Below are 137559 nucleotides of genomic sequence, written 5' to 3'. Positions count from 1 at the left end.
TTGATGTATGTAAACAACTTTTCCACAGCGTGGAAACGGCATAAACAGACAGTTTTCAATGGCTTGTTTTTTTGGATGTCACCAAAACAAACACATTTACATTCACCTGCCTTTTCAGCCACAGTTCAGCCCTGCTTTCTTCACAATCAACTTAGAGAGCTTCAGCTCAGACCGCTTTAAGAATGAGGTACAAGACAGGACGGCCAAACGTAAAAAAACAACCTATAAAACCAAGGAATGAATGGACTGGAAAAAATTATAAGTTTTTAGTACAAATCATTTCCAAAAAAGTTGGGATGTTGTGCAAAATGTAAATAAAAAACAAAATGCAATGATGTGCAAATCATTTAAACCCTATATATCATTGATACTAGTACAAAGACAACATATCAAATGTTGAAACTGAGAATTTTTACTGTTTTTTGGAAAATATGCCCATTTTGAATTTGATGCCAACAACACGCTCCAAAAAAGTTGGGACGGGGGCCTGTTTACCACTGTGTTTCATCACCTCTTCTCTTAACAACACTCTGTAAGCGTTTGGGAACTGAGGAGACACTGCTGTAGTTTTGAAAGTGGAATGTTTCCCCATCCATAGGATTTTAGCTGCTCATCAGTTCGGGGTCTCTTTTGTTGTATTTTTCATTTTATAACCCTACAAATGTTTTCAGTGGTGACAGGTCTGGACTGCAGACAGGTCAGTTTAGCACCCGGACTCTTACTATGGAGCAATGCTGCTGTAATACATGCAGAATGTGGTTTTACATTGTCTTGCTGAAATAATCAAGGCCTTCCCTGAAAAAGACGTCGTCTGGATGGCAGCATATGTTGCCAAAAACTGTATATAACATTCAGCATTAATGGTGTCTTCACAGATGTGCATGTCACCCATGTCATGTGCAATAATGCCCCCCATACCAGCATGAATACTTCTCCACTTTCCCTCAGTCCATTTTAAATGAGCTTGGGCCCAGAGAAGGTGGCAGCATTGCTGGATCCTGTTTATATATGGTTTCATCATTGCGTTTAAGAGTTTTAATCAGCATTTTGTGGATGCAGCACCAAACTGTTTTCACAGACAGTTTTTAGAAGTGTTTCTGAGCCCATGCAGTGATTTCCACTACAGAATCATGTCTGTTTTTAACGCAGTGCCATCTGAGGGCCCAAAGATCACGGCCAGCGAATGCTATTTGTCCCTTGCATACAGAGATTTCTCCAGTTTTAACATTTGATATGTTGTCTTTGTACTACTTTCAATGACATATAGGTTTTAAATGATTCAAACATTTGATTTTATTTACATTTTGCACAGCATCCCAACTTTTTTGGAATTGGGGCTGTAATTAAAACGCTTTAAGTGGACACCAGGGGAAAAGACAACACAGCAAAAACACAAAAAACGGCCCCTCTCATGTTATGCTTTAGGTATTTTTTAGATGAACTATCAAACAGTCTTGGCCTGAGACGAATTCACTCGTTTCCAGGCAATCCACACATCGTAGACAATACAGATAGTCTATTTCTAGCAACAAGGGAGCCTATTACTCTCTTTTTGTTGGAAAACGTCATTTGTTAACGCTTTTATTTTACTGTGAAGCAACATTATTTTGTTTGCAAAAGGGAAAATTATGGTCTGGCCTCTTCTTTCAAAAGATGATCCAAGGTATTGACCTAATAGTACAAAAATAAACTATTTGAACTAATAATGCAGACAAGCCATGTCCCATTATAGATTCACCGATGCACTTTTCTATACTGCAAGAAAGCACACAGCGACCGCAACACAAAGCAAAATAATCGCATTTTTCAAAATGTGGATGCATTTTGGCAATACAATCGCAATTTAATCTCTAGCTTTGGAGAAATCAAGATATTGATTGAACAAAAGTAAAATAATCCTGGTCAAAATAATGTTTTTCCTAACAGATTCACCCACCAATGCATTAATATACTGCAACTCTATAAAGCAATATTACTGCATATTAGTGTTGTCAGAAGAAAACCTGGTAACACTTTCTACGAATGTGACGTTTTTAAGCATCTATAAACACATTCATAACATGTTATAATGCATTCATGAGGCATTATAAACAGTGATAAATACTTATAAAATTGAATTAGACTGAATTACACTTTATAGCTATTTTTATTATATATTAAGAATTGTTAGCATAATGCATTATAAGTAGTGTTAATGTGTTATATTATTAGTGCCAAAGAAGTCAGTCCCAGCTTGGAGAGCGTAAAGTAAAGACAAATACCAAGCTAACGGTGGTGAACATTACCTTTCCCACATTGGGTAAAACACTGATGGCAGCTCTAGTTTAAACTCTGTCATTTGAAGCCTGTAATGTGCTTTACTGTGAATGTTTTACTGTTTCAGTAACTCCTTCAGTAAATACTTCAACTTGAAGCCTCACTCTTAACACTGAAGGAGGCTTTAGTACAGTACGCTTCACTTTACTTAGAGCGGACAAATACGACTTATGAGCTCGTATAATTTATGATCAGTACTTATAATGCATTGTGTTAACAACTCAATGCACAATAAGCATGTCTATAACGTGCAAAGCATTTTTATAAATATTTATAGCCATGCTTATGATGCCTTATGAACACATTATAATGTATTATGAATGTGTTCACGGGTTCTAGACATAACCTTCATAGAAAGTGTTACTGAAAGCCTCTTATCTCCAACATGGTAACTTTACAGGAGAAGGAAAAAACCTACTCTACTTTTAATGTAAGTCAATGGAACCAGAACCCCCCCCCCACCCCCACCCCCACTTCGGGCCGTTTGTTTTGGTCCGTTCTTTATGAAATTTACACACAATGTAAAGAGCAACAGGCATTTTCAAACTATGTCAAAAACAAACAAAAATGCAGACACAAGGTTTTCTTCCGACAGCAGCGATAATCACAATACAAGCAGTATCATACGGCCCTATTCAAACGGCCTAGTTAGGCGTGACCAGTGAAAGTGCTCGCTCACAGTTTCTGCGACATGACTTATGTCCGATTTGTCCTTTTCCAGGGTAATTAAAGCGAAGTCCTTTGAGCGTAACACACAGCAGAGCTTGTTTAAAACACATTTTCATAATCGACACCGTTGCATAATCACACTGGACTGTGACAGCGTTAAACAGCCTTGTGAAAACCTGTTGCGCTTCAAAAGAAGAACAGCATGAAGTGCTGCCTGTGTGTTAGAGCTTATGTAACGACTTCATGTACCGCACCAAACATTGGCACTTGACGGCGCAATACACAAAGATAGCACCTGACTGGAGCTTCCAACTACAAACTGACAAATAAATGAGGCCTTGGGGCACTCCTTATGTAAACCAGCAGACACGCTGTGTTCAGAGATGTTGTTTTCCATATGCGCTGTAAAATCGGGGCATGATCCTGGACTCGGGCCCAGTTCTATTTTCTCCCGGCGGCGTTGATAAAAGCTAAATGTGCGAACGGCCCTGACCAGCCAGCTCCACCGAGCAGACCTCCAGGAACCAACAGGCTCGCGAGGAAACGGCAGCAGCAGCAACAGAGCACTGTGGACAAAAACCCACAGGGGTCGAGAGAGAGAGAGAGAATAAGAAAGAAAGAAAGAAAGAAAGAAAGAAAGACAAAGAAAGCGAGAGAAAGAAAAAGAGAAAGAAAAAGAAAGAAGCAAAGAAAAAAGGAGGGAAAGAAAAAAAAGAAAAAGAAAGGAAGAGAGAGAAAAAGAAAAAGAAAGAGAAAGAGTAAGAGAAAGAAAGAATGAATAAGAAAGAGAAGAGACAGATAGAGATAAAATGAGAGAAAAATAGGGAGAAAGACAGAAAGAAAAGAGAAAAGAAAAGAAAAAGAGAGAAATAAAAAGAGAAATAAAAAGAGAGAAAAAGAGGAAGAGAGAAAGAAGAGAAAGAAGAGAGAGAAAAAGAAAGGAATAGAGAGAGAAAAAGAGAAAGAAAAAGAGAGAAAGAGTAAGAGAAAGAAAGAATGAATAAGAAAAAGAAAAGAGATAAAATGAGACAGAAAAAGAGAGAGAAAGAGAAAGAAAGGGAAAGAAAAAAAAGAAAGAGAGAAATAAAAAGACAGAGAAAAAGAGAAAGAGAGAGAGAGAGAAAGAAAAGGAAGAAAGAAAGAAACAGAAAAAGAGAAAGAAAAGGGAAAAAAGAGAAAGGGAGGGAGAGAAAGAGAGGGACACAACTGGTGCTCTTGAAAGTGGCTTTAGATATTGATCAGCTATTGATATTGAAAGTTTGCAAATTGGACTGTAGACTAACTTCCAGCCTCGTAAGGCAGGCCTGATCAGCGATGGGTATTGGTTAAAGTATTGATTATTGAGCGATATTTTTCCTGATATCTTCTTTTAAATTAGGCCAGAATCAGCCGGCGGGTCACATTAATACACAATAACAAAGGAGGATTCAACGTTTCTGCAGCTGTTCAGATTCAGAGGGTCATTCAAACGTTCAGCACGCTTTGCTGTGAAACACTTCACTGTAGAGAAACTTTAAAATTGTGTCTTTACAGTGGTGGCGATAGGAACCAGGCGTTGCCATGACTACAATGTTATTTACACCAGCGAACCCACTTGTGTCCTCCGAGCTATTATATGTAATGCTGATAATGGCGCGAAAGTGGTGTATCTGGGGGGCATCCACATTAAGGTCGCATGGCCACGAATCAGATACGTATCCAATCTAGGACCACATATGAAAGGCTATGTTCACTTTACCAGGCTGAAGTGGCACAAATCAGATTTTTCACCCTAATGTGACTCAGATCTGATGTTTTCAGATCTTTTCAAATCCAACCTGAGCCACTTTCATATGGTCCTAGATCGGATACGTATCTGATTCGTGGCAATGTGACCTTAATGTGATGCTCAGATCGGAATTCATGTGCTTTTTTTCACTGCGTGTCATCATTCAGCGTTACCATGGCAGCAGCGCCGGACAGAAGTTAAAGCCTGTAAACGGTGGAAAAGCAGCTCATCTCACCTTTTTCTCCTTCGTCTCGCTCTAATAATGAAGCTGAGAGCTGATCAGAGTTAATGATCTTCTCAGCGAAGCTCGTTCTGCTCGTTAGTTTGTGCTGATGATGCAGTGATTCATTCATGTGACGTTACTGAGTAGGATGAGCTCATGAGGGTCATTTCAGGACGCCGGTTCGTCACATTAATGACAGATTTGAATCGCTTACCTAAACGAGTGTGAACCATCGTGTCAGAGATTGGATTTGAGCAAAAATCGGATTTGAGCAACAAGGCTTGTAATGTGAATGTAGCCAAAGTGGCTCAGGTCAGATCTGAAAAGATCAGATTTGTGTCCACACAGCCCTGAAAACATCAGATCTGAGTCAAGTTAGGGCAAAAAATCTGATTTGTGCCACTTCAGCCTGGTAATGTGAACGTAGGCTTAGTCTGAAGAACAAAGATTTCTCCTCAGTCCAACACATGGATGTGTTCAAATTTAGCACCGCGGATTTGATTTAATAATGTACTGATTAGCCAAACCAGGTACTGTAAGTTACGTACAAATAATACTGGACTTCCTTAAGGAAAGCTTTGAAAATGGAAACAGTTTAATAAACACTGACATACATAAATATTATTCTTTAGGTATTAATTTAATTTGTTTTATTCCTTTATTAATGCTTTCCTGAGCAAAAACACGTTTTGCCCACAAACAGCTTTTAAATATTTTTATCAGGCGGCTAAAACTTTCACACAGTACCGTACGCAAAACATCATGACTCTAAGGATTATTGCCTAATTTTCATGATATTGCATTTTCTTCACATCCTCCTAACTTTTTTACCTCTCATTCTCCAGGGTCTATTTTGGCTTGTCCATCTGAATATACATGATCAAATCGTGAGGCAAATTATTCAGTAACTGCATGAAATAAATGTACATTTTTATTTTATTTATTTATTTTTTGTAAAAGCTCCCCTTAAATTAACAGAACGTGTGTTTTATGATCACACATATTGCTATATGCTTACAATTTACTGCTGAAAGTCAAAAATCTTAGACGATCTTTGTATTATTTTATTAAAATAATTTTTACAGAGCAGATCACTGAAGAGACGCCATCTGTTTATAGTTTACAGCCCAGATTTGTGGAAAAATGGGTCGACTTTCAGTAGAAAAAGGTTCAGCTTCTTTTATTATAAGCGTTTAAAATTACATCACCCATCTATTTGACTGGAAAGAAGACAGTTACAGCTCTCATACGACCCCCACCTTTAGAATGTAGCTTATGAAATATGAAAGTTATGAAGAATATGACGAAGTGCGTTTTTGGAACCACCGGTGGTCTCAAGGAGTTGAAAAGGTTAAGGTCTTCATTTATCTTTTTCCAGTACATTTTCTAATCGTTCAGTTCTCTGCAGGATTTGTTACTTGTTCACTTTTTTTATTCTGATTATTCAAATAATCCTCAGAAAAGATCCGTTGATCACTCGATTACTAATATATTCAACAGTGGGAGCCCTACAGTAGCAGAAGCACACCTGGTAGCACCATGCTTTTTAGAGAGTGGTAACAAGATCCAAAAGAGGTCAAGTCTTTTCTGACAAGGGAAAAAAACCTCTGGGGCTCTTCACAAAGCCGCTCCAGAGACTAAAAACGAACAAAAAAACTTTACAGTGTAGAAAAACTGCAGGAACAGGAATGCCGTCCACGCAAAACAGAGTAAGCCAAAAATAACCAAAGCTTTTCAAATAATTCGTAAAAGTATTTTACCATACCAAAGCCATTTGGGACATCGAACAGGTTTATTTTCAAGCTCTTGTTGTTCACTGAGCAACTTGAATCCATTTTTACCAACCACTATAGCGTATCTTCTTACACTGACGTAGCTTCAAAGGGCCCGACGTGATCCTGCACCAAGGATACACGTCTGGGGACAAGCTGTTAAACTGGATTGTGGCAATTCTGCCACAAGCAAAGGTAAAACGGTGCCCAAATTCCACTACTCGACGTCCGGCATGCAATCAACAATACGCCAAAAAACGCAAGTCTAGGCTAACAAATCGATAACATTAGCTGTTTTTCTCTCGCAAGACGTACACATTACTGCATGTACTGTATTCTCTGTGCTAGTGACAGCCTCGTCGTTCACACGCGGCCTAATAATCCGTTAATAATCCGACTAGTAGCTCAATCAGAATTGAATACGTCCATGTAAACACCTCAATCAGAACAGACTAGTCCAATTGAGGCAGTTCAGAACACAGTTTCTATCTGACTGATCGAGGCGTTAAATAGAAGAATAATATCCGTGTAAACGTCTGTATCTGATTACATTCCCTATCGGAAAGTTTAAGTCCGTTCTGATCATGTTCGTCGCGTCATAGTGAAAGTTTAGTGTCTCAGAACACGACGTCTTCCTCTCGGCCTTCTTTAACAAGGACGTGTGAAGGACGTTTTCCTGAGTCTGACATCATTTTAAAGTGATTAAGAACACAAGCGCTGCTCACTGCTGCTCGTCTCACTCTGACTGGACCCCATGTGATGCTGGTTGTCATGGTAACGTCTACACTAAGTGGTTCTCTACACGAGATTTTTTGCTCAAATCCGATCTCTCTGACACGATGGTTCACACTCGTTTAGTTAAGTGATTCAAATCTGAAACATCCTGAAATGACCCTCATGAGCTCATCCTACTCAGTAACGTCACGTGAACGAATCACGTTCATCATCAGCACAAACTAACGAGCAGAACGAGCTTCGCTGAGGAGATAATTAACTCTGATCAGCTCTCAGCTTCATTATTAGAGCGAGACGAAGGAGAAAAAGGTGAGATGAGCTGCTTTTCCACCGTTTACAGGCTTTAACTTGTGTTTGGCGCTGCTGCCATGGTAACGCTGAATGATGGTCACACGCAGTGGAAAAAAAAGCACATGAATTCCGATCTGAGCGTCACATTAAGGACGCATGACCACAAATCGGATACGTATCTGATCTAGGACCACATATGAAAGTGGCTCAGGTCAGATTTGAAAAGATCAGATTTGTGTCCACACAGCTCTGAAAACATCACATGAGAGCAAAAAATCGGATCTGCGCCACTTCAGCCTGGTAATGTGAACGCAGCCTTTGAGCTCCGCCTTGTCGAGGCATTGGATTGGCCAATCACTTTCACATTCAGTTTGTTCTCATCTTAAAAAGTCTAGATTCCCACTTTTAGACCAAAATTTCTCATGACTGTTCCAGACACTGTCATAACAAAATCATGTTTGACCCCATGGGGCTAACATGGAGGCTGCCAAACTGTTTTGAACCAAGGCTTCTTTTAGCCTTCCCAAAAGACTAGCAACACGCAACGGCCCGGATAAAAATAATAATAAGCCTCATGTGGGACTTTAATAAACTATTCTAATGGAGGAATAATAAGAGCACAGCCAGGGGTCGGCAATCTGATGATGATTACACCACGATACACTCCATACACCATCGACAGCTCTAAAACACTGAACAACTGCATGGATCGTAAACAGATATAGACCATAGAGAGATTATAGAGAGCCTGTAAACAACTACCACCAGTGTATATACACTATATAATATATGGGCCTATATACACTATATGGGGGGGCAGTCGTGGGCTGGAGGTTAGGGAACCAGCCTTGTGACCGGAAGGTCGCCGGTTCCATCCCTTGAGCCGACAGCATGTGAGTGAGGTGCCCTTGAGCAAGGCACCTAACCCCCAACTGCTCACCGGGTGCCGCGGATAGGGCTGCCCACCGCTCCGGGCAAGTGTGCTCACTGCCCCCTAGTGTGTGTGTTCACTAGTGGTGTTTCACTGCATGGATGGGTTGAATACGGACGTGAAAATTCCCCATTGTGGGACTCATAAGGGTCAGTAAAAAATAAATAGAAAATAAAAATAAAAACTCCATAGCAACAAGTAGCTGATTGGAAGACAGCTCATTATTTTATTCATAGATTTTAACAGTTTGATTTTCCTTCTAGTTCCTTCCTAAATGATTTCTGCGAACACTGGGGAGGAGAAACACACACACACACACACACACACACACACACACACACCCCTACATAGTTTCCTGTAGCCTGTATTAAATATAGCAGTGCTGTTTTACTGGCTTATTTTGTACGTTCCAACGTCCAAACCTCTATATAGACAAACCCCATATAGACAAACTATATGTATGTGACATATCAGGTATGATGAAAATGCCTTCAGGTATGATGTCGCCCACCCTTATACACAGCGGTGAAAGAGGCCTTCGCTGGCCTGGTACACTTCTGGTTTTTCATGTTATGCAAGCACTTGTACAAAGGTAGGTTTGACAGGATGCCTCTGCAGTGCTCAGCCTTTCTTTGAGCCAAAAAGCAAACCTGCATGGCCTTTTGTGCTTCGCAACAAAGGCCAGTTACATTAAAAGCAAAAACCATCTAGCATGCCTAAAAGTTTGCAATGAAACCAAGTCTTACATTTCTTTAAACGGGAATTCTACCAGTTATTCAAAACGTCGACATATTTGGGGAGGTGTGATGTGGAATGCACCATTTCTAGAGAAACTAATCAAGTCTGATCTGGTCACAGTAGCAGTGACTGGAACCAGACGTCTGAAAATTTAACGCTGCTTAAAACGACCTCAGGATATATGTGAAATGGTTACGACGCCCGAGACACTGAGTGTGTTCACATGCACTTAAAAATCCGATAACTGCAGAAAATCTGATTTTGTCAGTAATCCAATCAACACGTTTACACGCTCTTGGGTAATCAGATAATGGGGAAACCACAGGTCTACATGAGTCAGACAGCAATCAGATTTCTCCTTTGCAACCAGCCAATAAACTCACAGAAGACGACGTGACGTAAATATAACGTAAAACTCAAACTACTTTTAACAACACTTTACCTGGAAATATGAACATACATCATCTAGAAGACGAAGAATATTTAAAACCTGAATTCGTGTTTGGTTTTAGCGCCTCTCGAAGTGTTTTGCTGCCCTTACAGCGACGCTGCCTGCTTATATTTGGTACAGCCACTTGTCCTCACACATGCGCAAACTAAGAAATCCGAAAGAAATCAGAGTAAGAGTCTCACACACTGAGAACTCTGATTATTGACCTAAAACCCAGCTCTCTTTTTCAGATTTATTTATCGGATTTCAATATCGGAGTATGGTGTTTACATGACCATTTGAATAATCGGATAACTACAGAAATCCGATTATGATCGGATTATTGAGCGCATGTAAACGCACAATGTTTTCACACATTTTTAAAATACATTCACGGTGGAGAGGTACATGCAGAGCACTTAAATGCAAAACAGACCATAAAAAGAGCTGATTTCTTCAGATTTACCACTGTTACCATCATCAAAATTAAAAATAAATACTTCGAAAACCAGTAGGTTCACTGGTCGTTTTGAACAGTAAATAAAATGGCTGTGTGTGTATGTGTGTAGTAATACCCTGGCTCCTATCATCACCCTGTAAAGAAATCAAGGGTTGTTAAGTCTCTCTCTATCCGTCTTCACACAAAACCCTTCGCCTGTTTACACCTCAGTGTCTGAATTGGCTATCGGCCCTGCATTTTCACAAGTGAAAAACTCTGAAACTAGTGCACTCAAACAGTAACAGCACCAAATCACCTCCTTTTCAAGGTACAAATGTCTGTAAAGAGCTGCCTTAACTTTGTGTCTTCAATGTTTTTCGCCCTAAAGGCGAAAACGCAACAAAGGAAAGGCATTCTTAAAGGGGAACGCCGCAACTTTTCAAATAAAAGGTCTACACAATTAAATGGTTGAGATGTAAACGAAGTCATTCAGAGTGGTTTGGGGTGAAATGCTCCATTCTAGAGAAACTGGCCAGGTCAGATTTCTTTACAGTGGTGGTGATAGGAACCAGACGTCCGAACGGTTCTGCAATCTTTTTCCACAGAAAGTTACTACATGAAACGGTTAAATATATCCTGCCTGATACCTGAAACAGTCTTTTATAAAAGTTTAGTGATAAAATCTTGGTTTAAACTGTATTTTAATCCATTTATTTTAACTCATTCATGGCGGAGGGGTTCACGCAGGGCATCGTAAGGTAAAACAGCCCACAAATAAAACTTATTTCCTCCGATGTATCACTATTTAGCCATCACCAAGGCTACACATAAAACCTCAAGACACTTGTGGGTTCACAGCTGGTCTGGGATAGTAATCAAAAAGGCTATAGTTGTGTCGTAGACACGGCGACCCCTGGTTCCACTGTTAAGATATCCAAGTCATTACATTTCTCCAATCAACCTTTTCACCTCAAACCACTCCGAATGACTCTTTACACCTCAGGGACTGAATTATTGAGAAATCCTGAAAAAGTGGTGAAAGTCAGCTTTAAACCAGGTCTAAAAGGCTTGAAGATAAGAAGCCTGGTTGCTTCTTGCTGCATACAGTGAGGGCAAATTTCAGCAACAAGCCTGCCTGTCCACATGGGCAAATATGGCTGAGCGGTGGCTTCAACTGCACAGGGCGATTTTGAACTATTATTATTATTATATATTATTTTTAAACAGCTACTAATAGCAACTCTGCTATCAGAGGCAGATATTTATATGCAGAGCTTGCTTAACTTCTCTGTAAGGCCTTCAGCTTCAGCCTAAAGCACCGTGCAAACGAGCACATGCTTTTTTTTCCCCCCCAGTTAACCCAACTTAACTTTAATGGCAACTCCGTTTGCCCACAGCACGGCGAAATGGCTGTCAAGCAACTTAAGTCTCTTCGCCCTCACTCGACACGCTGGCGTCCTACTTTTTAAACCCTGCTTTAAACTTATCAGCCCTTACTTAAGTCAACTTCGGTGGCCTGCTAACGTTACGCTGGGCTAATCGGCGCTGGCTCACATTTCAGAAGGCCCTCACACTCCTTCATAACCGTCGATATTCGGAGCTTTTAACGCGTTATAACCCCTTCAAACATTAACACGACGCTCAAAACGACTCGTTTGGACCCAGAACGACGATGTAAACATGTTAGCTAACCTGGCTAACGTTCGCAAACGTTGGACGAAAGTAACTGTTAACGTTAACTCCGGCACGACAGCGAAGGCTGCCAAGATTAAACGAGCTAAAGTGAACTTTTAAAGCTGGGAAGTGTGTTTTTTGGCCAAAGTTTGGCGCTGGAAAGGCGACAAACCGACGAAGCTCGGCTGTGCGGAAACTAACCTAACACTAACTAGGCCACGCAGCCAAGCAGAGTTAGCGCTGGTTAGCTTATCCGCTAAGCAGCGTTAGCCCGAAAACTTCGCCGCTCTTCACAAACAACAGGTTGCCTGCTGTGGGGCGAGTTCGGGTTTAGTTTGCTTCCAGGCGCCGAACTTCGACGGAAAGTTGACGGGACGGCCACGCCGACTCGTTCGGAAGCGAAGTTCGGACTTGTGGCGACTTCTCGCACACGTTGGCTTAATCTGGCCCACATTGCCATGCACCGTTAAACACATTCGGAGCTGCCCGTGTGGGGAGTTAGCATGTTAGCTTCGCACAGGACCGTCCACATTTGGGAGCTGCCAGCAGTTACAAGTGTCAGCGGGCGAGTTTAGCTTCTGTATGCACGATAAAAAGCACGTATGGAGCGGCTGCGTGAGCATAAACGCAGCTTCCCCCGTTCCACCTTAAACGTTGCAGCAGTTACATGTTGGTGGAACGTTTAAGGTGGAACGGGGGGATTCGAAGAGGAAGCTAACTTCAGCATCGTGTTAACCAGCTCTATACGAGCACACTGGAGAGCTGCTGCGTGTTCGTGAACGTGCCTTTTCGTAGCATGTTGGCTAACTCGGTATGTGTCACATTGCTCGCTGTACGCGTAGCGTGTTCGTTCGCCCCGTATGCGCGCAGCACGGGAGTGTGTTTGCTGCCGGGGAGAGAGAGAGAGAGAGAGAGGGAGGGCTGGGAGTTGTGCTGGGGCATTTTTTTTAAAAAGTAACTTGCGTTTCTTCCGAAATAAAAGCCCCGGACTCCCCGTGTGCGCGCCCGCCTCCGGCTGCCCGAGCCGCGGCTCCGCTTTACCGGCGCTGAGCGAGTTTTTACCTGTCTGGCTCGGTGGAGCGCGTCTGCGAAGCCCTCTCCCTTCATCCCAGGCTGAGCCACCGAGGCCTGTCCCTGCACCAGCTCCGCCATCATCATCCTCCTCCTCCTCCTCCCCTACCGAGGCAGAAAAAAATAAAAAAAACTACACACACTCTCACACACACACACACAGTGGCGAACGGAGGGAGACGAGTACGAAAACACACACACACACCGACCCCGGAATCAGAAACCTCTCGCACTTGCTCGCTCGGAAATATCGCGAGAGGAACACCTACCCGCCGTGGTGTAGTTTAATAGGGGACTTTCAGGTCTCGTACGGTAGCCGGAAACGGAGCCATCTTGCTAAGGTCGTTCGAGAGTTTCGTGCGTTAGTTGGAGGAACGCAGAAGCAGAAATATCAGCGTCTACGAAAAAAAGGAAATATTGTTTTTCGATGTTTCTAAACACACGATCCTACGGAAACCAGTTTCTGCCACTGGAAAAAAAATAAAAAGTTTTCTATAATTTTGACTTAGTATGTCATAATTATGACTTACTATGTCGTAATTATGACTTAGTATCTCTTTATAATGACTTACTGTGTCACAGTTATGACTTAGTATCTCATGATTATGACTTATTTTATTGTAGTTATGATTTATCCACTCATAATTATGACCTAGTGTCTTATAATTATGCCTTAACACCTCATAATAATGAATTTATCATAATTATGGCTTAGTATCTCATAATACTGACTTACCCTCTCACAATTATGACTTATTGTCTTATAATTATGACTTAATATCTCAAAATTATGCCTTAAAATCTCATAAGAATGAATGTGTCATAATTATGTCTTAGTATCCCATAATAATGACTTACCCTCTCATAATTATGACTTAGTATCTCATAATTATGACTTACTATGTCGTAATTATGACTTAGTATCTCTTTATAATGACTTACTATGTCATAGTTATGACTTAGTGTCTCATAATTATGACTTACTTTCTTGTAGTTATGATTTACCCGCTCATAATTATATAATTTACCCTCTCATAATTATGATCTAGTATCTCATAATGACTTAATATGTCATAATTATGACTTACTATGTCGTAATTATGACTTAGTATCTCTTTATAATGAATTACTGTCATAATTTTGATTTAGTATCTCATAATTATGACTTACTTTCTTGTAGTTATGATTTACTCTCATAATTATGACCTAGTATCTCATAATGACTCATTGTGTCATAATTATGACTTAGTATCTCATAATTATGACTTACTATGTCATAATTCTGACTTAGTATCACCTAATTATGACACTTTCTCATGATGACTTAGCATCTCATACTTACGGCTTAGTATCTCATAATTATGACTTTCACATAATTGTGAAATAGAATCTCAATATTATGCAAGTTATAGCAAATCATAATTATGAGATGCTTTCTCATTATTCTGAGATACTAAGTCATAATTATGGAAGACGTTCTCATTATTATGACATACTAAATGCCTATATCTTTTTCTCCACCCTTAATTTATTTCATTTCCCGTGGCAGCAGCCATTAAGTACAAGAACTAGAAAACATATTTAGCAGAAAATAACAGAAGTCTCAATAAGTAAATATGATATCAGTTTTTTCAGTATTTAGTGTCTCCACCCCTTTTTTTATCTTATACTTAATCTTGTAAGAAATATTTCCCAAAAATGAATATCTTGTACATAATGGCTGTTTTGACTTGTAATTGAAAGGTAAATGTGTTTGGCATTTATCACCATATATCAAATGAAGAAAATTCAAACTAACAATATACACAGATCAGGCATGACATTCTGACCACCTCCTTGTTTCTACACTCATTGTCCATTTTATCAGCTCCACTTACTATATAGGTGCACTTTGTAGTTCTACAGTTACAGACTGTAGTCCATCTGTTTCTCTGCATACTTTGTTAGCCCCCTTTTACCCTGTTCTTCAGTGGTCAGGACCCCCATGGACCCTCACAGAGCAGGTACTATTTGGGTGGTGGATCATTCTCAGCACTGCAGTATCACTGACGTGGTGGTGGTGTGTTAGTGTGTGTTGCGCTGGTCTGAGTGGATCAGACACAGCAGTGCTGCTGGAGGTTTTAAACACCTCAGTGTCACTGCTGGACTGAGAATAGTCCACCAACCAAAAATATCCAGCCAACAGCGTCCTGTGGGCAGCGTCCTGTGACCACTGATGAAGGTCTAGAGGATGACCAACACAAACTGTGCAGCAGCAGATGAGCTATCGCCTCTGACTTTACATCTACAAGGTGGACTGACAAGGTAGGAGTGCCTAATAGAGTGGACAGTGAGTGGACAAAAAACTCCAGCAGCACTGCTGTGTCTGATCCACTCGTACCAACGCAACACACACTAACACACCACCACCACATCGGTGTTACTGCAGTGCTGAGAATGATCCACCACCCAAATAATACCTGCTCTGTGAGGGTCCATGGGGGTCCTGACCACTGAAGAACAGGGTAAAAGGGGGCTAACAAAGTATGCAGAGAAACAGATGGACTACAGTCTGTAACTGTAGAACTACAAAGTGCACCTATATAGTAAGTGGAGCTGATAAAATGGACAATGAGCGTAGAAACTAGGAGGTGGTCATAATGTTATGGCTGATCTGTGTATCTAAAGTAGGAAAAATGTATTATTTTCAAACAAGTAGTCATCTTTTGAGCTAGTTAAAAGAGGTTTGGTTCCAGGTTTCTTCTTGACGTCCCCAGTCAACACACGGCAAATGTAAAGCAGATACCTTTTGTTGTAACCCCTTAAATGGCCAGGGCCTGCTGGCAGTCCCAAAGTCTTATTACACACTTCTATAACCTAGGAATAGCCAGTTTGCTCTGATGTCCATGTAGTCACTGAATAATAAGCCTTAGTACGTAATAAGCCTGGGATTTTAAGGGATTTTTGTTGGTTTTATTTATCCCAATATAAGCATTTCTGAGCCAAAAACACCTACCGCTCAGATAAATAGCATTCTAAATTGTCTCAAGTACCAAGACTTTTGCACAGTACTCAGTGTATGTAAATGCTGCAACAAAGCAATAGAGTTTGAATAGAGTTATGAACATCTATATTAATATTCTCCTTATTTTCCGTTCACTTAGTAGATGTAGTAGAAGTACAAAGATGATGCCAGTCCACTGCTGTCATACGTGTCCAGTCTACACAGTTATTGAATATTCCCTCGTACCGCACATGTGGAAACATCTAACCGTGAACATCTGGAAGGGTCTCAGGTTTTGGGAGAGCTGCAAGTTAAATGCGTTAAAATGGCTACAAATTTGAAGCCTGTTTATGCAAAATGGTCTTTGCCTGTTGAATTTCATTCAGTCCTAATGTTTATTGCATGAAATATGAGTCTTCGGTATGTGACGTGAGAAAAGCTGGGAGAGCGGTGGTGCAATTATACGGAACACTGTAAGAAACCTAGAAAATGTGTGGAGCAAAGAATGAAGCATTGGGCAGGAATATGAGAAACAAATGGTCAGCTGCAAAAACTACTACAGTAAGTTATTTAAACAATTAAAAAATGATTGATAAATAACTTACAACTCAGAATAATCAACTGTTCAACCAAGTGATGCAGGTTGTGTTCAGTAGATTGTGGTTGCTAGGCAACATAATATTCAGAAACAATTCCATGAATAGCACAATAGTGTATGATGGTTCTTATATACACTATATGGACAAAAGTATGTGGACACCCCTCCTAATTATTGAGTTCTGGTGTTTCAGCCACACCCATTACAGGTGGATACAATTAAGCATATAGCCTTGCAGTCTTGATACATAAACACTGGCAGCAGAATAGATTGTACTGATGAGCTCAGTGACTTTAAATGCGGCACATTCGTAGGATGCCGCCTCTGCCACAAGTCAGTTTGTGAAATTTCTGCTCTGCTAGATCTGCCCCTGTCAACTGTAAGTAATATTATGATGAAATAGGGGCATCTAGGAGCAACAACAGCTCAGCCACGAAGCCCCAAGTGCTTATCCTCTGATGAATCACTCACTAAAGAGATCCAAATTGCCTCTGGAAGCAACATCAGCTAAAGAACTGCACATCAGGAGCTTCATGAAATGGGCTTTCATGGCTGAGCAGCTGCACACAAGCCTAAGATCAAAATGCTCAATGCCAAGCCCTGGATGGAGTGGAGTAAAGCGCCGCCACTGGACTCAGCAGTGGAAATGTATTCTGTGTAGTGATGAATCAGCTTCTCTATCTGTCAGTCTGATGGACGAGTCTGGGTTTGGTGAATGCCAGGAGAACATTACCTGCCTGACTGCACTGTGCCAGCTGTAAAGTTTGGTGGAGGAGGGATGATGATATGGGGCTGTTTTTCAGGGGTTGGTCTAGAACCCTTAGTTCCAGTGAAGGGGAATCTTAATGTTTCAGCAGAACAAGACATTTTGGACAGTTCTATGCTTTCAACTTTGTGGGAACAGTTTGGGGAAGAACCTTTCCTGTTCCAGCATAACTGAGCCCCAGTGCACAAAGCAGCTCCATAAAGGCCTGACTGGGTGAGTTTGGTGTGGAAGAACTTGACTGGCCCTCAAAGAGCCCTGACCTCAACCCCATCAAACACCTTTGGAATGAACTAGAACAGAGATTGTGAGCCAGGACCTCTCATCCAACATCAGTGTCTGACCTCACAAATGCTCTTCTGGATGAATGAGCAAAAATTCCCACAGACTCTCCAAAATCTTGTAGAAAGTAAAAGAGTGGAAGCTGTTAGAGCTGCAAAGGGGGACCAACGACATATTAATGCCTATTTTATGTCATAAAAGACTGGAAGCTACAGTAACGGTAAAGATTGGACACACTAAACAAAGCAACTGTGCAATATTCTTTTAAATATAAGTCTTCTGCTTTTTTCCTGATGCTAAAAAGGGAAAACTTGTGTTTAATGGCCATTTTGAGTGGAAATGAAATACATGAAAGAGTGGTCTCTGACCTTCGCACAGTGGTGTATGTAAGATTTTAAGTTTTTTTAAATAGTGGTGGACAAAGTACACAAACCATGTACTCGAGTTACAGTAGAGATACACAAGGTAAAATATTACTCCAGTAAAAGTAGAAGTTCCTCCCTTTAGACCTCCACTTGAGTAAAAGTACAAAAGTATTTCCTTCAAATGTACTTAAGTATCGAAAGTAAAAGTACTAAAAGATTAAATAACTTAATACAACTTAGTTACAAGTTTAAGTTTAATAGACTTTAAACAAATGAGTTTCCTTTACTAAACTGCATCTGTAGGTCTCTGTTCATAAACATAAACTAGCCAAAACTAATTTACTATAAAATGAAATGTGTTTGTATAAATTCAGAATAAAGACACGTCAGTCACAACTGCATATGTGTACATATTTCTATATTGTGGTCTATTTACACAAAGTTAGGTTAGTTCATCATTTATGTTGAATAGACTCTCCCAGAATTTTACGCTGCTGCACTGATGTTGAACCGTGTGCTGCACTGGGTCGGTATGACCAACAGGTCAAAACAAGCTCTGACCCCTGTGCCCTGATTGGTGTTCTTACTTTGTGCTTCTTTCTTTTTGACATGTTAGATTTTTATACAAACATAAACCAAAAGGAACGACAGATTTCTCATAATGTAGCGGAGTAAAAAGTGAGATATTAGACTTTGAAATGTAGTGGAGTGAAAGTAAAAAGTCGGCCAAAATGGAAAAACTTCAGTAAAGTACAGATACACGAAAAAACTACTTATGTACAGTAACGAATTACATTTACTTATTTACTGTCCACCACTGCTTTTAAATATCTTACATATAGAGGCTACATAGTCCACTTGTGCCCCAGGATTAATTGAGTGCGGTGTGCCTCCAGTGCTACGTCTGGACTGTCTACAAAGGATGCACACGGCTATCGCTTTACCTTACCCATCAGCCCCGGGCAGTTTGACACCTTTAAAAAAAGACAGGAAGTGAAATGAATTGAGGGGTCGGCGTTACCTTCACCCGAATCCCACTCCAAATAAAGCGCTCCCATTTACTGTAAGTGAAGTCTGAGCCGACAGCAAAGTCTATTGCTAACATGTGGCTCCAGAATGCGCTCCGTCTCAGGAGCAGGTGGGGCAGAAAAGTCAAATCGTGGCATCAAAGAGTCAGAAGCTTTACAGACGGGGTCGACTGGAATGATTATCTGAAGCAGGTGTGAGGACGTGTCAGAAGGCAGGAGTGGTAATAGAATAGGGAATCTTATAGGGAGAAGCGTGTATCAGTAATTGTGCACTTTCTGAAAGCAGTTAAACATCTGTGCCGGTCAAGTGTCATACAGTGGAGGACCCCCTCGTTTAGATTCATGAATAATCTCTGTGGGTTTTTGTGTGTTTTCAGGGTCAGATGCCCCAACTTTGTAGGAAGAATGTTTGTAAGGTGCTTTGAACCAAAGCTCAATATTTTTTTTTCTTAAAGCAAATTTGAAATTTCTCAAATTTCTATTGGGTTTTTACTGAGGTTAAAATTAGGGTTAGGTTTGTTGTTGTTAGACGTGTGCGTGTAATGACCAAAATAATAATAAATAAATAACAAATAAAGGTACTTACTTGTATATAATTGTATGTGTGTGTATGTGCATATATATATATATATATATATATATATATATATATACATATACATGTAATGTATAAACATATGAACACATACATAGATATATATATATATATACGTGTTTATATATATGAATATATATGAGCATTATGTGTTTATATGTATTAACATTAAATAGGCATTAATATGGGCACACACACACACAAATGTATTTTTCAGTTTTTGACATAATTTAAAAAATATTTGTTGGAAATTTACATTGCATGTAAATTTCATGATGAATGGATCAAAGGAAATGACCTAAAATGACTTGGAAAAAATTGTAGCTCCATTGACTTTAAAAGTGAAGAAGTTTTTTTCCTTCTCCTATAAAGCTACCATTTTGGAGATATGGGCTTATATATATATATATATATATATATATATATATATATATATATATATGTATATATATATACAGATTGTATCACATATTATATGTAGGTGTTTACTCATATAAAATACATATAGGACATGTGTACATACATACATACACACACACACACATATCGCTGCTGTCGGAAGAAAACCTTGTATCTCCATTTTTATCTTTTTTCAGTTTTTCAAATGATGTGAAAATGTTGTCATTTACATTGTGTGTAAATTTCATGACAAAAGAACAAAAAGAAATTGCCCAAAATGACTATATATATATGTATGTGTATATATATATATATATACATATGAGACATAAATATGATACCAGGTCCTGACAAGACATAAAAACAATGCTGTGTGTGTATTAACAGATAGGTAATACTTTACGCCTGCAGCATGACTTCAGCGTAGAGTCTCAGGCTGTCTGGGACGACTGCCAAACCACAAGAAACGAACTTTCACTGCCCCCTCAGTACACGGTGTGGGCCTGTCTGCTCCTGCAAGACATGAGACATAATGAGAATGTACAGAAAGTGACCTGCTGCAGGCCCGTTTTCTGTCAGAGCCGGGGGAAATATACAGTCCCAGCAGCTCTCAGTAGCACTAAAGCAGTGCAGCAGACAGTGCATACAGGCAGGGAAGGCAAGGGCAAATCCCACGTAAAGCTCTTTATTATTAGTTCAGAACAACTGCACAAGGTATTCACATACAGGGAAGACCATGACATGTGATATGAAGTCAGATTAGTGTGGCTCATAGCATACTAGCAAGGAGCCTTCAGACACAGTGCATGAGACATGCACACTGTATATGTACACCGATCAGGCATTACATTATGACCACCTCCTTGTTTCTACGCTCATTGTCCATTTTATCAGCTCCACTTACTATATAGGTGCACTTTGTAGTTCTACAGTTACAGACTGTAGTCCATCTGTTTCTCTGATACTTTGTTAGCCCCCTTTTACCCTGTTCTTCAGTGGTCAGGACCCTCATGGACCCTCACAGAGCAGGTACTATTTGGGTGGTGGATCATTCTCAGCACTGCAGTAACACTGACGTGGTGGTGGTGTGTTAGTGTGTGTTGTGCTGGTCTGAGTGGATCAGACACAGCAGTGCTGCTGGAGTTTTTAAACACTGTGTCCACTCACTGTCCACTCTATTAGACACTCCTACCTTGTCTGTCCACCTTGTAGATGTAAAGTCAGAGACAATAGCTCATCTGCTGCTGCACAGTTTGTGTTGGTCATCCTCTAGTCCTTCATCAGTGGTCACAGGACGCTGTTGGCTGGATATTTTTGGTTGGTGGACTATTCTCAGTCCAGCAGTGACACTGAGGTGTTTAAAAAAAGATTTCTGCTTTGCAACCAGCCAATAAACTCACAGTAGAAGACGAGACAGAAACGTAATGTAAAACTCAAACTTCATGCTGCAGCTTTTTTTAAACATTGTACCTGAAAATATGAACATACATCATCTAGAAGATGAAGAATATTCAAATCCTTTATTTCGCGTTTGGTTTCAGCGCCGCTCCAACGGTGTTTTGCTGCGTCTCGTGACTTCCACCGTCTGATCTCGCACATGCGCAGACTGAGAAATACGAAAGAAATCAGAGTAAGAGTTTATATGCACTGAGAAATCTGATTACTGAGCTAAAATCCAGCCTCTTTATCAGATTTCTTAATCTGATTTCTAGATCAGAGTATGGTGTTTACATGATCATTTAAATAATCTGAAAACAGAAATTCGATTATGATTGGATTATTGCGTGCATGTATACGCACTCAGTGTGACGTCATGTGAAACGCGAGAATAGTCACATAGTTGTATGCAAAATATAAACACCTCCAGTAAAGTGATCTGTTCTGTTGATTTTCAAGGTGAAGATAAGTTAACACATCCTCAACATCCTCACTCAGAAAGTCAACAGAACATGTCATCGGACTAGGGGTGCTCAAACTTTTGCATACAACTATATTTCCTAAATGGTGTCTGAATAGCAGAAGGACCAAAGATATTTAATGTAATGCATAAAGTATCTTTACAGTACTGAGATTTTATTCCAAGTAATTTCCACTGAATGTGAAATGTTCATGGATAAAATGGATTATGAGGTTTTCATATGACAGCGAGGAAAATATTAAGCACCTTTGAAGACATATTTACTGACCATTTGACTGGAAATTTAATAAACTCATATAATCCAAAGCTCCACTCTTGCTTCAGATCTGAAAACATCCACAGGTGTTTCTGTCCATCCTTCCACTGTGAGAAGACGACTCAGCGCTGTGGGTCTGAAAGGATGTGTAGCTGTCAAGAAGAACCTCACTGAGAAAAGGAGACGGACAACATAGAAGTTTGCACTCCTGAAACTGAACATCTGAGATGTGGAGTGAGGTTTTATGGACTACATTTGTTGTTTGGATAAATCGAATCATGAGAAGCAGAAAATGCTAGACCAACTTCTAAGACTGAACTTAGACTGGAGGTGTGTCTGCAGATTCTTTGAGAAACTGAAAGTGAGGCTCCTGAAAGGAATGGAAGCTGTAATAAAGGCAGAGTGGACACAATAAATACTGAAAAATAGTGATTTTATGATTAGTTGATGTGGCGACTGTGCAAATTTCTTTTAAATATATGTTTTCTGTTTTTTTCCTGATGCTGAAAAATGAATAACTTGTATTTAATTGCCATTTTGTGTGGAAAGTAAATAAATGACGGAGTGGTCTCATAAACCTTTGTCTGATCTATTTAAACTCAAGGCATTCATAGAGATAGCAATAAGCAAAATATACACAAAATCATATTTTATATGTTTTTTTGGGAGGTGCCTGTCCAAAATCCTAACCTCTAAATTTTTACACTTGTGAAAAATAATACTTACATTTTTTTGCATTTTTATTAGTGCTGTTTTTTTATTTTTAAGAGAGATTTTATATTTTTCATGAGTTTAATTTTTAAATGAAAAAACGTTATTTAAAAAAATGCTGTCCCATGTTTTCATGTCACGACTGAAACACAATGGCTGTGTCCAAAACCACATACTACTATGCTACCAATTAATATGTGAAAGCTATTTTGCCATATATAGTAACATGTATAGTAACAAGCAGTTTTGGACGCAGCCAAAGAGTTTTAGTCTGTAGGTGGAGCTTCATTTCAGCCACACCCCCTGCATTTTAGAGCAGGAAGTAAGACGCATCCCTTTCCCTCAGCCACGTGCTGAACAGTTAGATCATAGATCTACACACCTAGATGCTGCATTGGGTTCAGCCAGGCATGTCAACGGCGCTGCCATTTTGGGGCGGTCAACATCGCTGCTGGACTGCATTCAGTACCATTACAGAGCGGCAGTTTAAGAAAGATACTGTCCACAATTACACTATTTCAGGAATATTACTCTCAGAAAGTGGGATAGGATTATATAACGGAGGGAACGCAGTGATCCACACTCATGTCTGTGTGATGTGTATTGTTTGTGTGGTGTTTATGTAGATATGGTCGTGTGGTTGGTGAGGAACAGAGAACCTGTTGATGTGATTGTTTTTCCTCTGGTTTTATATGAAGCTTATTTCATTTAATAGTCTATTCAGGGGGTCTTAACTTGATGTAGTAGTTATTTATTTACAGTGATGGTTAAAGCTTTGTAGCTCGGTAAGTTACAGCATTCCTTAATCCGTGTAGATATTGATAATAGATTAGCGTTAGCACCTTCTTACACCAAGCTGAAGTCAGATTCTTATTTGCCAGATTCTTGTTTGAATTTTCCCGTTCCACCTTAAATGGTGCAGCTTCAGGCACCAGAATGTAACTGCTAAACCATTTAAGGTGGAACAGGAAAACTCGAACAAGAAGCTGGCGAATAGGAAGCCGACTTCAGCTCCGTCCTTCTCACTGTGTTTTGGGTGTTTATTTTATGTTTATGTGTATTAAGATTAGAAGTGATTCCCTCATTGATGGATCTGCTGATGTGTGTGAGTTTGTGTTTTTACTCGCGCTAAACTCGGTTTTTAACGTCAGGTGCAGACTGAATACTTTCCTGCTGGTCCGGACGGCTAATTATCACGATCAGTTATTAAAGTAATAAAAGCTACCGAGAGCAGATCCGTGCAGCCCAGATTAATCTGTGTCTGAGGATTATAACTAAACAGATTTGGTGAAAATCGGTTGAGTAATAAGGAAGTTGTGGCTGATTTAATCCTGAGACTCATCGTCTCTCAGTACAAGAGAATCTGTTCACAAGTGGATCTTGACCTCTCCAACATGGTGGACGGTCAGACGTATCGCCTCAGATAGAGAACAACAGACAAGTTTTGAAGTAAATGAGTCCCCAAGTCTAAAAATCAGTATAGCGTTAGGAAATGTCACTACCGAAACACGATTTTCTTCAGTTAAGTAAATTTTTTTGTGGGTTTTAATGAAAAATATGATGATTTTATGTGTGTACAACTGTTTAAAGCTGTGTTTGCTAGTCATGGACTAGTTAGCGTTTTTGAGTTCTGCTCTAAATGAGCTAAAATTGTCATGACTGAAACATCTGGTAAGGTTTTGTCAGTGTTATGGTTGTTTGTTAGTGACAATATAAATGTTCAATCATCTCTTTTATTGAAAATAAACCGGTATATGATCATTTAAAGGAAAAGGATTTTAGTCCAAAGTCCAAGTCAGTTAAAAGACCGAAGTCAATCACATCATTTCAGGTCTAGTTTAAAAACCACTGCGAAAAATGTCATTTTGTCTGATCTCTGAAGTAGAAGTATGATCTATGCACCACTACAGCACTCGTAAAATATGGATTTTCTTAATAACCGTAATGCAGGGCTTAGAGGGTCCTTGATTAAATTCAAGTGCTCAGTTTCTACAGCTCTGTTCTGAAGATGCCGGCTGATCTCGCCTCATCTGAAAGTGTGATGAAGCACTGGAGGACTCGAAGACCAAACTCTGTAGACACGCTCCTCCGTCTCTCCGTCTCTCCTTGTCTTTCTCTTCTTTCTTTCTCGTCCGTTCTGCCTCCAACCCCCCAACCACTTTGCTTTGAATCGTCCCCCTACGTCTGTGTTTTCAACGACTCAATTACGCAGGGACCCTGCGGTGAAAATTACGGATGTTTTTCCACCATTTCTCTCTTTCCGCTGGGGCGACTTGACCCCTCCCCGCTGTCCACCCCCCATTCTATCGTTCTCTCGCTCTCCTCTTTCTTGTCCTTCCTCTCGCGCACTTACTCCCCACCTGTCTGCGATCTTTTTCCTTTCAGTAGAAGTTATTGTGTTGCTACAGGAGACTGAAAGGAAATAATGGGTAAATGGACTTGTTTGTGCAATGCTCTCACCATGCACCGAGACGGGGAGAGAGAGAGAGAGAGAAAGAGAGAGAGAGAGAGAGAGACTTTCTCAAACCATTTTCATTTACAACTGTCTTTTTCTTGTCATTACTCCAAACATCAATGCATGAGGCTCTACAGGTGATGAGAGCTTTCCGTTCAAACGGAGCTCAAATAACACTCATCGCAAACATGTAAACACCACCGGAGACGAGAGAGGTGTTGAATATTTGCTCTTTTGGTGCTGGTAAGAAAAACAACTCTTGAAAACGGCAACTTTTTATAATGATTTCTAATCATCTCAATGCTATTACACACACACACACACATTATCTAAGCCGCTTATCCCTCTGGGTTGCGGGGATGCTGGAGCCCATCCCAGGGGTCATTGAGCAGAAGGCAGAAAACACCCTGGACAGGTCGTCAGTCCATCACAGGGCAGACACATTGACATATCGCTGCTGTCGGAAGAAAATCTCATCTCCATTTTTGTCATTTTTCAGTTTTTTACATAATTTAAAAAAATACCTGTTGTCCTTTATGTTGTGTGCAAGTTTCATCATGAATGGACTCAAAGAAATGACCCAGAATGACTTGGAAGAAAGTCTGGTTCCATTGACTAACATTAAATGTAAAGTATGTTTTTTCCTTCTTCTGTAAAATTATCATTTTGGAGATACGAGGTTTTCTTCCGACAACAGTGAAATATAATCACACACATTCACACCTAGGAGCAATTTAGCCTGTCCAATTGGCCTGACATGACTATGGGAGGAAACCCACGCAGACACGGGGAGAACATGCAAACTCCAAACAGGACCCTGGTCGCCTGATCGGGGAATCGAACCCAGGCCCGTCTTGCTGTGAGGCGACAGTGCTACACTCTTATAATCCACTTACTTTAAGAAGGAGAAAGTGAAAGGAAACACTCTGGAGTGAAGGAGGACTATTTTTTAGATCCTCAAGGGAATTTCACAAGTTGAAAGATAACAATTCAGTAGAAATTAAGGGGTTTTTGGCGTTGGCCCTGTCCTCGGTCCAGGTCTTGGAGCGCCGAGACCCTCGCAGATCTTACAGGATAGAGACGGCAAAATAGAGAGGAGAAAATCAAGCTTGTGTTTGGATTAGTTGAATCAGAAAATGCAACCAACTTCTAGGACTGGTCTCGTCAGGCAAAGCCACGTCCACCAGGCTTTAATCAACAGGTTTGAGAAGGGAGCCATGAGAAGATTGGGAAAAGGGGCAAGTCTAGCTGATATGTAACATCACTGATCTTTTTTAAAATCTTAAACAGCCTAATGTATTTGGGAGTGAGGTTTTTGCACCAAACAGGACACAGTCTCCAGGTTGGTGGGAAAAGTTCAGCCAACTCCATGGCATTGATAGGTCTCCTCCCAGACCTCCTCACTGCGTCTCATCCACTGCAGGGACATCACACATTTTTGCTGTCCAGGGAGCCAATTACAGCTGACAGACTAAAACACACTGGAAAGGTGTGAGTTCTGGGCAGAGTTGTGCCATTTCTGCCCATATGAGATAACGGGACCAGTCAGACGGACTGTTATTAAAAAAAACAGCTTTAAGAATTGTCCTAGATCCTGGTTGGTCCTTTTGCATTGTCCATTTGATTGAGGATGGTATCCTGAAGTGAGACTGATGGACACCCCTATATGTTCAAAAAAGGCAGACCAAACATGAGAAGTGAACTGAGGTCTGTGATCAGGTAGAATGTCCTCCAGTACACCGAAAGAAAAGCAGTAGGGAGTGAAGAAAATGGTCTGAATTTAACATTGTGTGAAAACCTGTCTACAACGGTAAGTATGGCGGTGTAGCCTTGAGAGGAAGGGAGATCAATAACTAAGGCCCAATCCCAGTTCACCCCTCTCCCCTACCACTGAGCCCTTAGCACTCTGTTTTGCATGTTCACGTCTAGGGGTAGGGTGTCCCAATTTCTGTTGAGAGGGGTAGGGTGAAGTGTTAGGGCTACAAAACCCTCCAAACAGAGGTTTTTCAGAGACTCCAAACAGAGTGATATGAGAAAAAAAGAAAAACCGGCAAGATGGAGAACAAGAGATCAAAGGAACCCACAAATGTGAGAATTTTCTCTGCTAAAAAATTACAGCAACCACTGTATGATCTTAGTTTAATGTTGTTTCAGTGTATTATGGTCGTTTTCTTCATAACGCATAAAAAATCACTATTGGCATGCTAATGTCTCGGTAGCTAGCTAGCTAACTTTCCCGTTCCACCTTAAATAGTCCAGCAGTTCTGACGCCTGAAGTGCTAGAATGTAACTGCTACACCGTTTAAGGTGGAACGGGAAAAGTCAAACTAGAAGCTGGTGAATATCTGACTTCAGCTTCATATCACTGAAGAATTAGAGGTGGGTGATAATAAATAATTGCCCCCCTCTTTGAAGGCATATGATGCCCTAAATGTAACTAAAGCCCAGCAGTGAGGAGCTGAACTTTACCATCCTCTGCTGTCACTGCAGACTGGCAGGGTCGCCTACAGAGCAGCGCTGGTAGCTGTTAATGAAGTGATGCTCTTTTTATTTGAGGGTCCCATTTAATAGGGGAAGATTTCAACCACTACATCTTAATAACTCAGTTCCAAGGGCTTAGGGTGACACTCGAAAACAAGGGGTAGGGGTAAAAATATGAAATGGGACTGGGCCAAAGTCTTTAGCTATATGGGACCGCGGTCGACTGGGCACAGGCAGCGGCGTAAGTTTATCGGCTTGTATCTACTTATCATCTATGGCACCAGACAATCTCCCTCAGTAAAGCAAGTATTCGTCATTTTCAAAGATCTGATTCACATCTGTTAGAGTGTAAAGTTCATTTTGTGATAATCAGTATCATATAAATGATTTTAATGTTATGAGAAATTGCATAACATTAAGCAACATTGTGTGTCAGAGGAATAGATTTAGCCAGTAGCTCTGCATCATTTGGGGTATATTGTTGTTGCACAATATACCCCAAATGAACCCACACACACACACATATATTATATCTAAAATATTGTTTTTGATTTTAGTTATCTTTCCCATTTTATACAAGAAAAGTGAGTCAAACTTTTTAAAAATGTTCTTCTAATGCAAGATATAGAGGTTTAAAAACCTTGAATGCAGCGTTTAAACAGTGATTGCAAACCTTTTGAAGTGTAGAGAGTGAAATATGTGAACATAATGGTCCATGTTTCTTAAGAAAGATGGTTATAATACAGTTGTATGTGATGTCTGAGGTACACAAACACTGTAAACTGCTTCATTTACTGCTTTGGTGGTGAAATGAATTAAAATTACAAACTTCTCTCAGCAAATGGCCGGATTTGAAAGCTGTGTTTAGATAAACTCTCCTGCACTCTGTTGTGTGGTCAGTCTCAGGGCCGTCAAGGCCAAGTGATTTTTCACAGTTTTGCCCTCTAGTGGCAAACATGCTCATATTCTCATGGTTTATTTTCCCCAACAAAGCACACAGTGCAAAAATAAGTGTACATTGTTGCAGTTTTGGTTCAGCCCAAAACTGAACAGTTGAAATATATATATAGATATTTGTAAGGACTGTGTTATGATCTATTTTCAACCCAATGCATTAAGAGATAGTAATAAGCTGAACTAAATAAAAAATAAAAACAAAACATTTTATATAGGCTACTTTCTATTGAGAGGTGTCTGTGCTAAACCCTAACACCTATATTTCACCTTTTAATTTTTTTCTATGTTGTTTTTTAAAAAAATCTTTGTAATTTCTTTTGAAGTGAAGTTGAAAATTTTAGATTTATCATTTAATTTTTAAGCTAAAAACTCTCCCATGCTTTCACGTCACTACTGAAACTCAGAGTTTTTGTATGTGGGCAGGGCCTTATTTTAGCCACACCCCAGCATTTTACCATGTGTTACCATGTATCATGTCTAAGGCCCCTTACATCAGCACAATATCATTTACAACCCCATTTCCAAAAAAGTTGGGACGCTGTGCAGAATGTAAATAAACACAAAATGCAATGATGTGCAAATCAAGTAAACCCTATATTACACTGACAATAGTATGAGGACAACAGATCAAATGTTGAAACTGAGAAATTTTATTGTTTTTTGAAAAATATATACCCATTTTGAATTTGATGTCAACAACACGTTCCAAAAAAGTTGGGATGGGGAAACAAAAGGCTGGTAAAGTTGTGTTGAGGAGGTGTTCATCGCTCTGTGAAAGACCGTACAGGCAAATATTGCAACAATTCAAAAATAACATTTCTCAATGTAAAATAGCAAAGAACCTCTGCTTTTTATCATCTACGGTACATAATAACATCAAAAGATTCAGAGAATCTGGGCAAAACTCTATATGCAAGGGACAAGGCCAAAAAAACATTTTGCTGACCATGATCTTTGATCTTAAAACAGACATTGTTCTGTAGAGGAAATCACTGCATGGACTCAGAAACACTTCTGAAAACCACTGTCTGTGAAAACAGTTCGGCGCTGTATCCACAAATACAAGTTAAAACTCTAAAACGCAAAGAAGAAACTGTATGTAAACAGGAAACGCTGCCACCTTCTCTGGGCCTGAGCTCATTTAGTCATTAGTGCACATGGCATGGGTGACCTGCACATCTGCAAAGGCACCATTAATGCTCAATGATATATATATATATATATATATATATATATATATATATATATATATGTTTTAGCAACATATGCTGCCATTCAGACGACGTCTTTTTCAAGGAAGGCCTTGATTATTTCAGCAAGACGATGCATGTATTACAACAGCATTGTTCCATATTAAAAGAGTCCGGGTGCTAAACTGACCTGCCTGCAGTCCAGACCTGTCTGTCACCACTGATAACATTTGATGCATTATTAATTGAAAAATATGACAAAGGAGACCCTGAACTGTTGACCAGCTGAAATCCTGTATCAAACAGGAATAGGAAAACATTTCACTTTCTAAACTACAGCAGTGTCTCCTCAGTTCCCAAAAGCTTACAGAGTGTTGTTAAGAGAAGAGGTGATGAAACACAGTGGTAAACAGGCCCCCGTCCCAACTTTTTTGGAGCCTGTTGTTGGCATTAAATTCAAAATGGGCATATATTTTTCAAAAAACAATACAATTTCTCAGTTTCAACATTTGATATGTTGTCTTTGTATTATTTTCCTTTAAAAATATGGTTTATATGATAACATGATAACATTTCATATCATCGCATTATATTTTCATTTGCATTCTGCACAGCGTCCCAACTTTTTTGGAAATGGGGCTGTACTTCATAAAAACAGCTACAAGTATTGCTTTATAAATACGTTCTCCAGCACTTGTGTTATAAAGCCCCCATGAAAGTAGCCTTCAAATAAAGTGTTACCAAAATTCCTCATGCATCTGTACTTGGAAAATAAGTATAAAGATTCAGATTCTCATTCTATTAAACAAAGCTGTGACAGCAGACGAATGGAACTCCTAATGGCTGGAGAAAGTTTTCCGAGAGCGGATGAGAGCGCACGCCGGGGTGCAACCTTTAACCCACTCATTTCAAGGCTTGGACCTTGTCACCCTCTCAGCCCCTTACACCCTAACACAGAAAACAAATCGAAAGACATAATGAGGGGGCCCAGCAAACAAGCCCGCAGACCCCAGGGAGCAGCTCCAATACACAGGCTGCAGAGAGGAAAATAAATCTATCGACTCAGATCAATATGCTGCATTACTGGCACGCCTGGGGAGAGCCATGCTGGATGTGTGTGGAGATTGTGTCCAAACATGACACAGCTGGTTACAAGCACAGATTTTCTTTTTCATCTTAAAGGAATACTCTCAACCTAATCTGCAGCGTATGGTCGATTACCACAGACACTAATTTCAATGCATTTTCCCCATATTGGGCCTTATGCATCAAAGCTGCATAAATAAGAGTGCAGAAATGACCTCCTTTAATGACGTACGGGCTACTCTGCTTCTGATTCACGAAACCTTCATACGACATGGGGATGAGCGCAAATGATAAATCAGCTTCGGTGCGTGAAATCAAGCGCCAGCCTCCCAGCACCTCATTTACATATCATTTACATAAAGCACACCCTAATTCATGTAGATATTTCGATAGGGAGCCAACAACTTTAAGCATTTTGTGAACTCATAGGTGGAGTTTGAGGTTGAGCAGTGAGTGCAGATCTCCCCCTACTGGCCAAACTTTATAGCGTTAGAATTGCGATAACTGGAAGGAATAAAATAACAGATTTAAATGCTGTATTGTTGCAGCGTATGAGACGCTTCTGCACCAGCTGTGTTTTGTATGGTTGAATTTTTTGCCGTTGTCAGTGATATAAAACAAAAGCACAGCATAATATCTTTGTCTTTATGTCAGTTGCAGCATTTGTTTCTACCAATTTGCATGTAAAACCAATCAATCAATCAACCAATCTTTATATAACCTCGGAGAACATTGAGGGTGACCCTCATTTACAGTGTTGCCGAGTTGATACAGGAAAAGGGATGGATAATGTGTAAGAACATATCAAATAATAAAAGTCAATTTAATAAAAAATGACTCAAATCACGCAAGTATAAAAAAAAGAAACATTAATAATAAAAATGCAAAAAATACAGTAGAAAATATAAGACAATAATTAAAACGTAGCTAAAATGTAAAAGTTAACAAAATCAAAGGACGATAAATAAAAAAAAAGGAAACTAAAAAATTAAATAAAATTCTAAGTACATCCACTTTTGTACTGGATTGCCATGAACATAAATGATTAGTGGTATTATTATTTTATATTTTTATTCTTGTTATTGGTATTATAGATGATATTGCTGAAAGTTTTACTACTTTAATAACTGATCGTGATAATTAGCCGTCCGGACCAGCAGGAAAGTATTCAGTCTGCACCTGACGTTAAAAACAGAGTTTAGCGCGAGTAAAAAACACAAACTCACACACATCAGCAGATCCATCACTGAGGGAATCACTTCTAATCTTAATACATATAAACATAAAATAAACCCCCAAAACACAGTGAGAAGGACGGAGCTGAAGTCGGCTTCCTATTCGCCAGCTTCTTGTTCGAGTTTTCCCGTTCCACCTTAAATGATGCAGCAGTCACTTTCTGGTGCCTGAAGCTGCACCATTTAAGGTGGAACGGGAAAATTCGAACAAGAATCTGGCAAATAAGAATCTGACTTCAGCTTGGTGTAAGAAGGTGCTAACGCTAATCTATTATGAATATCTACACGGATTAAGGAATGCTGTAACTTACCCAGCTACAAAGCTTTAACCATCACTGTAAATAAATAACTACTACATCAAGTTAAGACCCCCTGAATAGACTATTAAATGAAATAAGCTTCATATAAAACCAGAGGAAAAACAATCACATCAACAGGTTCTCTGTTCCTCACCAACCACACGACCATATCTACACAAACACCACACAAACAATACACATCACACAGACATGAGTGTGGATCACTGCGTTCCCTCCGTTATATAATCCTATCCCACTTTCTGAGAGTAATATTCCTGAAATAGTGTAATTTTGGACAGTATCTTTCTTAAACTGCTGCTCTGTAATGGTACTGAATGTGATGTTAACCACCCAAAATGGCGGCGCCGTTGACGTGCCTGGCTGGACCCAACGTGGCATCTAGGTACGTATATCTATTGTAGCTCCAGTCCAAAACGAACTTCAGACACCATGGATGGAAGGGGCAGTTGTGTATATCTGATGTTGCCAAACTATTTCTTCAATAGTGCAGACAGCTAAGCTAGTAGCGTGTAAGGTTGAAGCACTTTGGTAAGTTAATCCACTTGCTCTGATAAAAAGCTATCGATCGAGCGCGCAGTGTGTGCGAAAGCCCACTGACAGCTGAAGCTCAGGATGGTGCAGAGCCCTGTAACCCGAGAGGAGAAGCGGTCCAATCAGGGTTTAAGCAGGAGAGGCAAAATATTTCTATTTTTCCATCAATATTTTATCACGCGCTCGCCGGAAGCATGCACACTGAGGATTTGACCGTAATGGCCACCCCATCTGTTTATAGATTTGAAGAGAGGGGTGCTGGCTTTGGCCTTTGACAGCGACAGACGCCCGGAGACGGGTACACAGAAGCTTTGTGTAATACATAGTGTGAAAGAAGTGCTTTTATTAGTGGCTGAGTGTCTACAGGCTTAAGTAAATGGCCTGCGAATGATAAATGGCCTATAAAATGGGGAAGGCCTGATGTGACAGATGCAATTCATGCTTATCTATTTACATCCTCTCTATCTATGTGCTGTCAATTCATCATGGTCTGAAAACATAGATATGAATGTAAGTGAAACCGAAGAATTGTTTAATTGAATTGGGCTCAATTGGCTAGCAGCATATTACATGGAACCTGACTGCATTTTGATAAAGCTTGTTAACCAAAGCCGCGAGTGCATTACTGGAATTTTTTAACAATGCTCTAGTGTCTTGGCCAACACTCTACATCAATCTAAGGTGGATTCACGTGCTATAAATCCACTGGACAGGACAAAGAACGCACTAAGATCATGAGCTCATCACGTTCAGATCCATTAGGCCGCCTCCCAAGGGTTTGTTAACACTCTTCATATTCAGATCCATCATACATAATCCTAATCAACGTAGATTTACTTAAGTGATCACCTTGGAGATGAGTATGTATTGACTAAATGTACAGTACTTAGCAATGATGAAATATTTATCAGCCTCAAAACAAAACAGCTTATGATTTTAAACTTCAAAGCTGACTGAAATGGGTTATTCAATAGCAGCTGCCCTATGGATCACACCATGGTTTTCTATGAAAACATCTGAAAAAGTTGGGGCAGTGAGTGAAATGCCAATAAAAACAGAAAGCAACGATTTTTAAGTATATTTTGACCTGCATTTAAAAGAAAACAGTACAAAGACAAAATATTTAACGCTTTACTTTATCAGTTCGGAAATTGTTGTCTGCAACACGTTCCAAAAAGGTTGAAACAGGAGCAATTTAAAAGTAGGAATGTGGTGAAATCTTAAACATGTGATGCTGTCATACTTGGGTATAAAGGAGCATCCAGAAAAGACCTAGTCCTTTCATATCTGTGGATAATCCAGCGGTTTGAGAACAACAAGTAAACTGCAAGGATTTTTGGTGCTTCAGACTGTACTGAATTTTTCACTGCTTTCACAAATGCAAGTTAAAACTGTACTATGCAAAATAGAAGCCATATATCAACAACATTCAGAAACGCCGCTGACTTCTCTGGGCTCAGACTGATCTGAAATAGACTGAAAAGAGAAACCATGTATTGCTGTCTGACGTGTCCATCTTTTAGATTGTTCATTAAAATCATGGTCATCAAGATTGTTACCCATATAAAGTTCAAAAGCCAGGGTCTGTCATGGTACAGGCATAATTTAGTGCCAATGGCATGGGTAACTTGCACATCTGTAAAAGGCAAAGACTCCCATTGAAAATGTGTTTCAAATATGTGTTAAAACATTTTTTGGGCTTAATTTAATTTAAATAATAAGATATCTCCTTTTCTACGTCTTCTACATACACAAATGTGGTACTGACTGGAATTGTAGAATCAGCATTTTCCACAGAATGTCTCCCCTCTGACAGAAAAAGTGATATAAAATTACACCATGCATTTTTTAAACCAGCAATAACTATAAATTCTAATGGTTTTACATTAAGGTTGTAGAATAACCAAACTGAACTAAGCTGAACTGGACATAATTAAAATACTAGGAATAATATATTAGTTAATATAATAATTAAAATAAAATCAGCTAGATTCTTGCTGCTGCCAAATAATTCAAATAGAATTTCCCAAAGCACCCTGACACTTATTTTCTTCTATAAGAGAAACCCCATTGGCTCCACAGCTGTAGGGTTGGCTCCCATGCTGGGCCGCAGTGTTGGGTTACTCTAATTGCTGGTAATCAACCTGCTGCCTCCATTGTTCCACTACCTGGTTGATGTCTGCCGTTTACAATGAAGGCCGATGAACCCCAGAGACAGAGGGCCACAGGTCAGTCACTTTCACAACAAACTGCATTTATGTAGATTTGCAAAACCAGGTTTTTCATAGCATTCCAAAATATTTTTGATTTAAATTTGCTTTTTGTTAAAGTTTCTTTATTGTTGTTGATTTGCAAAAAAGTGTATAAATATCAGTATGCTAACTCAACTTTCATAATAATTTTCATCACCTTTATCAGAGATTTTTATAAAAAATATAATTTTGTACAAACTAAATGAGACAGTTTGGCTAATCAGACATAAACAGGCGTGTCAACGTTTTTCCTCATCACACAGATTTAGAGATTAAACCAACTGCAGAGTGTTTGGTCTGATTGTGAGATGTGGGCTTGTATCTAGTTTTTGGATTGGATGTATCGTTTCTGTGTGGCAACCATTCAGTGTTATTTTTTCCCACAGGAATGAAACACGGAATGTTCAACATCCTGAAACTGAATTATTCTTCTTATTAAAACCTATTCCACCAATATTCCACCAAAGTCTATAACAACCTCCTAAAATGTCATAACAATTGCCTAGCAACACCCTACTTGCAACCACCTTAAATAGCATTATACCCATATGACAGTACCCTAGCAGCAACCTAGCAACCACCTAGCAACCACTTAATATGTCATAGCAATTGCCTAGCAACACCCTACTAGCAACCACCTTAAATAGCATTATACCCATATGACAGTACCCTAGCAGCAACCTAGCAACCACCTAGCAACCACTTAATATGTCATAGCAATTGCCTAGCAACACCCGACTGGCAAACACCTTAAATAGCATTATCACCACATAGCAGTACCCTGTCGGCAACCCAGCAACTACCTAGCAACCACCTGGAAAAACAGAGTAAAGGTATAGAAAACCATGGCTAATACCTGACTACCTGAAATACCATAACAACTACCTAGCAACACCCTAGCAACCACCTGGAAACACCTAGCAACACCCTTACAACCACCTAGCAACACACTTCAGTAAATTCTTCAGTAAATCCACTTTTCTAGTTTAATTTTCCATTTATTCAGAGAGAATAGAGCATATGGACTTCATCTCTTCAAATTAAAATGCACTTGTAGTTAATGTGGATGTTCCCATTTTTGTGTTTACAAGCAAAACGCAAAAAAAAGGATGCATTGTTTCTGTGTAGCAACCATTCAACGTCATTTTTTCCCATAGGAATGAAACACGGAATATTCAACATCCTGAAACTGAATTCTTCTTCTTATTGAAACCTTATATTCCACCACAGTCTATGTGGACAAAAGTTTGTACACCCCCTATACCCTAGCTGCAACCAAGCAACCACCTAGCAACCACCTGGAAAACCACAGCAACCGCAAAGCAACTACTACGAGCAACCACCTAACAGCATTCTAGCAAGCACCTGGAATACTGGAAAACACTTGGAAAACCACAGTAAAGGCATAGCAAAACCATGGTTAATACCTGAATACCTGAAATATCAGAGTAGCCACCTAGCAACCATCTAATATGTCATAGCAATCACCTAGCAACCACAAAAAACTACAAGTTAAAAGGAAGATCCTGGTATAGGTATGCGAGTAAGATGTCTTTCATTTTTGACAGATGACCAAACTCAACCGGCATTGTCGCGACCCTTTGCCCTCACAATGCATTGTGAAGGGATCTGCTGAACAACAGTGGCCTTTGTGTGCTGAAGGATCATGGCAGGCATAGAAAGAGACAGAAGATCGCTCCATTAGAGTCCACTCTGTGGGACAACTTGGACTTTTATATCTTCTCATTGTGTCCAGGCTCCCTGAGGACAGTGGGTAATGAGAGAAAATTGGGCTGAGGTCAAGGATGATTAATTCCATTGGCCACGTCTCATGGTTTTCATACCTGGCCTGACAGGTCGGCCTGTCTGAAGCTTCGCTTTGAGCAATGTGAGACACAGAGCGGGACACAGAGCTGTTTTCAGCTACCTTCAACAGACAGACAGCATGTGTCTTCCTTCTAGTGTCAATCAATCAGTTCAACCCAGACTCACTTCCTTTCCATGATGGACATCAAATAGGATGAGAGAAGGGTCGAGTCACGGCCTTCTTTCATAAACCAGAGTAATACTGATCTAAAACCTGTCTATGACTATTATAATAGGGTCAAACTCAGAGACAGAGGGCCACAGGTCAGTCACTTTCACAACATACCCTATCGGGTTTTTCATAGCATTCCAAAATATTTTTGATTTAAATTTGCTTTTTGTTAAAGTTTCTTTATTGTTGTTGATTTGCAAAAAATAAATATCAGTATAAATATCAGTATGCTAACTCAACTTTCATAATAATTTTCATTACCTTTATCAGAGATTTTTTAAAAATATAATTTTGTACAAACTAAATGAGACAGTTTGGCCAATCAGACATAAACAGGTGTGTCCACATGTTTTTCCTCATCACACAGTTTTAGAGATCAAACCAACTCCAGAGTGTTTGGTCTGATTGTAAGATGTGGGCTTGTATCCAGTTTTTGGATTGGATGTATCGTTTCTGTGTAGCAACCATTCAGTGTCATTTTTTCCCATAGGAATGAAACACGGAATGTTCAACATCCTGAAACTAATTATTATTCTTCTTATTAAAACCTTATATTCCACCAAAACAAAAGTTGTAGACCAAAGTTTGCACACCCCCTATACCCTAGCTGCAACCATGCAACCACCTAGCAACCACCTGGAAAACCACAGCAACCGCAAAGCAACACCATGGCTGCTACTAGCAACCACGTAGCAGCATTCTAGCAAGCACCTGGAATATATATGAACTGCTTAGTAACACCCTAGCAACCATATCGTATGTCATAGCAACTGCATAGCAATGCAGAGTAATACTGACCTAAAACCTGTCTATGACTATTATAGTAGGGTCAAACGTCTCTGACCTCAAAACAACTCTTTACACTCTTAAAAATGATGGTTCTTCAAGGGTTCTTTAGCAAAGAAAATGGTTCTATATAGTACTGTGAACATTCAAAGAACCCTTTGCATGACTGAAGGGTTCTTTGCATCATTAAATGGTTCCCCTTCAAATTGGTGGAGACTGTACTGAAGATGGTTCTATATAGAACTTTTTTGAAAAGGGTTCCGTATAGCACCATAAAGGGTTCTACTATCATTACGATATATGTCAAGCTTGTAACTATAGAAGAACCCTTTTTGGTGCTATATAGAACCCATTTCACAAAGGTTCTATACAGCAACATCTACAGCACAGAGAACCCTTTGCATGATGACCCCTCTAGTTGACGCTTGGCATTGGACATGGTGACCTTAGGCTCATGTGCGGCTGCTCCGTTCTACTGGTCAGTGCATGACTGAACGGTTCTTTGCATCATTAAATGGTTCTTCTTCAAAAGGATGGCAAATGTGCTGTAGATGGTTCTATACAGAACCTTATTGAAAAGGGTTCAATATAGCACCAGAAAGGGTTCTACTAACATTACGATATATGTCAAACTTGTAACTATAGAAGAACCCTTTTTGGTGTTATATAGAACCCTTTTCACAAAGGTTCCATACAGAAACATCTACAGCACATTCCCCAGCAATCTAAAGAACCCTTTCACGATGCAAAGAACCCTTTGATCCTGCAAAAAAATGCACTTAGCATATAGGGCCCTTTTGTAGTTCTACAACTACAGATTGCAGTCCATCTGTTTATCTGCATTGGACATGGTGACCTTAGGCTCATGTCCAGCTGCTCCGTTCTACTGGTCAATGCTTTTTTGCATAGATACAAGCGGTATGACAGCAATAGGTGCATCTTAAAGTAGCTGAATACACTAATTTGAAGGTCAGGATACTTTTGGACATACACTCTTAAAAAATGTGGTTCTTCAAGGGTTCTTTAGCAGAGAAAATGGTTCCTTATAGTACTATGAACACTCAGAGAACCCTTTGCATGATTGAAGGGTTCTTTGCATCATTAAATGGTTCCTCGTCAAATTGATGGAGAATGTGCTGTATTTGATTTCCTCAGGTTAACCAGAAGTGGAGGATCCCACTCGATGCTTGTTTGGTTCTCATGGTTGAAAAAGCCCAAACAAGAACTAACAAACTCAGCTATGGTGTGAAACGTTACTACAACAGTTTCCCAGCTCAGACTCTGGACACAGTCTGGTGGTTTTCTTGCTCATCATAAACCAACAATCAAAGACCTTCCAGGCTCTAATTGAATGTTAGAGCATGAAAAACATGCAGATGGACCCTGGAGTTGGAGACGCTGGTCCATAATGTTCTTCCATATTCATACAGGCTCACTCAGTTTGTTGGTTCTTGGTCATTTTAAAGCTAAATCTGGAACGCTGGGTTTTTCAGGTTTTTGTTCTTATCGGTGTGGAAGCAGCTTATTACTGTCAGCAGGGGGGCTTCCTGGACCCATCTCCTCACTCTGAAGAACGCCCAGAGAGCACCGAGGGTTCAGCTAATGGAACAGGCAATGCCGAAGCTGGGGAAGGTAAAAGTATTCATTGAGAAGTGTTTGGTGGACAGAAAGTGGTTTTGAACAGCCTGGAAAATAATATTTGATATCAAATATGTCATTTCTCACGCTTGCCTGTCCACTCACCACTCATAGTAAGTGTCGTCCGGTGCTGTTGCCAGTGTGTAATGAGGACTAGGCCTGTATTTCTTCCTACTTATCTATTCAGGAGGCACTTGCTTCTCCAAGCAGCTTCTCTAGCTGTGAAAGCATACTTAGCTGATGATGAATCAATATTAGTCCTAATGAACGTAATGAGTAATGTACATTTCCATGAATGTACTGGGTCTAAATCATTAGGAGACAACGGCCCAATTTCTTTTTTCACCCCTCCTCTTGTTTTCGAGTGTCATCTTGCCTCTTGAACTGAGTTACAAGAGGTAGTGGTTGAAATGTTCCTCTATTAAATGGGACCCTCAAATAAAAAGAGCATTACTTCATTAACAGCTACCAGCGCTGCTCTGTAGGCGACCCTGCCAGTCTGCAGTGACAGCAGAGGAGGGTAAAGTTCAGCTCCTCACTGCTGGGCTTTAGTTACATTTAGGGAATCATATGATTTCAAAGAGGGGGGCAATTATTTATTATCACCACCCCTAATTCTTCAGTGATATAAGGCTGAAGTCATTTATTTGCTTACTTCTTGTTTGAAAAAAATCAGATAAAAATTGCTGGTAGTATGCTGATGACAGTAGCTAGCTAGCTATATTTCCCATTCCACCTTAAATGGAGCAGCAGTTCTGAGTCCTGAGGTGCCAGAATGTAACTGCTGCACCATTTAAGGTGGGACGGGAAATTTGTTATGAGGAAAATAATGATAATACACTGAAACGACATTAAACCAAGATGATACAGTGGTTACCGTAATTTTTTAACAGAGAAAATACTCAGCTGCGTGTGTGGGTTTCTATCTATCTGTCTGTCTGTTTATCTATCTATCTATCTATCTATCTGTCTGTCTGTCTGTCTGTCTGTCTGTCTATCTATCTATCTATCTATCTATCTATCTATCTGCCTGTTTATCTATCTATCTATCTATCTATCTATCTATCTATCTATCTATCTATCTATCTATCTGTGTCTGTCTGTCTATCTATCTGTCTGTCTATCTGTTTATCTATCTGTCTGTCTGTCTGTCTACCTACCTGTTTATCTAATTGTCTATCTATCCATCTATCTGTCCATCTGTCTATCTATCTATCTATCTATCTATCTGCCTGCCTATCTGTCTTTCTGCCTGCCTATCTACCTGTTTATCTAACTGTTTATCTAACCGTCTATCTATCCATCTGTCTGTCTGTCTGCCTACCTGCCTGCCTATCTGTTTATCTATCTGTCTGTCTGTCTGTCTACCTGTTTATCTAATTGTCTATCTATCCATCTATCTGTCCATCTATCTATCTATATGTCTGCCTGCCTATCGGTCTTTCTGCCTGCCTGTCTATCTACCTATCTATCTGTTTATCTGTCTATCTATCTGTCTGTCTGTCTGCCTGCCTGTTTATCTATCTGTCTATCTATCCATCTGTCTGTCTATCTATCCAACTGTCTATCTATCTATCTATCTATCGATCTATCTATCAATCTATCTATCGATCTATCTATCTATTTATCTATCTATCTGTTTGTCTGTCTGTCTGTCTGTTTATCTATCTGTCTGTCAGTCTACCTATCTATCCATCTGTCTGTCTGTCTATCCATCTTTCTGTCTATCCAACTGTCTATCTATCTATCTATCTATCTATCTGTCTGTTTGTCTGTCTGTCTGTCTGTTTATCTATCTGTCTCTCTGTCAGTCTACCTATCCATCCATCTGTTTATCTGTTCATCTAACTGTTTATCTGTCTATCTATCCAACTGTCTATCTATTCAACTGCCTATCTATCTATCTGTCTGTCTATCTATCTATCTGTCTATATAATACATGCTGTAAGACACTGGAGACACATCTGAAGTGGTTCAGGTGTTTTTAATCATTGCTACAGTAACAGTCTACTCCAGTGGGAGGATGAATACAGCAGTGTTAGTAGAGCAGGACATAAAAACAGTTACAGTCAAAAAGACCAATTCTGGTGAAGACCAACGCTGTGAACTCGGAGCTTCACTGCTTCAACTGAGCTTCTCCCTGCAATCTGTGATGCTCTCTGAGCCTGAAAAGGAATCAGACAGGGGCTGTGAGAAACTCACATCTGCAATCTGCAGTTATGCTCTGCTCTTAATATCCACATTAAAGGGCCCGTGTGCTACAATTTTTGTGTATTTTTATCATTTTCCCTCGATGAATGACATTTGTGTAGTTTTATGCACCACAGCCATAATTCATTTTTTTCAACTTCTGAATTGAACAGCCTGTTTTTGTTACTCTGACTAAAATATTCAAATGACCTCTGTTCTGATTGGCTGACCCGTTTTGTGCCTCATTCAAAAAGCAGAACGAAGCTTAAACACTCCTTATAACTCCTGTGTGAATGGGCGGGGCTAAACTGCTGGGGTCGGAACTGGATGCCATAGGTTTCCATATATGGAGTGTAAGGACTAGAGTGATGTTATCAGTGATATGGGCCCTTTAAGGTGCACTAGGTGGAAACAAAATGCTCATATCACATTAAAAATAAAACCCACCTGACTGCATTGATCTTGATGAAGCCAGAGGCATCGCAGGGGTCGTAATCTCCTTGCACGTCCATGCTGGGAGGAGAGAAGAGAGAGATCATTTACATCACTGTTTAGCATCAGACTTTTCTCTCAAAAACTGTTTGGAATGGCGATGGAAAAAAAACAAAAAACGAAACTAGAAAAAAAAGCTCCGCCAAGACACTTTTGGTGTCTGATATTGGCTCCTTTAATTTTGCATTGGAGCTACGAGACTAAGGCCACATTCACATTACCAGGCTGAAGTGGCACAAATCAGATTTTTTGCTCTAATGTGACTCAGATCTGATGTTTTCAGGGCTGTTTGGACACAAATCTGATCTTTTCAAATCCGCCCTGAGCCACTTTCATATGTGGTCCTAGATTGGATACGTATCCGATTCGTGGCCATGCGACCTTAATGAGACGCTCAGATTGAAATTCAAGTGCTTTAATAATATAATTTAATAATAAGCATGGCTATAACATGTAATGCATATTTATAAATATTTATAGCCATGTTTATAATGCCTTATGAATGCATTATAACATGTTATGAATGTGTTTATAGATGCTTATAAAGGTGACATTCATAGAAAGCGTTACCAAACACTTTCTATGAATGTCACCTTTGTAAGTAAAGTGAAGCGTACTGTACTAAAGCCTCCTCCAGTGTTAAGAGTGAGGCTTCAAGTTGAAGTATTTACTGAAGGATTTACTGAAACACTAAAACATTCACAGTAAAACACATTACAGGCTTCAAATGTCAGAGTTTAAACTAGAGCTGCCATCAGTGTTTTACCCAATGTGGGAAAGGTAATGTTCACCACCGTTAGCTTGGTATTTGTCTTTACTTTATGCTCTCCAAGCTGGGACTGACTTCTTTGGCACTGACAGTATAACATGTTATTAACACTACTTATAATGCATTATATTAACAATTCATAATGTATAATAAACATGGCTATAAAGTGTAATTCAGTGTAATTGTTTTTATAAATATTTATAACCATGTTTATAATGCCTTATGAATATATTATAACATGTTATAAATGTGTTTATAGATGCTTACAAATGCAACATTCATAGAAAGTGTTACCGAAATTTCTTCTTAAAACCCACTTACACAGCTTTTACGAAGGTTTGGTAAGAACAGAATCTACACACTGAACAGTTCTGAGGTTTCAGAACACGTCATGAATCTGATGTAGACTTTTGCTTAAGACCTTTTTAAAAACAAATCTAAGAAAAAACTTTTAAGTTTTATTCATTTTGAATGAGACCCATTGATCGTCTGAGGGTATTTTCCCCCATTCTTCACCCCATTTCATCTATTTTTTGTGTATGTCTGTGTTTGTGTAGGTCATATAGTAAACGCGCCCACATAAAACACAGTTTTCGATCTTATTTAAGTTTCCTGAATCTGAGTTATGCAGCTCTGCCTCTCCTCTCTGTTTCTCTATTTCAGCCTGACTAATGTGAGACATTATCAGAGTCTCTGAGCTCCGCTGGACGGACCTCGTGATTTTCTCTCTCTTTTCAGGTGTCGTTTCTCTTCTGTGCTTTGTAATTACTGTAGTTTCTACCGACTGAGGGGAGCACGACTGCTTTCAGCTGCACACAGACTGCTGGCGTGGAGTCTAATACAACAATTAGGCCTTTTGGGAAGAAGTAGTGGAGGATAAAGACGCACACAAAAGTTGGAGAAAAGAATCTCCAGCTGACTGAAACGACTGAATGCAGCGAGAGACGAACACGTCAGACTCACTTCCCCACCTTCCTCATGCTTGTGTGTGTGTGTGTGTGTGTGTGTGTGTGAGTGTGTAATGGGTGGTGAGACGCATTGTGACATTTTCTTCAGGATCAATACAGCGTGTGGAGCGCACCACTGTGCTAATGACACTATTTACTGACTCCTGTAGAGTCACTGCAGGGAGAGAGAGAGAGAGAGAGAGAGAGAGAGAGAGAGAGAGAGAGAGAGAGAGAGAGAGAGAGAGAGAGAAGGTAAAAAATAGACAGTGTGAAGAAAAGGAAAGGAATGAATGAATGCAGAAAAAAGAAGAGAAGAAAGAAAGAAAGAAAGAAAGAAAGAAAGAAAGAAAGAAAGAAAGAAAGGAATGAATGAATATAGAAAGAAGAAAGCAAGAAAAAAGGGGCAGAAAGAAAGAGACAGAAAGAAGAAGAAAAAAGAAAGAAAGAAAGAAAGAAAGAAAGAAAGAAAGAAAGGGATGAATAAATATAGAAAGAAGAAAGCAAGAAAAAAGGGGCAGAAAGAAAGAGACAGAAAGAAGAAGGAAGAAAGAAAGAAAGAAAGAGACAGGAAGGAATGAAAGGAATGAATGAAAAAGAAAGAAAGCAAGAAAAAGAAAGAAATGAATGAATAAAGAAACAGAACAAATAAACAAACAAACAATAATATAAATAAAAAGAAAAAGAAACAGTAGAAGAAGAAAAAGCGAGGGATGATTCATTAGACGTGTGAGAAACAGAGAGATTCTCTTCTTTCGTTGGACTCTCTGCACGTTCACATCTTCTTGAACGTCTCATTCGAACTCAAAGAAATGTCCGATAAGGCGCTGCTGCAACTCAACACCGGGCGGTCAGTCCGCTGAGCCCCAGGGCGCCGACACCTGCTGGAGCTGACTGACCCTTCAATCACTGTCCTCTCTCCTCCACACTTAACCAGCACCACACACACACACACACACACACACACACACACACAGCCAGCAGGGCCATTAGGAAGAGGAGAAGAGTGGACATATGGATGCTTCACCGTGGTCACTGAGCTCGGCCCGAGGGCACACAGGGGTCAGCACAATGAATACACTCACTGTTCTCTCAGCACAGAGAGAGAGACAGAGAGAGAGACAGAGAGACAGACAAAGAGACAGACAGAGAGACAGACAGACAGAGAGAGAGAGAGACAGAGAGACAGACAGAGAGAGAGAGAGAGAGAGAGAGAGAGAGAGAGAGAGAGAGTTTTCACATATCTGTGTGTTGGCTAAAGTTTTGTCCTTCCTCAGAGATGACTGAGTGACGTCTGTCTGTGCAGCGGTCAGATCATCAATAAACTCAATAGCTAAACGCCCCAAACGTACATACATATGTGCATATGTACACATATGCGTGTGTGTAGGCACGTATGATGTATATATACATGTACGTTATATTTATTGCATTTATTAATTATGGGATTTTTTTACTGAGCAAATAAATACTTACTGTGCGAATTGAATTAAATTGAATTTGAGGTAAATTTACAGGAGGATTTACTATGGAAATGAATGAGTGTGTGTGTGTGTGAGTGTGGGTGAGTGTGTGTGTGTGTTTATGTATATACATAAACACACACACACACACACACACACACACTCACACTCACACACACTCACACACACACACACACACACACACACACACACAAACGCTGTTCTATTCTTGTAAAAATGATTTTTCTAAAATGTTTGTTTTCTTATTGCCTACTACCTAAGTTTTCACTTCATTTTAATGTGTTTTTATTACATATTTTATTGACATTTTATGCCTGTTTTCTATTTGAGCTGTTATTTTTTATTTTAATTTTTTATTATTTAATATAAATCTTGTCTTAATGATTTTCATTTGTTTTAAATTTCATTTCAACTTTTTCAGTCTCTTGCAATTTTCTCAGCTGAGTCACCCTCAATGTACTTCTGAGTCAAAATAAAGGTTGATTGATTGATTGATTGATTGCTATAGTTACATAACAGTTTTACTCTTTCAGTTTAAAAACGCTTCGTAAAAAGCACTTTACAAAGCCAGGGCATTCTGTAGGTTCTGTAGGGTTCTGTACAGTTCTGTACATTGGCCTGTTTTTCTCTGGTTCTCCTACATTGGCCTGTAAGTGTACAAAAACAAGCAAACACAGTGATGGTGGTCACCTGACGAGCTCCTCGTTGTAGAGGGACCTGGGTGACTCTCGGCCCAGGACGTAGACGTGGCCTTTAAACACAGACAGCTGCACCTTCCCCTCCACTTTCTCCTGAGATTTAGCAATGCAGTGGCGAACAAACTCGCACTCCGGACTGTACCAGAAACCTGCCGGGGAGGGAGGAGGCAGCCGTTAGTCAAAAGAGCAGAAAAACCGTAGAAAAAGAAGATTCCATACAGCAGCATCAGGCCTGTCATTTCATTCTCACCTCCTAAACCCACCTGCACACAATAACAGGTGGATTAACACAGTTTTGTAACTAGTCGTTGAGTTGACAGTCAGAAAATGAATAAAAAAAGCCAAACTTATCTGACACTGGTATTTGTTTCTGGCTTAAGCACAGCTGCATCTACAGTAACCCATAGATATACATACCTATATGCTGCGTTGTCTGTTGTTCTCTATCTGAGGCGATACGTCTGCACGTCCACCATGTTGGAGAGGTCAAGATCCGCTTGTGAACAGATTCTCTTGTATTGAGAGACGAAGAGTCTCAGGATTAAATCAGCCACAACTTCCTTATTACTCAACCGATTTTCACCAAATCTGTTTAGTTATAATCCTCAGACTCAGATTAATCTGGGCTGCACGGATCTGCTCTCGGTAGCTTTTATTACTTTAATAACTGATCGTGATAATTAGCCGTCCGGACCAGCAGGAAAGTATTCAGTCTGCAACTGACATTAAAAACCGAGTTTAGCGCGAGAAACAGAATCAGACACATCAGCAGATCCATCAATGTGTGAATCACTTCTAATCTTAATACACATAAACATAAAATAAACCCCCAAACACAGTGAGAATTGTGTTACAAAGTGTTATTAAAGGAAGAGGTGATGAAACACAGTGGTAAACAGGCCCCCGTCCCGACTTTTTTGGAACGTGTTGCTGGCATCAAATTCAAAATGAGCAAATATTTTTCAAAAAACAATAAAATTTCTCAGTTTCAACATTTGATATGTCGTCTTTGTAGTATTTTTATTTAAATATATGGTTTACATGATTTGCACATCATTCCATCCTATTTTTATTTACATTCTGCACAGCAACTTTTTGGAAATGGGGTTGGATATCGTGCGTTTTTATAAATCAGATTTCTATTGAGTGACTGATGTGACCATTTATCCGTCTGGAAACAGGAATATCTGACTTTCTCGCTGCTCCGCTCTGCAGCACAAACGCTGTGTGTATGAAAGGCCAGCGCGTTTGAGCTGTAATGCTCAAGCTGCTGTGATGCGCATGCAGAGGCAGTAAGTGTAAATCAGGCCTGAGGCTCCTAAAAAGAATGGAAGCTGTATTAAAAGTAAAGTGTGGACACACTGAATACTGAAACGTTTGATATTATATTTAGTTATTGTGTCATTTTCTGTTATATGTTTTATGTTTTTTATCCCGACACTGAAAAATGAACAACTTGTAATTAATAGTCATTTTGAAGCCCCCTGACTTGCACACAGATCTGCACATTACAGAATATTATAATTATTATTATCCATAATTATTATTATCATAACCAGACAAGGGTCATTCTACAAAAACGTCTATTTTTGTGTCCCTAGCGTTTACAGATATATTACACTTCAAAAAACATGTTAGGTTTACAATTTATTTATATTTTAAAATAAAACAATAAGTTATTTTAACAATTACACCTTCTTGAGCCTCAATTTAGCAATACTGGTTTATAAATCAATCATATAGAATTCCAAGCACCACAGAAGAGCTCGTCCTCACAGTCATGTGTGAAGGCTGAGGCCATATTTTGAGGTAAAAATATGTTTTTCTGCTATTTAACTGCAATAATCTACACATGACCATGAAATATATGATTTAAATGACAATATATAATATATATAATGAAAGTTGTTGTCTCCAGGAGTCGTGTCACTGGTGTTACTGCGTAACAAAAAATCTCTTATTTTGAAATAAAAGTCACACTGATGACATCACTTGACTTCCTTTTACCTGTTTTCTGAGGATCTATGAAGAAAAGCACATGGTGAGTCCACTGTGTCTTTCAGTTATCAGAGATTTTCTCATTCAGCTCATGATTTCATATGAAGCTTTTAGCTGAAGTCACTGGTGTGACCGACTTTATTCTGAGGTAATTGTGAAAAAATAGAACACAAATGGATTAAATTTCATATTTTAGTGGATATTCCATGACTGACAACATGTGGTTTGATGCTCTGTAGCAGCCGTTCTGTAAAATGCATTGTTCATTAAAAATGTCTCTGGTGTTCCCTTTCTTATGTGTAACACCAATGAGGATCAGTAACACCAGTGACTCCTATGGAGAGATAAGAAAGTGGACGTTTCTGTAGAATGACCCACAAACATTCCAAAGTGGGGGGAGAATCACCGCCTTCGCAATGCATCGATGCATTTTTACACCCCTAAAAATTACGTATCGAGTCGAAATCTTCCGATCTGTTGTGTAAAGATGTGAAAATGCACTCGCACACACAGAAGGGCAGACACACAGCCCCTCTCCTCTGAACGACACCCCCCTGGACAATCGTCTGCTATTAGTGTGTCCACTGAGGCCAGCGTATGCAGGTGCGTATGAAGCTGCGTGTCTGATCTCGACGTGGGGCAGCAGGCCGCCTCCGTTTCCCCAGTGGAAGACTCTAATGAGTTTAATCTGTGCGCCCCGTCCCGCTGTTCGCACCTTTGTAAGGTGCTCCGTCCCCCCCTCCCCCTTTCTCTACCATGCGGCTTTAATTGCAGAGGGACTGATCTGTAATCAGTCGCTAATGGAGCCAAATCCTATTATGACAGGGGTGGGCTGGGCCAGAGAGCAGCCTGCTGTCCGCTACAGAGGGATTAGGACACCTGAGCCAGAGAGAAAAGACAAACGGTGTGTGTGTGTGTGGGTGTGTGTGTGTGGGGGTGTGTGTGTGTGTGTGTGTGGGTGTGTGTGTGTGGGGGTGTGTGTGTGTAAAACAAGGAGGGAGGCTTATCTGGTCAGTGGATTAAAGGAAAAGTTGGACCAAAAATTCACATGTACCAATTTTTCCCCCCCTTATCCCAAATATAGATCCACCAAGACATGTTTGTTGTCTGAAGTTTGCTTCTTTAGTTTTGCGCTGGACCTACGATGCCAACATGAAGCGGACGGCAATTAGCATCATGCTGACCACGTAGCTAAAATCACATTCGCCTCGAGTTGTACACTGCAAAAAATGGTGTCTTGTCAAGTGAAATGATGTTAAATCCAGTCGATATATCCTATATTTCCCCATTTTGGGATGTTTGTGCTCTGATTATAAGATTATTTAGCTTATTTCTTGACTTTTTTTTACCTGTATTAAATAATTTTATCAAGTAAAATAATTTCACTATACTGGCAGATAATTTCAGCTCATTTCTTAAAACAAGCACAATTATCCTGCCAATAGAGTGAGATCATTTTACTTAACTTTACTTAAAACAAGTAAAAATGTCTAGAAATAATCTTAAATTAATATAATAAATCTTCTAGAAAGAAGCTAAATAATCTTAAACTAAGCTTACGACAATCTCAACAGGAGAAATATTAGATTTATTGACTATATTTAAGATAATTTTACTTGAAAACATACCACTTTTTGCAGTGTGTGACATTCTACTATCTAGGGCTGAAACAGTCATCCAACATTATCATTAATGTCAACAATAACAAATCATAAAAAAAAATTGTCGGTTTTTCATTTACATTTTCAAAGTGACCTCCAATCTTGAGCGAGTTAACACCTAAAGCTGAAGAGGGCAGCACTGGACTTTTAGTGTTGTAACTACAGGAACAGATACCCAAAGAAAAAGAACAGCCATGACTGAAAGTTAAAATAGAAGTAAAGCCAGAGCCGGTTTGTGAGGAGCGTGGCTGCTTCCTATTTCCCCCATTATATCAACAACATGGCTGCACAACAGCAGAGGGCGCCCGTGAGCGAGCCCTCAATGAATGGGAGTGAATGGAGCTCAACGGCTAAAAACAAAATAGTTTAGTTAAATAGTTAAAATAGTTTCTAATCACTGAACCAGAACTTTCCTTTAATTTTAGAGAGTAGAAGGATGGATTTCACTAAAACAGCGAAGAAAACTCACCTGTATGTTTCCTTTATTCTACAGCAAACGGGTTTTGGGCAGCAGGACACTAACATTACTGCTACTGAGTGCTGATTGGTTGGTGAGCAGAGCAGCTCATTGGCTGTTCGCGCTCACAGACGTCATAAACTGAAATAATATACACTACCGAGAGCAGATCCGTGCAGCCCAGATTAATCTGTGTCTGAGGATTATAACTAAACAGATTTGGTGAAAATCGGTTGAGTAGTAAGGAAGTTGTGGCTGATTTAATCCTGAGACTCATCGTCTCTCAATACAAGAGAATCTGTTCACAAGCGGATCTTGACCTCTCCAACATGGCGGACGTGCAGACGTATCGCCTCAGATAGAGAACAACAGACAACGCAGCATCTAGGAATGTATATCTATGAGTAAATGGTAACTTTCTCTACATGCTGCTGTTCTAAATCCAAACTACTGACAGAGTAGCGATTTGTCAGAATGAGCTAATGTCACCCTTACAAACACTAAAGCTCATCATGTTACATGACTAACATCAGTCACTGGAAAAACCTGACCCGCATCAATTTCTGTTAAAAGAAGTTTTTAGCAGCTACTTCAAAAAACATAACTGGATTTTCGGCAGCTCGTTCTGTCACAGCGTTACATATCACAGCTGTCAGAACAAAACCTCGTATCTCCAAAATGGTAACTTTACAGGAGACGGAAAAAACATCGGTAACACTTTCTATGAATGTCGCATTTGTAAGCATCTATAAACACATTTATAACATGTTATAATGTATTCATAAGGCATTATAAACATGGTTATAAATATTTATAAAAAAAGAATTACACTGAATAAAATTTTATAGCCATGTTTATTATACATTATGAATTGTTAATATAATGCATTATAAGTAGTGTTGATAACATGTTATAATGTCAGTGCCAAAGAAGTCAGTCCCAGCTTGGAGAGCATAAAGTAAAGACATATACCAAGCTAACGGTGGTGAACATTACCTTTCCCACATTGGGTAAAACACTGATGGCAGCTCTAGTTTAAACTCTGACATTTGAAGCCTGTAATGTGCTTCACTGTGAATGTTTTAGTGTTTCAGTAAATCCTTCAGTAAATACTTCAACTTGAAGCCTCACTCTTAACACTGGAGGAGGCTTTAGTACAGTACGCTTCACTTTACTTAGAGCGGACAAATACGACTTATGAGCTCTTATAATTTGTTATGAACAGTACTTATAATGTATTATGTTAACAATTCATAATGCATAATAAGCATGGCTATAATGTGTAATGCATTTTTATAAATATTTATAGCTATGTTTATAATGTCTTATGAATGCATTATAACATGTTATGAATGTGTTTATAGATGCTTACAAAAGGTGACATTCATAGAAAGTGTTACCAAAACATCTCTACTTTTAATGTAAGTCAATGGAACCAGAATTTTTTCCAAGTACTTTTGGGCCATTTCGTTTGATCCATTCATCATGAAGATACACACAATGTAAAGGGCACCAGGCGTTTTCAAGATATATTAATTAGCTACATCAAACTGGTTAATTAGCTTACAGTTCATGCTGTAAACATAGATTTCACATTATGGCTACGTTCACATTACCAGGCTGAAGTGGCACAAATCAGATTTTTTGTCCTAATGTGACTCAGATCTGATGTTTTCAGGGCTGTGTGGACACAAATGTGATCTTTTCAAATTCGACCTGAGCCACTTTAGCTACGTTCACATTACAAGCCTCGTTGCTCAAATCCGATTTTTTAATCAAATCCGATCTCTCTGACACGATGGTTCACACTCGTTTAAGCAAGTGATTCAAATCTGTCATTAATGTGACGAACCGGCGTCCTGAAACGACCCTCATGAGCTCATCCTACTCAGTAACGTCACGTGAACGAATCACGTGCATCATCAGCACAAACTAACGAGCAGAACGAGCTTCGCTGAGATCATTAACTCTGATCAGCTCTCAGCTTCATTATTAGAGCGAGACGAAGGAGAAAAAGGTGAGATGAGCTGCTTTTCCACCGTTTACAGGCTTTAACTTGTGTTTGGCGCTGCTGCCATGGTAACGCTGAATCGGATTTGAGCAAAGAGGCTTGTAATGTGAACAAAGCCTAAAAGTGCTGCTCACCTTGGAAACCTACTATTAGTCGATTAATTCATGTGAATAATCAAATATCAAAACATTCATGTTTTGCAGTCCGACTCCTTACCGTTGTATAGAAGCTCTGAGAACTTGATGCCCAGGCCTTGTTTGATGCGTCTGACCTCCCGGTCCATGGTGAACGTCTCAATGTCCAGGTGAGCGTGGTAGAGGATGGTGCCTCCTGGGGTTTCGTAGATACCTAAAAGATATAAGACCAAAACAAAGACACCATAAATTAGTTTTTAAGGAACACAGTGGAGCAATTTCATTGAAGAAAACCCACATTAACATCTGAGGACACTTGGCTTTTCATAATGTTTTTAATAACAATAACTTTGTTGCCTTTTCAGTTTGCTATTATAGACTAACATGTTAAAGCCTAAGCAGGTCTGTTTAAAGGAAAACAATATCACTCACAATATAAATATCGTTGTTGTCAGAGCAAAACCTCGTATCTCCAAAATGGTAACTTTACAGGAGAAGGAAAAAACATACTTTACTTTTAATGTAAGTCAATAGAACCAGAATTTTTCCCATGTAAATTTGGGCCGTTTCTTTTGGTCCATTCTTCATGATATTTACAGACAATTTAAAGAGCAAAAGGTTCTTTTAAATTATGCCAAAAAACTGAAAAATGACAAAAATGGAGATATGAGGTTTTGCTCCGATTGCAGCAATATGCTACTTTGGGAATAATAATTTTCCAATTTTCTCTCCAATTTAGTTGTATCCAATTCCACCCAATACTTAGGACTCTCCCAATCACATCAGCGCTAGGAGGGCGAAGGCAAACACAGGCTTCGAACTCATGCAACATCATGGGACAGCCTGAAGGGACGACATCACAAACCAGCATCTCAGATGCACACTGTCTGTACAGGAGTCTCAGGTCGAGGCATCATCATTATCATGACGGAGTCTGGTGACCAGTACACTGTCCATCAACTGCTTTGGACAGACTGATGAGCTAAAATGACAGGGTAAAAGCCCTCAGCTGCCAGGATCCACTGCCCCGGCTCTTCCTAACCTGCAATTTACACCTCCTGTATGGGTGCGCGGGTGTGAGGGGAGGGGGGTATTTAACCTATGCAGAAATGAAGCTGTCACTCAGCCGTCTAAACAGCAGAGAGGAAAGACGAGATGAGGAAAGAGTCACTTTTCCGATACGGATACTAAAACCTTGAGTATCGGCTGATAGTGGTAGAAGCGGCCAGGTTTTACTGGGGGGACTAAACGCCTGTTTCTCATTTTAACACAGAAATACAGACCCTGATCATCCAGTGAGTTTTATGGGTGCCTGCCCAGGGGCCCGAGCCACTAGTTGTCCCCCACGAGCTATTATGAGAAAATCTATAACAACAGTTTCACTCGCGGTGGGAACGTTACAAGCGGTACTCGCAAGTCCCGATGCTCACCGTGTTTTTCCTCAAATGTCACGTCAAGTCAAAGTTTATTTATATAGCACTTTTTACACCAGGTGTTGTCACAAAGCAGCTTTACAGAAAAAATCCGGGTCCGAGCCCCCATGAGTGTCGCCAATGGTGACAATGGCAGGAAAAACTCCCTAAGAGCAGGAGGAAGAAACCTTGAGAGGAACCAAGACTCAAAAGGGGAACCCATCCTCCTCTGGTCCACACCGGATAGCTATTGCTACCGGATTCATTTTCTCCTCCAATCACTGCTTAGCAACCATTATACTGTCCGCCATTACCTCGGTCAAGCTTACGCTTTTTCAGCACTGAGGTAGTTCCCCTGAATGTACTTTGAATTTGAAGCTACAGATATTTCAACACAGGGCCGCCGGAACCACAGTGGCGAGCGGGGATTCACCCCACCACTTTCCAAAGCACTGTGGCGACACCCCATGAGTCTTTGAGTTCAGGACATGACAAAAAAACCTCTGCTTTCTATAAACGGCATGAAGCACTGATCAGCATGAACAGACAGAGTAAAACTGAGCCACAGAACCAATCAGAATCATCATTTCAGCTGGGAGGTGCTGTCAGACCTGCCTTGGCTGGTGCGAACCTGTCCTACCTTTTCTTCAGTTTGGTTTTGACATAAGAAACTCCACCCTGATTCAGGCAGCATCAGCAACTGAGCCAAAGGAATTCAACACCAGAGCACGTTTTTCCAGACCACATTTTATCTGTACTGACTGCACAACCTGCTGCTTTAACATTTCACTGTTTCCAAACACTCACATACGTATTGATCAGAGGTTTAGCAGGGATGCAAGTTGGTTCCTGCACTGCGAGTTGCTGTAAATAACGAAAGACAAGCAATAAATTGATGACATGTGTTTGATTATGGATTTTGGAACAAATTTTTGGCCAAGCGACTTAATTTGGCATTTACTAAGATGATAAGCGTCTCTGTTTTTTGTTTCTCTGTTGTCATTGTGGTGAAGGTGAGAGTGTCAGGGCACTTGTAGTCTCGTCTGAGTCTAGCTGTCGGTCAAATCCGATCTTAAAAGTATCCATTTTCTGTTCTGTTTGAAATGGCTTGAGCGTCTCCTACAGCTGTCAAAAGTCGTTGCTTAGCACGACTTAACCCGTGATGTTCTGGTGAAATAACAGCACAGTTAGAACGACTCTCAACCAATCAGCTTGCATGGCCGTTGTATAAAGCCAAATAAATGTTGTATACAGCCAAATATAAAATGTCAGCCACCCAGGTTAAAAGTTGCATCCTCCTCCTACAGAATCGGACCTTAAAACCACTGTTGTACCTCTGAGGGAACATTTACATTGTTTGTACCTTGATGAATGAAAAATGTACCTGAACAGAACCTTTATTACTAACAGTGTACAAACAACAACCTAAATCTCAGTCCTTAAAACTAGGACTGGGCAATGTGGTACGGTACTGTGAGCAATTAAGTCATGATATGCTTTTCTGAGTTCATCATGGGTCAACATTTCATAAAAGGACCATTTATAAAGAGCCTGTATACAAGTGTATAGTTAAGTAATAGGACACAAGAGGCATCACGTAAACATCACGTCTGTGAATCAGTCTTAGGCACAAGCTGACGGCAATCCACGACCAGCATAGCCACCCCTAATGAGTCAATTAAGGCCTAACATGCTAATTAAGTTCTGAGACTTGCGGGGTGCCCACATTTTTGCACAACTATTTTCTATATATATTTTACTATTTTAAAAGTTGATTGAATAACTTTTAAAGTAATTAAAGTAGTTTTTAAAGTAACTGTGCATTAACATTTGCAGGAAAGTGTAATATTCTTTAAACGCTTTGGTGATCAGAGGTTGTGTTCACTTTTTTTTTTTTTTCACCTCAAAAATCAACAAGTCCATTTGTCCAGAGGTGCACAAACTTTTCCTTAGAACTGTAGCAGCTTTTTTACTTCAGCATTAAGGGGTTAACTGAGGAGCGGCCTCGGGCCCACAGAGGGAGGACCCTGTCACAGTCTGAAAGCTGGATGACCGCAGATCCTCCTGACCAAAACAGGACTTAGAAAATTACTGATCTCTTAAGCGCTGAAAGGTGGCAATCTGATACATTAAGACTGCACAGATTTAAAGCTAAAGAGCGGAAAGTGGTTCAGTTCCGTCAGCAGCATCTGATAAACGCCTCTGTATGAATCTCCCCCTAAAAACAGCTAGAACAGATTAGCTCTACCAAAACCCACTGATTAGCAGCCATTAGAAACAGTTTAAGATTGAGAGAGTGAGAGAGAGAGAGAGAGAGAGAGAGAGAGAGAGAGAGAGGAGAGAGAGGAGGGAGAAAGAAAGAGAAAGAAAAAGAGAGAGACAGAGAGAGAGAGGAGGGAGAAAGAAAGAGAGAGAGAAAAAAGAGAAAGAAAAAGAGAGAGAGAGAGAGAGAGAGATAGAGAGACATAGAGAGAGAGAGAGGAGAGAGAAAATGGAGCTAGTGAAAAAGAGATAGAGCAAGTGAAAAAGAGAGAGAGCATGAGAGAGAGAGAGAGAAAGAGAAAGTGCATGAGAGAGAGGAAGAGAGAAAGAGAGAGAGAAAAAAAAAGAAAGAGAGAGTGAGAGAGAGAGAGAGAGAGAGAGGAGATAAAATGGAGCTAGAAAACAAGAGATAGAGCAAGTGAAAGAGAGAGAGAGAGAGAGAAACAGATGGAGAGACAGAGCACAAGTGAGAGATGGAACAGATAGAAAGTGAGAGTAAAAGAGAGAGTAAATGAGAGAGAGAGAGAGAGAGAGAGAAAGAGTAAATGAGAGAGAGAGAGAGAGAGAGAGAGAGAGAGCGAGAGAGTAAATGAGAGAGAGAGTAAATGAGAGAGAGTAAATGAGAGAGAGAAAGAGAGAGAGAGATAGAGAGAGAGAGACAGAAAGAAAGAAAGAGAAAGATAAATAGAAAGTGAGAGCAAAAGAGAGAGTAAATGTGAGAGAGAGAGAGAGAGAGAGAGAGAGAGAGAGAGAGAGAGAGAGAGAGAGAGAGAGAAAGATAGAAAGCGAGAGAGAAAGAAAGAAAGAGATAGATAGGGGGGGGCTCATGGCCCTTTGGGCATCCCACCCAGCTAACACAGGTTTAGCTTAGCAGCTTAGCATTCTTACTGCTATCAGAGCAGATCTTCCTCAATTAACACCAGGTTTAACACTTCAAAGCCACAGATAACGCTGAGCTGAGTTTAACCTGAGGGGAGATCAGATCCAGCAACAACAAACAGCAGCGTCAGTAAACTGAGTCTCTGTAAAAGCCAGAGTTGGAAATCTCAGTGAAGGCGGTGAATCGTTTTAACCGCCCCCTTTCACAAGAAACGGAAGAGTGTAAACGCTATAAAACAAGTTCCGCTCTTGCCTTTCAGACAGTTACTAACCTCAGGGATACAGGCGCTCCTATCACTTCAGCCACCACAGAAAGGTGTGTCACTTTATTTTTGTCATAGTTGCCAAGACTGAAATTCAAGGATGTGTCCTGAACTGCTGGAGAACCAAACACACAACAATGCTGGATTCCAAACTAAATAGAGGATATAAATGATTGGTGGTTTAACTCCTTCACAGCTATCAGAGCACAGTAAGGTCAGCTCACGTCTACAGAGTGATAAACCAATGGAGGTGAAAATAACTGTAACTGAAACGCTAGATTAGCCATGTTAGCTGGAGATGCTGAAACAGCTCTCTAACAATAAACTAGTTAAAGTGGCAAAAAGCTAAACAGGGGGCAGGGGGTGCGCCGGGTCGTCAGGGTCTGCAGCGCCACTGTAGACGGTTTATTATTTGCATTTATAAGCTCTCAGCTGGTTTCCTGATACATTTAATCTGCGACGAGAAACTGTCCAACACTAAAAAGTCGCGAGGCTGAAGTCGCTTCTCATTCTAATGTTCCCGTTCCACCTTAAATGGGGCAGCAGTTACATTCTGGCGGCTCAGGCACCATTTAAGGTGGAACCACCGGCTCCAGTGAACGAACATCTACTCTCTGCCGAGCACCTTTCATGTGTAGTGCACTGCTCATTGTGCATACCAGCATGTCCGTCACGCACTCCAAAAAAGGATGGTTCTTCAAGGGTTCTTTAGTAAAGAAAATGGGGTAACACTTTCTATGAATGTCACCTTTGTAAGCATCTATAAACACATTTATACATATTATCATATGGCATTATAAACATGATTATAAACATTTATAAAAATGAATTACACTTTATAGCCATGTTTATTATACATTATGAATTGTTTATATAATGCATTATAAGTAGTGTTGATAACATGTTATAATGTCAGTGCCAAAGAAGTCAGTTCCAGCTTGGAGAGCGTGAAGTAAAGACAAATACCAAGCTAACGGTGGTGAACATTACCTTTCCCACATTGGGTAAAACACTGATGGCAGCACTAGTTTAAACTCTGACATTTGAAGCCTGTAATGTGCTTTACTGTGAATGTTTTAGTGTTTCAGTAAATCCTTCAGTAAATACTTCAACTTGAAGCCTCACTCTGAACACTGGAGGAGGCTTTAGTACAGTACGCTTCACTTTACTTAGAGCGGACAAATACGACTTATGAGCTCTTATAATTTGTTATGATCAGTACTTATAATGTATTATGTTAAGAATTCATAATGCATAATAAGCATGGCTATAATGTATAATGCATTTTTATAACTATTTATAGCCATAGAGAGAGAGAGAGAGAGAGAGAGAGAGAGAGAGAGGAGGGAGAGAGAGAGAGAGAGAGAGAGAGAGAGAGAGAGAGAGAGAGAGAGAGAGAGGAGGGAGTTAAATAGTTTAAATAGTTTTATAACTATTTATAGCCACGTTTATAATGCCTTATGAATGCATTATAACATGTTATGAATGTGTTTATAGATGCTTACAAAGGTGACATTCATGGAAAGTGTTACCGAAAATGGTTCTCAAAGAACCCTCAAAGAACCCTTTCCATGATTAAAGGGCTCTTTGCATCACAAAATCGTTCTTCAGATTAAAGGAGAATGTGCTGCAAATGGTTCCTGACATTGTAACGATAGAAGAACCCTTTTCGGTGCTACATAGAACCCTTTTAAAAATGCTGCACATTCTTAAGAACCATTTCATGATTCAAAGAATGCTTTGAACATGGAAAGCATTCTTTGAGTGTTTATGGTTCTTTTTAGAACCATTTCCTTACTAAAGAACCCTTGAAGAACCATCCTTTTTAAGAGTGTGTTAATCTGTGTACCATGGGTTTTGTATTTAGTTGGAAGGGTGAAAATGATTAATTGTGTATTAATATACAGTCATACGCTGCTGACAGGCTGTCATTAAAAGGCTACAGTACTGTTACCTTTATTCAGTGTTGTGGCCTTAAAGTAGCTGGAGAACGCAGACTGACTTGTTTAGGACTCGAAGGTTAGGACTATTGACCTGGGACTCGACTTGAGACTCGCCTTCACTGACTCAGGACTTGAATCGAGACTCGACTCTCTTGACTCGGGACTTGAGTACTTAGACTTGAGACTTACTTGTTACTTGCAACTTAGTGACTTGTTCCCCCCTCTGCCATCTAGACCACTGTAGACAGGTTTTTGCTGTTGTGTATGTTGAAGGAAGCTGGTGTAGCACCGGTCAGTATTCTCCGCTGCAATCCTGACCAGACGGTCCTATACGCACCCTGAGTGACAGTGTGACAGCTGACTGGTAGCTCGAGCCAGACATAACAAACAAACACAACCGTACGCTAATGGTCAGGAAGCGAGGGTTGCCAGGTCCACCGCAAATCTGTCTGACATTATTCTGTTGACAACTGTCAACTGACAAGCCATTTCCCGTCTGCCACTCAGACGACCCGCAGTGTCACCACCTCATCAGAAGCACCACGCCACACGCGCGGTCTCTCGCTGCACTTCATTCCTCCAGACTTTGTTATAAACACAGGCTGTCAGTGTAGTTTCTATACCAAAATGCCCTCGCCTCACTTTGCCCACCTTTTCCGATTTCCTCGGAGGAGGAACAGTACGAGCTTTTGTGCGCAAATGGCTGCGACAAAAGAATAAATAAATAAATAAAAATAAAATAAAATACGGAAAAAAAAATCCCAAAAAAATGTTCCGGATTTTCCAATTTCTACCTGCCACTCTGCGGTGAAAGGAAGGCAATGGGGGGAGAGTCAATTTGCCAGTCAGAGCAGTGATTACTGTGACAAACTGAGAGTTAGCAGAGTCCAGAACAGACCAACTAAGTCAGGACAAAGCTGAAAGAAAGGTTAAAGCAACAGTTCAGCCAAAAATCTAATTCACAATTTTCCCTCTTATTTCAAATGCAGTCGATCAGCTGATGCATGTTTGGAGACCGAAAATGGCTTCTTTAGCTCAGTGCTGGAGCTATGAGGCTAATGTTGCTAAGGAGCAGAAGCTTATAGTCAACTGACCAAAATAATGATTGACACACCACTCAGACATTCACAGTCATCTCTAAGTGAAGCCAAAGTCTGCCAGAAGTCCTCAAACCAAACCTTCAGTGAGAACGGCGCTAAATCACTCAGAATTAATAGGATAAAAGATGGTGAAAGGAAATTCAGACATGCTCTTTCCATTTCATTCCTGAAGCTGGAAAAGTTGGGGACTCAATTATACAGAGGATCAAACTCACAGTTCAACATCAAAACTATTAACAGACAGGCTTATACTGGCTCTACGACATGAAAAACTATTTGCTTACACTCATTTTAATATGATATCTAACAATAAATAACCTTACAGAATTTCCTCAAAGCGTCTCAGTGTTAAGATCATCTTAAGTGGTACAGAGAGCGTTCAGTGTGATGCTCATTCTACCATTTAAGAATTCCCTTTGTGAATTCTCTCAAACATCTCATATTTGGTTGAAATATTGCTTTAAATTCACATATTTTAGGAAAGAAGTGGGGGAGCCTGCGAGGACAGGCAGGTAATACAGAGGCAAATGGAACTCCGTACCTCTGGACTTCATTCCGATGAAGCGGTTTTCTACGATGTCGATTCGGCCAACTCCATGCTTTCCTCTGAGAGGTAGAAAAAAAAAGGAGCTTAATAATTAACAGGGGTGTAACGATCACTAGCCACGTTTACATGCAGCCTAATAATCAGACTAATAGCTCAGTCAGAATAGAATACGTCCATGTAAACACCTTAATCAGAATAGACTAGTCCGATTGAGGCCATTCGGAATACAGTTTCTATCTGATCAAGGTGGGTAATCCTGTAAATAATCCGTTAAATAGAAGAATAATATCCGTGTAAACGCCTGTATCTGATTACATTCCCTATCGGAAAGTTTATAACGTTCAACATGGCGGAGCAGAAACTGGTCTGCAGAGGAGACGAAGTTTATGCTCTGATCTTTAAAAGACGGCGGTGGGACGGACGTCCAGCTTATGCGTCTCAGAACACGACGTCTTCCTCTCGGCCTTCTTTAATAAGGACATGTGAAGGACGTTTTCCTGAGTCTGACATCATTTTAAAGCAATTAAAAACACAAGCGCTGCTCACTGCTGCTCGTCTCACTCTGACTGGACTCACGTGATGCTGGTTGTCGTGGTAACGTCTACACTGAGTGGTTCTCTACACATGCGCATTGGATCTGATTACTTGTAGTGAGCATGTAAACCGAGATTTTCCATCAGATTGTTGAGTAGAGTGAGAATAAACACCTCAGTCTTCATCTATAATCGGAATGTATTCAATCGGATTGGCAAAAATCTTTGCATGTAAACACAGCAAGTGTGACAATATGCATAATTACATGGCTAAATAACAAACATGTAAACAGTCTGAAAAACCAGTTGATATTGATACTGTCACCAACAGTAATGCAGATTTTTAGGAGGATGAATTTTGATAACCTATAATTGTTATATGCAAAAGTTTGGGCACCCCTGTTCAAATGAAATGTTTTGTTGACTTAACATATTGGAAATCTGAGTTATTCTAAGAGACAATAAGTCAACATATCCTCTACAGAGAACACACTTCTGCACATCTGGATGCGCAATTACTGTTTGTTTACTGAATTTAACATATTTTGTGCAGCAAATCAATAAAAACAGTGCATTAAAATATGCAAAAGTGTGGTCTCTTTTGAAGATGTGTTAACTTATCTTCCCTTACAAAATGAACGGTACATGTTATTTGAAGAAGGGCATTCAAAGTTCTGCATACGACTGAATGGGCCGATATAATTTCATATGACATCAAAAACTGGTAATTTGGATTTAACAAAATTGATTGACAGATTGATCATCCAAGATGTGTTTGGTGTCCTAAGTTTGCTTCTTCAGTTTAGCTCTGGGGCTATGAGGCTAACATTGCTAACAAGCTCTAGAAGTCAATAGTGACCCAAATCTTTTCCTCAAATACATCAAATACAATGACCACCTCCTTGTTTCTACACTCATTGTCCATTTTATCAGCTCCACTTACTACATAGGAGCACTTTGTAGTTCTACAGTTACAGACTGTAGTCCATCTGTTTCTCTGATACTTTGTTAGCCCCCTTTTACCCTGTTCTTCAGTGGTCAGGACCCTCATGGATCCTCACAGAGCAGGTACTATTAGGGTGGTGGATCATTCTCAGCACTGCAGTAACACTGACGTGGTGGTGGTGTGTTAGTGTGTGTTGTGCTGGTCTGAGTGGACCATACACTGTGTCCACTCACTGTCCACTCTATTAGACACTCCTACCTTGTCAGTCCACCTTGTAGATGTAAGGTCAGAGACGATAGCTCATCTGCTGCTGCACAATTTGTGTTGGTCATCCTCTAGTCCTTCATCAGTGGTCACAGGACGCTGCCCACTGGACGCTGTTGGCTGGATATTTGTGGTTGGTGGACTATTCTCAGTCCAGCAGTGACACTGAGGTGTTTAAAACCTCCAGCAGCACTGCTGTGTCTGATCCACTCAGACCAGCGCAACACACACTAACACACCACCACCACATCAGTGTTACTGCAGTGCTGAGAATGTTCCACCACCCAAATAGTACCTGCTCTGTGAGGGTCCATGGGGGTCCTGACCACTGAAGAACAGGGTAAAAGGGGGCTAACAAAGTATCAGAGAAACAGATGGACTACAGTCTGTAACTGTAGAACTACAAAGTGCTCCTATGTAGTAAGTGGAGCTGATAAAATGGACAATGAGTGTAGAAACAAGGAGGTGGTCATCATGTTATGCCTGATATGTCCTGTTATATCTTCAGTCTGAAATTTCAAGATGAACAGTCATATACAAAAAAACAAACAACAAGCAATGTGTAATCTAATATCCATATGCCTGGCTGATGTGCGTACACACAACCGGCCATCAAATTTCAAAACGCCTTCTCACCTGTTGTCTAAAATGGCTGCTGGAAGAGTTTTGTTCAAGGCTTTGCTCATTTTATAGCTCACAGTAAGTCATGCTGTGATCTCAACCACATAAAGAAGTCTGAACAACCTTAATAAGGACTGTGACTGTTGACTTAGTGTTTGTCAGCAACATTAGCCTTGGAGCTCCTGCACTACAGAAGCTAAATTCATACAGTAAACATGTCTTGACTGATTGATTACATCTGTGGAAAACTGTGTAAACTTCATTTTTCACTGAATCGTTCCTTTAATAATACAACTAATGTGAAGCCCAGGGTCGAGGGTTACTGTTACCTACCCAACTTCATTGAGGTAGCTGAAGATGTCCAGTGGAGTGGTCTTGGTCGTGCCCTCCTTCAGGTGAGTCACCTTGACTGGCACACCTGTTAGGGTAAAAAGAACACATACATGATTCAGGATGATTCAAAAACAAAGTTCAAAATCAGTCGCCAGCATGTTTGATGCTAGCTGGTTTAAGTCTTCTGGTTAGATCTGGTTAGAAAAAAAGCAAATTTAAAAGAAGAACACATTTTGAGGACAAAGGATGGGAACAAACCTGACATTTATGAGCAAAAGAAATTCAGAATCAGTTGTCAGATATGCCTGATGTTAGCCAGACACTGACTTTGGGCAAGTTCAGAAGATCTATTTTGTCCTTTCAATAAAAATCAAACCACTTTGGGAGCCACAACATTTTATGTCCATTTTACCATCTTGCCTGTAAATATGTGTCAGTATGTGCTGATATACCAGTGTAGGCTAAATATAAATGAACATGCAGACTCACTTTGCTCCGCTTTAAGCTTTAGCTCAGCTATAGCCGCTTTTCTCACATCTCTGGCAGGAAACATTTCCACAAAAGTGGAACAGTTTCTTGTAAAATGTCCCTCAACGTTCAACTTTTTACGAGGCCGAAGTCGCTTCTCATTCTTCGGCTTCTTGTTCAAATTTTCCTTAAATGGTGTCTGAGGTGCCAGAATGTAGCTGCTGCACCGTTTAAGGTGGAGCGGAAAAATTCGAACAAGAAGCTGGAGAATGAGAAGCGACTTCAGCTTCACGACTTTTTAGTGTCTGTCAGTTTCTCGTTGCAGATTAAACGTATCAGGAAACCAGCTGGAGTGATTATTAACGCAAATAAGTCCATTTGTCTCCAAATTATCGATGTTTGTCTTAAATCGTTTTCTTTGCCTTTTCGTTAGCTACTAGCTAGCCGTGACTGTTGTCTGTGTTGCTATGGTGATCAGCAGTCTGTGCGCCAATCCTCAGGGTTAAAAGGAGAATTAGCATTTATACCTTAACTCCAGCGTTTAAAACCATTTACATTTACAGCATTTGGCAGATGCAGTTCTCCAGAGCGACTTACAATTTGATCATTTTTACACAAGTAGGCAATGGCAGTGTTGGGAGTCTTGCCCAAGGACTCTTATTGGTATAGTGTAGGGGGCTTACCCAGGTGGGGATTGAACCCCAGTCTATAGCGCAGAAGGCAGAGGTGTTACCCACTACATTATATCAACAACTATTTATTGTTAAACTGTGTTGAATGATCAGCAGAGCTTTATTTTACTGTAAAGGAGGATTATTTTAGTTTTACCTACAAATCTAATTCTGCTGTGGAGCCACGACAGGGCAGTAAAAGAGCTGGGCTAGTTGGTCAACTGTAGCTTAAAAAAAGTGGCTTTTCTTTTAAAGCAATTTTCCAAATGATTTTGATTGTACTTCACTCACATTCAGATCATATGAAGCCTGACACTATTATTGGCCACACAGACAACCTGAGCAGTTCAGCGCTGTTGTTGGAGAACACAGACAGCCCAGTGAGAGTCTGAAAGCCTGTCTGACTCAGACAGAGCGGCAATGTGCAATTATTAATTGTCTATTTTCAGATACAGTTTTCAGTCTAACAAGACTGAATAGGCACAAAAACGGAGACCTAAAGCACGTATGAGCCTAAAGAGCTCTGGAGGCGACAGTGAGAGAATGTAGAGAGTGATTTGGGAGGAGTGGTGGGAGAAGAGGTGAATGGCAGTGAGAGTAAAGCTACCTCAATAGATCCTGAAGAAAAAGCACTTATAAATTCAAAAGCTTTAGCGCTCTGAAGGCTGTGAAATCGTGAGCAGGCCCTGTCGTAATTTAATTACACACCCAGCCATTGTGTTACCATGTCCTCTTTACCCACAGATCTGAATGAGAGAGAGAGAGAGAGAGAGAGAGAGAGAGAGAGAGAGAGAGAGAGAGAGAGAGAGAGAGAAACTATTAAAAAAGAGACAGAAAGAGAGAAAAACAAAGAAAAAAGAGAAAACGAGAAGGAAAGGAGAAGAAAAAAAGAATAAGAAAAAGAATGAGAGGCAGAGATAGAAAATGAACAAAAGAGGGAGAGACAAAAAACGAGAAAATGAGTGAGAGAGAGAGAGGTTAAAATCAAATGAAGAAAGGTAAAAAAGAGAGAGAGAGCAAAACAAAAGAGAGATATATAAAGATACATAAAGAAAAAATAACTAGCCAAAAGAGAAAGTGAGACAGAAAGAGAGAAAACAATGAAAGAAAAAAGAGTGAGACAAAAAAGAGCAAGACAGGGAGAGTGAAAAGAAAGAGAGAAAAAAGAAAGAAAGAATAAGAAAAAAGAATGAGATTGAAAAAGAACAAAAATGAGAGAGAGCAAAAAGAAAAAGAAAGAGCAAATGAAAGAGACAGAAAAAGAACAAAAGAGGGAGAGAGCAAAAAGAAAGTAAGAAAATAGAAAGAAAGAAAGAAAGAAAGAAAGAAAGAAAGAAAGAAAATGAAGAAAAAAGAAATATAGACACAGAAAAGGGCAGAAGAAAGAAAGAAAGAAATAAAGAAAGAAGAATAAGTGAGAGATAGAAGAAAGAATAATGAGTAAGAAAGAGAGTGAGAAAGAAAAAGAAAGCAAGAGTGACTGAGTGTGGCCTTAATGTGATGGAAAAAAGGGAAAAAATAAAGAAATAAAAAAGATAAACAAGAACAGACAAATGACACTGAATGACCAGTTTGACCAACAAATTTCTCTTATTTTTTTCCAATACATGTAAATTTGGATTGTGGTCTTTTCTTCTTTGCTGCTGTAACCCTGAAACTGTCTGTCTATCTATTTATCTATCTATCTATCTATCTATCTATCTATCTATCTATCTATCTATCTATCTATCTATCTATCTATCTATCATGAAGGTGCACAGTCTATAAAAATAGAAAATTAAAAAAAAAAAAACACACTAATATGAATAATGATAAAAATGAATGACCTAATAATAGTATCACCTAATAGCTTCAGTTCGAAGGCCACAGTCTTAACCCTCCAGCGCTCTCCAGTGTAGACAGAAAGCAGCGCAGTGCCACTGCGCCTGGTCCAGCTCGCCCCTTTCAGCCCACAGGCATTGGACCCCCATAAATAAATCACTGTCAATAGGCTACTTATTCATAGCATGAAATGAGCAACTTAGAGGCCAAAGGTGGAAGAGATGCAATAGACCAGGCTTAGGGTTGGGGGGGGGAGGAGCCGAGCGAGGGATGGAAGAAAGAAGAGGACTCTTTTGAAGGGGAGAAGAGAGAGGGGGAAAAGTGCTGATAGTTTTCTACACCCCCTGTTCTATGCATCTGGGTGCCTCATTAGCATTTAGCATGCTTGCAGTTGCCAATCATGGCCGAATGGAGTGTTTCTCCGCTTGCCCTTTCCAGGCCGCGGGGTGTAAAAGCCCTGTTAGAATGACACGTTAAAAAGAAAAAAGAAAGAAAGAAAAAAGAAGGGGGACTTGACAAAATATTTTCAGACAAGGGCTTTTGTCACACGGCCCATTCCCATATCCCGCAAACGCCCCGGGCCACGAGGGCGCCCCGAAAGAGCAGGCCTCGCCCGGCTAATAAAGCCGGGGATCGCCCCAAATAGTTAATAATTAGATTAAAAGTTCAAATAAATTAAACCACGGCGTGAACGCGGGAGTCCCTCGGTCGCCCCCCTCCCCTGCTCCCCCCCAGCCCCTCTCTCTCTCGCCCTGCGGTCCGTCAATGTGGAGCGCATTCACTCGCTCCTTTACTCCTTTCTCTCCCTCCTGCCTCTCCGTCCCAATAGCACCGCTAGGCGGAACAATGGCACAGCAGACACAGTTGTAGGAAAAATTAAAGCTTTACATTTTTCCTCTCTCTTTCTCTTCCTCAGGCCCTATCTGTCCTTTTCAGAGCGCGGGAGAAGACATGGAAAAAGGGAAGGAGTGGGATTGGGGGGCCGTGGGGTGGGGGGGGGTGGTCGGGGTTGTAAAATGACAAGAGGAAAAAGGTTTGGTGGTTTAAAATTCTTTTTAATCAGTGAGAAAAAGCGCTGAGAAAGTGAGGGGGAAGAAAAGAAAGCGGAGAATAAGAAGTTCAGGCCTTAAAAAGTAAACAGAACTGGAGGGGGGGGCATCCTTTGTAAGTGTCAGTAAACCAGCTTTTCTCATGGACACCAAATGGAGGTGGCTAAAATATCTATGAATACTGATTGCGCATCAGAGAGCGGATCATAGACTGACTGGCTTAAAGAGCACAATGACATCACTGTCTGAGCCAATCACATTACCACTTCACTGGAATCCCATTTACCGATGCTTGGGAAAATAAGCACTCGCTCATATAGGCTTGCTGATGTTGCTATGCAGTTGTTTCAACTTCTCAGAAACTTGTATCAAACCTACATACTGAATGTTTTATCTTGTTGTTTTCTGTAAATATATGTTGATACTGAAATTGATTCCAAAAAAGTTGGGCCAGGGACAAATTGAGATTAGGACCTTTGTGAAATACCAAAAAAATCATGCTTGGATGTAAAAAGAAGCATCCAGGAAAGGTCCAGTGCTTTATGAGTAAGGATGAGTTGAGACTCGCCAAATAATGCATCAGCGAAAAGTTTATAAACAATGTTGGTCAATGAGTGATCGCAAGGATTTTAGATAATTCAGTCTCTATGGTGCGAGGCTGAAAACCACAATGACCTTTAATCTCCTAGATGGCACTGCATTAAAAACTGACCAGCTTCTGTGATGAATATCAGCACGTTTTCAGGAATATATTGACAAACTGTAGTCAATAAACATTGTCACCACACAGAAAGAAAGAAAGAGAGAGAGACAGAGAGAAAGAAAGAAAGAAAGAAAGAAGAAGAAAAAAGAATGAGAGAAAAAGAACAAAAGAAGGAGAGAGCAAAAAGAGAGAGAAAAGAAAAAGGAAAAAGAAAGAAAGAAAGAAAGAAAGAAAGAAAGAAAGAAAGAAAAAGAAACAGAGACAGAGAGAACAGGATGAAAGAGAGAAAGAAAGAAAGAAAGAAAGAAAGAAAGAAAGAAAGAAGAAGAAGAAGAAGAAGAAGAAGAAGAAGAAGAAGAAGAAGAAGAAGAAAAAAGAACGAGACAAAAAGAACAAAAGAAGGAGAGAGCAAAAAGAGAGAAAAAAGAAGAAACAGAAACAAACAGAATAAGATGGAAGAAAGAAAGAAAGAAAGAAAGAAAGAAAGAAAGAAAGTAAGTAAGTAAGAAAGAAAGAAAGGAAGAAAGAAAGAAAGAAAGAAAGAGAGAAGGACAAACAGAGACAGACAGAACGGGATGAAAGAAAGAAAGAAAGAACGAAAGAAAAATGAATAAGTGACAGATAGAAGATCCACAAATGCAAAGTAAGACTGTTCTATGCACAGCAGAAGCCAAATATCAACAATGTCCAGAAACACCGCCAACTTCTCTGGGCTTAAGCTCATCTGAAATGGACTGACGCACAGAGGTATTGTGGTAAACGGTACTGTGGTAAACGGTACTGTGGTAAACGGTATTGTGGCAAACCATTGCTGTAAGCCTTTGACTCAGAGACCCATATTCTCTGACCTACGCTGATCAACATGGATGTTGTGGCTGTTTAGAAACTCTAGAATGTTCTCCATCCTTCACACCGGGTCATTTGCCGGTTCCTTCTGAAGCAGCAGTCATGGTTAGAATGTGTTTGCTGGGGTGGTGTGTTTGAGCCTCAGCGCTGTAAGGATGTGTGTGGTGGGGAGATGAGGAGTGTAGTGTCTGGACTGAAGACTGTGAGGCTGAAGATGAAGCTGGTTCTTCATAAAGCAGCAATATCACACCACCCAGCAGGAGGTCAGACTCCAATCACACACAGAGTGACTGGTGATGAGGCCAGCACACACACACATACAGGCACGTTCGTTTTTATACAAGGTCGGGACGTGGAGTCTTATCCCATATGTATCACTTATATACGTAAGCAGCCATGTGTAAAAATAGCGTGTCCCTTATTTATGGAGTGAACAGGAGGATTTTAGAAAATTCAACAAATTTCAGAACCTCCTAGTATTTGTTCGCTTTTTACTTTAATGACAGGCACGGAGTCTGATCACTAACCGATCTGCTTTAATGGTGCGTATCTCCAAAATGCTAACTTTACAAGAGAAGGAAAAACATGCTTTACTCTCAATGTAAGTCAATGTAATCAGACTTTTCCAAGTAATTTTGGCTCATTTCTTCTAGTCCAATTATTATGAAATTTCTAAACAATATAAAGGACAACAGGCATTTTAAAATGTCAAAAACTGAAAAACACCAAAAAAGAGATATAGGGTTTATGTTCCAACAGTGGCGTTACTGTATATATATATATATATATATATATAAATATATATATATATATATATATATATATATATATAATATATATATATATATATATATATATATATATATATATATATATGTTACACACAAACACACACAGACACATACACTAGACACATGTATATATATATATATACATATATATATATATATATATATATATACATATATGTATACATGTATTACATGTATTATATTACATGTATTACACACATGCCTATATCTCGTTGTTCTGCTAGTGATTATATGTATTTTATATTGTATATGTAGTAATAATAATAATAATAATAATAATAATAATAATAATAATAATAACAACAACAACAACAACAACAACAACAACAACAGCAAAACAAATAACAATACTACAATACTACTACTAATACTAATAATACTACTAATAATAATGATAAGTGCGTTCTATATAATGTAGTAATATGTCCTGTATATGTTATATGTTATAAGTCTCTTTATGTAATAACCCTGTTTTAACCTCAGTAACTTTAAAGTTAATGGTTTTGCTCTTTCTGTTAGAACACTTAGTCCTATAACCCCCCCATCTCTCACACGCTCACCTTTATTAAACTCTATCTCCAGTGCGTCTGGTGCATTAGGTGAGTCTTCAGGGTTCTTGGTCATCAAATAGAGGTCAGAAGGAGCATGACTCTGCAGAGGACGAGAAAACAGTAATATGAAGTGGTTATTTTGGAGATATTACAACAAGGACAGAGTCTGAACGACAACAACAACTAGCTTGACATTCTTCTTGAAGAATGACTTGTTCCACAGTTGAGTGGGGACGATGGAAGGCGAGGAAAAGCCTTAAGATGCCATCAGGATCTAAGTGCGATGCCCATCCTCCATCAATGTGCCATTTTTCTCCTCTGTTTGGTTTCATTTTCCCCTGCGCTGCCCTCCCAGTCGGGGGCCGAGGGCCACATCCATGCAGGTGGAGAAAAGAAAAATGGAGTATGCATACTCCGTACCCCCCCCTCCCCCGCCCCCTCAAAAAATCTGTAAAAGGTCTGTAAAACTGTACAACTAAACCAAAGCGCAAGTTCAAACACAGCTCTATGTTTGTTTTTCTTTTTATTTATTATTTTTTAAAGTAAAAAAATGCATGCAAGGCTAAACAATGTATCTTTAGTTAATCAGTGTTGTGATACTTGCCATACTGATATTGCAGCTGTTTTTTAGGGTGATCACGGTAACACTTTCACCTTTGTAAGCATCTATAAACACATTCATAACATGTTACAATGCATTCATAAGACATTATAAACTCCGCTATAAATATTTAGAAAAATGCATTACACGTTATAGCCATGTTTATTATGCATTATGAATTGTTAACATAATACATTATAAGTACTGATCATAACAAATTATAAGAGCTCATAAGTCGTATTTGTCCGCTCTAAGTAAAGTGAAGCGTACTGTACTAAAGCCTCCTCCAGTGTTCAGAGTGAGGCTTCAAGTTGAAGTATTTACTGAAGGATTTACTGAAACACTAAAACATTCACAGTAAAGCTCATTACAGGCTTCAAATGTCAGAGTTTAAACTAGAGCTGCCATCAGTGTTTTACCCAATGTGGGAAAGGTAATGTTCACCACCGTTAGCTTGGCATTTGTCTTTACTTTACGCTCTCCAAGCTGGGACTGACTTCTTTGGCACTGACATTATAACATGTTATTAACACTACTTATAATGCATTATATAAACAATTCATGATGTATAATAAACATGGCTATAAAGTGTAATTCAGTGTAATTCTTTTTTATAAATATTTATAACCATGTTTATAATGCCTTATGAATACATTATAACATGTTATAAATGTGTTTATAGATGCTTACAAATGCGACATTCATAGAAAGTGTTACCGTGATCATTTTTGGTTACCATGTTCACTGCAATCTCAGATGTTGCAGGTTTTATTTTAAATAGTCTACACTACATACAACTACATACTCATGAGGCTCAGAGGCCCTAAGCAACTGCTTATACTGTTTACAGCAACAAGCAGCCATAATCTAGTCAGTTATTGTGGTCACAATAATGCAGTCCAATCTTTAAAGCCCCAGGGAACCTAAGTCCATCTCTTCTAGTTTAATCCTGCTCTTGTGGGCAGACAATACAATGCCCTGTGAAAAGCTTTCCAATGTCCAATAAATGCAGATGCATTTAGCCAAAATTCTCTTCTTTCGATATAAACTAGGCCTCCTTATCTTGGGTCACGCATACAGTATCCTCACCTCTCTGTGTTTGAGTGAGAAAAGCTTATCGAGCGAAGGCTAACAACCAAGCGAAAGCCAACCTAGCAAGCATAACTGAGCTTTCAAGCCAGCTCTTCTGCCCGTCTGTCCATTAGTTCACTCAGTCAACCACAGCTGCTCTCTCTGGAGGTACATCCAACAGTAAAGAGAACAGGAGCCTTTGAGACGTTGCCATATAAAAAGTAGGTAATATTTTCAGTGAGTGGACACAGTGGAGCCTACATGACCTGTACATGCGGAGCCCTTTTCACTGAGGGCTGTCAATCACGCATGGTCACCAGAATATCAGGACCACGTCCAGATCAGAGAGATCTGATTTCATTCAAACGTAGATGATTAGATGTTTAAAGGCCTGGGAAAACAAATTTTCCTCACTTTTTTGATAGAAAAGAGTTTGATGTATAAAAATGTGGCTAAAGTTTTGCTCACCAGTCCATAAACAGCCCTGGTATTACTGCATTAGTGAGGAGACAGAACCCATTAACATTCAGTCTACAGCAGTTTAGCCCCGCCCCATTCACTCTGAAGTTATAAAGAGTGTTACTCTGTGCTCTGAGGCACAATACAGGGAAGCCAACATAGGCCAAATATGGCACTCAATTTTAGTATCATATTAAAAAATGTGGATTTTAACTATGTCACATTATTGATTTTAAAGCCACTATCAACATGGTTTCCAATGTTTTGTTTTTGTTCAAATAGTAAATATATGCCATGGAAAAGACGTTTACCAGTGATATATTAAATATATCGCTGATGTTGGACCAAAACCTCGTATCTCCATTTTTGTTATTTTTTTGGTATAATTTGAAAATGCTTGTTGTCCTTTACATTGTGTGTAAATTTCATGATGGACCAAAAGAAACGGCCCAAAATGACCTGGAAAAAAGTCTGGTTTCATTGACTTACATTAAAAGTAAGGTATGTTTTTTCCTTCTCCTGTAAAGTTAACATTTTAGAGATATGAGGTTTTGTTCCAACAACAGCGATATATATATATATATATATAAATTAATGCAATTTAACAGTAGATACATGCTGGCTGCTCATTTCTGTGTGGGCGCGTCAGAACGCAAAATGATCGTCATTACACTCAGCTTTCGTCACATGGTATCAGCTGGTATCGGATGTTGTTAATGCCTTTTATGAGGTTGAGAATGAGAAAATGAGCACGATATTGGGCTGATATGAGAATCAGTATCAATGAAAATGAGTAGACGGGTGCTTTAATATATAAAACATCTACAAATCACATCACAAATGCAATATAATCACCATATGGTCATTGGTCTATATCATGCAGCCCTGCTGTGGCTGAACTGCATCTGATCTTGCATGCGGTGGGGATAAACGAGAAGAAAGGAGAAGAGAAAAGTTTTTAAACAGTCATTCGTGTTTTTATTAATATTGTTTACTAATCCCAAACGTCTCACTATCTTAAATCTGCATTCGTTGTCTTATTAATCATTTTCTGGTGTTGAACTGTTTTATTGTATTCTGCACTATTTTGGTCAACAACTGTCGTTTTAAACGTCATGTAGGCATCTCTCCTCTCGTGTTGCATTTGCATGGGGGGTGTCAGAAAAACGTTGTGTCAGACGGTGGCACCCCCGCCAATTACCCGACATTACTGCGAGATGGCAGTCGATGCGTCCTGAGCTGAAGCAAATTGCAGGGGAACTATGCAAAATAACCACTGGGTGCATTTAAATGGAAACCTTTACCAGACAAACATCATCACTCGATAACTAATCTCCCACCGAGCCGGCGACACGCGCAAACGAGCCGGCCGCTCTTTACCTTCCTTTTAACTAAACGCCATTTCTGACTGCACTTTTATTTTCTGCTTCAGCACCTTCTGTCACAAGATAAGACAATAAACGAGTGCAGGGAAAATGGCCTTCCTAAAAGCCATCCGATGAACTATTTTCCAGGGTAAAAATCAGGCACTGTGAATTTTTTCGACTAGATGGAATAAGTTCCCCCCGTTTCCTGTCGTCCGAGAAGTTTTACACACTTCTGACAGAACCTGGCATAAATAAAATGATCGTACTAAAATGCTGACACTATTTTCAGTTCAGTCAATTCAATGAGCTTACTCAACTCTGAACGTCTGATTTCCAGTCAAAACCTGTAAGTACAAATTATTCAATGTACAGCTTCTAAAACCTCATATCTCCATTTTTGTTGTTTTTCAGTTTTTGACAATTTGAAAATGTCTGCTCTTTACATTGTGTGTAAATTTCATGATGAATGGACCAAAAGAAACGACCCAAAATGACTTGGAATGACGTCTGGTTCCATTGACTTACATTAAAAGTAAAGCAGGTTTTTTCCTTCTCCTGTAAAGTTACCATTTTGGAAATACGAGGTTTTGTTCCAACAACAGCGACATCTTTATAGGAGACTTGCTTACAGTTAAAGAAATCTGCAGGGATATTTTTCCACACCTCCAAAGCTCAGTCTTAGAAGCTGGTTGATCATTTTCTGAACTAATCAAACACATCCAGTGGTGTTGAGGTCTGGACTCTGGGGTGGTCAGTCCATCGTTCAGCTTCTTTGTTTGATGTGTCCGTCTCCTTTTCTCAGTGAGGTTCTTCTTGAACAGCTACACATCCTTTCTGACCCACACCGCTGAGTCGTCTTCTCACAGTGGAAGGATGGACAGAAACACCTGTGGATGTTTTCAGATCTGAAGCAGCTTGATTTTCTCCTCTCTCTCAGAGATGAAAGTGCTGTTTGTCTAATAGGGACAGTTTTGGTGTCGACCAGCTCTTCCAGGTGGTTGTTATGAGTCCCATTTTCTCTTTTAATCAAAGTCCAGTTTTTTTGGAAACTCCTGTTTTTTCCCCACTCATTTTTCTTTGACTTTCTTTTTCCGTATGCAAGTAGATTATCTTATATCTGGTCCTCTGAAAAGTGAATAACTTGTACTTAACAGCTGTTTTGGATGGAAATAAATGGAAATAAATCTTAAATAGGCTCACTTTTGTGGTTTCTGGCTCTGTATGACATACTGATATCTATAAAAGTGAACAAAAGTACGTAGCATAGCTAATCACAGTACTAGCAGCCCGTTTACGGCTTGAATGGGATACTTTCGTCCAATTTTTTGCCCGAATTCTGGAACAGCCTTTCGCCTGCTGGAATAAATGAAAGAGTTTAGAAGAACCAACACCCCCCACCGAAGCATTTTACTACCTATGGAGAGTGACCAATGCCCAGCATATAGTCGTGGGACGAAGTTTAACATGGACAAAGCTCAGCGCACAATATAGAGGGTGTCTATAGAGGTGGAAAAAAGGAGAGGGAGAAAAGGAGGGATGGATAGAATGTGACCAGATCAATGCATTTCAATTCCAACCCCCCGCAGGTGGACCGCGGACCCTGAAAGAGAGGCCGAGGCAGGTAGAAGAGAAAGAGAGAGAGAGTGAGAGAGAGAGAGGAAGAGAGGGGGAGCATTGGTGGCAAATGGTCCGTGAACTGCACCATCATGTCTGCGCTAAGGCGGCTCGCTCGGCGGCTCTTTATCCGGCCCGGCCCATATTGTTGTCCTCCGAGGCGCCTGAATGCGCACCCCCCGAAAAGAGGGCCGCCGCATGAACTTAGAGCAAGTAAATTTCTCGCTTTCCACACGTTAGCTGCCTCATTGCCTTTCAATCAAAGCCCCCGGAGCTGAAAGTGAGGGAGAGAGGTAGAGAGCAAAGGAGAAGAGGGGGGGGGGAAGGGAGGTTTGGGCGGGGAGGAATAGATGGAGGGATGCGAATGAGAGGTAAAGCGGAGAAATCTGGGCACTGGATTGGAAGTGACGTTTAAATCGCCCTGTCTTTTGACTATTGCTCTCTATCCTGGAGCGAGTTGCTGGTAAATTGAGAAGGGGGTGGGTGGGGGGAGGGGGGGTGGCGAGAGTCCGACGAGAGTGCGGTTTTGCATTTTAGTGAGCAGAAATGTTTAGGAAGCTTGGTTTGTGTTCACAGCACATGTTCAACGTAGCATTAATATCAAGTGGAAGGAGCAGTTCAGTCAATAAAATCTAACGTTGCTAACAATTAGCACTAATCAGCACTGTGTAAATGACATCATGCTAATTGGTGGCTACTAGCTTCTGTTCCCCTTAAGCCACCCATGTCAGCATGTTTGGTCAAGCTGTTCCATTCAGTATTTAACTGTGTTAATTATTTATTTTTTCATAGCCATCCCAAAAAAGTTATGCAATAAGGGTTCTGTAAAAAAGGGAAACGTGTTGAAAAAGGAGATATTAATATTCATTTATTCACTTAAATATATTGAATTTGGCATTTTTAGCTTACTGGACAGCATGATGTGATTCCGATATAGTGGGCTCTAAAAACCTACGCCAAAAAAAAAAAGACACAACCAAAACTAACAGTCGCATACCTTTGTGTTTTTTTTGTTTGTTTTTGTTTGTTTTTGTTTTTTTTTTTTGATCATGCTATTATTTGATAGTAAACAGTACCATGAAGTATTATAGCTATAAACTCTTTCACTTCCAAACCAGTGTGGAGTAAAGTGATGCGTAGTAATGACTTGCTGCTTGGACCCCGTGTATTGCCGTTTGTGGCTATATTTCCGCTCCGGGAACAATAAAGTACATCTATCCATCTATAAATCTGTTCAGGAATCCAGGACATGACAAGGATCTTTTTTTGAAGTTTAGACCACACATAGCCCTGCATCCCTACCCTCTGGGCACAGGCCTGACCGCTAAGCACCAATAAGCTCACAACCAGCTCAGAGACACGTTGCGTTTAATTTCAGTAACACTTCAGGGCTCCACATCACACCAAAGGTCTCTTTGTATTTACCAAACAACAACGTCTCCCTTTCATATAGGTCCTTCAGGTCACTCTCGGTCAGGCCAAGGGATAAAGGATGGGCAACGGGTCAAAGGTGCTGTTTTAATAACTTCTAATTTGGCTGCAGGACACATTTATGGACACATGAAGGGAGAGTCAGGAAATACTTCCTATGCAGGCTATAGCAGAATTAACAATTAATGTTATAAATTATAATTAAGCATATGTTTTATACAATTACTCCAATAAATGCCAACAAAAGTGACATTGTGTTTAGCCTGTTTCATTTTGATTATTATATCAGATCACTAGATAATTCAGTTTGCATAATTTGAATTGCAATACAAATTATTATATCACTATTGTCAGAAGAAAACCTCGTATCTCCAAAATGGTAACTTTACAGGAGAAGGAAAAAACATACTTTACTTTTAATGGAAGTCAATGGAACCAGACTTTTTTCCAAGTCATTTTGGGCCGTTTCTTTTGCTCAATTCATCATGAAATTCACACACAATGTAAGGGACAACAGGTATTTTCAAATTATGTCAAAAACTGAAAAACGACAAAAATGGAGTTATGAGGTTGTAGAAGCTGTATATTGAATAATTTGTACTTATAGGTTTTGACTGGAAATTAGATGTTCAGAGTTGAGTAAGCTCATTGAATTGGCTGAACTGAAAATAGTGTCAGTATTTTAGTATAATCATTTTATTAATACCAGATTCTGTCAGAAGTGTATACAGGGATACGAGGTTTTCTTCTGACAGTAACGATATATTAAAACTTATTATGGCAGTTTTAATATGGTTATTATGGCAGCGATGTGATTCTACACTACAGTACATTCAAACATTTGAAATCACTGTTTTCAGTAATATTATGCTAATCTTATTGGAGATACAAATAGAAAATTATTCTAATATTATTCTAACATGCAATAAGTTTCAAACAATTTGTAGTAAGCTGTAAAAAATAAGATTTTTTTTTAACGAGCAGAGCTGTAGATTATTACATAATAAGTGAGAAGGCTGTACAGCATTGAGATTGAACTTAAAATGAACCATAATGACTTATTTAATTAGCAGTGACCAAATGTCGCTGATCAAAGAGTTCTTCATAGTAAAACTGTGACAAGAAGTTACAATAAATAGATAATTATTTTTGGTGTAGAGTTTGATATAATTATACCATTCAGCACTGTCCACATACTGTCCAACACACGTACATAAATCCTCCTACTCAGCCTACAGTAGTTTAGCTCCACCTGTTCACACGGAGTGTTTACACCTGAACTGCTTTTTGAATGAGGCAAAAATACAAGGCAGCCAATCATAACAGAGATTATCTTGTCTTTATGGTGTAGTAACAAAAACAGCCTGTTCAGTTCCAAGGGATAAAGAGAGGTTGTGAAAAATAAGTTATGACGGTTTTTGGCAAATTACAAAAACAAGCCATTATAAATGGACATTTACTGTTTTTTGCCATGTTATAACTTTGTTATAACAAAAATACTATAAATTGTGAATAGACTATCAGTTTAAATAGCATTTCACTGTACACTGTTTACACTATGTACAATAATTTCTGACAAATGATTCCAAACTTTTAGCATCTATCGCTTGATAGTGTTTGTTAAAATCCCTAAAATCGGTATCAGTGACAGTTTTCGTATCGGTCAGGCCCTAATTTGATCGCGTCCATTCCTGCACATAGCCTGCCTCAGTCCTTCTCACAGACAGACCACAAACTCCCTCTCTTACTCTCTCTCTCTCTCTCTCTCTCTTTCTCTTCCCAACATGTCTCTGTGTGACGGAGCTCTTTGTACTTTACTGTTAACGGTGACATCTCGGTGTCACGGTGTCACCCTGAAATGAGTCCCCTCCCACGTCGAAGCCCGAGGCAGACAATGGCCGCCCCCAAAGTGCCGGGCTGCCGGAGGCCCAGCTGGGCCGAGCATTCCCATGAAATCAGAAATTATCCCAGGCCGCTGGAAGGACAGGTCACTGTCTGTCTGTCCCAGGCTCCTCCACAGGCCGGCGTGAGCCATCGTGAGGGTAAAAACAAAGACAAAATGAAATTGAAGAGATACAACGCGTCGTAAGGGGCTGCCGGGGGTCACCTGGGTTCACTTGGACGCTACTGAACTGTCTGATCATAGACTCAAGTTTGGATAAAAGCTACAGCTTAAGACCAGACAAAATAGTCGCAGTCATAGCAACACGTGTTTAAGTTTAACTTGAACACACAAACCTTCATTCTAATAATATAACCTAGGACGGTACGTAAATGCTTACATATTGTGACTGTAAATCCACTTTGAGCTGTTTTTAAACAGAGTCCAGAGATTTACAGTTTTACCTGATCAACTTCATTGTTTTTTGTAAATATACACTCAATCCTGAAATGTATGTCTATGACACATTCCGAACAAAGTTGCAAAGAAGAAATGTAAGACTTGGAAAGTCATAGTCCTTCATGAGTAAGGATGGGTCAGCACTCAGCACTTTGCCTAAAATGCAACAGCGAATAATTAAACAGTTGAAGAACAACGTTTCGCGATGAGAGACTGCAAAGATTTGAGGTGTTTCACCTTCTACGGTGCATCATATCAAATGATTCAGGTAATCTGGAGAAATCTCTGTGCGTAAAGGGCAAGGCTGAAAACCACAACCTTCAATCCCTGCATTAAAATCTGGCATGCCTCTGTGATACATATCACCACATGGGCCTTAACAACCTGTTGCCAGCGAACACTGCTGGTCAAATTTAAGACTGTGTTATCAACAACGACCAGAAACACCGCCAACTTCTCTGGGCCCGAGCTCATATGAAATGAATAAATGAAACTGATGCACTTCCTACATGGCCTGTTGTTAGTGTGTGTGTGTCTGTGTGTGTATGTGTTTGTATGTGTGTGTGTGTGAGGATGGACAACATGGACAGGCTGCTGACTGGCTACGGCTGCTAAAGGAGAACCCTACGCTGGACACTTGTGATATTTTAAACATCTGGTATTTTTACATTAATTGTTATGGCTGTATTGATTTAAAACCAATATTGTGGTGGCTCCACCAGACCACTGAGTAACAAACACATCAACACCACACAAGGGTTATAGTGTATCCCTTTCAAACTTGTTTTACAAGAGCTTAGAGAGCTTTTTACCTTAGGATTCTCCAGTATTCCAGACTCATAGCTGAGGGGAAAATAAAGACATCAAGTGTTACAAAAGACTGAGTCAAACTCTGGAGCCGTTGCGATTCATTGATTCAGCAATCACTAAATAACACCAGTAGCTTATGAAACGTAAAGGAATATTCTACTATCTGTAGCATACGGTCGATTACCACAGACATTTTCCTGCACTTAGTAAAATAATAGAAGGCTCATTGATTTAAAACACTTATCATAGGAGGCAATGGGCAGATGCTGAAACAAGCATACATTGGCTGTTTTATAAGTGAGGATTTTGTCAAGTTATTGTCTGAGACAATTGACCGTGTACTATAGGAGCGGCAACAGAGATTAAACTGAGAACTGCTGGAGTTTCTAAACCGCACTATGGCTACTTCTATTATGTTTTCTGCTCTTTTCTACACATACAATCGGATGCAAAAGTATGGGCACCCTGCAAAACTGCATTTTTTTTTGATTGTCCACATGAAGTTTACACGTCCTCTACAGAGAACACACTTTAACCCTTAAAATCCCAGGCTTATTACATACTAACGCTTATTTTTCAGTAACTACAGGGAAATTAATGCAAACTGCTTGAGCTACACTCCTAAAAATTATGGTTCCTCAAGGATTCTTTAGTCAAGAAAAGGTGTATATATATAGAACTATGAACACTCAAAGAACCATGTGCCTGATTAAATGGTAATATGGTTCTTCAAATTGATGGAGAATGTGTTGCATATGGTTCTAGAAAGGCACCAAAAAGGGTTCTTCTTTTGTTACAAGCTTGATATTATAGCAATAGCAGAACCCTTTGCGAAGCTATATAGAACCCTTTTCAAAAACCATCTACAGCATGTTCTCCATCAGTCTGAAGAACTATTTCACCATGCAGAGACCCATTTAATCACACAAACGGTTCTGTGAGTGTTCATAGTTCTATACAGAACTTTTCTTTACTAAAGAACCCTTGAAGAACTTAGCATTATAACTGTGTATTGTTAGGTTATAGAAGTGTGTAATAAAACTTTGGGCCTGGCCATTTAAGGAGTTAATGCAATTACTGTTCATTTGCTGAATATAATATATTGGACACATATATATAAATAAATAATACAAGCTAAAACATGGCCTGTGCAAAAGTTATGGCACACTTTCTATTTTATGCTTTTTCAATACATTAAAATCACAACAAATACATTTAAATTGTGCAATAAAATTTGCAGTAAAATGTCATATTTAAGTGTGTTTTATTAGAGAATGTGTTCATTTAGCTTCACTTAAAAAACTCAACAAAACATCATTTGACTGGGGGTGTTCAAACTTTTGCATAGGACTGTGGGAAAACACTTCAACATTCGATGTTAACAATCCAATACAGATGCAGTAGATTGGGATTAGGTTGAAAACAGCTGGAGAAGTCCCTTAAAGTCTCCAGTTTCTGGGGTGTGATCTCACCTGATGTGCATGAGATTGGCGTCCATGCTCCAGGGGGCCTTTGGGGTGACAGGAACAGGAATGCCATGTTTCTGAAAGCAGGATACAGAATAAATGATTCACCACTCATATCATTTAATCCACATTTAAAGCCCTTTTTATGTTAACCTCTTTAAACCGAGACTTATTATTGAGATATTAATCTTGAGACTTATGTAGTTACCACTATAAATGATTCAGTATCTCCTATGAAGCTGATGGGGGTTAGAAATAGGTAGAAATTTTAGAAATTGAAGTGTAGGCCATATTTGGGTTAAGCAGTTAACTAAAAGCATCTGTTAAATAAGAACGTTTATAAAGAAGACCTGAAAAAAGAAGGTCCAAGAGCCCCCTTGTGGACAGAATATGTTTGACACCCAGGGTGAGATGCGCCAACAGAGATTAAGCTTAAACTTTTTCAGTAAAGCAAGATTAAATTTAGTCCTGTTGCTCCATCACTTGAAATTCAGATTTGGTTGGTTTGGTTTATGGATTAAATTTAAACTTGCAGCTCAGATGGTCTAAATTTAAAAAACGCACCATTTTCAGTAAACACAAAATATTGCACACACATAAAGGGAGCTATTAGCTTTTGTGTGCATCCATGAAATAGATGAAACCCACACTATAAGGATCCATTTAATGCCTGTCTGTTTGCATTAAAACTGCATGTATATGAAGTAAACACACTAAATATACTCTAGATAAGAACACTGTTTATGCATCTGAGTCTAGGGTGACCAAACACCAGCACCACTTAAATTATGTCACATTACTGATTGACCACTGTTGCAATGCACACTGCAATCAAAATGAGTAGCAAATTAATCGCACTGCTTGTGTTTGGTCCAGTTGTAATTTATCTCATTTGTTAAAATACTACAAAATGCCTTAAATGTCCACCAATAACCCACAGTACAACTATCGTTTGGACATTTTGATACCTCCGCGTACTCCATGAGGTCCTTTCGACCACGGAAACGGTTGTAAAATTCTGGAATCCTCCATGGAGCGATGATCTGACATTGGAAAAACATTTGCACAACAGAGAAAATATAAATGCAAGTAGTCGTAGAAGAGTGTAAAGACGATATGGAGTGTATACACTGTTAAATGAAAGTATAAAGAGCGTATGGAGTGGATCTACACAGGAATGAGATGTCCAGCACCTACCTTCACTTCAGGGTAGAGGGCATAGCAGGTCAGCTCAAATCGAATTTGGTCATTGCCCTTAAAAAAAAAATTGGAATGACAAAAATGATCAACCATATACAAATACAGAGATCTATTCACAGATTACAGGGTGTCCCAAAAAAATTGACATCATTTCGTAGTCTATTAACGTAGCCAACTCTCCCTCAAATGATCTCAAATTTTAACAAAGTGTGTAAAAACTAACCAAGTTTAATTTTTAATGTTGTTTCTCAGGTTGAAGAATGCCGTTCACTAGAAATGAAATGCATTTTGTGTGTTAGAATATGCTCAAACACAGTCAAACAAGAGTGTGCAGCGTGCTGGAAAGCAGATTTGGACATGGCACAAAAGATTCAAAGAGGAAGGCTGTCTGTGCAGGACAAAGGGATCTGGACGACCACCAGTATCGGAAGACATTACATTTGTGAAGCTGTGAAATCGGTTATAAAATCCACATCCCTCTGAATTTCTTGTTCGAATTTTGAAAAATAATTCTTGTATTGTTCAACATGAAGCCTATTTAATTTCGTTTGCCTCGGATATTCACATCTCAAATGACGTCAATTTTTTAGGACACCCTGTACTTTGAGGGCCAGATTCCCCAGACTGGGATCAAACCTAGTCCTGGACTACACAGGATTCTGAATGGAAATTTTCCAGTGAGAGGAAAATAGAGTCTGTGATTAAGCTTAATCCCAGGTTGGGAAGTCAGCCCAATGGCACTGCATTTGTCTCCATCTAGTGGCAAAAACAGGCAAATCCAAAGCATATTTGACACTCAGAACAGGGGTCTCTCAGTGAAAACATCCAGGGAAAAAGCAACAATTTTAGGCGTGAATTTTAACTAGTTTTTCGTCTAATGTTCATCTAACATTTTAAGCTAAAATATAGTAAAAAAGTGTTTCACATTTTAACTGCGTAAGACGTATTGTATGAATTTTAACTATGTAATATATATACTCAGTTAAGCACATCTTAGTGTTTAAAAAATAATTCAAGCCATTACTGCTACTATTATTACTAATACTACTACTACTAATTTCTACTGCTACTAATAATAATAGTAATACTGTTATTATTACTTATTACTATTACTACTACCACTACTGTCACTATTGCTACTACTATTACTACTACCACTATTACTATTACAATGACTATTGTTATTACTACTGTTACATTTACTATTATTACTATTATTACTACTATTGTTACTATTTCTACTAGCACTACTGTTACCATTACTATTATTACTACGACTGTAACTATTACTACTAGCACTACTGTTACTATTACTATTATCAGTACTACTGTAACTACTACTACTACCACCACCACTACTGTCACTATTGCTACTACTATTACTACTTCCACTATTACTATTATAATGACTATTGTTAATGCTACTGTTACATTTACTATTATTACTATTTTTACTATTTCTACTAGCACTACTGTTACCATTACTATTATTACTACTACTATTACTACTGTAACTATTACTACTAGCACTACTGTCACTATTGCTACTACTATTACTACTTCCACTATTACTATTACAATGACTATTGTTAATGCTACTGTTACATTTACTATTATTACTATTTTTACTATTTCTACTAGCACTACTGTTACCATTACTATTATTACTACTACTATTACTACTGTAACTATTACTACTAGCACTACTGTCACTATTGCTACTACTATTACTACTTCTACTATTACTATTACAATGACTATTGTTATTACTACTGTTACATTTACTATTACTACTTCTACTATTACTACTACCACTATTACTATTACAATGACTATTGTTATTACTACTGTTACATTTACTATTATTACTATTATTACTACTACTGTAACTATTACTACAACCAGTACTGTTACCATTATTACTATTATTACTACTATTACTACTACTGTAACCACAACAACAACCATAATCATCATCATCATCATCATCATCATTATTATTATTATTATTATGATTATTATGATTGTGATAATTATGATGACGATGATGACGATGATGATGATTATTATTATTATTATTATTATTATTATTATTATTATTATTATTAGAAGGCCTTAGAAGTTTCCTCGCAGGCTAAAATACATATAAACTGACCAGTGTAAGCCATCCCAGTCAATAATATCAGTAAACCAGACCTACTATTAACAAAACCTGGAAAAATAAAGTCCTGGCTATGATGATGAAGAGGTTTTTGACAGATAAACTAATCAATTCGTGTGCTAGAATAAAAAATTTAAAATGTCACCTGTCTTTTCAGGTGAGGTTAATTATATTTCTGCTTAATTCAAGATGCAACAAGATCCCACAGATTCAGAGCTATTGGCCAAAGTCTAAAATTGTCTACTAGCACCCCCTGCTGGATGGTAGCTCCATGGGCAGCCTTAACCCCTAAAAATCCCAGTGTTATTACATACAAAGGTTTATAACCGAGTGGACTTCAACCTACAAGGACTTCAGTGCAAACTGGCTGAGCTACTCTTAGGTTATATAAGTGTGTAATAAAACCTTACTGGTCATTTAAGGGGTTAAACAATTCCATAGGATATCAGACTGCTACACTTCAAACTGAGTTGAGCGTCCAGTCACAGTATATTCTAGAGGCAGGAATCGCTGCAGGCTTCACAATACGATATCAACATACTGAATATGACTCTACTGTGATATTCACAGGTTTGATGTTTAAAGGGGCCTAAAACTAGCATCTAATATGCTATTTCTCATATGACAAATAGAACAGCACTGCATCCCTCAGTGCTATCAGTTTGACAGAACTCACAATTTTGTATCCTTTTTGTCCATCAATGCTCTCTCACTACAATACCCAGCATCCACAAATAGGTCATACAAGAATTGGGAATCTCCCCACTGTGATAAAGAAATCCAATGAAGTGCCACTGATGTAGTGGCTAATAAATACAGACGTAATATTAAGCTACATAGCAGTTACATCAGCTATATGGCTTCGTTCTGCATTCACCAGCAAGCAAATTAATTAATTAATTAATTAATTAATTAATTAATTAAAAAACAGCCTTTCTTTATGCTTCCACCCCAATAGAGTCAAGGTTCCTCCCACTTTCAAGATACGTCATCCTAGTCTGGAAACACTACTTATAACTTCAGCATGAATGGGTGTGGCTAAACTGCTGTTGGCTGAGTAGTTGGACATGTAAATAGTTTTGCTTGGTTTCTGTGGCATCACAAAAACAATGAATTAAAAACCGAAAGTTTGATTCAAAACCGTGGAAAAGTTTTCAGTGATACAGGCCCTTTAATAATTAACAGCGGCGTCTCTTCGTTAGGGGGCCTGGCCCCACCAGTTGTTGCTGTGGAGCAGTGATCAATAATTCAGTGTAACAACTAATATATATATATATATATATATATATATATATATATATATATATATATATATATATATATATATATATATTTTCTTCGTAACTAATATTGTTGTGTGTTTATTACAAATGACAGTGGTCAGGCTGTCCGATACACTCCAGATATCTTCCTGTACCTGTTGTTTAAATGCCAGTATTCTCCCTATTTCTCCTAGCAGTCTTGGTTTGGTGAGTGTGGAGCCCGTCAGCGCTCGTCTAACCAAGTGAGCAGTTAAAAACACTCTGCGCATGTTCAACACACTTTCAATAACCAGCTGTGGGGTCACACTGGCCTCATGCTGAGAGCAATAAACATAATATATTTACATAAGCCCAGATGTTTACGGTGTGGGCATTACTACACTGCTAGCCACTGTTCCTCATCAGTTGCGGGAGCCACTCATGATAGCAAGACGAGTCGGAAATGTAATAAAAGTTCAATTTAACCTGCCATTAGAGCAGAAATTAGAGATTAAACGTTTGGGAAACACCAGCCAGAGGATTTCAGCATCATTCAGTCTGGAAAGGACAAAAACTGCTCCTTCAGTCCAGAGAGGTTCAAGAGAAAAACATGGCCAACTGTGAGTGTAGCTAAAAACACTCTCCTGCTTTCCTTACCTGCTCTTGCTCTGCTATCACCTGAATTTATTCATGGATTAGTGACGTTTTGACCAGTTTGTCCAGATTAAAGATCGTCCTGCATCTTTTCATTTTGAGCAGTGATCGTCACAGTGAGTCATTCTGCATTATTACAGGGTTTGTTATTCCTAAAGCCCAGAAAGCGTGTCTCCCTGCTCTGATATGTTGGATATGTAGTTGCAGACCACAGTGATCGTTACTGATAGATAACTTTGGGTTTGTAATGCGATGCTGTATAACCAGGTTTTGTGTTGTTATCATATCCCTCATATTTCCATCTCCACTTCCACCGACTCCTGCACCGTTACGCTAATCTGTGAATGTATGATTTCACTGATGGAGTGTGTTTGAGTTTAGATCAGGTTTGTGTGGAGTTTCATTGATGAGTCGCTGCTGCCCTACAGTTTATTGTGCCCCACCAGGCTTTCTGTGGCAGAGACGCCACTGGTGATTAAATAATAAGCTTCAATGTATCAATACTAGTTTTCAACCTAAAATATGTTGATATTATTCATTATCTTTTTTTTCCCCACCCGTAGTATATTCAGGTTGTGCACTAACCTTCCCTGTGGCCCCGTGGGAGACATACTGGGCCCCCTCCCGCTTGGCGATCTGGACCTGGCGGCGGGCGATGCAGGGTCGGGCAATGGAGGTGCCCAGCAGGTAACGGTCCTCGTATATGGCGTTGGCCTGCACTGATGGCCAGATGAACTCTTCCACAAACTCATCACGTAGATCCTCAATAAACACCTGCACAAAAAAAATATTATGAAGTGACATTAAAGTGACAGTTTGGCTAAAAACGTTATTTACACAATTTCCCCCTTATCTCATACGCAGCGAATCAGCCAAGACATATCTGGAGTCTGATGTCTGCTCCTTTGGTTTTGCACTGGAGCTATTTGGCTTTGTAGCTGGGTAAGTTGCAGCATTCCTTAATCCGTGTAGATATTCATAATAGATTAGCGTTAGCACCTTCTTACACCAAGCTGAAGTCAGATTCTTATTCTCCAGCTTCTTGTTCAAATTTTCCTGTTCCACCTTAAATGGTGCAGCTTCAGGCACCAGAAAGTGACTGCTACACCATTTAAGGTGGAACGGGAAAACTCGAACAAGAAGCTGGCGAATAGGAAGCCGACTTCAGCTCCGTCCTTCTCACTGTGTTTGGGGGTTTATTTTATGTTTATGTGTATTAAGATTAGAAGTGATTCCCTCAGTGATGGATCTGCTGATGTGTGTGAGTTTGTGTTTTTTACTCGCGCTAAACTCGGTTTTTAACGTCAGGTGCAGACTGAATACTTTCCTGCTGGTCCGGACGGCTAATTATCACGATCAGTTATTAAAGTAGTAAAAGCTACCGAGAGCAGATCCGTGCATCCCGGATTAATCTGTGTCTGAGGATTATAACTAAACAGATTTGGTGAAAATCGGTTGAGTAGAAAGGAAGTTGTGGCTGATTTAATCCTGAGACTCTTCGTCTCTCAATACAAGAGAATCTGTTCACAAGCTGATCTTGACCTCTCCGACATGGTGGACGGTCAGACGTATCGCCTCAGATAGAGAACAACAGACAACACGGCATCTAGGAATGTATATCTATGTATTGGTATACATCTTCTTGCCTCAGACAGAGCCAAGTTGTTAAGTAACCTCAAATAAACCTGCTCATGTGGTTTTTACACTGTTATCTGTAAATACAGCAGTGTTAGGAGTCATGAACCCTGAATGCTTCTATACTTTTGTCCATTTTTATAGCCAATGGTGTGTCAGAAACATATCTCAGCAGATTTGGGGGAAGAGGAAAAGGAAATCTGTGTAATATTTTTAAACATGTCGAGACAGCAAACCTCCAGATCTGTTTAAATAGTGGCCCAATCCCATTTCTTATTTTTACCACTACCCCTTGTTTTCGAGTGTCTTCTTACCCCTTGGAACTGAGTTACAGGGTAGTGGTTGAAATCTTCCCTATGAAATGGGGCCCTTAAATAAAACAAGGACATTACTTCATTAACAGCTACTAGCGTTGCTCTGTAGGCGACCCTGCCAGTCTGCAGTGACAGCAGAGGAGGGTAAAGTTCAGCTCCTCACTGCTGGGCTTCAGTTACATTTAGGACATCATGTGCCTTCAAAGAGGGGGGCAATTATTTTTATCACCCACCACTAATTCTTCAGTGATATGAAGCTGAAGTCAGATATTCACCAGCATGTTGTTTGAATTCTCCCGTTCCTCCGGAAATACTAAGCTGCTGCACATTTTAAGGTGGAACAGGAAATTTAGCTGGCTGGCTGCTGAGACATCAGCATAATACTAGTGACTCTGTATGCTTGTTATGAAGAAGAGGACCATAATACATTGAAACGTCATTAAACTAAGATAATACAATGGTTTTCACAATGTTTTGACTTTTTTCCTCATAACTCTCTGTTTGGAGTCTCTGAAAAACCTCCGTTTGGAGGGTCATGTAGCCCCAACGCTTCACCCTACCCCTCTATCTTAAAAAGAATCGGGACACCCTACCCCTAGGAGTGAACACACAAAACGGAGGGCTAAGGGCGAAGTGGTAGGGGCGAGGGGTGAAGTGGGATTGGGCTGTAGTCATCTGATGGGGTGTTTACACATAAGAATATCTTGTCGTTCATATAAAACTTTTAAACTCCAAACATACAATGATGTCCCATAGAAAAAAATCTAAGATTTTCTCAGAGAAATAAAGCAGATCTCAATATTACATTAATGCAGGATCACTGATTTCTGAATTGTTTCTCCTAAACCCGAAAAGAGGAGATTAACATCAGCATCTCACTGTGAGAAGTTCTGGTGATGAAGGAGAAAAGCATGAGTTCTCCATTTGCACTGAGAGATGAGATCTCACACTTTTCTTATGGAGATGTTATTCAGCTCAGACTGGGCTGAGACGAGTCAGACACTAAAGAGTTGAGCCACTTTGATTTTGTGACAACATTTTGATCAAAGTGAGAAAATCTGAGTTTTATTTCTCAGGAGTCAAATTTCAGAAACAGGAAAAAAAATGGCTAAAGTCTCGCTCTGATCTCAAACTGGACTGAACTGTATCTGGGAGAAGAACCTGAGATCAAGAGGAGATCTCATTTAGAATATTTCTCTCTTTGTCCATTTACAGTATGAGCATTCACAGTGTTGTTGATGTGATTCCCATATTTCAGCGTTACCTTTTTCGCTCCTAGGCTCTCTGCTTTCTTTCTGGCTGCTTCGAAGTCTTCATCCTGTCCAATATTGGCCTGCAGACCAAAAAAATAGGGTAACTGATCAGCCACTTCTGCATTTCTTATAAATCATTTAACACTACTAGAAGAAAGACCGGCCCAAATCTGAGCCAAGATGATCTCTGACTCACCCTTGAGCACAAGTTTAACTTGACTCTTTCTGGCTGGTTAACAGCAGACAGACATTTTCAACAGACTACAAACCTCAATTCCAAAAACATTGGGACAGTAGGAGGAAAGAAAATGCAAGAACACAATATTTGATCTTTTACCTTATGAAATTATTGTTGTTTTCTTTTTTTTAGGACATCGCTGCTGTCGGAACAAAACCTTATATCTCCATTTTTGTCGTTTTTCAGTTTTTTGACATAATTTGAAAATTCCTGTTGTCCTTTACATTATGTGTGAATTTTACGATGAATGGACCAAAAGAAACGGCTTAAAATGACTTGGAAAAACGTCTGGTTCTATTGACTTACATTAAAAGTGAGGTATGTCTTTTCCTTCTCCTGTAAAGTTACCATTTTGGAGATACGAGGTTTTGTTCCGACAGCAGTAACAATGCTTATTCCAAATTTGATGCCTGCAACATGTTCCAAAAAAGTTGGAACATTTGGGGACTGAAGATACCAACTGATTTAGTTTTGAAAGCAGATTTTCTTGCCATTTTCCTGTTGTACGAGTGTTCAGCTGTGCAACCACACAGGGCCTTCATTGTCGCATTTTAAGCTTCATAATGCGGCAGATATTGCATTATTAATAGACTGCAGATAAATGTAAATGTGTTTGTTGTTCAAACAGTGAATTCAAAACTGACTGATGTTGCAGCTCAGTTTACATATTTGGGCTGTAAACACCATGTGCTTTTCTTCATAGATCCTCAGAAAACAGGTAAAAGGAAGTCGTGATGTCATCAGTGTGACTTTTATTTCAAAATAAGAGATTTTTTGTTACACAGTAACACCAGTGACACGACTCCTGGGGAACTTTCATTATATATTTTATAATATTTATTTGGTGTTTATTTTCTTTATGTCATTTAAATCATATATTTCATAGTCATGTACAGATTATTGTAGTTAAAATTGCAGAAAAACACATTTTTTACCTCATGGCACTCACCCTTCACACACTACCATCACATGAGCCCCTGAACTGTTGAGCAGCTGAAATCCTTTGTTAAGCAAGAATGGGAAAACACTTTCACTTTCTAAACTACAGCAGTGTCTCCTCAGTTCCCAAACGCTTACAGAGTGTTGTTAAAAGAAGAGGTGATGAAACACAGTGGTAAACAGGCCCCCGTCCCAACTTTTTTGGAACATGTTGCTGGCATTAAATTCAAAATGGGCATATATTTTTCAAAAAACAATAAAATTTCTCAGTTTCAACATTTGATATGTTGTCTTTGTAGTATTTTCCTTTAAGAATATTATTTAAATGATTTGCTTATCATTGCATCCTGTTTTTATTTACATTCTGCACAGCATCCCAACTTTTCTGGAATTTCAAAATAGAAATAAACTGTAACCTGAACATGTTTTTCAAGTGTAATATATCTGTAAACACTAGGGACACAAAAATGGATGTTTCCTTAGAACAACTGTACTAAATCTGACTTAAAAAAGTGAGGAAAATTCAGTTTTCCATGCCTACATGTCCTCAGATCAATCAAATGTAGGCTTCTTGAGGACAGTTAACCTCTTATGCTCATAGGTATATTTCGGTTTTTCCATCTGAATTTACATGAACAAATCATAAGGCAAATTATTCAGTAACTGCATGAAATAACTGAAAATATTTTGGTTTTTTTTGTAAAAGCTCCCCTCAAATTAACAGAACGTGTGTTTTATGATCACACATATTGCTATATGCTTACAATTTACTGCTGAAATACAAAAATCTTTGTATTTTTTTATAAAAATAGTTTTTACAGAGCAGATCACTGAAGAGACGCCATCTGTTTATAGTTTACAGCCCAGATTTGTGGAAAAATGGGTCGACTTTCAGTAGAAAAAAAAATTGAGTTCAGCTTCTTTTATTACAAGGGTTTAAAATTACATCACCCATCTATTTGACTGGAAAGAAGACAGTTCCAGCTTTCACACGACCCCCACCTTTTGAATGTAGCTTATGAAATATGAAAGTTATGAAGTAAAGAATATAACTAAGTGTGCTTTGGAACCTCCGGTGGTTCCAAGGAGTTAAAGAGGTCTAGAAGGAAACGAAAGCTCTCAAACTATGATGTAACAATATTTGACTGTAACTGATGCAAAAGCATGCGTGACTTTACTTGAGCACTCCTGATTTACATAAACATCCTCCTGATTGATTTCACGGAAATGAACCCATCACAGGAATAAAGGAAGTCAGTTCAGGAAGACGACACTTTACAGGAACAGGGAACACGAAGGTGAGTCCAGTTCTACAGTTTAAACTGGCATCGCATGCCAGAGGCACTGGGTGGGAGGTGGAGCATGCAGCGGCATGCAGAAACCAAAGCCTGTGTCGTTTTTGATGGTTACATCATATACACCTTCCAAAACCTGACTAACATGTTGATGCGAATTTACACCACAACAGCCCAGTGAGCACAGTGGAGAGCTTGAAGTCTATTGAAGGGGAATTCCACCAACTGCACAGAATTTCTGCTTAACTCAGTGGTTAAGAAGTAAACAATTCGGAGTGTTCAGACTGTAGAGAAACTTGCAGACTCAGAAGGAAAACACAACCATTTATTCACTATGAATAGTCTTTGGGGACTGTTTTGTCTCACAGAGCCCTGTATGTACATCTCCAACATGAATTTATTTTTTTTAATAAGGGCCAAAACATTCCCAAAACTATTGGCTCAGGCATCAGACAGCATACTCATAGGCTATATTCACATTACCAGATTGAAGTGGCTCAAATCTGCCCTAATGTGACTCAGATCTGATGTTTTCAGGGCTGTTTGGACACACAAATCTGATCTTTCCAAATCCGACCTGAGCCACTCACATATGTGGTCCTAGATTGGATACGTATCTGATTCGTGGCCATGCGACCTTAATGTGACGCTCAGACTGGAATTCATGTGCTTTTTTTCCACTGCGCCATCATTCAGCGTTACCATGGCAGCGGCACTGAACAGACGTTTAAGCCTGTGAACGGTGGAAAAGCAGCTCATCTCACCTTTTTCTCCTTCGTCTCGCTCTAATAATGAAGCTGAGAGCTGATCAGAGTTAATTATCTCCTCAGCGAAGCTCGTTCTGCTCGTTAGTTTGTGCTGATGATGAACGTGATTCATTCACGTGACGTTACTGAGTAGGATGAGCTCATGAGGGTCATTTCAGGACGCCGGTTCGTCACATTAATGACAGATTTGAATCACTTACCTAAACGAGTGTGAACCATCGTGTCAGAGAGATCAGATTTGATTAAAAAATCGGATTTGAGCAACGAGGCTTGTTATGTGAACTTAGCTGTAGTGAGTTTGTGTAATAACTTTGTGACGGAGCTTTTAGAGGCTTCAGATTCTGTTTTAATTCTGCAGAAATTTGAAAAGTTGGTGGAATTCCCCTTTAAGGATAAGACTATTGTTTTGGGTAAATAAGAGATCCAGCAGGGCATGAGAATCAGCCATATAATCTTTCATCTTGGCTTTCAAAAGGTGTCATTTTTCCTTTCGGGAGGTGGTTTTTTCTGGTGAGGTCGGACTTCAGAGCATTCCGCGTGGGCCGGCATGCGGCGGGGATTCAGGGATTCAGGCAAGGAAAACACTGGGAACACGTATGTCTGCGTGTCAGCTTGTCTTTGCTCTAAAGCCAAAAAGCCCCTGAAGCGCCAACGGCTGCGAAAGCCTCCGATTCCGGCCTTTTATCAGTTACTCAGCGTTCAGTCAGGCGAGGGAGAGAAAGTGCTTTGTGGGCGAATCTTCACTGGACTGGGATCAAAGCAGCTCCTATGCAGCACACATTCAGTTTAATAGGGTTAATCAGTTAAAACCCAATTATAATCCTGTTCAATAAGGTATACAAAATAAAAGTCTGGGCTGTTGTTTTAATGTGACAACACGATTGTCTATATTCCGCCACAGTGTGGATCCAGGGCCTCCTAGGCCTTAAAAAGGTCTCATGATTTCTTAGTGCTAACACATGACTGAATCCTAAAGGGGCCCTAGCAGAATTTAACATTGTTGCAGGTGTTTTTTTGACCGATGTCTTGATATTTATGGCCCGAAACAAAGGCTTAGCACTAATAGTCACGGTCCACCACTGATCACACCACAGCGTACAGTTCCTCCACTCACATTTGTGCATTTGGTTAGTTCCAGAAGATCACGCAAGGAGAGATCTGACATGTTAAGTTTCATAAAGTGGTCAAAGCACCCACCAGGTACGTGATGACGTCATAGCCCTGCTCCTTCAGCCACACTAAAATGCAGGAGGTGTCCAGTCCTCCGCTGTAGGCCAGAACCACGGTGCCCTTCGACATGTTCTCCAATCTTAAACACATTCAACACCAAAACAAACACAAAGTGTGACCTTAGGTACCATTAGAACTGCAATGATCAGGGTTAACAAGGGTTTAGAGGTGCTGACCAATCAAAACAGCCAAACAAACAGATCACTAGTTTCAATATCTGCAAAAAGTCACGTTCAAATTCATATTCTGTGCATCTTCAATTAAGCAGTCTGTGAAATACTAGGCTAGTCCTCCTCGTCATCATTCTCTGTGGATAAAATTAAAAGCGGTGATCAATGAAAACTGAACACACATCACAAAACTATTTTCAACAGTGTCGCCCATCAAAGAGCTACAAAGGGTCTGGGTTTTATTAAAGGCTTGAATTCACGCCTTAAAAAAATAATGACTTAGTATTTTGAAACAACTACTTATTTCTGCTTTAATATCTTGAAATAATGATCGTTTTTTCTCGAAATATTTCCTTACAATATTTACAAAATGACTTAATAACTCAAAATATTGACTTAGACTCAAAGTAAAGTCTTACTTTCACATGATTTTGCTAAGATTGATACTCTGTCAAATTTATAATAAAGTAAGAAATTATATTGAATTATACTTTAATTATAAAACATCATCTTTATGAAATACTAAGTCATTATTTCAACACAGTAAGAAGAAATTGAGAGAGTAAAAAAATTGAGAAAATAAAGTCATTATTACGAGATACTAAGTCACAATTTGACATACTGCTGCCAAAAAGAGGGAAGGAAAAAGTAGGAGGCGTTTTTGGAAATTAGCTCCCCTAAACAAAACAAACAAAACAGCTGTTCACCAACAGCAAACCAATAGATCAATGTCAGCCTAGTCATTTATAACATTCTCTATGGGATTTTCTCAAGTCTATTACAGGTAGGTAGTATTTATCACTAGGCAGTATTTCTGAAGTCCACTACCAAAGGTCTGATTTATTTAGAGGTTTGTTTAGAGGTTTCATATCTTTAAACAAAGCTAATTTCTAATCACAATCAGAAACCGGAGGCTAATCCTCGTTAGCCGACCCTGTACTGCAGTCTGTTCTACAGCTTTCCCTGGAATAAACATGAAAAGTGGTAAACGCTGAAAACTATGGCAGCCCTAAGGTGACCTGGTCATTATTTTTAATAAGGCGTGGCCACAAATTAATATATTGAGACCACAAGTTAAAATATTAAGGCCACATTTTACTATACTGAGGACTATATTGAGACCACAAGTTTCGATATTGAATACATAAATTACTATACTGAGGCCACAAGTTACTATACTGAGGCCACATTTTACTGTATTGAGGCCACGAATTTCTATGTTGATGACACATTTTACTATACTGAGGACACCTCTTACTATACTGAGGCCACAAGTTACTATATTGAGGCCACAAGTTACGATACTGAATACATAAATTACTATACTGAGGCCACAAATTTCTATATTGAGGCCACATTTTACTATATTGAGACCACAACTTACAATAGTGAGTACATAAATTACTATACTGAGGCCACAAGTTACTATATTGAGGCCACAAGTTACAATACTGAATACATAAATTACTATACTGAGGCCACAAATTTCTATATTGAGGCCAGATTTTACTATATTGAGGCCATGAGTTACTATATTGAGACCACAACATAAAATATTGACATCAAGTACATAAATTACTATACTGAGGCCACAATTTACTATATTGACGGCCAATAGTCACTATATAGCGGCCATAAGTTACTATACTGAGGACACATTTTACTATTATTGTTATTGAGGCCATGAGTTACTATATTGAGACCACAACTTACGATACCGAATACATTAATTACTATATTGATGCCACAAATTACTATATTAAGGGCACAAATTAATATATTTAGACCACGAGTTACGAGAAACTTAACTCGTGGCCTTAATATAATTCGTGGCCTCAATATGTTAAATTTTGTGCCACGCCTCAGTAAAAATAATGACCACGTCACGTGAGGGGATCAGTAAAAAAACAGAAGGCAGCAGCTGGACTGTCGAGTTAATATTTCCAGAGTTTGTTAAAGATTAAACTACGAAACCACGTTTAACTACAGTCAACAAGTGGGTAAGAAAGACATGATGCTAGTGTTCTCTGTGCGGTCTGATCTGATCTGATCTGATCTGAGGACAAACTAAGCAGCGCTCAAATCTCAGCTGCGCGTCTCGTTGTCGCGGATCCTCTGAGCTGAGCTCTGCCTCAACACTGGAAACCTGAGTTTGCCTCTGAATTTGGATCGCAAATATTGCCAAAAAGGGGAAGCAGAGCAGCCCTGAGCCCTGAGAGCCACGCTGCTCCAGCCTGGTCGTTTCCCAGAGCAGAGCAGAGCAGAAAAAAACAAAATATAAAAATAAAATATATAAAAATAATATGGACCTCTTTAAGGCGTCTGCGCTTACCTGGGTATCAGAAAAAGATCAGAGGAGCTTCCACAGACTGATCTTCACTGTTGCCACAGATCACATGGGCCGAAACTGTTACATTATATATAAACACGCCCCCTTTACCGTCAGCACTCAGGACCACAGACAGCCAATCACAGACAGCCAATCCGGGAAAGCTTCACAGCCAAGGGGGCGTGTCTGGATGGTATCCAATGATGTAATGCATATCAAAATTGCACTAGAAACCTATAAATCCTCTTCTAAGACGTTTTAAATTTGAATAAATATGCTAAATTTTAATATGCAAATGTTCATATTTTCAAAATATTTTTAATAATTTTGTTATCAGTTCAGACAGCAGCGTTAACCGAGGACAATAATGCTCAGTTTTCATTCTTTGGAGACCATCTGAGTTCTCACTATGTCTACGCTGATCAGAGAGGTCACGTTAGCAGATGTAAAGGGGAACTCCACTGATATTTTTAAAATTTCTGCATAATTCGATCACTGAGACATCGAGATGTTTGATCTGATTTTCTTTCACAGGTGTGGTTTGGTGGTGCTCGCAGTGCAAATGTAGCCATTTCATTTTCTATCCAAAAGCACCAGTCTACCCACGTCCTCTGAGTTTTATATGTAATGTCAATGATGGTAAAAAAGGGGGGGGGGTAAGTTTTAGGTGTGGACTTTTACCTAATAACACCCTGCAGATATCTCTGCACCATAAAATCACTTTTAGGCCGAAAACCACGGTGCCCTTCGACATGTTCTCCAATCTTAAACACTTTCAACACCAAAACAAACACAAAGTGTGACCTCAGGTACCATTAGAACTGCAATGATCAGGGTTACCAAGGGTTTAGAGGTGCTGACCAATCAAAACGGCCAAACAAACAGATCACTAGTTTCAATATCTGCAAAAAGTCACGTTCAAATTCATATTCTGTGCATCTTCAGTTAAGCAGTCTGTGAAATACTAGGCTAGTCCTCCTCGTCATCATTCTCTGTGGATAAAATTAAAAGCGGTGGTCAATGAAACCTGAACACACATCACAAAACTATTTTAAACAGTGTTGCCCATCAAAGAGCTACAAAGGGTCTGGGTTTTATTAAAAGGCTTGAATTCACGCCTTAAAAAACCCACGAAGACCAAGTTTATTTCCTTAGTATGTCAAAATAATGACCCAGGATTTTGCAACAGTTACTTATTTCTGCAAAACAGTGCTTTAGTATCTTGAAATAATGACCGAAATATGTATTTACAATATGTACAAAATGACTTAATACATCAAAATATTGACTTAGCATCTCATCAGTATAAAATAAGCACATTGAAATATACTTTAACTATAAAACATCATCATCATGAAATACTAAGTCGTTATTTCAACACAGCAAGTCGACATTTTGAGAAAATAAAGTCATTTTTTCGAGATACTAAGTCAAAATTTGACATACTGCTGCCAAAAAGAGGGAAGAAAAAAAAGGCATTTTTCACCTGTTTTTTTTTTTTTTCTCTCAGTTTTCTTTGGGGACTTTTGTCTAATAATACCCTGCATGTATCTCTGCACCATTAATTCACTTTCAGGCCAAAAATTGCTCATAAAACAACGTCGCAGGCACCAAGCAGCATAACCATTTAGTGTGACAGCTCTCTGGGATGGAGCTTTTAGAGGCGTTAATGTTTCAGACGTCTGGTTCCTATCACCACCACTGTAACAAGTTTCTCAGACAAACCACTCTGAATGGCTTTAAATCTTAATAATTTAATAATATGGGAATTTTGAAAAATCGATGAAGTTGTCCTTCGAGATATAGAGTATAGAAGCAGAATGGAAGTGTGTTTATTCAGTGGGCAAGTTCAGCAAGATGGCACTGGGGATCACCGCTGCACCTGCGAATGTTCTGGCTATATGTAAGAAAATAAGACAAATCATTAGGACAGTTTAGGGAAACGAGCCTGAAGTGGGTTTTAATGATTAATTTCCTGTTTGGAAATCTGTCTGGTGGCTTCTGCTGCACTTGCATATGTTCTGGTTACATATTTGCAAATCATAACAAAAGTTTAGGTAATAAGGTTCAGGAAGTACCTCAGTGATTCACTGTCGCCACATATATGTCTTTTAAACGATGATTCGGCTGTTCAGTTTTCTTCGGTTCAGCGAAGCATGCTGATGGCAGGTTTTACAGCCACGAAGAAAACTGTCTTCCAACTTTGGACGGCCTCACAGCTTTCAGCTATGAAATTTTGGATATCTAGTTTTTAAAATATAGTTTGGATGGAATACCTTACAGTTTCTCTGCATACTTTGTTAGCCCCCTTTTACCCTGTTCTTCAGTGGTCAGGACCCCCATGGACCCTCACAGAGCAGGTACTCTTTGGGTGGTGGATCATTCTCAGCACTGCAGTGACACTGACGTGGTGGTGGTGTGTTAGTGTGTGTTGCGCTGGTCTGAGTGGATCAGACACAGCAGTGCTGCTGGAGTTTTTAAACACCTCAGTGTCTCTGCTGGACTGAGAATAGTCCACCAACCAAAAATATCCAGCCAACAGTGTCCTGTGGGCAGCGTCCTGTGACCACTGATGAAGGACTAGAGGATGACCAACACAAACTGTGCAGCAGCAGATGAGCTATCATCTCTGACTTTACATCTACAAGGTGGACTGACAAGGTAGGAGTGTCTAATAGAGTGGACAGTGAGTGGACAGTGTTTAAAAACTCCAGCAGCACTGCTGTGTCTGATCCACTCCGACCAGCGCAACACACACTAACACACCACCACCACCACATCAGTGTTACTGCAGTGCTGAGAATGATCCACCACCCAAACAGTACCTGCTCTGTGAGGGTCCATGGGGGTCCTGACCACTGAAGAACAGGGTAAAAGGGGGCTAAGAAAGTATCAGAGAAACAGATGGACTACAGTCTGTAACTGTAGAACTACAAAGTGCACCTATACAGTAAGTGGAGCTGATAAAACGGACAACGAGCGTAGAAACAAGGAGGTGGTCATAATGTTATGCCTGGTTGGTGTAGATGACTCTATTCAGGAATTTTAGTTTCCAATTCAATTGAGATGTTTAGTTGTGTTGTTTATATATTGTCTTTGCTTTATTTTTAATTAGTGTGTATTCCTATAAAACGTGTCACCGTCCTGCCTCCCCTACCCTTTACCTTTTCCCACCTAGTTGTAAAACATAGCAAAAAATGCAACAAAAAGTTGATCACAAAAAAAATGTTTTAGAAAATAAGCAAGACTGAGGCGCTCTCTTTTTTTTTGCTTTTATTTTTCTCCGCCATGATCTGAAAACAAAAATAAATCAAAAAAATACAATATAAACTTCTGTAAATCAATATAATGAGTTATTATTTTTCATCGACAGCAAAAACACAGAGCAAGACGACATACAGGTGCAAGAACAGACCGTTTCCGATCCATTCCACCCACGCAAGAGCTGTAAAATATGGCGATTTTTCTCAAACGGTAAGCCTGTCTACTGCCTTGACTAGTAAGGGTCAGACCCCCAGACGCATACAGCACACAGTCCACTAGAGGGCTCTGATGCGAAACGGAACCGAAGGGTTTAGCTTCAGCTTTTCTTTTTTTTCTTTTTTGGATGGCAGTTTATATATTTAACGTCCCCCATTTGAACCACAAACAGTGTTATTCACACCCTGCGCACCCTAAAACACGAGGGCCACTGCTTTGATATGAGGGTGGAAGGGACAAAGGAAACCGTACTAGAAAATGTACCACAATCTATCAGTTATAGGCGCAACTGAAGTCAGTCCGCCTGTCAAGCCACACTTGTAAACTGATCGCCCTTAATCCTCGATCAAAGCACTAAATTACCGTCAATTCACAGAATCTATAGGAACACATTCACAGCTATTTCTCCAAACGTCTTAAAACCGAAAACCCTTAACAATGTACATTAACCAGGCATCCTGACGGGAACTTCTTAAGGTGAACGATGGCATAGATAGTTAACAGTGAGATCTGCAGAAAGAGAAAGGCAAATAAATTTGGAGATTGGTGGTCAGGGGGAGGGGGGAGGGGTGGATTATATCAACCGTAACTCATGGACAGGTCCTTATTTTCAGTCTGCATTAGGGGCAGATATAAAAACTCAAGATTGTTGCCATTCTCATCTCATAAAAACAAAACAAAGTGGGAGAAATTATCCAAAAGGCAGAGGAAGAGGATCGAAGTGGCTCCAAGTTGTTGCACTGGGATGTTGTTGTTGTAGTGAAAAGACTGGGGGTCCTTGTGTCCTGGGCAGTGGATTTAGGTTTTTTTGTTGTTTGTGAAGGGGGGGGGACCCTGGGGGTCTCCTCACCACTCTTTCTTCTTCTCGTCCATGGAAACGCCCCCCGGACCCAAAGCGACCACTAACAGCAAGCCCCCGACGACTGATGTGGTCTGGAAGAAGTCGTACTTGAGGAAGTCGTGCATGGGCTTGTAGGCAGGCACCGTCCAGAAGGCGTTGAAGTAGACGTTGATGGCCATGAGCCACACCACCAAGGTGAGCGCGGCCAGCTTGGTCTTGAAGCCGATGGCCACTAGGATGATGAGGGCTGTGCCCACCATGTTCTGGAGGATCTAAGAAGTGAAACGAGATGGATTAGAAATGTTTTGGTGTTCGTGACGTCCAGTACAACTTACATACACTCTCAGAAATAAAGGTACGAAACTGTCACTGGGGCAGTGCCCCTCTTGTCACTGGTGTTGGACCCTCAAGGGTTCATCTCAGTACCTTTAGTCAGGGAACATAACTGAACCATAATCCACTGAAATGATATGTTCTAAGCTGTACTGACTCCACACAGCCCGTCTCGTCTCCAGGCTTTTATTTTACTGTTCTGTTTTAAAACATTCGGTTATGAAAAGGTATAAATATGAACTTTTCACCTGGAAACACTTATTTAAGGTTCACAATCAGACCATAAAACCACTGTTGTACCTTTGAGGGAACGTTTACACTGTTTGTACCTTGATGAACGAAAAATGTACCTCACAGAACCTTTATCCTGAGGCTGGGCGAACACTACACGACTTAAAACCTTAACGGATTTCTAAAACGGAGAGCATCACAAACTTAACATCAGTTTGTCACAGAGTTTCTTGTCTTTTTGTAGCGAGGGCGCTGACTCTAGACGACAAGGCAGAGAGAGAGTATAGCACACATAATGAGTCTGGGCTACGACATGAGAACTAATGCTGCCCTGACTTTGAAAAGACTTTTGAAAGACTGAAGTCCGACACCCTCTCGCATCTAAACACAATGTCACAGTTTTATGCCGGCCTGACACCAAACGACTTGTCAAACGATTTCACTGTCGCAGAGAAATTTCCAGAGTCCTGCTGGAGTCGTGCTCGCGTCATCTTGATCGTGGTGGTCAAGATGGCGGTGTTAAATAAGTCTTTTTGTCATCTTGACGCCACGGAAAAAAAAATCAACTGTGTTTAATATTATTATTCTAATAGTTTGAAGTCTCGGCTGATGCAAATAGTGACGTGGCAGGGGTGCTCGTACGTGCTTGTGAGCACGAGAGAGAGAGAGAGAGAGAGAGAGAGAGAGAGAGAGAGAGAGAGAGAGAGAGAGAGAGAGAGAGAGGTAAATCTGCTCCACTTTAATACAATAATCATATTAACTTACAATGTAAACTGACTGTTCTAATATTTCAGGTTCACTGAGTGTAACAGAGGTGTAAAGAAAGGTGCAGAGGACTTTAAAAAATGGCTTTGCTGAAGAATCATCCATGTTATTTTCCTTTTTTTTTTTGCTTTCTATTACACTGTTTGTTTCTTTATGGCTTAGTTCATAACAGCCAATCAACTATGCTAAATCACTGCATGTTTTGCACAATTTACAGGTTAGTTAATAAATTCTGGGTGATGATCTGCCAGAATACACAGTTCTACAGTGAACTGAGCTGAGCCCCAGACCTTTACACGCCCAGCCAGTGGATAAGTTTGGGAAAAAAAGGAGCAGCATTTGATGAAAAGAACACCTTGCCAAATATTAAGCATGGCTATGGATCTATTATGCTTTGGGGTCGTGTGGCAGCCAGTGGCTCAGCGCTGCGTCCTTAAGTTCTGACACTGTGTGGCACTGTTATCAATGAACATGTATTTTGTGTGTACTTTTGTCCATTTTCATAGAGAACACCTCTCATCTTATCCATTTAAGTCTCAACTAGAAACAGGGCCTCCAAAGCGTCAGGTCGGAGGGATGCAGCATGCGAGCGCCCTCACCGAGAAGAAGCTGGAGTCGAAGTGCAGCAGGGTCATGAACATGAGCACCAGCAGGACGCGGCCACCCAGCTGCATGTACTGTTTAGGGGAGCTCTCCCCCATCGACGGCACGCCTGCGAACATGCTCTTCCCTTCTGAGCGCGACTCGGCCAGAAGCAGCAGCAGACCACCGCCCAGCGCCAGGTTTCTACAGAGAGAGCGCACACACACACACACACACACACACACACACACACACACACACACACACACACACACACACACACACACACACACACACACACACCACCAGCAGGGCAGCTAGATCAATATACATATAAATGCACATATAACACATACAGTACAAATGTACTCCACAGACTCCACTCTTTTGTTTATTTAATTTTCAGTTTAAAAAGCCATCAAGTTATTTTTGAGCGTCAGAAAAAAACCCTTGTGTGGTGTTCAGGTCTGTGGGACCCATTTTCAATGTTTACCAAAAGAAAAAATGATGTAATTATTATTATTATTAACTTAAGTTACCCTTATTAGTCCCACAACGGGGAAGTTTCACCTCCGCATTCTAACCCATCCATGCAGTGAAACACCACATACACACTAGTGAACACACACACACTAGGGGGCAGTGAGCACACTTGCCCGGAGCAGTGGGCAGCCCTATCCGCAGCGCCCAGGGAGCAGTTGGGGGTTAGGTGCCTTGCTCAAGGGCACCTCAGTCACGTACAGCAGGCTCAGGATATTGAACTGGCGACCTTCTGGTCACAAGGCTGGTTCCCTAACCTCCAGCCCATGATTGGATAATTTATAAAATAATAATTTATTATAAATCATAATTTATTATTATTTCAACCCCTGATTCCTGGTCCTTTGCTCATTTTCTGTGAAGAACATATAAAATAACCCATTTTCAGTGTCTTCACTCTGTTCACCCCCCACACATTTATATTACACATGTGGTGTTGGGTGAACCCACGGGGAGTTAAAGTGTGGAGGTGCTGTGTCCTTCACTCTGTTCTCCTCCTACATGGCCTGCTGTTAGTGTGTGTGTGTGTGTCTGTGTGTGAGGGTGGACAACATGGACAGGCTGCTGACTGGCTACAGCTGCTAAAGGAGAACCCTACGCTGGACACTTGTGATATATTAAACATCTGGTATTTTTACATAAATTGTTTTGGCTGTATTGATTTAAAAAACAATACTGCGGTGGGTCCAGCAGACCACTGAGAAACAAACACATCAACACCACACAAGGGTTAAGAGAAAACTACAGAAACATCAATGCTGTGGAGTGAGGAACTTTGGGGGTGTGGAAAAATATCTTCTAAAAGCAGAAAAACTGAAAAAAGATCTAAAAAGTGAAACAATGGAACCTGTAAAAAAGAAAAAGGAGAAACACACTAAAGAAAAAAAAAATTATACATGACTTCATCTGTAGCAAAGATGCGTAGGTTGCTTGTATAAAAAAGAAAAATCTTTCTCAAACACATTTAAAATGATTTAATTAGCAAAATGTAAAATATGTTGTGCCAAACTCTCCCTGTTGTTTAGTGATGTGCTTTCACAGAACAGAGGATCACTCACCTCATCAAAAACTTTAGGTCCCACAGGATACTGTAGGCAACAGTCTGGAGAAAATAAAAAACGATGGGATCAGATTTATCTCGTGGACGTATACACACTGCACCATGTAACAGGACCACCTCACATGGTTAGATATTAAACCAATATTCAAATACATTTCCGAATAGCACGTTTGTTTCATTACCTGTAGCGCAATAATGCCAAATAACCCAAAGCAAGCATACTGCACGAAATTTCTACTGAGAACAAGGACACAGCCGCCTGTAAGAGAACAAAATATACAGTTAGACTATAAACCGACTTAACTGGAGTCAAAAAACATCAAAATCTGACCCCACAATTGTCCTTATTTATGATTTCTGTATTTATAAAATGCCCCAGGTGGCTGATCTTTAGCCCTGAATTGGTTATGCAGTCTAAAAACTGTAATCTCTATAAACTTGTGTCGGCTAAGTTTGGGGTAAAAAAAAAGGAGCAGCATTTGATGAAAGGAACACCTTGCCAACTGTTAAGAATGGCTATGGATCTATTCTGCTTTGGGGTTGTGTGGCAGCCAGTAGCTCAGTGCTGCGTCCTTAAGTAACATAAAACAGACTTGAATATTATGCTTCTGACATTGTGTGGCACTGTTTTCAATAAACATGGGCAAAACTACATCACGCAGCAGTTTGAAGCCTTAAAGCCTGTCAACTCATCTTATCCAGTTAAGCTTAACCAGAAACAGGGCCAGCAAAGCGTCAGGTTGGAGGGATGTAAGAGAACAACATACAGTTAGATTATAAACCATCTGAACTGGAGGAAAGAGAAACAAACCACCAAAATCTGACCTTTATGTGATTTTTTATTTTTTTATTTATGATTTCTGTATTTATAAAATGCCCCAGGTGGCTGATCTTTAGCCCTGGATTGGTTATGCAGTCTAAAAACTGTGATCTCTCCATAAACTTGTCTGCTAAGCTCTCTCTTCAGCTTGCAGACTGACTTTGCTATGGGTGGATACACTGCTGGACTGAAATCCATACTGATCTCCCAGTTAGTCACCGTCTTCTCTGAGGGTTAACTGACTCAACCACTGATGGCTGACTGCAGTACACCTTGTGATGAGTGCTACTACAATTACTCAATTCATTCTGAACTGTAATGGACATTTTAAATTGTCCTACTGCCTGATGGACAAACCCATTTATATAGGTGCACTTTGTAGTTCTACAGTTACAGACTGTAGTCCATCTGTTTCTCTGATACTTTGTTAGCCCCCTTTTACCCTGTTCTTCAGTGGTCAGGACCCCCATGGACCCTCACAGAGCAGGTACTGTTTTGGTGGTGGGTCATTCTCAGCACTGCAGTAACACTGACGTGGTGGTGGTGTGTTAGTGTGTGTTGCGCTGGTCTGAGTGGATCAGACACAGCAGTGCTGCTGGAGTTTTTAAACACCTCAGTGTCACTGCTGGACTCTTTTAGGTAAGTGACTCAAATCTGTCATTAATGTGACGAACCGGCGTCCTGAAATGACCCTCATGAGCTCATCCTACTCAGTAACGTCACGTGAGTGAATCACGAGCATCATCAGCACAAACTAACGAGCAGAACGAGCTTCGCTGAGAAGATAATTAACTCTGATCAGCTCTCAGCTTCATTATTAGAGCGAGACGAAGGAGAAAAAGGTGAGATGAGCTGCTTTTCCACCGTTTACAGGCTTTAACGTCTGTTCGGCGCTGCTGCCATGGTAACGCTGAATGATGGTCAAGCGCAGTGGAAAAAAAGCACATGAACTCAGATCTGAGCGTCACATTAAGGTCACACTGCCATGAATCGGATACGTATCTGATCTAGGACCACATATGAAAGTGGCTCAGGTTGGATTTGAAAAGATCAGATTTGTGTCCACACAGCTCTGAAAACAGATCTGAGTCACATTAGAGCAAAAAATCTGATTTGTGCCACTTCAGCCTGGTAACGTGAACGCAGCCTTAACGTCAGTGACTCAGCTTTTGTAAATTCATGATCAGTGAAGTTTTGCAATCTTTTTTTTTTCTTCCCAATTTTCTCCCCAATTTAGACGTATCCAACCCCCCCCACAAGTTAGGACACCCTCAATCACATGATACCACCAGCGCAAGGACAGTGAAGGCCAGCACAGGCTTCCTCCGAGACCTGGGAAGAGCCACCGCATCTTTTCGAACTGGTCTGATGTTGTTAATTCATTTCATTTGCACTGCGTTCAGGCTAATAACATCAGACCTCAGTTGAGACCACAGTTTAAGACCAGCCAGTCAGCCAACTCTAGGACATGTAACTGATGTTCATTATTGCGCATTTCTCATGATAAACAAGTCAACAACATTGCTGCAGCCATAAAACATTTCTCCTCACCAAGCTGTCCTAAAAGGTTAAGCAGCACAAAGCACGTGGCCAGGAAGTAGCCGCAGTTCCAGGTGGCCTCAATGTAGTCCCTCTGTTCGTTCCACTGGAACCACATGCGGATGCCGTCCTCCAGAAAGGTGCTGATTAGACACAGGCGGGCCAGGTGAGGCAGGTACTGCTTCGTCACTCTGAGGAACTGCGGAGGAACCAAAGGATTGGCTTTACTCAGAGGTTTTGCCCGTATATCATTTTCTTTGGGTACAATTTTGCCATGCAAAGTCCTGCACGTGATTCTCTGCCACGAATGGCTTAAAACTGAACCACTTCTACACCAAAACTTTACCTCAAAGCTACTGCTACAATGTCTCAGGCTTATTCTTAACTATTCAGTGTGTGTAACTTCATAGTGATAACTGTGAGGTAGCTTTTGTGGACCTTAATCTCTTCAGACGTCTGGTTCCTATCACCACCACTGTGAACTGTTCGGATTCCGCAGGTTGATCATTCGCATCGAATCATTCCGAATGACTTTGCTTACCTGTTAACAGCTTAATGATGCAGAATTTTGTAAATTTTGGTGGAATTCCCCTTTAAAACAGAAGAAAAGTCTAGCGCGGGGAGACCTATCGGAGGCGTGTTTTGCCGGAGAGCATGCGGACTCCCTGGCTCCTCCTCCAGAAAGCGCTTCAATCAGATTATTGCATGTGCAGTATGGGGGCGCATGGAGGTAGGGGGTAGTTTTTGGGGGGGTAGTTGAGGCAGGAGGAGCGGGGTAAAAGTGCATTTGTGTCAGTGATGCCCACAGATTTTATTCTGATTAAGTTAATGTGTTATTTTGTGTATTTTGCCTCCATTTGTGTATAAAATTACTAGGAATTTCAGCCAAAAACTATTTTAGACACATAATTTTACAATTTTTTTATGTATGTTTAAAAACCAGTTTAGAAAAAAATGATTTCCTACTCTGCAGCAGCTCCGTGTTAGCCACCTAACCCTGCCCATTAAAGGGAACAAAAGGCCATGTTCTAGAGTCACTGTTTAACAAGCCTGTGCAGAACATTCTCCATTTAAGAGCTCTACCGTACTCTAGTCTCAGCCTAGCATGTGGTCACTGGGGCACCATCTAATTGGCTGCCACGCCTGTCCGTCTCACGTGGCCCAGATTACTTATGGGACTTGTTGAGCAGGGATTGGCTGCTTTGCTATGCCAATGCTGATGTGGACACTGTGGTGGGTGGGGCTTCTGACTCACATGGGTTTAGCAAAGTGTGCATTCTTGGGGAGGGGGGTTAAACTTAAATAGCACACATGGGGGGGTGCAGGGTTGTGTGGCTTTTCCTGGTAGCTTTATCAATGAGCCTGAAAAAAACGCCTTGGCTTTCATGTTGAAACAAAACCCAGACAACAAGCCTTTCATTACATCCGTAACAGCCTCGATGATGCAATTCATGTGACCGAGAGACGCCAGCGTCTGTCTGAAGGAGGACGTGGCTGCAGATACACCAATCAGGCATAACATTATGACCACCTCCTCGTTTCTACGCTCATTGTCCATTTTATCAGCTCCACTTACTATATAGGTGCACTTTGTAGTTCTACAGTTACAGACTGTAGTCCATCTGTTTCTCTGATACTTTGTTAGCCCCCTTTTACCCTGTTCTTCAGTGCTCAGGACCCCCATGGACCCTCACAGAGCAGGTACTATTTGGGTGGTGGATCATTCTCAGCACTGCAGTAACACTGACATGGTGGTGGTGTGTTAGTGTGTGTTGCGCTGGTATGAGTGGATCAGACACAGCAGTGCTGCTGGAGTTTTTAAACACCTCAGTGTCACTGCTGGACTGAGAACAGTCCACCAACCAAAAATATCCAGCCAACAGCGTCCTGTGACCACTGATGAAGGACTAGAGGATGACCAACACAAACTGTGCAGCAGCAGATGAGCTATCGTCTCTGACTTTACATCTACAAGGTGGACTGACAAGGCAGGAGTGTCTAATAGAGTGGACAGTGAGTGGACACAGTGTTTAAAAACTCCAGCAGCACTGCTGTGTCTGATCCACTCAGACCCTGCCAGTCTGCAGTGACAGCAGAGGAGGGTAAAGTTCAGCTCCTCACTGCTGGGCTTTAGTTACATTTAGGGCATCATATGCCTTCAAAGAGGGGGGCGATTATTTATTATCGCCCACCTCTAAATCTTTGGAGATACGAAGCTGAAGTCAGATATTCACCAGATTCTTGTTCGAATTTTCCTGTTGCACCTTAAATGGAGCAGCAGTTACATTCTGGCGCATCAGGCGTCAGAACTGCCGGACGATTTAAGGTGGAACGGAAAAGTTAGCTAGCCAGCTACCGACACATTAGCATACTATTAGCAATTTTTTATGCTTGTTATAAGGAAAACGACCATAATACACTGAAACGACATTAAACTAAGATCATACAGTGGTTATCGTAAATTTTTGACACAGAAAATACTCATATTTGTGGGTTTCTTTGGTCGCTTGTGGATCCATCTTGCCGGTTTTCCCTTTTTTCTCATAACACTCTGTTTGGAGTGACCCTGAAAAACCTTCGTTTGGAGGGACACCCTACCCCTAGGCGTGAACACACAAAACAGAGGGCTAAGGGCTCAGTGGTAGGGGCGAGGGGTGAAATGGGACTGGGCCTTAATCCATTTCCCTTCTTACAGCAAATGTAATCAATCAGACGTGTCTGATATCTGAAGTTTGCTTCTTTAGCTTTGCACTGAAACTGTGGAGGTAAAACTGACTGTATGCAGCTTTGGTGAATAAGGGCCACAGTTCATGCCCACCGTAGCACATTCTGCCCACCATTCGTACATCTTGTTGGCCTCTGCGCACATTTTCACTTCAAATACACTCATTATAAATCAGCACTTCAACAAATACAATCATTTTACCATCAAATCTGTGTACCAATGTTTCACAAATGAGGCGCCAGAGGCTCCAAACTTTTACTGGGAATGCGCATCAATGGTAACGACGCAACGCTGCTTGAGCAGCTGATGATTTAAGAACGAATACTGTACAAGCTTCCCTTACTTGCTGGCGATATTAGCTTTGCTGCTCCAGTGCAAAACTAAAGAAGCAAACCTCAAACGCCAAACGTGTCTCGGCCGATCGACTACATTTGGGGTGAGGGGGAAAACTGTACTTGTGCTTTTCGGCTGTTCCACTGCTTGAACTCATCATTTAGCTTTGCCTTTGTAGCCCCTAAAGGAGAACTCCACCGATTCTGCATAATTCAGTAGATGAGACGTAAACAAAGTCATTCAGAGCGGTCTGATGTGAAATGGACCACTGGGTGTGTTTACATGCACTTAATAATCCGAGAACTGCGGAAAAACTGATTTTGTCGGTAATCTGATCAACGTGTTGAGCAATCAGATAACAGGGAAACTCCAGGTCTACATGAGTCAGACAGTAATCGGATTTCTGCTTTTCAACCAGCCAATTAACTCACAGAAGAAGACGTGACGTCAACGTAATGTAAAACTCAAACTAACATTGCGACAATTTACCCAAAAATATGAACATGCATCATCTAACACAGGGGTCTTTAATTTAAATTCAGTAAGGTCCAGTTAGAGAAAATTTCCTCAAGCGAAGGTCCAGAACATCATAATGTCTAACCTGCATCATGATTCAGTGCCATATACTGTTTACTGAAGTAGCCTAGTAGGTATATCAACATCTTATACAGTCAACAACTGAATATCAAATCAAATAAATTATAATTCAGTCATATTTCAACAACATTTATTGTCAGTTTTCTCTTTTTAGAGCTTGCAGTGTGAAATAACTTCCCTCTGACTCACTTTCTTCTCCGACTGCTGTTTCTCGCCTCGTCCCTCCCCTGTGTGTGCGTCACTCACTCGAGTCTCAGTGCTCATCGTAATGCACAGATCTGATTGGCTGAGTAGCGTCACACGTGATGTTTACAACGCATGCGATTGGTCTGTGACTCTCCTGGGCCACTAAAGCTTCCGTAATGACTAGAAAAGTTACGCCGATTAAAACAGGACCACCCCGTCGAAATTAAATAATTCTCCATATTTTATCAGTTTTAGGTCCAGGTCCGCAAAGGACAGCGTCTGGGTCCGGACTCGGACCGTGGTCCGCCTATTAGTGACCTCTGACCTAGAAGATGAAGAATATTTAAATCCTTTATTTCGTGGTTTCAGCGCCACTCCAAAAGTGTTTCAGTGCATCTCGCAGACTCACTGCTTGCTTATATCTGGTACCGCGGTCTGTTCTTGCGCATGCGCAGACTGAGGAATCCGAAAGAAATCAGAGTAAGAGTCACATGCACTGAGAAATCTGATTACTGAGCTAAAACCCAGCTCTCTTTATCAGATTCCTTAATCAGATTTCTAGATCAGAGTATGGTGTTTACATGACCGTTTGGATAATCGGATTACTGCAGAAATCCGATTATGATGTTTATGATTATTATGTAAATGCACTCATTGTAAAGAAAGTTACCGACACTCATTTCTTTACAGTGGTGGTGATGGGAACCAGGGGTCGCCATGCCTAACGCAAATATAGCCATATTTAATATTCAAAATGACCAGTGAAGCTACATGTGGCTCGTCAGCTGTACATGCAATGCTGATGATGGTAAAAACGGTGATAAATCTGAAAAAAATTAGTTTTAATGGGGACTATTTTCCCCTTAGACGTCATGCATGTCCCCCTCTGTCAGGAATGTATTTTAAACATTATTTTTTTTAAGCCAAACACACCGGAAAGCAATGTGTCAGTCACCAGGCAATGCATTCATAATCTTTTAATGTAATAACTTCCTGCCAGGGAGCTGTTAGTCATTAACCTCTGCACACATCCGGTTCCTATCACCACTACAGTGAACAGTTCTGAGGCGGAAAAAAAAGAACATTTCACATCAAATCACCCTGAATGGCACTGTTTACATCCCAACGACTGAATTATGCAGACACTTTGAAATATCAGTGGAATTTCCCTTCAAACCTCCTATCCGTTGCTAGAGAGCATATAAGAGTAATAACACATCCAGCTCATTCACAACTACTGTGTATTTCTGACTCGGCCTACTACGCTGGTGCTATACGGCATCGCGCCACATGAGCTGAACTTGAAACCTGAGCTGTATTTAGACTGGAGATCTGCAGGGAATTCCTGTTACATGTCATCCCAGAAACTATCGTAAAACACAGGCCAACACATTCTCACTCTCCGCGGTTCATATGCCACCCTATTCCTGTAGACAGCCGAACGCATGATACAAAAAACTACTCAGAACGGCTTTAAAGGGCCCGTATGGTGGAGAAATTGGGCTTTCCTCACTTTTTTGCAAGAAAAATGTTTGTTTACACCGATCATAACATTCTGACCACCTCCTTGTTTCTACGCTCACTGTCCATTTTATCAGCTCCACTTACTATATAGGTGCACTTTGTAGTTCTACAGTTACAGACTGTAGTCCATCTGTTTCTCTGCATACTTTCTTAGCCCCCTTTTACCCTGTTCTTCAGTGCTCAGGACCCCCATGGACCCTCACAGAGCAGGTACTATTTGGGTGGTGGATCATTCTCAGCACTGCAGTAACACTGACGTGGTGGTGTGTTAGTGTGTGTTGTGCTGGTCCGAGTGGATCAGACACAGCAGTGCTGCTGGAGTTTTTAAACACCTCAGTGTCGCTGCTGGACTGAGAATAGTCCACCAACCAAAAACATCCAGCCAACGGCGTCCTGTGACCACTGATGAAGGACTAGAGGATGACCAACACAAACTGTGCTGCAGCAGATGAGCTATCGTCTCTGACTTTACATCTACAAGGTGGACCGACAAGGTAGGAGTGTCTAATAGAGTGGACAGTGAGTGGACACAGTGTTTAAAAACTCCAGCAGCACTGCTGTGTCTGATCCACTCAGACCAGCACAACACACACTAACACAGCACCACCACGTCAGTGTTACTGCAGTGCTGAGAATGATCCACCACCCAAATAGTACCTGCTCTGTGAGGGTCCATGGGGGTCCTGACCACTGAAGAACAGGGTAAAAGGGGGCTAACAAAGTATCAGAGAAACAGATGGACTACAGTCTGTAACTGTAGAACTACAAAGTGCACCTATATAGTAAGTGGAGCTGATAAAATGGACAATGAGTGTAGAAACAAGGAGGTGGTCCGAATGTTATGCCTGATCGGTGTATCGAAGTTATAAGGAGTGTTTCAGCCTAGGCTGCTTATTTAATGAGGTGAAATGCAAGGCAGGCAGTCAGAACCAAGGTTGTTTATATGTATCAGTTTTGAAGGCCCAGTAAAAAAGCCTGTTTAATACTAAGACGTACCAAGAATTTGGGAAATTACCAGGTAAAACTGTTTTTGGTGCACAAACCAGGAGAAATGTAGGACATTAGGTCGTTTAAGACTGCTGCCCTGTAAACAATGCCAAAGTCTTCACAGCTCAGAAAAACCTACGTAACACAGGGACCCCTTTGCAAAAGGCGCATTATGAAAAGTGCTCTCTGTTACTGGCCTCGATAAACCCTCAGACCCCATTGAGCAACGACTGGCTGCTGTTTCACAACGTCATGGAGAGGCCCGACTTACAGGGCCCATCATGTGGAGAACTGGATTTTCCTCGCTTTTATTTTCTGACGTGAAAAGCTTCGATGTAAACATTATTAAGCTTCCAAAAAACCACAGATCGTACAATCACAGATAATTTGCACATCATCTCTGTCCAAGGAAAAACAAGCATCTCCAAAGTGGTAACTTTACAGTAGAGAGCAAAAAACGCTCTTTACTTCTAATGCAAGTTAATGTAAAGAGATTTTATTGGAAGCGATTCTGGAGGATTTCTATTGGTCCAGTCGTTATGACATTTTCACACAATGTTCAGGACAGCTGAGCTCAAATTATGCAGAAATCTAAAAATAACCAAAATTTGATGTACTTGATTTTTGGGCAGTTACGATATTTCAGTCTTAAAGGGACGGCAGCAAAAACAGCCTGATTATTAATAAGGGATACAGAGAGGCTGCAAAATGATCGTGTTAAATGAATTAGGAATACGTTTGAGACGTTAACCTACACAAACGTCACAAGTGGACCTCAAAATAAACATACAAGAAAAATGTAGGATATGGGCCCTTTAAATGCAGCGTTCCATCAATTGGAATATCAACTATAAATCTTTTTGCATGCCATGCAATGCAGCAGCGGCACGACTGCTTGTGTGGGAGGGAACTTGTCGTTTTTCAGTTTTTGGCATAATTTGAAAATCCCTGTTGCTCTTTACATTGTGTGTAAATTTCGTAATGAAGGGACCAAAAGAAACGGCCCAAAATGACTTGGGTAAATCTCTGGTTCCATTGACTTACATTAAAAGTAAAGTAGGTTTTTTCCTTCTCCTGTAAAGTTACCATTTTGAAAACACAAGATACGTTTTCCTCCAATAACAGCGATAAGCTACCCTCTTTTACCATTATAGCAATCAGCAATCTGTCCCTGGAACACTTAGGAAAAACTCAGGAATTCTGCTAAGTTATTTAGCTTATAAATAAATAAATAAATAAATAATACAAATAGGAAGAAGAATAAGAACAAAAATAAAACAATTTATCCGTAAATTTCTCAAACCCTGCAATAGAACAAGAACATATCGCTGCTGTCAGAAGAAAAACTATCTCCATTTTTGACGTTTTTCAGTTTTTGACACATTTTGAAAATACCTGTCGTCCTTTACATTGTGTGTAAATTTCATGACGAATGGACCAAAAGAAACAACCCAAATTTACTTGGAAAAAAGTCTGGTTCCATTGACTTACATTAAAAGTAGAGTAGGTTTTTTCCTTCTCCTGTAAAGTTACCATTTTGGAGATACGAGGTTTTGGTCCGACAGCAGTGATAAAGCAGTTTCAATAGCAATGATATGCGATCAGCATGCAGGACAATTTTTCAACATTTCTGCATATTTCAGTGTTTGAGACGTAAACAGAGTCATTCAGAGTGGTTTGATGTGAAATGGTTTATTGCACAGACTCAGTGGTGGTGACAGGAACCAGCGGTCACAATGTCTACAAGACAAATATAGCCATTTTACATACTATCCAGAGCCACCAGTCAACCTACATGCAGTATTTATATGTAATTGATGATGGTAAAATCTGAAAAAATAAGCTTTCTTTAGGGACTATTTTGCCTCACAACTCCCTGCCTGTATCCCTCCACCACGAATGGCTTAAAATAAATGTCTCAAAATACATTTTAAGCCAAAACTTTATCAGAAACAAACTGTCTCAGTCATCAGGCAGTGAATTTACAACCATTTCATGTAATGACTGTCTGTTAGGGAGGGTTTATAGGTGGACGTCTGGTTCCTATCACCACCACTGTAAACAATTCAGACTCGGCAAGCTTCTCTAGAACAGGGCAATTCACACCAAACCACTCTGGGTGACTCTGTGTCCATGTCAACCATTTAAACAAGTACAGTTTTTGGAAAAATTGGTGGAGTTTGGTGAAGACCAAAGCTTACTGTAAAAAAGATACAAGAACGTTATATGAACTCATTATCTTAATCTTTCTTCCTCCTACAGAGGTTTTCCCGACTCTGGATTCCTCTCAGCGGTTCTTCCTCATACTCTTACAGAGGTTTTCCCGACTCTGGATTCCTCTCAGTGGTTCTTCCTCATACTCTTACAGAGGTTTTCCTGACTCTGGATTCCTCTCAGCGGTTCTTCCTCATACTCTTACAGAGGTTTTCCCGACTCTGGATTCCTCTCAGCGGTTCTTCCTCATACTCTTACAGAGGTTTTCCCGACTCTGGATTCCTCTCAGCGGTTCTTCCTCATACTCTTACAGAGGTTTTCCCGACTCTGGATTCCTCTCAGCGGTTCTTCCTCATACTCTTACAGAGGTTTTCCCGACTCTGGATTCCTCTCAGTGGTTCTTCCTCATACTCTTAAGGGGTTTCTCCTTCCGAGTCTTGGTTCCTTTAAGAGGTTCTTTAAAAGCTTCTCCTTTTGAGATTTGATTCTGCTCAGCGGTTCTTCCTCATGCTCTAGTTCAGGGTTTCTCAACCACTGGGCCGAGGACCACAAGTGGGCCACCAAGCACCCCTTGGTGGTCCTTGGGCCTATACTGGGGGGAGGGCAGTGGTCTGTAGTGGGCCTGTGATGGCACTTTATCATAAAATATCATAAAAATCAGTGAAAAAATAATAAAATTGACTTAACAATAAAAAAAGAGATATAAAATGTTTGACAGTTAACAACATGAATACAAGCCCCACAGTGACAGCGCACAGAGGCAGTGTCTTCAATTTTCTGCCCTTTGCCTCTACAAACACCTGACCTATCGACTGTCCACTCACACCAATATTCTGCTGATCTTTCATGTTCACTGATACACATCACATCTTGCAAAAAATTGGTGGAGTTTCCCTTTAAAGGAACGGTTGCGTGCAAAAGCCTAGGCTGCAGAGTGAAGCAGGGGATTGAACTACAACGTTACCGGCTACTTCTGTGTGCCAAAAGAATAAAATATAAGGAATAAAACTACTAAAAATCAACAACCAACACTGGGCTGAACCCACACAGAGCTAAATCTGAGGCAGTGTCTCATTCAGACAAGTTAGCCGGAAAGTTGCGAGGCAGTTGGACCCACAATATTTGTAAAAAAATCGGCAAAAACGGCTCCAAAAAGAAACAACAGCGGCTTTAGAAGCGACTAAGACGGTTCAGAATCGGTGCTGCATCCTGATAAACCAGGTTCCAGCCAGGCTAACCTGCCTCAAACACCCCATTCGGTTTGGCTGTGAACTTTGCTGGGTAATTAGCCTAGCCTAGCCTAGCCTGATTTTGCGGGGCTGGGAAACGAGCGGATCCCGTTAAGACGCACCTGGTCCGCCACATCCTCCGCCGTGCTCATCAGATCCTCCTGCCCCATGGCTCACAGGTGGGAAGCGCTTCGGAGGTACGACGCCGGTATGAGGGTTATTTTTTGCTCCGTTTTCCTGCTTTTGCTTCAGAAACACTTGTTCGCCCCTGTCTGTCTCTGCAGACTAGGCCGCCGCCGTCCCACAATCCTCCTCTGCTGCGATGGCCCCCCTCGCAAAGAGCCCTGGACCGCTTTGTGCCACGTGTACTCAGAAGGCCCTCACTCGCTCACTCACTCGCTCGTCCTGCCTATTAGATTTACTCTTATTATAATATAATATAATAAACTGACGTAGCAAGAACGCTGTGTAGTACTATTCAAAGGGGAAGTCCACCGAATTTTCAAACTGCCCGAATAAACCAATTACAGAGATGTTATTTAGAGTGGTTTGGTGGGAGATTATGGGTAGAATGGGACAGAAGCTCAATTTTTTGTTTACTGCAGTGGTAATAAGAGCCAGAGAGTGGTAATAAGAGCCATTTTATGTCCTATTCAAAATAATCATTGAAATAATTGAAATAGTATGGAGCCCCATAAGGGGCCGTGGTTAAGTTTATGACATTGCGTTCCCTTGCAAATAAAATGCGTTCCCTCCCAAATGTTTTGTGTTCCCATGCAAATAAAATGCGTTCCCTCGCAAATGTTTTGCGTTCCCTTGCAAATAAAATGCGTTCCCTCGCAAATGTTTTGCGTTCCCTTGCAAATAAAATGCGCTCCCTTGCAAATGTTTTGCGTTCTCTCGCAAATAAAATGCGTTCCCTCGCAAATGTTTCGCGTTCACTTGCAAATGTTTTGCGCTCACTCGCAAATAAAATGCGTTTCCTCGCAAATGTTTTGAATTCGCTTACAAAAGCTGTGCTTTGCTTAAGCTCAGAGACGGAGCAGCTCATTGAATTTTATGTTGATCTTGGATTGAAATATAAAGACATTGTGTTGCTTCTCAAAATCGAACATGATTCTGCTGTTAGTGACTCAAACTGAGACTGAGGTCGAGGGTCCTCGTACAGCAAAAGCTACATTTACAGAGATGCAGAGAACAATTGCTGAATAAACTCAGCACAGACGGGCCAAACTGGGAAAACAGCTTTTAACGTTAAATATGCTAAAAACAAAGCTCTAATGTAGGCCCTGTCGTTGGGCACCTCTGGTCCTACATTTGCTTGCTATCTGACCAGCATATATTTCGCAGGGGAACGCAATGTCATTAACCGTTTTATTATTTTTTTTAACCACGGCCCCTTAGGGGCTCCGTAAAATAGTGCTAAATTCAGATAAAAAAAATTAGCTTTCTTTGTGGACTATTTTAGCATGCAGTGCCTACTATGTACCTCCCTGCCTCACATGTATGTAAAAATACATTTTAAGTCCAAAGCTTATTAAAAAAAAAAAAGATACAACAACATTATATGAACTCATTATCTTAATCTTTCTTCCTCTTACAGAGGTTTTCCTGACTCTGGATTCCTCTCAGCGGTTCTTCCTCATACTCTTAGGGAGTTTCTCCTTCCGAGTCTTGGTTCCTTTAAGAGGTTCTTTAAAAGCTTCTCCTTTTGAGATTTGATTCTGCTCAGCAGTTCCTCCTCATGCTCTAGTTCAGGGTTTCTCAACCACTGGGCCGAGGACCACAAGTGGGCCGCCAAGCACCCCTTGGTGGTCCTTGGACCTATACTGGGGGGAGGGCAGTGGTCTGTATTGGGCCTGTGATGGCACTTTATCATAAAATATCATAAAAATCAGTGAAAAAATAATAAAATTGACTTAACAATAAAAAAAGAAATATAAAATGTTTGACAGTTAACAACATGAATACAAGCCCCACAGTGACAGCGCACAGAGGCAGTGTCTTCAATTTTCTGCCCTTTGCCTCTACAAACACCTGACCTATCGATTGTCCACTCACACCAATATTCTGCTATTTCATGTTCACTGATACACATCACATCTTGCCCCCCACATATTCCTTGAGAACCTTGGTTTTCCAAGGCCTGTTATGACCCAAGGCATCTTTATGTGTGCTGTGAACAAATCCTGCAACTGTAAATAAGCTGTTAAGGCCTGTTAGAAGGCTCACGTCACTCAAGGATGATTCCTGCATTTACGTCACTGTCAGACTAAAACATTAAATCTTAATGTTAAAAAAATAATAACTGGACTGCCTTTCAGTTTTGAGTTAACTGAACTTCTAATAGTAAATTAAATGAAAAAAAAATGTCTTATACTGTTAGATTATTATTTGAAGTTCAATTTACTCTTTTTTTGGCAGACTTGTTACTAACTTGTTAAAGTTATAACAAATCTGTTTTACAGTAATGATGGGCCATTTCTATTGATGCTGTCATCATGGGATTTTTAAAACAGGAGCAGAGAATGCCTCCAATGTCTACCTTAACCCTTGTGTGGTGCTGATGTGTTTGTCACTCAGTGGTCTGCTGGACCCACCACATTATTGTTTTAAATCAATACAGCCATAACAGTTTATGTAGAAATACCAGATGTTTAAAATATCACAAGTGTCCAGCGTAGGGTTCTCCTTTAGCAGCTGTAGCCAGTCAGCAGCCTGTCCCTGTTGTCCACCCTCACACACACACACACACACACTAACAGCAGGCCATGTAGGAGGAGAACAGAGTGAAGAACACAGCACCTCCACACTTTTACTCCCCGTGGGTTCACCCAACACCACTTGTGTAATATAAATGTGTGGGGGGTGAACAGAGTGAAGGCACTGAAAATGGGTTATTTTATATGTTGTTTACAGAAAATGAGCAAAGGCCAAGAATCTGAGGTTGAAATAATAATAAATCACAATTTTTTATTTTGGTGAACACTGAAAATGGGTCCCACAGACCTGAACACCACACGAGGGTCAAGCAATTTAGAAAATTTTGTGTAGCAGTGATTTTGTTGAAAAACAAGCACTAAAAGGTTGATGCAACTCAACAATACCATTTATTTAGTGAATTAAAGCATACAGACATGTACGCAAGGTGTCAGCCTCAGGGAAGAAACACTAACAGTTTCTGTGCACGTCTATACTTAAGTCACAATTAATGGGACATCTGATCCATTCAGCAAGGTATGTTTGCAAACACAGTGGAAAAAATACCTGACAGACAAAAAGGTCCCACCTTATTACACAGATAGAGGGTTTGGGGTATTCAGGTTCTGTCAACATGGACAAGCTAAAACCATATTGTGTAAGCTGGCTGACCATACTCCCCGAACCTAATGATGGACTACACTGCGATGCATATGTACAGGAATGGTTTGGTGGAATCACCCAGATGTAGTTAATCAGTCAAGACATGTTTTTTGTGTCCAAATCTTGCTTTAGTTTTTAGATATTTCCCACACTTCTAAAGTTCAGTCGTAGAAGTTTGTTGCACTTTCTGCTTCTCCGATCCGAGTAATCCCACATTGAGTGATGTTGAGGTCTGGACCTGGGGGTGGGGGGTGGGGGGTGGTCAGTCCACTGTTCTGAGAACACCAGCAGCTTCTTTGTTTGACTTGCAAATAATTTTTGTCTGTTTCTTTTTTTCAGTGAGGTTCTTCTTGAACAGCTACACATCCTTTCAGACCCACAGCGCTGAGTTGTCTTCTCACACTGGAAGGATGGACTGAAACACCTGTCTCGAGAGCAGGTTTATCTGATGGGGACACTACTGGTGGTCTGCCAAGATAGACGTTAGGAGTGCCAGTTTCTTTTTAATCATTTTATTTAAAAAATCACTTTTAATCATTTCCATTTTTCCACCTATTTTCATTTGACTGTCTTCTTCATTATGGAAGTGGATTATCTTCTATCCAACCTCCTTAGAAACATCTCGTGAAAACTTCATAGCTTGTAACAAAAATTCATTATAAAATGGCGACTCTGACTAGAAAATAAATAAAATAATGGTGGTCACAGCCGTGTTACGTCCCAGAAAACACCCCTTAGTGTTTTAAGTGTAGGCTTAAGTTCTGTGTGTGAAAACTGCCCCCAGAAATGCTTACCTGATGACTCTGCCTGTTAAAATTAACATATCGTCGCTGCCCAAAGAAAAACAGGTATCTCCAAAATAGTAACTTTACAGGAGAGGGCAAAAACCTTCTATACTTTCAATGCAAGTTAATGGAAAGAGATTTTATTCTAAGCAATTTTAGAGCATTTCTACTGGTCCAATTGTCATGAAATTTCTACACAGTGTGAAGGACAGCTGCTGAGCTCAAACGATGCAGAAAAGTAAAAATCGCAAAAAAATCGAGATACACGTTTTTTAATTGGACAGCGACAAATACAGATACTTTATCCTCAAACTATAAACAGCTGCAGTGAATAATACTGAACACCTGTTTCTCCAGCAGTGAGCAGAGGCTGGATGGAATGATAAAGTGAAAGAAAGGTTGCTGTGGATGTTAACTTGCCAATTTGAGTCTGGCAGTGCACACGGTTGGTTTGACAAGACTTGCTGGCATTAATTCACACTTTAACGGAGTGGAGAAACACCCGAAGAAGCTGACAACACCAAGACTTACATTTAAATCACAACAGCAATCACATAACTCAAGTCTTTCGATTATAGCAGCTGTGTTTTTTTTGAGAACGAGCTTATCTTCACGTCTCCTGCCTGCACATTGCATCCCCTGAGCTAGACGCCGAGTTCTCCCCAACCGAATGGCCGACGACAAACGGAAGATCAGCAACTGTCGCTTTGAGGGAATCCGTGTAGTTGGTCTTGGCCATCCATACTTGTCGTCTAACAGCCACAGACGCTGCCATGATCCTTCCGGAAAGCTCCGCCTGATGCGAGGAGAGCTGGAACGTAAACTGTCCGATGAGCTTCAGCTCACTGAGAATGGCTGGAAGCCTTTGGGAAGGCTGTTCTTCCGAGATCTCCGCCAAAAGGCGCTTCTGATAGTCCGTCATGTATCGTAAATAGTTCGCCGTCTTGGCTAGCATGCCCGCAGTCTGGTAGGCCTTTTCCACGAGAGCTTCGGTGAACTTCCAGTGTTCAGGAGGAATGGAGTGTTCCTTGTTCTCGGAGGGCCTGACCGCCTGGAAGATGGCTGACATGAACCCGTTGATTTGAGGCATGTGGTCATAAGCTGGAGACTGGCATTCGTGAAGCTTGTACAGCTCTGCAAAGATCGGCCTGAAGGGTTTCGAGCTCGCTGGGTTGGACCACGTGATTTGTACGAAATCTTCAAACTCCGGCACCATGGTTGGAAGCGGCGGGTCAGAGCAGTTTGCCGATCCGGGAAAATCGATACCCAAGTGTTTGGCCGCACGGCTTATGAGATTCTGCAGCTCTCTGGATCCGAGAACCTCTTGTGTTGGCAAATCGCTCACAGATGGCTGAGAATCAGTCTCTCCGTCGCCTTCAAGCAACAAACCTGACCTTGAACCGCACGAGACACCTACCGGGCTTTCTTCTTGTTTCACTACGACCGATGGGTCCATGGATCCAGTCACCATGGAATCGACATTCGAAACGGTCTGTTCTCCTCGATCCACGTGGGACAAGCTGAACGCCTGAGAGATTTCCACAGCGTTTGGACAAACTGGAACAGCTGAGGAACCTTTCTTCTCCAGAACATCTATCCTCCGTTCCAGCATGCTCCACTGCATTTGCATGGCCCTCTGCTGGGCTTCCAGCTTCTGCTGCACCATCTCCAGCAGACGCCCGTTTCGTCTTTCCAGCTTGGCGGATTTCCGCGATTCTCGCCGCGCCCTCTTGCCCTTGACAGATTCGCAGGAGGAATCGGACGAGCTCCAGGAGGAAGATGAGGATGAAGATGGGGAATGTTTGCGTCTGTGCCCGCGGCCCCTGCTCGCATGCCTCGTGCAGCATGAGCGACACCTAGAGGAATGGTGCCTTTTGCGGGAAGTGGACGGCATCGGTGGAGGATTTGCGTGCTCCACAGATGGAGCCGGTTCTGACGTGTGCTGCAAGGCTAATCGTGATACATACGTGCCTTTTACGATGCCGGCGTTAGGTTCAGATAAGCCCGGAGAAGGGGAGAGAATCGTGAACATCACTGGTACCGTTGAAGACGACGGAGCCGGTGCTGCCATTTCCGTCCGTGACGTCGTCGGTGCAGCAGGTGCCACCTTCATCGGTTTAGATTCCGTAACGGCAGCAGGTGGAGTCACTGGCTCAAGCTTGGGATGAACTCCACTCTGAGCAGCTTCATGTTTCTTCTGCTGGGTTTCCTGGTGCATCACCTCCTGCACCTTTGTGAGACGTTTGATGCAGGTGCTCCAGTCCATCTTGGCACAGTGGGGGCACTTTCCGTACTCCAGGACGGCCTCCTTGGCATGCTGAATCCCCAGGCAAAGCAAACATTTGTCATGGGTGTCCTTGGACTGGATTTTGTAATTGCGGCAGGCACACCACGTAAATTTCACAGTCGAGCTTGCCATGGTGAACAGTCAAGTTAGGGATTTCGTAGGATTTTTAAGATGCTCCGTCACTCATGCATACATTCCTGAAAAAAATAAATAAATAAAATGATGAGTGCACTGGAGCATTTAACAAACAAATCTCTCCAATGCAGTAAATCAAGTCAAACGACCATGCAAGTTGGTGCATTACATAGAGTGCATTATAACAGTTATATAGAGTAGGACTATTTCAGTCACAAAGCAATTTCTTGTTCTCAATGAATAAGCTTAGTCATTACTTTGCAATTTGAATGATAAACATGGCATCTGCAAGTCATTAAAAGATGTGTGCTTCACTGAAAGGGAGGAAACCCACACCAGCAGGATCTCACAAATGCATAACAAATTTGCATGCAGTAAAATTAAATGCTTGCTGCTTTCAATTGCATGTCTATTACTTGATTACTGGTTAAAATATCTGCAAGACAACTTAATTAACAGCATAATTATAATAACAGCCATTTACATGCATTTATGCACATATCCACCAAACAGAACATACACCGATCAAGCATAACATTATGACCTTGTTTCTGCACTCATTGTCCATTTTATCAGCTCCACTTACTATACAGGAGCACTTTGTAGTTCTACAGTTACAGACTGTAGTCCATCTGTTTCTCTGCATACTTTGTTAGCCCCCTTTTACTCTGTGCTTCAGTGGTCAGGACCCCCATGGACCCTCACAGAGCAGGTACTATTTGGGTGGTGGATCATTCTCAGCACTGCAGTGACACTGACGTGGTGGTGGTGTGTTACTGTGTGTTGTGCTGGTCTGAGTGGATCAGACACAGCAGTGCTGCTGGAGTTTTTAAACACCTCAGTGTCACTGCTGGACTGAGAATAGTCCACCAACAACGTCCTGTGGGCAGCGTCCTGTGACCACTGATGAACGACTAGAGGATGACCAACACAAACTGTGCAGCAGCAGATGAGCTACCGTCTCTGACTTTACATCTACAAGGTGGACGGACAAGGTAGAAGTGTCTAATAGAGTGGAAGGTGAGTGGACACTGCTGTGTCTGATCCACTCGTACCAGCGCAACACACTCTAACACACCACCACCACGTCAGTGTTACTGCAGTGCTGAGAATGATCCACCACCCAAATAGTACCTGCTCTGTGAGGGTACATAGGGGTCCTGACCACTGAAGAACAGGGTAACAAAGTATCAGAGAAACAGATGGACTACAGTCTGTAACTGTAGAACTACGAAGTGCACCTATATAGTAAGTGGAGCTGATAAAATGGACAATGAGAGTAGAAACAAGGAGGTGGTCTTAATCTTTAATATTACAAGTATTAATAATACCTTATTAATTTTTTTTCCAGAACTTTGAGCTCAGGTAGGAACATATGGACCAAATGAAATGTGACCCTTTAAATATGGACATTAGTGTGTAGATCTGTGGTCCTCACACCTCGATGACCCCTCAATTAATCATTAATAATCCTCTTTTTCAGCCGGACTGCGGGTTTGTGCGGAATTCTGAGCCCGTTTATCCTCAAAGCTGAAGTCAGCTTCTTGTTCTAATGGTCTCGTTCCACCTTAAATGGTGCAGCGACTCCATTTAAGGTGGAACGTTAGGTTACCCAAGTTAATATGCGAACACAAAGCCGGCTGTGCGTTTATGCGCCGTTTTTTGCGCAGCGAGGTCGCAAAGTCGAGCCGTATCTGTGCGGTCTGTTTAGCGTGAGCGCGGAAAAACGCGCACGAAACCAATTTCTTACCTTTAAAAACTAAAAACAGACGCAAACGATTCAGCCTTTTCAGCCCAAACAGATAAAAACACACACGGTGGTCCGCCTTGATGACGTCACCAAGCCTGCGCCGGACACTCGTCCTGCTGCAGCGTCTGTACGATTAACATTATTATGATTTTATGTAAGTTTTCATCGAATTACTTTAGTATTTTAATGAAATGAGTGACGTTACTCACGGGTTTAATTCCCTATGTACATCTGCATGTAGCACACGGTGCTTCAAAGCACATTTAAAAGGGGAACCACACCGAATTTTCAAAATTTCTGCATTACGTTTAGGTTAAGACGTAAACAGAGTCATTAGCTGCGTTACCGGGTCGGAACTGTTCACAGTGGTGGTGATAGGAACCAGACGTCCACCTCGAAAAGCTCAAAAAAAACCCTCACAGAGAGTTATTACATCAAATGAGTTCACTGCCTGAGACACTGAGTGTGTTTACATGCAATTAATAATAATAACTGCAGAAAATCAGTTTGTCAATAATCCAGTCAACGCGTTTGTGTACTTGAGAGATCAGATAATTTAGTGTGTGTTTACTTATGATTAGTGTGTTGATCTGTGGTCCTCACACCTTGATGACCCCTCAATTAATCATTAATAATCCTCTTTTTCAGCCGGACTGCGGGTTTGTGCCCGTTTATCCTCAGAGCTGAAGTCAGCTTCTTATTCTAATGTTCTCGTTCCACCTTAAATGGTGCGGCAATTTCATTTAAGGTGGAACGGTAGGTTGGCCAAGTTATCCTAATGCGTGACCACGACTTAGCAAGATGTGGGAATGAGATGATTAAGTCGTGGCCATGACTTAAGGCGTAGGAACGAGATCACAGCTTACTAAGTCATGGCCACGCATTAGGATCTCGTTCCCACGCTTTACTAAGTCATGGACGTTAGTGTGTAAATCTGTGGTCCTCACACCTTGATGTCCCCTCATACATACATACATACATACATACATCATCTAAACCGCTTATCCTTCTGGGTCGCGGTGGGGTGCTGGAGCCTATCCCAGCTGTCATTGGGCGGAAGGCAGGATACACCCTGGACAGGTCGCCAGTCCATCGCAGGGCGATGTCCCCTCAATTAATCATTAATAATCCTTTAATCATCTAGACTTAATTATCTCATTCCCACGCCTTACTAAGTCATGGCAACGCATTATTTTTATTTATACAGGATGTCACCAGCGTGGCTCCGTAGTGTTTTGCTGCGTCTTGTGGCAACACTTCTCGCTTATTTCCAGTACCGCTGTCCGTTTTCGCACATGCTCAGACTGAGAAATCGGAAAGAAATCAGAGTAAGAGTCACATGCACTGAGAAATCAGATTACTGAGCTAAAATCCAGCTCTCTTTATCAGATTTCTTACTCGGATTTCTAGATTGGAGTATGGTGTTTACATGACCATTTGAATAATCAGATTTCTAGATCGGAGTATGGTGTTTACATGACCATTTGAATAATCAGATAACTGCAGAAATCCGATTATGATCGGATTTTTTAGTGTAAACATGTAAACGCACTCATAGTTTTATTTTCTAGCCTTTTCCAGAAGCACCTGATCTTTTAGCAGGAAAACATCTCTGTTGTTTCCTCTTTGTGATTTCATAATAAAACATTTACAAAATATTTAGAATGGTGTCCAACTGGGTTCCACCATGAAGGTGAGCATCACTGGGAGGTTTATGAATCTGAAACGTGTTTGTGATGACGTGTCACAGTGATGCAGACGGATGAACGATGTGAGAGAAAGTGGAGGCAGAGTTAATGCACACATCAACATTTATTTTCCTTTTTTTACTTTGCAAATTGGCTTAAAACCTTTTCTTTTTCTGTTTTTCTTCAATTTCTTGTCAAAACCGGCCGACTGGACCTGTAAAAAAGGATATAAGCACATTCAGTCAGAGGATAAAAAAAAATTAAATTACTTTTTAAATTGGAATTCCATCTATTTTTCAAAATTTCTGTAAAATTCAATTGTTGAAATGTAAAAACGACCATTCAGAGTGGTCTGAAATGGTTAAATGGACAGAAACTTAACTCTGATTTCTTACAGTGGTGGTGATAGGAACCAGGGGTCACCATGACTACAACACAAATATAGCCATTTTATTTACTGTCCAAAACCACCATCTTCAGAGTTTTTAATACATAACATTGATGATGGTAAAATAGGGGTAAATTTAAGGAAAAAATACGTTTTCTTTGGGGATTTTTTTTTTGCCTTACAACACCTTTCATGTGCCTCTCTGTCATAAAATGATATGCATGTATATTTCGCTGCTGTCGGAACAAAAACTTGTACCTCCATTTTTGTCAATTTTCAGTTTTTGGGCTGATTTGAAAATGCCTGCTGCGCTTTACATTGTCTGTAAATTTCATTAAGAATGGACCAAAAGAAACGACCCAAAAATACTTGGAACTAAGTAAATAAATAAGTAAAAATAATAAATAATAAGAGTGTATTTCAGGCATCAAGCAACTTGACGTAATAACTTTCCATCAAGAAATTTTTAGAGGAAGCCACCCTGAATGACCTTATTTACATCTTTACTGTTTACATGTGCAGAAATTCTGAAAAATCTGTGGAATTCCCCTTTACCTGTAGACTTTTAGAGTTGCATTCTATAGTACTGTTAGCTGACCTTTCTGCGTTTCTGTGATGTTTGTTTTTCCTCTTCCATTTCCGTGATCTCCATATCGTCCTCATCCGTTTGGAAGTCATCGTCATCTTCCTCCATTCCTCCTTGTTCCTCTGACTTCTTTAGAGTGAACATAGAGGCTGTGGAGAACACAGAGGGGGTTATTTTTACACGGGGTGACGGAGCAAAAGGTAAAATAAACACGTCATAATTCTATGAAAAGTAACTGTAACCATCTGAAATGCTCACTAAAAATCTAAGCACAAAGGAACAGCAATCATACGTTCTGCAGTTATGAGCAGCAGTCGTGATCCATCGATCTGAGGGTGGCGATTCAGACGCACTGATTTGTGAATGATAGAATTGATTATAATAATTGATTATAATAATATTAAATAAAGTTTGGGGTATTTTTTTTGCCAAAATAAAATTCTTAGACTATTCTCAAATGTTAAAAGAAGGTCCTGCTGAATCTATTTTTTTAGTCTAAACTGTGACAAAAATCACATCAAATCATGGTGAAAGTTGAGAGTTCATGATGCACCGAAAGGTTTTCTAACAAATCGCGATCAAACAATCATTATGATGCCAGAAATTTCAATAGAGTCTGGCTGCAGACGTGCAACCTCAGCCAGACGCACTCTGAGCCAGACGCACTCTGAGCCAGACGCACTCTCAGCCCCAGTGACGTCACGTGCACACGCACTCTCTGCCACAACGGCAGAAGCAGCCCAACGGCACGGGAACTTTTGGCTGCTGCTGCTTAGCAACATCATCACTTAATCCATTTTTCGGCCATAACACGGCGAGAGAGTTACATTTAATGTACCTCCCTGTTGAAAAAAAAAAATCACACAACCCATTAAAAGTGTCTGTTGGTTCCTGTTGGTTTTCAGTAGGGTATTCTGTGTTTTCCTGATGGGTTGATACCACAGTTTGAAGTCTGATCATTTAATCAGGTGTTCTGGGACTGTTTCCAGATATATTCGATAATTTCCTAATGGTCTCTAACGGCCACCATCAAGCCAATTCCCGCTAGGAAGCAAAACCATCAGGTTTTATTCCTAACGGCGCTGCAAACACAGTTACCCTACGTTGTGACAACGTACTGTTTTGGTGCCCACTGCGTCGTCTGCTGGTTGTCACAACCTCCTAGAATCCTTAATACGTTCTATTTTAATCAATATTACAGTTTCTGATAAGCGGTTCTTCGTCTTCAACCTGGCTTTCACTACTTTTAGCAGTAGTTTTATTTTTTCTGAGAATAAACCCGACACTCATGTCTTATCGTCGTGGTTTTACTGTGAAAGTTTCCACATTTAATTACCTTATTATCAGTATGACAACATTAATATATGTTCAGTGTGGCTCTTGTTGCCCAGCAGTCCATGGTTCAATGTTTTTCCTCATAAAACCAACAAAAACACTGTGGTGGCAGAGCGGCGCTGACGTCATCAATAGGCTGGCGATGGATGTCAGGCTGAGAGTGCGTGTCTGCAGCCAGACCCTTCTCAGAAATCTACCCTAAAAACAAAGTGATGATTGAGTCTGTGGATCAAATGACAGACAGTCCAGTCTCTTTAGAAGAGGACGGGGTCATAAAGTGATCTAAAACAGCTCAGATGTGCCTTTATGTTTGACTGAAATCAGCCCGAAATGAATAGAAGTGAATGGAGAGCTTCTCTCAAAAGCTCCTCTTGTGCCTGAGCAGCTCACTTCCATTAACGGGCTTTGGAAGGCAAAAGCTGGGGGCCAGAGTCCAAGTCAAGCTGCGAGTCGCTCAACAAGAGGCTCTAGTCTCCAGCTCTGTTCAGAATAACAGGCATGAATGGTCAGCATGCTCACGTGGATAGAGGTCTGACATGCTGTCGTCCGTGTCGCTGTCCTCCTCTCCGCTGGAGCTGGGGGCCCAGATGCCGCTGTCCTGCTTCTGCTTCTGCTTCTGGGTGTGTCTTTCATTTGAGCTCTCCATGCCGTCATCTGTGTCTTTGGGCCGTTTTCTCTGCCTGAGCTTGGCTGGAACAAACTTCACGCCTTGCTTCACACACTCCTCATCTGAAATGAGAGACAGCAGAGTCGTGATGTTACTGTTCAGCTGCTGTAATAGACAGATCTGAATTTTAGGCTTGAGCTAGAGGAAAAATATACATTATATCCTCAGGTTTCAGTCATGTGATTTGTCTGTCATAGCCGTAATATTTGGAACTAAATTTCTGGCTTCGCCGCTCTCCTAAAATTACTCTCCTTATTTTGGAAGAGAAAAACATGACCTCGGCAAAGTCGATAAAATAGTCTGAGATCCTTATACAGTTTCCCCTGAACTCCTGATCCCACTTAAACTGGTGGAAAGCTACCAAATCTCATACTCAGCCCCTCTCTCTATTCTGGAGTCTCTCAGAACATTTAAAAGCACAGAAGCCCACCGGCGCTTCACGTCAGGGTGGGTAAAGGATCCCATGGTGCTGCATAAAGAGGAGAAACACTCTGTCATCATAGGAGGGTAACGACATCAGCTAATTAACACAGATGTGATCAATGCTGGCCTTTAGATAACTTTAGCTGATGTTAACAGCCGAGAGATGAACAGTCGTCCCCCTAACGGAGCTGCAGACCGCCGGTATAACTTTACTCTCTGTTTCTGATTTAAATGACGTTTGAATGGAGAAACATAAACGTTAAATATCAGACTGAATGTCGTGGGTCGGAAAACTATGTTGTGTTTCGACAGACGTGATTCTGTAAGTTTGCTGGTTCAGTTAGTTCAGAGTTCAGCTCCAGTCCTGAAACCCCTGCACTGCATAACTGTGGTTTCCTGGTTAAAATCCCTGATATTATTAGCTAATTAATCCCTTCTTGAGCTGAACGAGGTGAACAGCAGAGAAACACTAAACTGTACAGTGCAGCGGCTCCAAGCCTGGAGTGAAAACACTGAATTAAAGGTCTGTGTGTCTCTCGGCTTCTGTGTTCCATAGTAGGTCCATTCAGAGCCGGTTTATGAGGAACCTGGCCGCTTCCTATTTCCCCCGTTATATCAAAAACAGGACTGCTAAACAGCAGAGGGCGCCCATGAGTGAGTCCTCAGTGAATGGGAGTGACTGGAGCTTAACGGCTAAAAACAAAAAGTTAAAAGTGTTTCTAATCACTGAACCAGAACTTTCCTTTAGTTTTAGAAAGTAGAAGGATGGATTTCACTAAAACAGCAAAGAAAACTCACCTGTTTGTTTCCTTTATTCTACAGCAAACGGGTTTTGGGCAGCAGGACGCTAACATTACTGCTACTGAGTGCTGATTGGTTGGCGAGCGGAGAAGCTCATTGGCTGTTTGCGCTCACTGACGTAATGAACGAACATGAGGCGCCGTTTTAAACTCCTATAACTCGAGTTTAAAAGCTCTTAAAAATATAACAGCAGTGTTAAGATGTTTTATGCTGTTCTGTGTTCAGGATTTGATTGTATTCTTTTACATTAAAAATGTTTAAGCATTTATAAACTATGATTTTGCTCAAATGCTCCATCTTAACCCATTCCTTTTGAACTCACTCAGGAGCGCCCTCTAGTGTTTGAGAAACCCAGAAGTCATTACAGAGTGGTGATTCTCCTCTCTACAAGTTCTCTGGTACTTTATTACAGCATCCTCCACTGTCGCCATGTTTGTTGCTGTCAGAAACTCTGACTCTGGACTGCCCTCTAATGGACGTACTGCTTAACCTCCATGTCGTGAAGGATGCATGGAGGCCTGTGGGCAGTGACAGGTAGACCGTTTAAAACAGATGTATTTATTTTCAGACGTAAAGGGAGAATAAATGAGGCTTTAGAAAGTACAACAAAGACCCAGTCAGTTTAATTCTGAGGGATAAACAGAGGTCGGAGAAATGGTCATGTAACTTTGACTGTTTTTAACCACCCAGTGAGGAAAAAAAAAAAAGAAAAAAAGTGCAGAATGAGCTTTTTGATGTTGGATTATTATAACAGTGTTATAGAGTGGTACTTACATTGCGCTAGAGCTTTCTTGAATCGCTTTCCATTAACATGCCGGAGGACATGGTGAGGCATGCGATTGATGTGTCTCACGGTCAGCTTGCAAAAAAGGTGATTTCTGTGGTGAAAGAAAATTAAATGTTTTCATAAACAGCAGATTAACAAAAGCTGAGATTCGGTAATTCAGTGCTTTTACAGGACACTTGGAAATCAGTTTGGGTGTAATATGTTGTCTAAAGCTGTTTCCATCCACTTTCTGCACAAACTGCAATTTTTGAGTTTAAATGAAAATGCATTTAAAAAACTGTTCGTTTGTAACGACGTCATTTTCTGCAAAAATACTATTTGTGCACAGTTTTTGGTTTATCAATAAAACAAGTAAGTGTTTTGTTTGACTGTGTGTGTATATATATATATATATATATATATATATATATATATATATATATGTGTGTGTGTATGCATGTGTGTGTTTTTTTAATTTTCACAAATTCTCCCCAATTTAGTCGTATCCAGTTTCACCCACTAGTTAGATCAGGGGTCGGCAACATGTGGCTCCGGCTCTTTTACTGCCCTGTTGTGGCTCCAAATAAAGCTCTGCTGATCGTTCAACACAGTTTAATAATAAATGGTCTTAAACTCTGGAGTTAATGTAGAACTGCTGATTCACCCTTTAACCCTGAAGGTTGGTGCACAGACTGCTGGACACCATAGCAACGGCAACAATCTCACCTAGATAGTAGCTCACGAAACGGCAAAGAGAAAGATTTAAGACGACCATTGATAATTTAGAGACGAATGGACTTATTTGCCTTCATAATCACTCCAGCTGGTTTCCTGATACGTTTAATCTGCAACGAGAAACTCAAACACTAAAAAGTCGTGAAGTCAGTTTGGAGGAACAGTTAGCTACACAGTTAGCTACCTTCTGGCGTCTCAGGCACCACTTAAGGTGGAACAGGAAAATTCAAACAAGCAGCTGGCGGATAAGAAGCGACTTCAGCCTCGTAAAAAGCCGAACGTTGAGAGACATTTTAGAAGAAACGGTTCCACTTCTGAGGAAAAGTTTCCTGCTGGAGATGTGAGAAAAGCGGCTACAGCTGAACTAAAGCTTAAAGCAGAGCAAAGTAAATCTGTGTTTTCATTTATATTATATTTTTATTCTATAGTAGCACATCAGCACATACTGAGACATATTTACAGCCAAGATGGTGAAACGTTACTTCAGTAAAATGGACATGAAATGTTGAGGCTCCCAAGCTGGTTAGATTTTTATTGAAACTTGACTAAATGGCTCTTCTTAACATTTGGGTCGCTGACTCCTGAGTTAGGACTCCCCCAATCACACGGTACCACCAGCGCTAGGAGGGCAAAGGCAAACACAGCCTTCCTCCGAGTTCTGTGAAGCACCAACGCATCTTTTCAAACTGCCATTGGACAGTTGAACGCGCTCAGAAGAGACACTAATCAGCTCTGTTACGTCAGCTAATAGACGCCTACGCTGGCTAGCATCACGCTGAGTGATGTGGGGGGAGACGGGGGGCCATCCTACCCACCCAGACAGAGAGAGCGAGATCAATTGTGCTCTCTTGCACTCCTGGCCACAGATGGCTGTAGCATCAATGCTTAGATGGCTGCACTACCTGGGAGCCCCTGCAAACTTTAGAAAATGTTAAAACTATTTGCAAAAGAATTTTTCAGATGGAAACACAGTTCATGAGTTGACCTAAATAAAATGTCATGATTTTGTCAGGTTGAAGACATGCGGCCTTCTCTTATCACCGCTATGCTGATGACACTCAACTATTGCTTTCCTTCTCACCTTCTGACGCACAGGTTTCCAGCCGCATCTCGGCATGTCTGACTGACATCTCTTCATGGACGGCAGCTCAGCACCTGAAGCTCAATCCTAGCAAGACTGAGCTGCTACTCATCCCTGCAACCACAGGTCCTCATTACAATCTTGCCCTCTCATTCGAGAACTCTCTGACTGTTTTGTCTGCAGAGGCAAGAAGTCTTGGTGTGCCAGTTATCGTTCTCGGCTCATATCGCGAACCCAACTCGGTCATGCAGGCTTCTCCTGTATAACATCCAGAGGATCTGACCCTTTCTCACTCGAGAGGCCACCCAGGTGCTCGTTCAGTCTCTTGTCATCTCAAAGCTCGACTACTGTAACTCGCTCTTGGCTGGTCTTCGTATGCGGCCATCAAGCATCTGCAACTCATCCAGAATGCAGCAGAATGGCTCGTCTTCGCTCTCGCTAAGTCAGTCACGTCACTCCCTTCACTGACTTCCTGTAGCTGCATGCATCAAATTTCCTGTAGCTGCATGCATCAAATTTAAAACCCTGATGCCTACAAAACCAAAAATGGACCAGCCCCTCCCTACCTGACGGCAAAGGTCAAAACTCGAACTGTAACTTGAGCCATTCGAGCTTTGAGTACAGCTCGGCTTCACCCGCCATCCTTCAAGATGTGTGGAAGACAAGCATTAAGACTGTTCTCTGTGCTGGCACCCAGGTGGTGGAATGAACTCCCACTGGCTGTCCGAACAGCAGAGTCTTTCGCTGTCTTCAAACGCAGACTGAGGACCATCTCTTTATACAGCACTTAAATGAGCACTGAGTTAAGTATTTATTGTAATGTATTGTACTTATTGAAATGTAGTGAAACGCATTGTATTGCACTGCGCTGTGTTTAACTCTATTCCTTTTTCTCTGGGTATCAACAGGGACTTTTTGTTTCTAGCAGTATCTGAGCTCAGGACTGGCTTTCTCTCTCTAACCTATTGGTAACTAGCAAAGATACTTTCTCCAGATAGACAAAGCACTTTCTGTAAGTCGCTCTGGATAAGAGCGTCTGCTAAATGTTGTAAAAGTAAATGTAACTTCTCATGGTGTTTAAACTTACGGCTCTTTCGTGCTCGGGACCAGATGTGGCTCATACTGGCTGTAATTGAACTCTGCGCCCGCACACAGTTTCTTGAACTTATTCCCAGATGTGAATTTCTGCAGCTCTGCAAGGTTGCAAGGGAACTCGTGGCCATTCAGTGAGCACTTGATCTAAAAGAAGAAAACAAAGCGTTTTTTAGACATTGAACCACTCCGGGAACACATGAACGTAAACATTGGTGGGTCATTCTCAGCACTGCAGTAACACTGAGGTGGTGGTGGTGTGTTAGTGTGTGTTGCTCTGGTCTGAGTGGATCAGACACAGCAGTGCTGCTGGAGTTTTTAAACACCTCAGTGTCACTGCTGGACTGAGAAGAGTCCACCAACCAAAAATATCCAGCCAACAGCGTCCTGTGACCACTGATGAAGGACTAGAGGATGACCAACACAGACTGTGCGGCAGCAGATGAGCTATCGTCTCTGACTTTACATCTACAAGGTGGACCAACAAGGTAGGAGTGTCTAATAGAGTGGACAGTGAGTGGACACAGTGTTTAAAAACTCCAGCAGCACTGCTGTGTCTGATCCACTCGTACCAGCACAACACACACTAACACACCACCACCACATCAGTGTTACTGCAGTGCTGAGAATGATCCACCACCCAAATAGTCTGTGAGGGTCCATTGGGGTCCTGAGCACTGAAGAACAGGGTAAAAGGGGGCTAACAAAGTATGCAGAGAAACAGATGGACTACAGTCTGTAACTGTAGAACTACAAAGTGCTCCTATACAGTAAGTGGAGCTGAGAGTTTAGACCAGCCCACTCACTCTGAAGTTATAAGGAGTGTTTCATCCCAGGCTGCTTTATGAATGAGGCACAACACAGGACAGCCAATCAGAACAGAGCGCATTTAGATACATCAGTCTTAAAGGAAACAGCCTGTTTTATTCTAACTGATAAAGGTGGGTAGGTAAAGATGAATACGACAGTTTTGGTAAATAAACTATAAATAATGTAAGTTACGTCTGTCTATCTGTCTGTTTTTCAGTACTATAATCTTGAGCGGTTTACGTTCAGGTCTGTACGGAGCCCCACTGATGACATCCTGGATAAATAAAAATAATGTGTGGCCACGACTTAGTAAGGCATAGGAATGAGATGATTAAATCTCGGCCATGACTTAGTAAAGTGTGAGAACGAGATCCTAATGCGTCGCCATGACTTGGTAAAGCGTGGGAACGAGATCCTAATGCGTCGCCATGACTTGGTAAAGCGTGGGAACTAGATCCTAATGCGAAGCCACGACTTAGTAAGGCGTGGGAACGAGATCCTAATGCGTGGCCATGACTTAGTAAGGCATGGGAACTAGATCCTAATGCGAAGCCACGACTTAGTAAGGCGTGGGAACGAGATGATTAAGTCGTGGCCATGACTTAGTAAGGTGTGGGAACGAGATCACGGCTTACCAAGTTGTGGCCACGTTAGGATCTCGTTCCCACGCTTTACCAAGTCATGGCCACGTATTATTTTTATTTTTACAGGCTCGGTAGGTCTGTGCACGAAGCTGAAGTGGCTTCTTGTTCGAACTCCCCCGGTCCACCTTAAACGGTGCAGCAGATACATTCAGTTCCAGTTGGCGAATAGGAAGCCGACCTCAGCCTCGTAGTTGAGGTTAATCAGAAGCAGTAAAGCACCTTCTTGCCCTCGGTGAGCTGCAGGAAAGGCTGGCTGAGGAGAAAGTCTCTGAGCTCTGCTGGCAGCTCCTCCATCAGGGCAGATCTGGGGCTGCTGCTGGATTCGCTCCTCCACGTGGAAAAACCTCGTGTTCCTCACTGGAGACCGAGCTGAGCACCAAAACCGCGGCTATGAAACACAACACGACACGCCAGCTCACACTCAACCGCCCACACCAAACCACCCCACAGCGTTTAAACGGACAGGTTTAACGACGAAGTCCGGCTGCGTCTCCGAGCGTTTGTGATCAAAGTCGGCCCGAGTCTGTTTGACGCGCCCATGACGTCACGACACGGGCCCTCAACTCAGTCAGGCGACCTCAACAGCGCCTGTGGGTGAAAATGAAACGAGATCAAATAAAATAAAAATAAAATACAGCATTGCTGTTTTCCGCGTTAAGCTTTTGGTTCAGTAATATTAAAATAATAAATTATGGTATAATATAATAAAATAGCGTATTTTCACGAGCAATTCGGTTTAATAAAAATAAAGTAATAAAATAACGTAAACTGAACTAAAACATTATACAAAATAATGTAGTTTCGCGTGCCATTCAGTTCAGTGAGCTATAAAGTAATAGAGTAATAAAATAACATAAACTGATCT

The 137559-nt window shown here is 40.5% G+C and overlaps 5 protein-coding genes across 9 annotated transcripts in view; all 5 read right to left on the bottom strand.

Annotated features, from left to right (window-relative positions):
- fubp3 (far upstream element (FUSE) binding protein 3) overlaps nucleotides 1–13281 on the bottom strand; it is a 50349-nt gene extending 37068 nt beyond the window's left edge. For all 4 annotated transcript variants that reach the window (XM_036580708.1, XM_036580710.1, XM_036580709.1 and 1 more), the window contains exon 1: nucleotides 13049–13281. In XM_036580708.1, the coding sequence (XP_036436601.1) occupies nucleotides 13049–13144 (96 nt within the window). In that variant the 5' untranslated portion in view covers nucleotides 13145–13281. The remainder of the gene's footprint in view (nucleotides 1–13048) is intronic.
- A 28608-nt stretch (nucleotides 13282–41889) lies between these two features.
- On the bottom strand, nucleotides 41890–97493 carry ass1 (argininosuccinate synthase 1). Its single transcript, XM_036580707.1, has 15 exons — nucleotides 97376–97493; nucleotides 94841–94952; nucleotides 90416–90484; nucleotides 87788–87976; nucleotides 83144–83200; nucleotides 82915–82989; nucleotides 81953–82023; nucleotides 80483–80513; nucleotides 70796–70886; nucleotides 63866–63950; nucleotides 61163–61227; nucleotides 52845–52976; nucleotides 46494–46650; nucleotides 42562–42627; nucleotides 41890–42089 (listed from the first exon to the last, which is right to left on the bottom strand). The coding sequence occupies exons 2-15, from the start codon at nucleotides 94940–94942 to the stop codon at nucleotides 42041–42043; spliced, it is 1239 nt and encodes a 412-aa protein (XP_036436600.1). The 5' UTR covers nucleotides 94943–94952; nucleotides 97376–97493; the 3' UTR covers nucleotides 41890–42040.
- A 3135-nt stretch (nucleotides 97494–100628) lies between these two features.
- Nucleotides 100629–117676, bottom strand: surf4 (surfeit 4). The gene is made up of 6 exons (XM_036580705.1): nucleotides 117481–117676; nucleotides 107576–107762; nucleotides 105387–105463; nucleotides 105203–105246; nucleotides 103622–103808; nucleotides 100629–101965 (listed from the first exon to the last, which is right to left on the bottom strand). Exons 1-6 carry the CDS (start codon nucleotides 117526–117528, stop codon nucleotides 101699–101701), a joined length of 810 nt encoding a protein of 269 aa, XP_036436598.1. The 5' UTR covers nucleotides 117529–117676; the 3' UTR covers nucleotides 100629–101698.
- A 2773-nt stretch (nucleotides 117677–120449) lies between these two features.
- LOC118814863 lies at nucleotides 120450–125764 on the bottom strand. Of its 2 annotated transcripts, none has more exons than XM_036580703.1 (2): nucleotides 125679–125764; nucleotides 120450–123990 (listed from the first exon to the last, which is right to left on the bottom strand). In XM_036580703.1, exon 2 carries the CDS (start codon nucleotides 123923–123925, stop codon nucleotides 122117–122119), a length of 1809 nt encoding a protein of 602 aa, XP_036436596.1. In that variant the 5' UTR covers nucleotides 123926–123990; nucleotides 125679–125764; the 3' UTR covers nucleotides 120450–122116. The 2 variants fall into 2 exon arrangements, with proteins under 2 accessions (XP_036436596.1, XP_036436597.1); XM_036580704.1 differs by lacking the exon at nucleotides 125679–125764 and adding an exon at nucleotides 125260–125610.
- A 1707-nt stretch (nucleotides 125765–127471) lies between these two features.
- surf2 (surfeit 2) lies at nucleotides 127472–137270 on the bottom strand. The gene is made up of 6 exons (XM_036580702.1): nucleotides 136914–137270; nucleotides 135236–135387; nucleotides 132341–132444; nucleotides 130195–130404; nucleotides 128353–128489; nucleotides 127472–127580 (listed from the first exon to the last, which is right to left on the bottom strand). The coding sequence occupies exons 1-6, from the start codon at nucleotides 136986–136988 to the stop codon at nucleotides 127491–127493; spliced, it is 768 nt and encodes a 255-aa protein (XP_036436595.1). The 5' UTR covers nucleotides 136989–137270; the 3' UTR covers nucleotides 127472–127490.
- Between the last annotated feature and the right edge of the window lie 289 nt (nucleotides 137271–137559).

The sequence above is a fragment of the Colossoma macropomum genome, unplaced genomic scaffold (assembly GCF_904425465.1).
Source record: "Colossoma macropomum unplaced genomic scaffold, Colossoma_macropomum, whole genome shotgun sequence".
Taxonomy (NCBI): domain Eukaryota; kingdom Metazoa; phylum Chordata; class Actinopteri; order Characiformes; family Serrasalmidae; genus Colossoma; species Colossoma macropomum.
Note: the sequence above shows the minus strand (reverse complement) of the source record. Positions and strands in the feature narration are given on the sequence as shown.

Coding starts and splice junctions, on each gene's coding strand:
- ass1 (XM_036580707.1), bottom strand. CDS start 94,942: ATGTCGAAGGGCACCGTGGTTCTGGCCTACAGCGGAGGACTGGACACC. Junction 82,990..83,143: donor CCCTCTACCCTGAAGTGAAG/GTAGGTGCTGGA, acceptor TTCCAATGTCAG/ATCATCGCTCCATGGAGGAT. Junction 63,951..70,795: donor GGAGATAGAGTTTAATAAAG/GTGAGCGTGTGA, acceptor TTACCCTAACAG/GTGTGCCAGTCAAGGTGACT.
- surf2 (XM_036580702.1), bottom strand. CDS start 136,988: ATGGAGGAGCTGCCAGCAGAGCTCAGAGACTTTCTCCTCAGCCAGCCT. Junction 130,405..132,340: donor CAAGAAAGCTCTAGCGCAAT/GTAAGTACCACT, acceptor CTCTCATTTCAG/ATGAGGAGTGTGTGAAGCAA. Junction 128,490..130,194: donor CATGTCAGACCTCTATCCAC/GTGAGCATGCTG, acceptor TGTTCTCCACAG/CCTCTATGTTCACTCTAAAG.
- surf4 (XM_036580705.1), bottom strand. CDS start 117,528: ATGGGGCAGGAGGATCTGATGAGCACGGCGGAGGATGTGGCGGACCAG. Junction 107,763..117,480: donor CGGAGGATGTGGCGGACCAG/GTGCGTCTTAAC, acceptor GTTCCTCCGCAG/TTCCTCAGAGTGACGAAGCA. Junction 105,464..107,575: donor TAACCTTTTAGGACAGCTTG/GTGAGGAGAAAT, acceptor GTTCTCTTACAG/GCGGCTGTGTCCTTGTTCTC.
- LOC118814863 (XM_036580703.1), bottom strand. CDS start 123,925: ATGGCAAGCTCGACTGTGAAATTTACGTGGTGTGCCTGCCGCAATTAC.